The sequence below is a fragment of the Pinus tabuliformis genome, chromosome 6, assembly GCF_031772625.1.
Source record: "Pinus tabuliformis cultivar Carrire ecotype Pingquan chromosome 6, CPIR1, whole genome shotgun sequence".
Lineage (NCBI taxonomy): Eukaryota > Viridiplantae > Streptophyta > Pinopsida > Pinales > Pinaceae > Pinus > Pinus tabuliformis.
The window spans coordinates 1,249,789,569-1,249,933,747 of NC_142292.1; positions in this window are offsets into that span (position 1 = coordinate 1,249,789,569).

Below are 144,179 nucleotides of genomic sequence, written 5' to 3' on the forward strand. Positions count from 1 at the left end.
TTAGCATTCATTAGAGCTCCAAGAAAAGGTTGACAGTGCACTCATTGCCATCTCTGTTTAGAGATTGGGGTGTAGACCGTACCAACCACCAAAAAAACGCAGTCTTATACGTTCATGCAAGCTGCAACACAATCATTTCAGTCATAGAACCATCCATGCATTCTGATCTGGAGCAATACTTTTTCATTCCAACACCATGCACGATTTTTCTCTGAAGCTTACATTGTTGTTCGTTGGTTTAATAACATAGTTAGAATAGGTGAATGAATTCTCGGTTTTGTGCAAATTTGTTTCCTTTACACTGCGTTGCATCACTCTGTTATCTTCTTCTTCTTCTCAACTGCGCCCAAGTCACCTACCCATCCTCTGTTCAGCTCGTTTGCCTTCCAACCCTTCTACTTTTCACGTAGCTCCATCTTTTTAACCTTTCGTTGCTTCCACCCTTCTACTCACCAACCAACTGTACCCACTCTTTCTCCATCTCATATCTCTGTCCCTGAGCCATCACAAGCTCCCTTTTCATCCTACCTATCCACCCATATAGCTCCTCGACTCCTCCATCACCCAAAACTCCAACTATAGCACATCCTATAGAAGTTAGCAGACTTCCTGTAGAAATCCCAAGCTTCCTGTAGGATCCCCTGCAGACATCCTGTAGAAGCCTGCAAACTCGGTTGCCAAGCACCTGAATGTTGTGGACTTCTGTGGAATGATGTTTTGGATCCCCTGCAACCTCTCCTAGCCCTCCTAACCTTTCCCAAGCTTTCTTTCCCTTCGAACTACCCCTGCACAGTCAAAACCCATTCAGAAACAAAATCATAATAACTCCAACCACTTAAGCAAAAATATAAAAACATGTTTTCCTCAATGGAAGTAGTTTAAATTCATGCATCTCATATCACTAGAAGTAATGGCATCATTGTTAGAAGTTGCATTCTCATCGTTGCATTGTAAGGATTAAGCTAGTCAGATTAGGGTTTACTAGGGTTTCCATGTTTGGTTGGCTTGTGGTTCATTCTTGCAAAGTAGGTTAATTTCCTTTCAGATAGTCTATGTTCATCATTTAGAAAGCTTCTTCTGAGAACATATAGAAGCTGGCTTGAGCCCTAGCGGACTTGTGCCAACTGACCAAGTGACAGCTGCGACAAGAGCTAGTACTTGTGCATACAGCACCGTCGCTTCCAAGTTTGTTACGAACTACCGGGTTGATAAAATTAGAGAAGGAAGCTCCAGGTGTTGTAGCATTATTGCTAAAATACTGGAGCCCACCAGGAATGTTCGACACAAGTTGATTTGGTTGCACTGAATATACAACTCTTGGCTGCTGAGGTAGTATTGGTACCCAACCACTGGATGCAATTCTAGCTTGACCCAAATTTTGTTGTGAACTTTCATATGGTTGCTCTCCCGGAGGGAACAATGAAAAGGCATACTGCCCCCCATATGGCTATAATCCAATATTCAAAGGATAAATTGGTCTTTGGAGACTGGACTGCCCAAATTGATACTGATGTGAAGGATAAATTTGCTGAGTCTCAACATAAGAAATTCTAGATAAGATTCTGGATGAACAAACAGGAAAAGACCATGCTGTCGAAACAGTCCCTAGATGGACTCCATCTAGCTATTGAGAACTAGTTGGGATAGATGGAATACCAGCAAACATTGTCAAAGTAGCAGTGGGAGCTGTGTTTCTACTGTATCAGATGACACAATCCTAGATGTTGATGGTTGTGCAGACATATCTAGTTTATCCAAAAGATTTTCTAGTGATTCGACAGGAACTTGCAATGAAGGATGATTGAAAGAACTAACTTCAGTAGTAGAAGGATATAAGTGGATCCTAGTTCTAAAATGCAATGGGGTATTGGATGGAAGATCCTCTACAATCTCTTCTATAGAAATCAGTCCAGGTGGAAGAGGTAGACCGTCAGGTTCGTAAAAAATTTCCGGTGCCGAAGAAGGTATAGTCTCTGCAACAACAGATACTAGAGGGGTGACACCTTCTGAATCAACCCCAGATGGATTTGGTTCAAGAATAGAATTGTTTACCATTACACTAGGATTAGTTCTAATGTCCTCTTGTAACTGTGGAACTTCTTCTGTAAAGGCAGGGGTACCAGAAATAATTGGAGTAACTAGAGTCTCTGATGATGTTGAAACACAAGTTTCAAATATATCAAGAGAATTTGACCCAGTTAAACGAGATCATTTTGCCCGGAATGGTTTTGTTTCTAGAGTCAAATACGGTTGACTCGCTAGCCTCCACGAATGATGAGGTTTTGATTGACTTTCTTCCACGATTGTGGATTACTTGATCAACTCAAAATTGAAAGGGGAAAGTGTTATTCTGAATTAAATGAATTTTATGATGCTTTGACACAACTTGCTTTTTTAATTCTTAAGAGATGAGAAAAAGCTAAAGGTGACTCTAGTCGCCTTCGATTTTTAATGAGCTTGAAGTGACAAGTGCTCAGATGGACCTTTTCTTTTAAGGAGACGAAAAGGAACGAAAGTGACTACTCTGGAAATCTAGACAGAGGGATTAACAAACCAATCGTAAAACTGCAATATATACCTCGGTGGTAAATTAAAGAGAAATTACCGAAGACTTTACGTACGGTAGTAAATCTTCTTGAATGCTGTGTTTAGTGCATTGCGATTGATAGGGTGATAAACACGGCTTTCTAAGAATAAAGGATATCAGCCTATTGTGCTCTCCCAATATATACTCGACGATATGTGGGAGCACAAGTCCGTACTGGCACTTGTTGTATCAAAGAGGAGGAATCAACCAACCTTTGATGAAAATGATAGTTACCAGGCTTTACGACGTCAGAATACGTCTCTAGCCTAGACTTCTAGATGTTATGCGTTAGATTCCAAAGTTTTTTTATGTTCATTGAGGTTTATTTTATAGTTGATCTTTCTTAAGAAATTTGCCTTTCAAGGTTCATCGTGTGATGTAGATGTAAAATTCCTAAATATGCAATCTAAAATGATAAACAGTCATTTATGTTCTTTTAGCAATGAAAATCCTAGCTACAAAGGAAATAAGATTATGATTTTTCTTTCAGCAGAGAGCATAGATCACACACTAAATGCACTTTTCCTAAATCGAATTCTGCAAGCAGTCTAAATGCAAATGCACATGCATGTATTTGTTTTCCACTTCCTTAATGTGTGAATGCCAAAAAGGAAAGCTAAGTATAGATCTAAACTATTTTCTTCCAAAGTGACATTTCTAAAAATTTCTTTTCAAAACAAAAGGAATACTAAGACGACACTTTTCGATTTCGAATTGAAAACTACAAAACGACACTTCAAATACTAATAACTCAAATCAAGTACAACGACAAAAGTACAATCAACTATCTAGAAGAGGAAGACTTTACAACACTCTTCTTTTGATTCAAAATGACAAATACGACACTTTCGAATCAAAAGACGACAGTTTGATTAAGCTACTTTTTGCAAAGGAGGACTTTAAATGATAAAAAATACATAAAAAACATTTACATTTCATTATCAATGGAGACTAAATAACGTAAAGGAAGAAGGCTTCAACAATGATATACTGATCATAAGCAACAAAACTACTGAAAAGAGCTAAAAATAATGAAGAAAAAACCAAAATCCAGAGAGGGAAACAGTCTCATTCAATCATCACACCTGTCCTTAAGGGAAATAGGGATGCATCTCACCTGCAGCACGTGGGAGGTGCGATGCATCCAGACTACCAATGAGAGATAGTGTGATGGTCCAGGGACGAGACTGAGCTTGGTTTTCACTCACAACTTGCAGCTAAGTTCACTGATTTAGGCTGAGCTTATGATGGATAATAAACACAAAGTATAGGGGTATGATCTTATGAGGTTATTGAGCTACCACCAAGGCACTTAGGATGTTGGCAAGTCAGATGTTCAGTTAACAAACCAACCCAGAGATTGAATAAAGCAGCGTTGATCTACTTTGCAGTTGCATAGAAAAAGCGGTTTGAAGGCTAGCTAGCTTAACTTCAGGCTCCATCTGTAGTTTATAAAGCAAAAAACAGTAACAAACTAATCACTCCCCAGTGGAGTCACCATTTTGTTTCCGAGAAAACTAGTGTCTATTCAGATCTACTAGTCCCACTATGACGGGTAGCTATCTTAGAAACAAACAATTCAAAGTAACTTGTGCTTTCCTTTATGTATGATAGATAAGAGAGAAGCAGAGAGCACCAACTTTAGTCTTTCGCTTGGCTCCTTACTTGTTTCCTCTCTCCTTTGATAGAACCTACCACTCCTTTCTCACTTGTCCCACTTCAAAGAACACCTGTAGTGGCAAAGCAATAGAACACCATCAAAGCATATAGATCTATAATATCATAAACAATGTAGAATCAGAAGTACATTAACCATACAATTGCATACACAAATACAAGATTCACAAATACATAAGCATATGGAGGAAAACTCAAATAACTTTATTGATAGTAGAAGTAGAAGAGAGGATTACAACCCAATTGTCTGATCTAGCATCATCCTCCCAGCATGAAAGCCCTCTTCACCTCATGAAAAGCAAGATCACCCAACAATGGAATGTCTTCAAAGAGAAACCAACAATACTTCCTTACAAATTACAAAATTCCAGCCTTTGGATCTCTAGGATGAGGGATCCATATATAGATATTTGCGGGGGGGGGTGAGTCAGCTTCTGGGTTTTTGACTAGTGTCATTTTGACTGATAGTTCTTGGTTCTAGTTGGAGATTTCATGATCTCTTACTCATCCCTGGGTGAATTCAGAGAGGCAAGTGTCATATGAGCAGTTTCTAGAAGATTCTCTAAGTTTCCACCTAGAAAACTGCCTCTGCCATTTGTTTGCTCTCGCTCATTGCACCCTACAGAAGGAATTTTCAGTCTGCATCACACCCCTTGTGTGTAACAGGTGAGATGCATCGCACCCTCAGCATGGAGCAGTCTGTATGGTCCAGTTTTGACCAATTTTGAGTAGTTTTTCAGGGAGAACTTCTGGGAAATGATGTAATCAGTTGACCTTGATCCTTTAGGGTTTGAAACAACACTTTTAGAGGTTTGAAAGCCCTTGGTTTATCGACATATGTGATTGGGGTTGCAGTGCCCAAAGATGTCTATAACACACTGTCACTTGCGACTTCGCTCACACCACCACCTCCTCCACCCCAGTTCAACATGGTGAATTTAGTGAAGTTGTCTTTGTTTAAGGGCTTGGGAAATGAGGAATTGGACCAGTTCTGGTTCATCATAAAAGTTGTATGGGAAGCTCAGGGCATCACAGACGATCACATGAAGAAGGAAACATTTGTTAGTGCTTTACAGGATTGCATGCTAACTTGGTAGATCAAGTAATCCAATAATAATCCAAATGCTGGGTTGGCAGACATCCAGACCGCACTGAACAAAGAGTTCAGTAGGCCTAAATATGAGGTGTAGTTGATTGTGAGGTTCAAGGAAATTGCGATGAAACCAGGTGAGACACCTTGACAGTTGGATCAGAGATTGAAGTGTAAAATCCATGAAGCTAATATGAACTTAACAGATGGACAAAACTGCGAGTGGTTCATGGCTTCGCTCCTGCGTCACCTAAGGGTTGCACTATAACAATAGAAGATTACGACTTAGGTAGAGGCCTTGGAGATTACAATAGTACTACATGAAATATAGATGCAAGATCCAAATCTAGGGATTCACCAGATCCATGCGCAGTTGCAAAATCCTTGCCTCGAAATGAAAAGTTTGAAGCAGGACAGAACAATTCGACTGTAGGTGCGTGAAGAGATATGGTGCTTGAAATGTAAAGATTAGGGGCATGACAAAGGCCACTTCCCGGTCTTTGCAAACTATATTTTTGGAGGAGGACTAATGCCTTTGAGGCTGGAAGCCCAAGAAGGACTGAGCACGGGGCCTGCGTTGTGGTACGCTATATGTCAGGTAGTAGGGAAACATGTGACTGATAATTTTCATTTGCTGCAGAAGTTTGTATAAACACCGCAACAACTGTTCTGCAACTTCTGCAGGTCGGTAGGGCATGATGAGCGCAACTACTAAAGTTATGAATTGATGATGGAAAGAACACCCTCCTGTAGAGTTTAAGCATAAACGCGGCCTCCTGACCAGAGTGCTGGGATGGCGCGAACAGGCTTTCAAGGGCGTGAATGAGGCCAAGGCGGAGGAGGACCTGATAGAGGTCAAGGACAACTAATTTGTTTCAGTTGTGGAGGACTAAGACACTATGCCTATGAATGCACTAACCTAATGCATCTGTTGTGCAAATATTGTACTTAGTTTAATCATGAGACGGAGGACTATCCTACACTGATAGCGAGGATATGTGAAAAAGGGGTGCTACCACCACCACCGACTCCGAACCTACAGATGATGAGGGCTGAGCCTCACGAAGAGGATTCGAATGTCAATATGTGCTCCAAAGTGGAATTGCAATGGGTGACGATAAGGGGAAACAGCTTGAAGACAATGCATGGGTTCACAAAGCTCCAGTGAAGGAGGTTGAATTTGATTTGGAGCACACACGTGAAATGTTCATGGAAGCAAAGAAGAGCTTTGCTGAGGCTTTTACCTCAGGGAGCCGAGATAAGCCTGTTTAGGAAATGGACCCTTCTATGCTTACGACCTTTCTAGAGACCTGCATGAAGTTGCTGCGCGATAGCAAGGATGTGAAGGGGTTACAGGAACTTATAAATAGATGCGCCAGAAACACTCCAGGTGAACTGCACGTGGTACAGAAGATTGGTAAGAGTAAGGTAAGGATAGGGCATGAGATGAGACTCACCATGCAAATAGGAGAATATGAAATGGATTAGGTTATTTTGGATCTGGGGTCAGACACAAATGTTTTGTTGAAGTAGACTTGGGAGTGGATGGGGAGACCCACGGTGCAGTGGTCTTCGATTCAGTTAAGGATGGAAAATCAGTAGAAGATCATCCCCATGGGATAGTTATAAGGAGTAACTGTAGATATTGAATGCGAAAGTGCATTGCTTGACTCTAAAGTAATAGAAATTGTGGATGATAGCAATCCCCACCCTGCACTCCTTGGCATGTATTAGGCTACTAACATTAACAGGGTAATCAAACTAAAGAAGTGAAAGATGATATTTGAAAAGAAATCACTTCGCATAATAGTACCCCTAGATCATGCTAAATGATCGTGCTATACTGAACCAATTCACAATTACGAAAGTGATGATTATTTGGACTTCATATATAAAATAACAGCGCGAGACCAAGATTGGGTGAATCTAACAGTGGATGGCCAAATTACATGGGATCGCAAGAGTTCCTCCAACTCAGACTCGGACGAAGAATTAGAGCGCTCGCAGAATCGGCTACATGAGGTAACCACACTGAGTTGTAACATGATGACTTGGTCACTACACTGTGTGTCATCAGAGGTACGAAATCTGCCCACTTATGATGGCTTCAATGATGTGGATGTGTTTTTGGATGCATTTGAGAGGGAAGTACCAGAGAAGTAATGCTTCCAGGCTTTGGGCTAGGCACTGCGCACTACGCCCATGAGAAGGTGGGGTACACACAAGGGTAGTTTTGACAATTGGCTCGATTGCAGGAGGATGATGAGAACACACTTTGGGAAGTCAAAGGTATGAGTGATAGACAAGTATGACGGGAAGGACGATCCATGCACACACTTGGCCAAATGGGCTAAGGCCTATGGAGCAAAGCCCGAACCTGAATGGGTGCACTTGTTTTGTCATACCTTGGATGTTATCCCGATGAACTGGTACTTGAAGACAGAGCTCCACCATGGCACAGAAGAATGGGATATTCTGTACAAAGGGTTCATAATGACATTCAACTTTAAATATGGGTTTGATTGTATTGATGAAGCAATACAAGAAGTTAAAGAAGTAATATTTAGGATACAATAGGATCCTTTGGATTTGATTCAACCTGATTGGACTACTCAGCTGAGGCATGCACTAGAATGCTATAATGTGGCTCCTGAAGAAGAAGACAAGGACCCATGAAGGATTAATATCCCTGAAACTGAGGGTCACTGTGAGGTCAAGGGACTACAGATCGAGAATCCTGATATAACCGCACCACTGAAAACAAAACAAGTAAATATTGGTATGGAGGTGGAGCCCAAATTCATGAATATTGGAGATTACTGGGATGACGCGACGGTAGATAAGGTAGCCGAATTTCTCCGTGAATACCAGGATTTTTTCCCTACCAAGTTTATGGAGTTAAAGGGGATAATAGGGGACCTGGGCATTAGGAAGATCATGTTAAAACCCAACGTGAAGCCGGTTAAGAAAAGACCTTACTGTCTCAATCCGAAGTATAAGAAGAAGGTCTGCTTAGAGTTAGATAAGATGCTCACGACAGGTATCATTGAGCCCGTAGAAGAATTTGATTGGGTGAGCCAAATGGTGGTACAGGAAAAGAAGCAGAAGGTTGAAATAAGGATATGCGTAGATCTCATGAAGTATTAGAAGTTCACTGATGGGGTATTGGATAATGTAGGTGGCTAGGAAGCATACTCCTTCACTGATGTGTTTTCTAGGTACCATCAGATCAAAATCGTGCCTGAAGATAGAAGCAAGATGACCTTCGCAACTAAATGGGGATGTTTTCATTACACTATAATTCCTTATGGATTAAAAAATGTGCTTATGATTTTTTTGTGTGTAGTCATTGCTGCATTCAAAGACTTCATTCATAAGTTCTTGGAGGTGTACTTTGATGACTAGATTGTGTTTGGGTTGGTAAAACACGATGTGGCCAGTTTGCGCTTAATGTTAGATACTTGTTGAAGGTACCAGATTGCGATCAATCTAAAGAAATGTTTGTTTTGTGTTCCTTTTGGGACTCTGCTGGGTCATGTGGTTTGTACACAGGGACTGATGGTAGATCCCATGAATATCGTAGTAATACTTAACTTGGAGGTGCAGAGGAGTGTGAAACAACTGCCTGCAACCTTGGGACATACTGGGTACTGCAGGAAGTTTATCAAGGGCTATGCCCAGAACAACATGCCTATGGAGAAGTTGTTGAAAGAGGATGTCATATTCTGTTGGAACGAGGACTGTCAGAAAATCTTAGATGTTATGAAAGGGAAAATGGTCACCGCACTAATTTTAGTCTTCCCATATAGGAAGAAGGAGTTTCATGTACATGTAGACATGTCATGTATAACACTAGGAGCAGTACTGACACAGGCTGGTAGTGGATAATTGGACCATCCTATATTGTTCCAAGAGTATGATTTTGAAGTTATTGTGAATCCTAGATGACTGAACATGGGTTTAGACCATCTTTCATGGATCAAAATGGGGGAAGAGCCCACTAATTTGGACAAGGGATTGCCTGATGTGAATATCTTTGCAGTGCATGTCACGGATGGTCACTTTGAAGATATCATACACTTCCTAATGACAGGAACTGCCCCAGAAGGCTACACCGTCCAACAGAAAAAGGAGTTAGTGGTGTGCGACAGAATTTTCTATCATTGCTAGACATCTATACAAAATGGGGTCTGATGAATTATTATGACTATATGTACCAGAGTTTGAAAGGAGCAGTATCCTTGTGAATGCTCATGGGGGCATCACGAGAGGGCATTATGCAGGAAGGGCAACCGCATAGAAAATTCTACGCGTGGGATTGTGCTGGCCAAAACTCCATCAAGATTCAAAAGCTTACTACAAGACGTGCGACATGTGTCAAAGGAATGGCATGCCATTGTAGAGAGATGAACTTCCCCTGAACCCACATATGACATTACAACCTTTCGAGAAATAGGCAATAGATTTTGTGGGACCCATTCAGCCCCAAGGAAAGAAGACGGGAGTGCGATACATTATCACAACGACTAAGTATTTGAATCGATGGGCGGAGGCATAGCCTATGAAGGATTGCACAGGCACGACCACTATGAAGTTTCTCTTTGAGTATGTACTGAGGCGATTTGGGTGTCCAAAGGTTTTTATAAGTGATTGCGATATGCACTTTCTGAACGAAACAATCAGCGCACTGACAGACAATTTTCAGGTGTATCACCTGAAAAGCATGTCTTATCATCGACAAGCTAATGGGACGATGGAAGAATTCAATAAGGTATTGGAGAACGTTGTTGGCTTAGTGGGTCCTGACCCAGGTTTAGCATTAGTTAGCCAAACAAATCCCTACACTAGTGGCCCTTTCGACATTAGCCCATGGAGTGCGGACCAATGTCTCACTCGAAGTTGTATGAGGGGATGTCGGAACCAAGTTTCCACACCCTGAGATGGTCGTGATGTTGGTTTATACCCTCTGCCCATACTTTCGCACAAATTGCTAAACCTTAGGGGTCTATTAGTCTACCCTTTATTCCTCCCTTCAATACCTGCGCAAAGGTGTATGATTGACCTTTGCGTAGCCCTGACCTGTGGTCCAGGTACTTTTGCACAACTATGGCAATGTGTTGTATAGGTTCCCAAGTTATCTCAAGTGTTTTAATTATATTACTAATCAATCACAGTTAGCGCCGTGTAAACTGATATCCCTACTTGCATTCAATTAACTGATACAATCACATATATTTGCACATCAAATAAACATTGTAAATTAAACCCAAAATGCAATATAATAAGATGCATTAATAGGAACTAAATACACAGTAATTGTAGAATACTTCTCTTTATTGATATCTTCCAGTTTAATACAGATTCTATCCACCCTACGTACACAGCTGCAGGGGTCTGCACATTCAGTTGTGGATTTCCACCCTAGGCCTCTGTGCACTCAACTGCAAAGCCTCTAGTTATGCTAAGACAAAAGAAAACTTAGAGTTCTCCACTATAATTCACTAATTTCTTCCTTTTCTTCTTCCTTACTTAGAGCTTACTTACTTAGCTCCTTTCTATACAATCCCATGGTTTACAGACCATGGGTGGATATTTACAGCCGAATTGAAACTTCACAAAACAAGGGTAGACAATCCTTTATGACTCTTGACACCTTCATGCTCCGTGACCACAAAATGAGGAGACATTACAACTTTATTACAAAATTATCCCAAAACATGGGCTTTTAGCCCCAAAACTACTCTTAGGGAAACCCATTCCCAACAGGCCCCCAACAAAAACATGGTGGCTCACCCTCGAGTCACTCTACAGGCATGGAGATCTTGGCACAAAGACCTCCCAACTTGACCTGTATGACTGCCACTTCGGCTGTGAATTGTGCGACTCCCTGCTTCACTTCCTCAACCAACTGCTTTGTCACTGGTCCTGAACTGTCAGCCTCAAGCTTCTACTGACTCACTTGCAGATTAGCAAGCTTACCTTCAATGGAGGTCATGACCAAATAAGCTTTTTCCAACCAAGGCTTTACGCATGCCTTCAGCATTGCCTCTTTGTGTTGTGCTGCATCTACCTATTCCTTCAATGTTTTGGCCTCCTACAACTTCGCTAGTCTTTGTGTGAGAGCGACGGTGCGTGCTATACCTTTTACTTCGTCATAGCACTGTTGTAGTTCTCACACCTCTGTCTCCTACTACTATATGTTAGGATCCTTCTGCAGACTCGTCAAGACCTCGAACGACTGTTCAAACAGCCGTGTGTAGTCTGCTACTGAATTGTCTACTGCCACTATCACCTCTGTGACAATGGTTGCAGGCTGCTTCTTTACTTCCGGCAGAGTCGAAGGTTGGGACTTCAATTGTAAAGCTGCGATCTATAGGTTTAGCTCCAGCTGAACCTTATCCAACTCTATGCAGGTGTCGTGCACCCTTGTAGCAAGCTTGCAAATGCACACCTCAACCAATTCTCCCTTGAGAATGGCCAAATCCGGGACCATTTTGCATGCTTCCTCCACGACCTAAACTATGCGCTTGTTTTAGTCGGTTACTTGAGTCATGATGGCGATGACAGAGTCTTGCATTAGGGCCAACTATACATTTTTTATCTACTACTCACTAATCACCTGAACAATGCACTATTCATGGGCCCTCAACACTGTGATCACCCCATTCTGCAGTAGGTGGAGCGCCTCGCCAGGAAGCACTACCAAGTTTAATCCCACTCCCTTGAGGGTGCTAATAGCAGGCCTTTCAGCTTTTTTTTTCTATGGTGAGTTCTCCATTCGACAACACTATCGCTTGGGAGTCCTTCGTACGTAGCATCTCAGCAGCTTCTGAAGAACCGATAGTGAGTCTGGTGGACACCGTTCCAGCCTGTGATGCATGGATATGTAGCTCATGCAAACCCATCAGGATGGCCCCCAATAGTTGTTGTTATTATTGCTTGAAATGAAGGAGTACCTCCACGGTGACATCCTGCACCGTGTCTCCAATGTCATTCAAATGTCCCTCTCTTAGGGTGATTGGGTCTAGCGACGTCTTACTGGCCGTGGATTTCTTCCATGGCCCCACTTTTTCTTGTTCTCATGGATGTTTGATGCGGTACAATGCCATCTGTGGGTCTGCTCAATACTGCTCTATTTTCTCGTCTGTTTCTTCCTCTGTTTCAGGCGAAGGCTACCTTGCACCTTTGTCAGAGCCACACTCTGTTTCGTCTGTCTGCTTTTCCACCTGCTGGGCGACATCACGCTCTACCTAGGCCTTGTTAGCAACCTCCTTCTTCCTCTTCTCAGCCAATTGTGCCATCTTTATCTTGGCCACCTACTCTTGTGCCGCACGGCAGACTTTCTCGACCCCACCGCCGAGTGTGAAGCAGCTTGTCACTCTGCTGGCCAGCGATCAAGAATTGCATTAATCACGTCATCCATTGCCAAGTAAGGAAAATCATGCCACTTCTACTAAGGGTCATTTCATGCCCTAATCACTACACACTGAAAGTCTACCTTGAACTCCATGTACTCCTGCAGTTTGGCAAACATAGTAGGCGACAATCAGGTTTGTGATTGATAGCCATGCGTATGTTCATTTCCATCAATATCCAGAATATCTTTCTATCCTTGATTCGTTGAGCATCCTTGGTCTAGCGACGAGTTCCTCGCTACTTCTGGCAGGTTCGGTGCGACTGAGGGGAATTGAATGTCTTCCGACAGCTCCCAGGCTACCAGCACAATGGACAACAAGAGCCACGCATAGTGGAAGGTCTTGCTGGGCTCTTGTGCCTTGTGGCAGTTCGCAAGGAACTCACCACAGAGATATTGTGCCCAATTAAACTAGACTCCTTTGGTGCATTGGGCTGCTAGAGCAACGACGGGTGTCGGCACTTCATCAGCGCAACACTTTCGCATAACTTTTCCTGCCAGGATCTGCGTGGCCACCTTGACCACAGGGTTGCAGATACTCAAGATAGCATAACCACGTGGCTTCTTCATGAGCTCCTTCATGGCCTTCGAGAGGGCCTTCTCGCCACCTTTTCCGCCAAATATCATGGTTGGATTCTCCCGTGTATAGGGCAGCCACGGATCCTATGGATTAGCCTGTTGATGATGGGTATCAACTCCTCCATCCATAGACACCTATCGTGCACTAAGCATACCAACTGCTTGATGACCAATACTTTAATGGTTGTGTAGTTGTAGTGCGGCACCCATAGCAGGTTGAGCATACCTGCTTTGTCTACACCCCTGAGCCACTTCTACAGTTCCAATGCAGTCATCCCAGTGGTTGTGTGAACAACACGGTGCATTAGTTGTTCTATCGCCAAGTGCGGGAACTTCTCATTGTTAGCTAATTCCAAATATTCCAGTTTCAACAAAGGAACCCACCTCAAGCATAATCCTTCAAAGACAATCTCGTCCGACATCAGAGGTATGTGCAAGGTGACCTTGCTTTCATCGATGTCCTTTAGCACTTTGGTCTTGCCTTTGTGTGGAGGGATGTATTTGGGAAGCTTAATGATAGGGTCAGAAACCTCGACTTCAACGTCCTCCACTTCCACCCCCAAATCCTTATCATCCATCGGGATGTCCTCAATTTCTTCCTCCTCTAGATCCAAGTTAATGGTTTTTCCCTTTTCCTGTGTGGTGGGCTTGTCCTTCTGTGGGTTTCTTCTAGGTGACACGTGCACCGGTATCACAGCCTGCTTGCCCTTCTTATCCTTCGCACTTTCTTTGGTTAGGGTAGGCTTCGGTCTAGGCATCCATGGTGACTTGGGGACTTCAGATAGTACCTCTGCAACCTCTGGAGCATCTCCTTTTGCCTCCATAACAACCTCTAACATAGTCCCCCTAGCTATCACTACTTCAGTGTCCATAGCTTTGGATCCTAGGATAAAATCATGGATGAAATTGCAATTGGACTCTGGAAATAGATCAAACACTAGGAATTCAAGCAATTCTTCGAATAATGCATGGGTCATGCATGTTTGAGAGCTCACCAATTCAATGTTCAAAATGGCAAGTATTTTTCATTGGGCCTCCACTTGTAATTTGTAGACCATTTTGAATTCAAATCCGACCATTCCCCCCACATTTGGTTCATTAATTCTGAATTGGTGGCATATTTCTAAGGATCTTACCTATAAATTTTGTCTTAAATTCTGGCCACCCACTCCATTCGACCACATTCTCATTGTCAAATCATGAACAATGACTTTAACGGTCACTTTCTAGCTGATCTTTGTGGTTTTTCCTTGGGTAGTGCAACTCTCTTGGCGTTGTTGCGAACCCTATGACATTGCTTCATTCCACACAAGCCTTCAATTGTATAGTTCCCCAACCTGGGCAGTGTAGTTTATAGTCCCACACCTCCTTTCAGCTACCTGGAGCTCTAAGACCATGCTATCTTCATATAGTCATATGGCCAGATCACCAGTGTATGGCTTCAATCAGCTGCCATTCACTTTTCCTGGGAAGGGATCTCCATTCAATTTAACCAACTGAACTACTCCACCATCGGTAATCTCCCTAATGACTTAGGGCCCTAGCTAGTGCATTCTAAATTTCCCTGGAAATTTATCAAACTTCTTGTCATATAACAAAACCAAATCATTTACCTTAAAGGTGCACAGTTTACTGTGTCGATCATGCCATGCTTTTTCATGCTACTTTTGGACCTGTTGGTGAAATATAGTGATAAATATTTGTTCCTCAAGCTTACAAAGTTGCGCCAGCCTTTCTTCCAAGGCTCGGTGATCCATCATATCCATGAGTGCCACTATGTGTAGGCTAGGCACAACGTATTCCATGGGCATCATTGCTTCAACACCATATACAAGCCTAAAAGGTGTCTTCCCAGTCAACTGTTTGCATGTTGTTTGATAGGCCCATAGTACTGTGGGTATGCGCAGGTCCCAATAACTTCGCTGAGCATTGAAAACCTTGGTGAGTGCATTCTCCAACACCTTAATGAATGCTTCCACCATTCCATTAGCCTGTGGGTGATAGAGCATGCTTTTCTAGTGATACACCTAAAATTCCTCCATCAGTGTGCTGAGCATCTCATTCAGAAAGTGCATACCGCGATGACTCATTAAAACCTTTAGACACATAGATCATGTAAGTACATACTCAAAGAGAAATTTCATAGCAGTCTTTACTATGTAGTCCTTTACAGACTATCCCTTTGCCCATTGATTCAAATACTCAGCCATGGTGATAAGGTACCGCACTCCCATCTTCTTTCCTTGGGGCTGAAAGGGTCCCACAAAATCTAAGGCCCATTTCTTGAAAGGTTGTAACATCATCTGTGGGTTCAGGGGTAGCTCATCTCTCCTTGATGGCCTTACACTCCTTTGACACACGTCACACATCCTATAGTAGGCTTTGGAATCCTGATGGAGGGTTGGCCACCATAACCATGCGCGTAGAATCTTCTGCACGGCCGCTCTTCCTGCATAATGGCCTCCTGCGGTACCCCCATGAGCGTCCACAAGGATACTGCTTCTTTCAAAATCTGGTACATGTCATCACAATACATCATCAGACCCCATTTTGTACAGATGTCCAGCAATGAAAAAAACTCTACCGCATGCACCACTAACTCATTTTTTTGCTGGATGGTGTAGCATTCCAAGGCAGTTCCTGTCGTTAGGAAGTGTATGATGTCTTCAAAGTGACCATCCATGACGCCCACTGCAAAGAAATGTGCGTCAGGAAATGCCTCCTCCAAATTAGTGGGCTCTTCCCCTGTTTTGATGTGTGACATATGGTTTGGTCCCACATTCTATCATCTAGGCTTCACAATAACTTCAAAATCATACTCCTAGAACAATAATAACCACCTAGAGTCTGCTCCCCAACACAGGCTTATTGACTTGGTATTTCAATGCAAAATGATTTGTATACATTTTGAAATGTCCAACAAACAAATAGTGTCTAAAATTCTGGAGCACATATACCATGGCTAATCCTTCGCACAAAATATCCCATTCGCATGTGCCATGGTGGAGCTTTGTCCCCAAGTACCAGTTCATCAGGATGACATCCAAGGTGTGACAAAACAAGTGCACCCATTCAGGTTGGGGCTTCGCTCCATAGGCCTTAGCCCATTTGGCCAAGTGTGCACATGGATCTTCCTTCCCATCATTCTTGTCTATCACTCGTAACTTTGGCTTCCCAAAGCATGTTCTCATCATCCTCCTACGCTCGCGCCAGTCATCAAAACTACCCTTGTGCGTACCCCACCATCTCACAGGCATAGCGCGTTGTGCCTAGTCCAAAGCCTGGAAGTGCTACTTCTCTAGTACTTCCCTCTCAAATGCATCCAAAAACACATCCACATCATTCAAACCATCATAAGTGGGCAAATTTCGTACCTTTGACAACACACAGCGCAACGATCAGGTCATCAGGTTACAGTTGAGCGTAGTTACTTCATGTAGTCGATTCTGCCAGCACTCTAATTCTTCATCTGAGTCTAAGGTGTAGGAACTCTTGCAATACCATGTAATTTGGCCATCTGTTATCGGATTCACCCAATCTTGGTCTCACGCTGTTATTTTGTATATGCTGTCCAAATTTTCATCTCTTTCATAATCACAGATTGGTTTAGTATAGTACGATCCTTCAGCAGGATCTAGGGGTACTATTATGCGAAGAGATTTCTTTTCAAATATCATCTTCCATTTCTTTAGGTTGATTACCCCATCCATGTTAGTAGCCCAATGAATGCCAAGGAGCGTAGGGTAGGGGTTGATGTCATCCATAATTTCCATCACTTCAAAGTCAACTGATGCGCTCACACCTTCAATATCTACAGTTACTCCTTTTAGCCATCCCATGGGGATGATTTTCTACTGATTTTCCATCCTTAACTGAATCAGAGACCACTACTGTTACGAAACCAGCTCAAGAAAAGATAGAAAAGATAGATCAACGCCTTAGAATTCAGCCTCTTTGAGGGGGCAACCTCCTTTACATTACATAAATGAACAATTCTTGGATGTTACAAATGAAAAAACCTCCTTTCTATATATAGGAGTCTAAGGAGTCACAATATAATCCAGCTGACCTAACAATAATAATATAAAGCAAAAAAAATAACAATAGAGGGATTCTATGGGGCACTATAATAACAATATGGGGGAAATAGGGGCACAACAATATTAATAAGGGGTATAACTACAATAGTAATGGGGTAATCACTAGTATTATAAGGACCCAACATGCCCCTCTCCTTCAAAAAAGTGTTGTCCTCAACGCTTGAGTAGTTCTGGATACTTCTGCATAAAATTCTCATTCTCCCATGTGGAATCTTCAGCGGATAAGTTCTTCCACTTGATAAGATACTCTGAAATTGAACGATTTCGTAGCTGTCGAGTTCTTGTTTCTATGACTGCTTCCGGTTCCAATATAATTTTTCCTTCCTCATCAAGTTCTGGCAATATTGTTTGAACTGGGAGCTTGTCGCCTATAACCTTCTTTAAACATGAAACATGGAAAACTGGGTGCAATCGAGAAGCTGCAGGAAGCTCCAATTTGTATGCCATAGTACCAATCTTTTGCAACACCTTGTACGGACCATAATACTTTGGTGATAATTTATTATCCTTCTTAGCTTGCTTGAGGGACATTTGCTTATATGGTTGTAGCCGTAGGAATACCCAATCACCTACATCAAAACGTCTTTCACTGCGATGTTGATCTGCCTGTTGTTTCATTCTATTCTGTGCCAACACGAGGTTATCCTTTAAGAGTTGGAGGACTTGTTGTTGATGTTCGATGTGATGTTCCACTACCTGAACCTTAGAATTTTCTCTTAAATATGATTTGATGGATGGTGGTTAATACCCATAAAGTGCCATAAATGGGGTCATTTTTGTTGTTGTATGGAAGGAAGTGTTATACCACCATTCAGCCAGAGGCAACCATTTGACCCATTGTGTTTGTTTATCAGATACAAAGCAACGAAGATATCCTTCCAAACATTTGTTTACTATCTCAGTTTGCCCATCAGATTGAGGATGATAAGATGAGCTATGAGCTAACTGAGTACCAAGACAAGAAAATAATTATGTCCAAAAATTTCCAGTGAAAATGGGATCTCTGTCACTTACAATAATCTTTGGGTTTCCATGTAGCTTTTGAATTGTTTCCATAAATGCAGTAGAAACTGTACTGGCTTTAAATGGATGTGATAATGCACAAAAGTGTGCATACTTGGTAAGTCTGTCAACTACCAACATGATGACACTCTTTCCCTCAGACTTGGGTAAACCTGTGATAAAATCCAATGAAACCTCCTCCCAACGTTGGCTTGGAATGGATAAAGGTTGTAATAGAACCGGTGTCTTAATTGTTTCAACTTTATTTTGTTGGCAAACCAAACATTCCGCCACAAACTTTTGAATATCTGATTTAAGGCCATCCCAAAAAAATTCCTTCTTAACCCTGTGGTAAGTTTTTAAAAATCTTGAGTGCCCTCCTAAGGGAGAAGTGTGCAATTCCATAAGAATGTTTTGTTTTAGCTGGGAATTATTACAGAGGTATAAGCGATCTTTGTACCATAACGAATCATTTTTCCAGCTAAATGTATCAAATGTACTGGAATCTTGTTGTAACTTTCGAATAAGTGCCCACACTTCTTCATCATTTTTCCATTCCTCCCTTGCTTCGTTTATCCAATCTGGTTGGATAATAGAAATGGCGCACAACAATGCTTCCACATCCTCATCCTTTCTTGAGAGTGCATCTACCACCACATTTTGCTTCCCTTTTTTGTAGATGATTTCAAAGTCATAACCCAACATCTTTGTGACCCACTTTTGTTGCTCTTCAGAGGATAATCTTTGTTCTAAAAATTATTTAAGGCTATCATGATCCATGTTTACCTTGAAGTGTCTTCCCATTAGGTAGGGTCGCCATTTCTTAAGTGCATGGAGTATTGCCAACATTTCCTTCTCATAAATAGCTTTGCTTAAAAACTTTCCCTTGATTGGACGACTTTCAAAAGCAATGGGTCTTTCATCTTGCATTAGAACAGCACCAATTCCATTTCTTGAAGCATCACATTCCACAATAAAGGTTTTCGTGAAGTCCGGTGTAGCTAAGACCGGTGCTTGGCACATTGCCTCTTTAAGATGTTCAAAGGCCTTTGTTGCTTTCGGAGTCCATGAAAATGCATCTTTCTTCAATAATGTTGTTAGAGGTGCTGCTATTCTCCCATAATTCTTAACAAACTTGCGATAATACCCTGTCAACCCGAGAAATCCTCGCAGATGCTTTATGGATGTGGGGATTTTCCATTCCTTAATGGATTTAATTTTGCTAGGGTCTACCTTAACTCCTTCATGAGATACAATATGACCCAAATATTCCACCTCCTGGACTCCAAAGAAACATTTGGATCTTTTTGCATATAATTGTTTCTCCTTCAATAGTTGTAGCACCCTGTCAACATGTTCAACATGATCCTTCCAAGACTTGCTGTAGATTAGTATATCATCAAAAAATACTAACACAAATTTTCTAAGGAATGGTTTGAAAATTGAATTCATCAAACCTTGAAATGTTGAAGGTGCATTGGTAAGGCCAAAAGGCATGACCAAAAATTCATAATGACCCTCATGAGTTCTAAATGTTGTTTTCGAAATGTCTTCAATCTTCATTCTGATTTGATGATATCCTGAATGAAGATCCAACTTGGTGAAGTAAATTGATTCATGCAATTCATCTAGTAATTCATCAATGACAGGAATGGGGAACTTATCTTTAATAGTGAGCTTGTTGAGCTCCCTATAATCTGGACACATGCGCCATGATCCATCCTTCTTGTGCACCAATACTACTGGAGCAGAGAAATAACTTTGACTCAGTTGAATTATACCAGCCTCTAGCATTTCTGCAACCATACGTTCAATTTCACTCTTTTGGACATAGGGATATCTGTACAGCCTAATGTTTGGAGGAACACTTCCTGGAATCAGATGAATAGCATGATCATGATCATGCATAGGTGGGAGACCTTTGGGAGTCTAAAATACCTTGGAATGATTGTCCAGGACTTTTTGGAGATCTGGAGAAATAGATGATTCCGATGTGGAAACATCTAGCGATCATAATTGTGCAATTACACCTCTTTGCTCCTTTTTTAGAAGCTTTGTCATACCATTAGAGCTGATTATCTTTCCTGGTTTCCCTGCAATACCCCTTAATTCAACTTCCTTTCCTTCCGTAGAAAATTTCATGAAAAGTTCTTGAAAATTAAAAGCTATTGTACCCAGGGATTGTAGCCATTGGACTCCTAGTACAACATCAGCACCTCCCATTGGAATGGAAAGCATTGGGCTAGTCAATACATATTCTCCCATGGATAGCTTGATATTATGGCACTTTCCAGAGCAATTTATTGTTCCTCCATTTGCAATCATCACTTGACACTCTGGTGCTGGATATAGGAAGCAATTCAATTCTTTTGCTACCTTACAATGAATAAAATTGTGGGTGCTTCCTGAATCAATCAAAACTATTACCTTTTTCATCTTGATTTGTCCTTCTATCTTGATGGTTTGTGGAGTGGTAATTCCCGCCAATGCATTACAAGATATCATCAGATTTATTTGTTCTTCATCTAGGCTTTGTTCCTGGAGTATATCCTCTTCTTTTGACCTTTCTTGCTCCTTTTCTTCTTCCTCTTCGCAATCTATGTAGAATAATTTCTTCTCAGCACACTTATGACCTTTAGTGTATTTGCTATCACAACTGTAACAAAGCCCTTTTTCTCTTTTTTCTTCCAATTGTTGTGGTTTCAACCTTATAGGTTGTGGAAGACTAGGGGCAACAACTTCTGTCTTTATAGTTGTGGGTGGTATGCTTCCTGGTTGCCATAATTTTGCTTTCCATTTTTCTTGCTACCCTGAATGCCTTCTCTAATGAATCAGGTTCCGAAAGGCGAACATCATGTTGGATATTATCCTTTAAAGAACCTATGAACACATCAATCCTATGCTCCTCTGGAATATATTTTACCCTTATGTTCAATTTTTGGAACTCCTCAATGTGCTCCATTATTGAACCCTTTTGTTTGAGACTTATCAATTGGCTAAAAAAAGTGTTGCCTTTTGTATCCTCATAATGTGCTATCAATTCTTCCGTAAAAATTGCCCAAGTGATAAATTGTTTATGAGAGCAAAGCCATTGATACCATACAAACTGATTTGGTTCCAAATATAAAGTTGCCATACGCACCTTTTGTGTGTTTTGCACATTATTGAGATCGAAGAATTGCTCCATCTGTAATATCCATGTGGCAGGATCCTTGCCATCAAACTTCCTCATATCGATTTTTGGAATATGGTGAGTCTTCGATCCAACATTAGCATCTATGGAATCATGATTAACATTTCTTTTATTCTCTTCATGAGTTTCCTTTAGTACCCTTTCACCCTTAGTGCTCATTTCTTGTAGCAACTTATTCACATTTATCTTCAATTCGTCCATGTTTGTCTTCAAATCTATCTTCAAATCAACCATCTTAGCTTCCACGTCAATCATCTTAGCTTCTACGCCTTTCTTTAAACAGTCCATCTTAGCTTCCACACCTTTCTTTAAACCATCCATCTTAGCTTCTACATCTTTCTTTAAACCATCCATCTTAGATTCTGTTCCTTTTTGTGTAAGGGACAGTTGTTGCACTTGGTCTTGTAATTTTGATATATCATGTTGCATTTCTTCCTCTTCTTCATGAGTCATGCTAGAGCTTTCAGGTTCCTTACTAGGTGTTTGCATTTTCTTTCCTCGGGGCATCAGTTACCGATAATAATGTTCTACTATGACCTTTGAATTCCTTCAAAATAAATTTTCAAACCAAGCTTAAGCAAAAATTTAAGAAAATCTACACACCTTTTTTCACTTTGTAGGAGCTCGATATTGCCTCTGATGTATCTCTGTACTTTCCGATCATCTAGTTCTAAATTTGTGACCTGTAGTAGCCCTCTGTGTCCTCTTTCCAATGCCACAAGTCTGACCCAAATTGGATTCTCCAAGGAAGAGTTATGCCAAATCTCCCACAGTGACTTGATTATAGACTAGTTTAGTAGAGCGAACTTGTACGACGGGCCACGAGTCACTGTTTCAACCTTTGGATATGAAAAAAGCATACAAGAAACTACAGTCTGTCCTCTTTCTGCAACTTCTTACGAAATTTCAATCCGATCCCCAGAGAGAAAGTTATGACGATTTTTCCCAGGTCACCTGTTTGGAATGTAATTCAGGGGTCTGCAAAAAGACCAACTTCCTCAGATCATATCTCCGCAAATATACCGCGAACGCTCTGAAATTTGGATCCAAGGTTCAGCGCAATTTCTTCTCAAATGGGTTAATTTTGTGACTTCTAAAATGTCACAGAAAAAAATTTATAGCGAAAATGCCACAATGACCTGTTTGGAGCAGCGAAACCCTAGAATCCAAAGCTCTGATATCAAATGTTATGAAACTAGCTCAAGAAAAGATAGAAAAGATAGATCAACGCCTTAGAATTCAGCCTCTTCGAGGGGGCAACCTCCTTTACATTACATAAATGAACAATTCTTGGATGTTACAAATGAAAAAACCTCCTTTCTATATATAGAAGTCTAAGGAGTCACAATATAATCCAGCCGACCTAACAATAATAATATAAAGCCGCAAAAATAACAATAGAGGGATTCTATGGGGCACAGTAATAACAATATGGGGGCAATAGGGGCACAACAATATTAATAAGGGGTATAACTACAATAGTAATGGGGTAATCACTAGTATTATAGGGACCCAACAACTACAACACGAGTCTCCCCATCCGCTCCCAAGTCTTCTTCAAAAAAATGTTCACGTCTGACCCCAGTTCTAGAATAACCTGATCCATTTCATATTCTCCTATCTGTGTAGTGAGTCTCATCTCACGCCCTATCCTTGCCTTATGTTTACCAATCTTTCATACCACGCACGATTCACCCATAGCATTTCCAACTCATCTATTTATAAGTCCCTATAACCCCTTCACATCCTTATTATCGCGCAACTGCTTCATGCAGGTCGCTAGAAAGGTTGTAAGCATAGAAGGGTCCATTTCCTAAACAAGCTTATCCGAGTTCCCTCGGGTAGAGGCCTCAACAAAGCTCTTTTTGCTTCCATGAATGTTTCATGTTTGCACTCCAAATCAAATTCAACCTCCTTTGCTAGAGCTTTGTGAACCCATGCGCTATATTCGGGTTGTTTCCCCTTATCGTTCCCTGTTGCAATTCCACTTTGGGGCACTATATTCACATTGGGATCCTCTTCGTGAGGCTCAGCCCTCATCATCTGCAAGTTCTGAGTTAGCTGTCATGGTAGCACCCCTTTTTCGCATATCCTAGCTATCAGTGTAGGACAGTCCTACATCTCATGATCAAACTGAGTACAATATTTGCATGACAGACACGTTGGGTTAGTGCATTGATGGGCTTAGTGTCCTGGTCCTCCACAATTATCACAGATCAGCTGTCACCAACCCTTGCCAGGTTCTCCTCCACCTCAGCCTTGCCCGCATCCTTGAAAGCTTGTTCGCGCCATCCCAACACTCTGCTGAGGGGATGCATTTCTTCCGGAACTCTATAGGCACATGTTCTTTCCATCATCAATTCGTAACTTCGGCAGTTGCGCTCATCATGCCCTATCGACCTATAGAATTTGGATAACAGTTGTTGTGGTGTTTGTACAAACTTCTGCAACAAATGACAATTATCAGTCTTATGTTTCCCTGCTACCTAACATATAGCGCACCACAATGCAAGCCCCATGCTTGGTCTTGCTTGGGCTTTCAGCCTCAAAGGCATCGGTCCTCCTCCTGCAATATAGTTCGCAAAGACCAGGCAGTGGTCTTTTTCATGCCCCTGACCCTTACATTTCAGGCACCATATTTCTTCACACGCCTCTAGTTGAACTTTTCCATCCTGCTTCAATCTTTGCATTTCGAGGCAAATATTTTGCAATGGCGCATGGATCTACTGAACACCCAGATTCAGATCTTGCATTAATGTTTCATGCAGTCTTATTGCAATCTCCAAGGCCTCTGCCTGAGTTCTAATCTTCTGTTGTGATAGTGCAACCCTCAGGTGAGGCACGAGCAAAGCCACAAACCACTCGCAGTGCTGTCCATATGTTAAGTTCATATTAGCCTCACAGATTCTACACTTCAATCTCTAATCCAATTCCCAAGGTGTCTCACCTAGTTTCATCACGATTTCCTTGAACCCCGCAATCGACTGTGCCTCAAATTTAGGCCTAATGTACTCTTTATTCAAAGCAGTCTAGATCTCTCCCAACCCAGTGTTTGGGTTATCATTAGAGTAACTAATGTACCAAGTTGGTGCGCAATCCTGTAAAGCACTAACCAACATTGCCTTCTTCATGTGATCATCGATGATGACCTGAGCTTGCCATACAGCTTTTACGACGAACCATAACTGGTCTAGGTCCTTATTTCCCAAGCCCTTAAACAGAGACAACTTCACTGAATTCACCATGTTGAACTGGGAAGGAGGTGGTGGTGGTGTGGGCGAAGCTGTAGGTGATGGTGGTGAAGTTGGAGGTGGTGTAGGTGGAAGTAGCAGTTGTGGGAATCCTTGTTTTATCAACTGAACTGCGCTTCACGGAGAAGCCTGCGTTAGTCCCTCTTCATTATTCAAAGGAGGTGAAATTAGTGGGCTATATTCAGGGCCATTTCTTCCTTCATTCCTGTAAGTATTTCCACTTTGTCTAGCTCCAAACATCAAGGTAGCTGCATAACTCATTTTTCGCACAATAACATCTTAATCCAAGTATTTAGAGACTTCAAGTACTTACCTCGTAGACCTTTGAAAATGCGCCACTTTGCCTCACTGTAAATGGTTGAGGTATTGACCATGAATTCAGTCACAAATCCTACTATGATACGATCGAGCCAATGATCGATAACGTAGGTGATATTATCGTCAAAAGTTTCCACTCTTTGTACTAGCTCTAGGGTCCAGACAATAGAACTGTTAAGCCTCCACCTTCCTTGGCTATCCACTAGCTTCACGATCCACTCGTATAACTCAACTGGAAATGAACAAAAAAATATCTCCTGGATTTCTTTATACAGGTACCTATCTAGCCACATTTCCTTTGTCAGCCATGGGTTTCTATTCTCCTATGCCACGAATTCATGGATCTTTCTATCCAACCAATCCTCTATTTATTTCTTAGTTGGATTCTAGTGATACAACATCACACATCTCTCATGCAGATTCTAGTCTCGATAGTGGAACCATTTTTTGGCATAGTGGGCCCTGACCCAGGTTCAGTGTTAGTTAGCCAAACAAATCCATACACTACTGGCCCTTTCAGCATCAGCCCGTGGAGCGCAGACTGAAGTCTCACCTGAAGCAATATGGGGGGATGCTGGAACCAAATTTCCACACCCTAACATGGTCGTGATGTCTGTTTATACCCTTTTCCCCTACTTTCTCACAGGTGGCTAAGCCTTAGGGCTCTGTCAGTCTACCCTTTATTCCACCCTTCAATACCAGCACAAAGGTGTACAATTGACCTTCACACAGCCTTAACCTATGGTCCAGGTACTTTGGCACAGCTGTGACAATGTATTATATAGGTTCCCAAGTTATCTCAAGTGTTTTACTTATCTTACTAATCAATCATAGTTAGCACCGTGTAAACTGATATCCCTACTTGTGTTCAATTAACCAATACAATCACATATATTCGTGCACCAAATAAAAATTGTAAGTTAAACCCAAAACACAATATAATCAAATTCATTAAAAAGAACTAAATACACAGTAATTTCAAAATACTTTTCTTTATTGATATCTTCCAGTTTAATACAGGATCTATCTGCCCTACGCACACAGATGCAGGGTCCACGCACTCAGCTACGAACTTCCACCCTAGGTATCTGTGCAGTAAACTGCAGAGCCTCTACCTATGCTAAGACCTGAGAACACTTAGACTTCTCCACTCTACTTCACTGCTTTCTTCCTTTTCTTCTTCCTTAGAGCTTACTTACCTAGCTCCTTTTTATACAATCCCATGGTCCCTGGACCATGGGTGGATCTTTACAGCCGACTTGACACTACAAAATAAGGGCAGACAACCCTTTATGACTCTTAACACCTTCACACTCTACGACCAAAACATGTGGAGACTTTACAACTTTATTACAAAATTATCCCAAAACATGGGCTTTTAGGCCTGAAACTGATCTTGGGGGAGCCCCCTCCCAAAAAACACACTGACCAAGGTTTACAATGCTCAGTGAAGTGATTGGGACCTGTGCATACCCACAGTGCTATGGTCCTATCGAATGACATGTAGAAAGTTGACTAGGAAGACTCCCTTTAGGCTTGTATATTGTGTCGAAGCAGTGATGCCCATGGAATACATTGTGCCTAGTCTCCGCATAGTGACACTCACAGGTATGATGGATCGTGGAGACCTGGAGGAGAGGCTCGTGTAGGTTGCTGAGCTTGAGGAAGAAACATTTTTGGCTGGATTTCACCAACAGGTCCAAAAGCAGCGCAAAAAAGCATGGCGTGATCGGCATATTAAACTATGTACCTTTAAGGTAAATGATCTGGTTTTGTTATATGATAGCAAGTTTGATAAATTTCTAGGGAAATTCAGAATGCACTGGCTGGGGCCCTATTTCATTAAGGAGATTATCGATGGTGGATCAATTTAGTTGGTTAAATTGAATGGAGATCCCTTCCCAAGAAAGGTGAATGCAAGTTGATTGATGCCATACACCAGTGATCCAGCTAGGTGACTATATAAAGTAGCATAGTCTTAACACTCCAAGTAGCTGAAAGGAGGCGCAAGACTATAAACTACACTACCCGGGTTGGGGAACTATGCGGTTAGAGGATTGTGTGGAACGAGGCAATGTCACAGGGTTCATGATAGCGCGAAGAGACCTACACTACCCAGGGCAAAAACTGTGCAGATTAGCCGGGAAGTGACCGTTAAAGTCACTGTTAATAATTTGACGATGAGAATGTGGCCAAATGGAGCATGCAGCCAACATTTAAGACAAAATTTATGGGTAAAATATTTGGAAATATGCCGCCAATTTGGAATTATTGAACCGAATGTGGGGGGAACGGTCAGATTTGAATTCAAATGACCTATAAATTAAAGGTGGTGGCCCAATGAAAAACACTTAGCATTTTGAACATTGAGTTGGTGAGCTCTCACATATGCATGATCCATGCATTTTTTAAATAATTGCTTGACTACCCAATGTTTGATCGATTTCTAGAGTCCAACTACAATTTCATCCGTGATTTTATCCCAAGATTCAAAGCTATGGATGTCAAAACAGTGATAGCTGAGGGGGCTATGCCAGAGGTTGTTATGGAGGCAAAAGGAGCTACTCCAGAGGTTGGATAGGTACTAGGTGAAGTCCCCAAGTGACCACAGACACCTAGACCGAAGCCTAGCCCCACCAAAGAGAGTGTGAAGGATAAGAAGGTCAATCAAGCTGCGATACCATTGCACACATCGCCTAGAAGAAACCCACAGAAGGACAAGCCCACCACATAGGAAAAGGGAAAAATGATTAACTTGGAGCCAGATGAGGAAGAAATTGAGGACATCCCAATGGATGATGAGGATTTGAGGGTTGAAGTGTAGGACATTGAAGTCAAGGGTTCTAACCCTCTCACTAAGCTACCCAAATACATCCCTCCGTGCCAAGGCAAGAGCAAGGTGTTGAAGGACATCGACGAAATCAAGGTCAGCATGCACATATCTTTGTTGCCAGATGAGATTGTCTTTCAAGGACCACGGTTGGGGTGGGTTCCACTGTTGAAATTGGAAGATTGGGACTTAGCTGACACTAAGAAGTTCTCGCACTTGGCGACAAAACAACTAATGCACTGCATTGTTCACACAACCACTGGGATGACTACATTGGAACCACTGAAGTGGCTCATGGGTGTAGACAAGGTAGGTTTTCTCAACCTATTATGGGTGTCGCACTACAATTGCACACCCATTAGAGTATTGGTCATCAAGTAGCTGCTATGCTTGGTGTATGATGGGTGTTTATGGCTGGGGAGCCAATACCCATCACTGATAGGTTGATCCGTAGGATCACGCGGCTGGCCTATATAGGGGAAAATCTAGCCATGATGTTTGGCGGAAAATTTGGTGAGCAGGCCCTCATGGAGGCCATGAAGGAGAAATTCAAGCTTGTAAAGAAGCCACAAGGCTATGCCATCTCGTGTATCTATGACCCTGCAGTCAAGGTGGCCACACAGATCTTGGTAGGAAACATTATACGGAAGTGTCGCACAGATGAAGTGTCAACACCTGTCATTACTCTAGTAGCCCAATGTGCCAAAGGAGTCTAGTTTAATTGGGTGCGCTACCTCTACAGTGAGTTCCTTGTAAATTGCCGCGAGGCACAAGAGCTCAGCAAGACCTTCCACTATGCGTGGCTCTTCTTGTCTATTGTGCTAGTAGTCTTGAAGCTGCTTGAAGACAATCAATTCCCCTTGGTTGTGCTAGACTTGCTAGAAGCAGTGAAGTATGCTTCGCTGTGGGTGACCAAGCATGCACAGTGCTTCAAGGATAGCAAGATATTTTGGATCTTGATGGAAATGAATATACGCATGGCTATTAATCACAAACTGCGATTTTCACCTACTGTGTTTTCCAAAATTCAGGAGTACATGGAGTTCACGGCAGACTTACAATGCATCATGATGAGGGCACATAAGGACACTGAGCATGAGTGGCATGATTTTCCTTACTTGGCAATAAACGACGCGATTGATGCAGTTCCTGATCACTGGTCAGCAGAGTGGCACACTACCTCAGACTCGACGGTGGGGTCGAGCAAGTCCACCACATAGCACAAAAAGTAGGAGGCCAAGCTCAAGATGGCACAACTGGAAAAGAAGAGGAAGAAGGAGGCTGCTGACAAGGCTTAGGAAGAGTGCGACGATGCCCAGCAGGTGGAAAAGAAGATAGGCGGAATAGAGTGTGGATTTGATAAAGGTACAAGGTTGCCTTCACCTGAAATAGAGGAAGAAATAGACGATCGAATAGAGCAGCATGGAGCAGACCCCCAGACGGCGTCATGCCGCATCAAACATCCAAGAGAACAAGAAAAAGTGAGGCCATGAAAGAAATCCAAGGCTAGTAAAACATCACTGGACCCAATCACCCTAACAAAGGGAGATTTAAATGACATTGGAGACACAGTGCAAGATGTCACTGCGGAGGTACTGCAGCAGTTCGAGCATCAGTAATAGCAACTATTGGGGGCCATCCAGATGGGTCTACATGAACTACGGATCTGCTCATCACATGCTAGTGTGGCGTCCACCAAGCTCACCATCGTTAGTTCAGAAGCTGCCAAGATGTTGCGTGTGAAGGACTCCCAAGCAATAGTGCTACCAAATGGAGGACTTACCATAGAAAATGAAGCTAATAGACCCATTGTCAGTGCCCTCAAGGGATTGGGGTTGAACTTGGTAGGGATTCTTGACGAGGTGCTCCACCTGTTGCAGGATGGGGTGATCGCGGAGCTGAGGGTCCACGAACAATGCACTTTGCAGATAATCAGTGAGCGGAAGATTAATAATGTACAGATGGCCCTGCAACGAGACACTGCCCTCATAGCCATGGTGGAACTTGCTAACTCAAATCAGTGCATGATTAAGGCTATGAGGGAAGCCTACGAATGGTCCCTGAATTGGCCATTCTTGAGGATGCAAAGGCAGATGAATAGGTCTATAAGCTTGCTACAGGGGTGCGCGAAACTCGTACAGAGTTGGCTAAGGTTTAGCTGGAACTAAACCTATAAATTGCAGATTTGCAGTTGAAGGCCCATCCTTCAACTCCACCGAAAGTAAAGGAGAAGCATGCAACCATTGTCACAGAGGCAATTATGGCAGTAGAAAGTGCAGTAGAAGATTGTACACGACTATTTGAATAGCCGTTTGAGGTCTTGATGAGTTTGCAGAAGGATCCTAATGTATAGTGGCTGGAGACAGAGGTGCGAGAACTATATCAGCGCTATGACAAAGTAAAAGGTACAACGTGCTCCATTGCTCTCACACAAAGACTGGTGAAGCTGAAGGAGGCCAAAACATTGAAGGAATAGGTAGATGTAGTGCATCACAAAGAGGTAGTGCCGAAGGCATGCTTAATTCCCTAGTTGGACAAAGCTTATTTGGTGACATCCTCCATTGGAGGCAAGCTTGCTAGTCTGCAAGCGATTCAATAGAAGCTTCAGGATGATAGTTTAGGACCAATGACAAAGAATTTGGTTGAAGAAGTGAAGGAGGTGGCCGCGCAGTGCTATTTCGAGGTTGCCATCATACAAGTTGAGCTGGGAGGTCTTTGTGCCAAGATCTCCATGCCTGTAGAGTGACTCGATTGTGAGTCACCATGTTTGTGTTGGGGGCATGTTTGGAACAAGTTCCCCCGAGAGCAGTTTTGGGGCTAAAAGCCCATATTTTGGGACAATTTTGTAATAAAATTGTAAAGTCTCCGCATTTTGTGATCGTAGAGTGCGAAGGTGTCAAGAGTCGTAAAGGTTTTTCCACCATTATTTTGTAAAGTATCAAGTCGACTGTAAAGATCTACCCATAGTCCGCGGACCATAGGATTATATAAAAAAGAGCTAAGTAAGTAAGCTCTAGGCAGTAAGGAGTCAAGGATAAAAAATAAGCATTGGAGTTTTGGTAGTGAAGTCTAAGTGTTTCATGTCTTAGCGTAGGTAGAGGCTCTACAACTGAGTGCACGGACCCCTGCAGCTGTGTGCACAGGGAGGATAGAGTCTGTATTAAACTGGCAGATTTCAATAAAGAGAAGTATTCTACAAATACTATGTATTTAGTCTATGTTAATGCATTTGATTATATTGCATTTTGAGTTTAATTTACAATGTTTATTTGATGTTCACATATATGTGTTTATACCTGTTAATTGAACGCAAGTAAAGATATCAGTTTACATGACACTAATTGTGATTGATTAGTAAGATAAGTAAAACACTTGAGATAACTTGGGAACCTATACAATACATTTTCATAGCTACATGAAAGTACATGGACCTCGGGTTAGGGCTGCGAGAAGGTCAATCGTACACCTTCACAGAGGTACTAAAGGGCAGAATAAAGGATAGACTGACAGAGCCCTAATGCTTAGCGACCTGTGTGAAAGTAGGGGTAGAGGGTATAAATCGACATCACAACCATCTCAGGGTGTAGAAACTTGGTTCCAGCATGCCCCCATATTGCTTCGGGTGAGACTTCAGTCCACACTCAGCAAGCTGATGCTGAAAGGGCTAGTAGTGTAGGGATTTATTTGGCTGACTAACGCTGAGCCTGGGTCAGGGCCCAAAAATCCAATAGTAATTATGAGGCTTGTATGCGTATATTTCAAGAATCTTAGTGGGTGAGATATTTAAATGATACCTCTGAAATATAATTCCCTTAGACTGCAACTTCCTTAACCAAATGGAGGATTTTCCTTTACTTTTTTAACTGGAAAATGTGGGAAGGTATAACTCCTACCTCTTGGTTACTATCTGATGAAGCCAACCTTTGATATTTCCTACCAAAATGTCCATTGATAATCATATAGATGACTACTCTGTATCCTAGTGGTCTCCCTGTAGGATCTTGTAGGTTTTCCTGTAGGATCCTGTAGTTGTTCCTACATGCAAAATGCTCACTATATTTCGTGTAGACACTACTTCAAGAGGCCAAGAGCAACCTTATTTTGAAAAATCCTCGAGATTGTGAATGCCTCCTTCGCATGGAAATCAGTGTTTTATTTCCTCATATGGGTGACCACGTGGGATGGTGTGCTGGCTACCTAAGTACGAGCACTCACTTTTGGACCATTGGTCCCACTATCACTCTATCATTCCTCCTTACCTCAGAATCATCTCCCACTTTTATCATCCGTAATTTAACCATTTTTGGCCTTATCTCCTTTTTCCTTTGATATGACTGCTGCCATCCGTGGAGTGGTCTAATTGATTTCTCCTCGTCGACTAGCCGAAGTTGGCCAAGTTAACTAGCCACCTTTTCTTATAAAACCAACTCTTACACGTTCCTACAATTTTTACCATATTATGTTAATGAGAGAACTTTATCAAGATGACATACTAGTGGGTAAGATGCTTTGATGATGCTGCTTGTTGGAGAATCATGTCCTTGTACTGTGTATTTGCTGCATATTTTTTTATTATTGATGTCTTTTGAAGCTTGTTTCCTTTGATGTGCAGGTACTGGAGAGTGATGTTGATGATCATGTTGTTGCTGCTAAGCTCTAGAGGAGCTTCCTTGACATTGGGACCTCTATGCTGAAGATGACTACAAACCCGTGAAATTTAGTTTTGTGGGATCGGTTACTACAGGATTTTGTACAGGAAACCTACAGGATGTCTTGTAGATGCCTCTCCCCTAAACTTTCATTTTTTTTTCACTTCTGGAGCATGAGGATTGTTGTGATTTGTAGATAAGGGGTCTAGGGATTGGTAGGTGAGAGGTATAGACTTCACGTATTGTCCCCTTATCCTCTATTCTCACCCTCTTCTACTTGTTTTTTTCTTCTCTTTGAAAACTGTAATATTTTTGGAATTGACTTATTGGATGAATGCATGGGTATCATGGTGATGGGAGGCATGGTAATGAGATTATGGAGTGAACATTTTATTTTTTGACATGGGCTGGTCATCCCCTTGCTCTAGGGTCACTTTTCTTGGGATTCCCATGGCATTGTAATTCCTACAGGATCCTCCTGTAGGCTTTCAAGGAATCATGTAGGATTATAGGGAATCTTGTAGAAAACATAGGGCCTGTGTAAACTGAGCTGGAGGAGTTCATAAATGGAGCAATTGATGGGATAATGAAGAATATGGGATGGAGGAATGCAAATATGGAGTGTATAGGTCCTTCTGCTCCTCTATTTTCTCTGATCCTCCTCCTGCTGACGTGCAACCAACATTTTCAAAGTTTTCTTTTTCTCTTTATATATATATATATATATATATATATATATATATATATATATATATATATTATATATATATATATATCTATATCTATATCTATATATATATATATATATATATAATTAAATATATATATATATAATATATATATATATATATATATATATATATATTTAAAAGTAAATGTTCTTTTATTTCTTGAAAACAACTAGTTTGCCTCCAAGAGGTTTTCATCCTAGCTACTTGCTCTGGAGTGAACATTTTATTTTTTGACATGGGCCGGTCATCCCCTTGCTCTAGGGTCACTTTTCTTGGGATTCACATGGCATTGTAATTCCTACAGGATCCTCCTGTAGGCTTTCAGGGAATCATGTAGGATTATAGGGAATCCTATAGAAAACATAGGGCCTGTGTAAACTGAGCTGGAGGAGTTCATAAATGGAGCAATTGATGGGATAATGAAGAATATGGGATGGAGGAATGCAAATATGGAGTGTATAGGTCCTTCTACTCCTCTCTTTTCTTTGATGCTCCTCCTGCTGACCTGCAACCAACATTTTCAAAGTTTTTCTTTTTCTCTTTATATATATATATATTTAAAATTAGATTTTCTTTTATTTCTTGAAAACAACTAGTTTGCCTCCAAGAGGTTTTCATCCTAGCTACTTGCTCTGGGTTCCTCAAAAGAGGTTTTCACCCAAAGATCGTTTTTTTTTTTTTTTTGACACCATTGGGCTGCCTCAAGAGTTTTTCAACCCAACAGTGGGACTTAGGTTTTCACCTAAGTCTCTTTAATTTTTATTTTTTAATTTTTTTTTCTTTTATCTTTCTACTTTTTTCAGGGACTTGATGGGGTAGAATTTGAGACTTGCTCCACCACCATCACTATCTTGCTGATGCCATTGATGAATCCTTGTTTTTACAAGGGATTCTTGTAGACCTTCAATCTGTACCCATTGACAAGAAAAGGAATAGCCTCTGCATCAATGGTTCTTATCTGTATTGAACCATTATCATGACATTTTTCTATCACATAACGCCCTAACCATCTAGTCCTTAACTTGCCTTTAAAATCCTTGTATCTGGAATCATGCAACAAAGCTCAATCCCCTTCTTGAAACTATTTGTCCTTTATGTTCTTGCCATGCTAGATCTTCCTTTGAATTGAAGTCACCTTTGTGCGCAGGAGGGCTTGCATTCTAAACTCATCTAACCCATTTAGCTGGACATATATCTCTTGTTGTGCCTTGGAGAGATCTATATCTAGTTGTGATACCATTCTTAAGGTTTTGTATTCAAATTCAATGGACAGTAGGGCCTTCTTCCCATAGACCAACTCATAAGGAGTGAATCCAGTGGTGGTCTAGCATGTGGTATTGTAGGTCTAAGTGGCCTCAACTAATCTATCTGCCCAGTCCTTTCTATTGATGCTAATCACCTTGGTCAGAATTCCTTCCAGTGATATGTTGGTTACCTCCACTTTCCCATTAGCTTTTGGGTCGTAAGGAGTGGATGTTATATGCTTGATCTTGTGTTTTCTTAAAAAAATTTCAATCATGTGAGATGTAAAATGGCTTCCTTAATCAATGACCAGTTCTCTAGGGTACCCAAAATTATAAAATACATTTCCCCTTAATAATCTCAGCCACTTTCTCTTCTGTTGATGCTTTGATGGCCTTGGCTTCAACCCACTTGGTTAAATAGTCAGTGCACATAATGATGTACTTCTTTTGCTTGGATGGGGGTTCAATGGGTCTAATGAAATCCATGCCCCACTTGTCAAATGGCTTGAAAGCCACTTGAGGTTGTAGAGGAATTCATCCATTGGGGTAGGTTTCCCCATCCTTTGGGATCAATCACACTAACTAGTATACCTCCTCACATCCTGGTGAAGCATGGGCTAATAATAACCAGCTTGTAGCAACTTGAATGATGTCCTTTTGGCTGCAAGGTGACCTCCACAAGGCCCATTATGACAGGTCAGAAGGATGTCAAATAATTCCTCCCCCCTGACACTTCCTCTCAGGATTTGATCGGTCCTAGTTTGAAGAAGTTTCTCCCAATCCAAGTTAATGGGGTGCTCTTCCTCACAATCTTGCTTTTTTCCTTCGAGGACAAATTTGGTGGAAAATGTGTAGGTACCAAGTAATTTTCTATGTCAGCAAACCATGGAGAGAGAACTGAAATGGTGAATAAGTGTTCATTTGGTAACTGATCATCAACCATTCCTTCCTCCGCTATAGGCAAATTCAATATGGATAAAAAAACTACAACAACATTCTCCTTGCTAGGATTATCAATAATAGTTATATCAAACTATTGTAATAAAAGTAACCATCTAATAATCTAAGCATTTACATCAGTTTATTGATAAAATATTTAATTGCGGCATGGTCAGCATGCATAAATTTTTGCTATCCTGTAATGTAATTCCTAAATTTGTTCAATGAATGTACAATAGATAGGAGCTCCTTCTCAGTCATTGTGTAGTTCAGTTCGGCATTTTACAGATTCTTATAGATAAAGTAAATGGCATAATGTAACTTGTCATCTATTTGGCCTAGAGCTACTCCTATGGCTTTGTGAGAGGCATCAGCATGTATATGGAAAGGAAGGGCCCAATTTGGGCCTGAGAGAATAGGTGCAGTGGTTAACTTGTCCTTTAGGGTGTTCAAGGCCTCTTGAAAGCTTTCTGAACATAAATATTCAGAGTCTTTGGCCCCAAATAAAGGAGAAGCTAACTTGCTAAAGTATTTTATAAATCTCCTGTAGTATCCAACTAATCCCAAAAAACTTCTGACATCCCTTTGCTTTTGTGAAGGTGGGACCCTTTGGATGATGGCTATCTTATTTCGGTCCACCTACAATCCTTTCTAGGATATTGAATGACCTAGAATAGTCCTTGCAGTCATCAATAACTCACATTTTCTGAGACTAAGGGACAGGTTCATTTCAATGCATTTGTTTAGCACCTTACCCAAGTTGGATAGAGCCCACTAGAAATCACTCCCATAGGGTGTAAAATCATCCATATAAATTTCTACTGCACCATGGACTGGCTTGGAAAAGATACTGAGGATTGCCCTTTGGAAAGTGGTTGGGGAATTACATATGCTAAAAGGAAGGACCTTATAAGTGAAAGTACCCCAAGGACAGGTGAAGGTGGTTTTATTTTGGTCTTCTCAGCTAATCTAGATTTGATTGTACCGGCTAAACCCTATCTAGGAAAGAGAAAAACATTTTCTCTGCCAGGCCATTTAACAATTGGTCAATGAAAGGTAGAGAGAAATGGTCCTTCTTTGTTGCTTTGTTTAACTCTCTATAATCGACAAAAATCCTCCACTTCGCATTTTTCTTTGGAACCAACACCAAAGGAGAAACCCATTCATTATCCAAGATGGGGTAAATGAATCTTGCATCCAACAGTGTTTGCAGTTCTTCTTTGACTATATCCTTGAGAGTTGGATTCATTCTCCTTTGGGGTTGTTGGATTGGTTTGCAACCTTCTTTGATATAAATGTAGTGAGTACACACTAAGGGCTGCACTCCCTTCATTTCCTTGTAACTCCAAGCAGAGGCATCCAAATGTTCCCTTAGCATGTTGCACAACTTTTCTTCTTGGTGTACCGAAAGAGAGGGGTTGATTTTCAAAGTTCTTTCACGGCTAAATTCTATTGTTTTGGCATGGGTAGGGTTTGAATCAGCTAAGCATAGATCAATCTTATGGTTTCTATTAGTTTCCTTTACTACTTCCTCTAAGGACAAGGTGCTGGGAGTTGGACTTTGGAGTATGTGTTCAATCAAATCATTTTCATCCGCCTTTTCTCCTCCCATGGCAGTTTCAAGGGTATAGAGTTGGGTTAAGTAGATTTCTTCTTCTTCCTCCTCTTTTAGCCATAAAGGTAGGTCATGTTCTCGAGATGGCTGAGCAGGAGGGTACAAGACCAACTGCTTGGACAGATGCCCATTTTTTATAGTCATATTTCCAGCCCTGCAGCTAATGTAGGCATCGACAGTGGCTAACCAGGGCCTCCCAAGTATAAGAGGATAACTAGTAAGCTTGGCCTTAGGCTAGAGAACTAGGAAGTCTGTAGGGTACTCCAAGGAGTCAATGGAGACCATCACATCCTCAACAATTGCCTCATGGGTTACAATGGAACGGTTTGCAACTTGCAAGACTGTTGCGGTCTTTCTTAATGAATGCTGGAGATTGAGTTTGAGCATGGTGTCCTTAGTCATTACATTAATGGAAACCCCAAGATCATTCAAAGTGTGTGGAAAAATGGTGCCATTGATGTGTACATCTACTACAAGGCTTCCTGGGCCCAAATACTTTTGGAAAATTACCTGCCCCATCATTAATTCAGATAACTTTCCAATGACATTAATGGTAGGGGTGTCTCTTTCTCACCTTCCTGGATGTTTGAAACACTTATATTTAATCAATTTGTTGTAAATAGGTACATCCTTGATGGCTTGGAGAAGTGGAATTTTGACATATAGATTTTTCAATTCACCTAGAAGTCCATTCTCTTCTAGGGTAGGCTAGACTGGATGAGTTAATATTTCAGAAAATGGTGGTGGATTCACTCTAGGCATGTTTTCATCTCTTTCCTCCTCACTCTCCCTAGGTGGAGGTGGACATTCATTGTCCAAGAGTACTCTCTGAGATCTTAGGTTGATTTCCTGAATCTCCACAGCATAAGCAGGATAGCATGTCTCTCCACTGTACACTTGATGTTCCTATCTATTGTTCGGGTTTGGATTTAGCTAGGTAGACATCTAAGGTTGTTTAAGTGGACTAGGGTGTAAAAGCCATGGTTGAGAGGTGGTGAAGGCAATAAAGCTAGAGGATTGTTGTATGGGAGCCTCCACCCCTCAGGTGGTGCATTCCACTGAGGTTGTGGTAGAGTATATGCCTAAAATTACCAGCTAGCCATTTGGGAATGGTAATGAGGTGCAAAAGACCAAGGAGGGTATGTAGACTAGGAGGGATGAGTAGGGGGGGCCCAAGAGTGAATGTATGTGTTCTAGTTAGGGTTGTAATATGCATAAGATGACCCTTGCATACTCTGCTAGTATGGTCAAGGCCCATGGTGTCTCCTTTGATTTATGTAGCAGACTTGTTCAGTCACCCCTTCAGTTCCCTGATATAGAGCTTCTAGTCCAGGTAGAGAAGGGCACTTGTCTGTGGAGTGGTTTTATTTATAGGCCAAGCAAATTTCAATCAAGTTTAATGGACATTCATTACTAGGGTGCCTCCTTTTGCATCTAGGGCAGAAGATGGCTAATTCTCTCTTTGATTCCTCTTGCTTTCTGTTGATGTGCATACTGTCCATTTGTAGGGAAAGGGTTTATAGGATTTCACTCTTGAAATATTCTAGCATATTTCCAATTTCACCTTTTATGGATGCATTGGAAGAGGATGGGCTGGCCATTGGTTTACTACCCCTACCCTTTTTCCTAGCTACCCTAGAAGGACTCCTAAAGATAGTCTTGATATATTCATAGGGTAGCTGGTAGATGTCCCCTCTTGCTACCAGGTTTAGGGTATCCAAAAGATCTTCCCTTACCCCTCGAAGTAGGACTAGCTTTAGTGACTCAAGATCAAGTGTGCACCTGGTCCTTTTTAGATAAGCTGGAATATTTATTTATAATCCTCTAGGGATTCATCATGCCCCAAGGTCACCCTAAAAATTTCCTCTTTAGTGTCTTTGGAATTGTAGTAGTCTCGGTACTTGTTGTTGAAGGCTTTCTGCAACTGAGCCCAGGTTGTGATGCTATCCCTAGGTAAACCCATGAATCAGCGTAGAGCTGCATCCTTGAGAGTAGATGGGAATAATTTCAACTTATGCTCATCATTGGTGTAATCATAAGTTTTGCATATGAAAACGAACTCAAATAAGAAATTATCTGGATCTTCTGCGGTCAGGACATGGAAATGAGGAAGAGCATAGGGGCTTATGTTTTTCATCTTGGTATCCCCATTAGTTTCTCTGATGGGAAAGGCACCCTCAATTTTTTTTCTATATTCTCTGTCATTTCTATTTTCTGCCATTAGGTTAGTCAGAATGGGTTCTCCTTCTTCTTCTCCCCCTGTAGGCTCTTCAAAAATCTCTGGTTGTTCACCTAAGGGGTCCTCCAATTCACAACTACTGAAGAAGAGGGAAGATTGATTGTTTGAAGTGGTGGAGGTATTTGGTAGAAATTTTCCTAAGTTATCCCTATTCCTATGAGGCATGAAAGAAGTATTTTTTCTTTGTTTTGAGGCTTTTTCAGGCTTTGAGACTAATTGCATAATTGAAATAACCAAATGAATGGAAACTAACTGCTAAATGAAATATTACTTGCAGAATGGAAAATAAAGCAAACCAACTTACAATTATTTTTTCAGAAAAGAAGCTAATAGAAGAATGCTAGAGATAAGAAATGGAAGAAAGAATGCATAAATCATATCTTACTCAAACACCTCCCCAACAATGATGCCAAAAAGTGATGAGCACCAGTACTACAGCAAGAATGCCACAACTCCTGGGGCTACCAAATTTACTTTATCAACCCGGGGTTTGTACAAACTTGGAGGTGACAGTGTTGTATACACAAGAAGATGGGATGGGTCCACTCTTTGTCATTGCTAAGCTGGTGATAGCCCACTATGGTTTCTCAAACCATCCTTCTAGTGGTATAGAAGAAGCTTGATTACTAATGAGGAAAGGGGAAATTTGCACTAACTGAAATCTTGTCTACTATAGTAAGGAAAGATTGAAATCAAATGCTCAAACACACCATTCATCTAAGTAATTTCTAAGAGGATTTTCTTCAAAAGGATGCTAAGTTAACATGTGTGTAATCCTACTGTCCTAGGCATGCAATTTAAAGTAACCAAACACTCTACTGTTGTGCGTGTAAATGAACACATTAACTCTTTTTTCCTTTTTGTCTTTTTTGTGTACTTCCACAATTCAGCCTCAAAATAGGCCATTACAGGTCGTCCTACAGGATGTCCTAATGCTTCCTACAAGATGTCGTAATTCTCCTACAAGATCCCCTATATTCCTATAGGATCTGGCCAAGAGAAATAAGAGTGATTTAGTGTTTCCGGGAAAACTAGTGTCTATTCAGATCTACCAGTCCCACTAAGATGGGTAGCTATCTTAGAAATAAACAATTCAAAGTTACTTATGCTTTCCTTTATGAGATATAGATGAGAGAGAAGTAGAGAGCACCAACCTCAGTCTTCCACTTGGCTCCTTGCTTGTTTCCTCTCTCCCTTGATAGAGCTTCTGCCACTCCTTTCTTATTATCCCGCTTAAAAGAACACCTGTAGAGTCAAAGAAGCAAAATACCATCAAAGCATAGAGATCTATAACCATAAACAATGTAGAATCAGATGTACATTAACCATACAAATGCATACACAAATACAAGATTCAGAAATATACAAGTATATGGAGGAAAACTCAAATAGCTTTATTGATAGAAGTAGTAGAAGAGAGGATTACAACCCAGCTGTCTAATGCAGCGCCATCCTCCCAGCATGAAAGCCCTCTTCACCTCATCAAAAGCTATATCACCCAAAAATACAATGTCTCAAAGAGAAACCAATAGCACTTCCTTACAAATTACAAAATTCCATCCTTTGGATCTCTAGGATGACGGATCCATATATAGATATTTGCAGGGTGGTGAGTCAGCTTCTAGGATTTTGATTAGTGTCATTTCAGTGATAGTTCTTTGTTCCACTTGGAGATTTCACGATTTCTTACTCATCCCTGGGCGAATTCAGAGAGGCAAGTGTCATATGAGCAGTTTCTAGAAGATTCTCTGGGTATCCACCTAGAAAACTGCCTCTGCCATTTGTCTTCTCTTGCTCAACGCACCCTACAGAAGGGATATTTAGTATGGCTCACACCCTTTGTGTGTAGTAGGTGAGATGCACCACACCCTCAGCATGGAGCAGTCTATATGGTCTAGTTTTGACCAGTTCTGAGCAGCTTTTCAGGGAGGACTTCTGGGAAATGATGTAATTAGTTGACCTTGATCATTTAGGGTTTGAAACAACACTTTTAGGGGTTTATAAGCCCTTGGTTTATGGAAATATGTGATTGGGGTTGTAGTGCCCAAATATTTCTATAACAGTTTCCCCCTAAATCATGAGGTCGTAAATCTTTTGATGTTGGGTGAAATGCTTTATCATGAGGATCTGAGGTTTTTCGAACTGGAAGGTGACCTGTAATAGGATACAATACAAAACATTGTCTTCATAATATCTTCATGATCTAGCTGAGGTGGGCATTCGCATGCTCAGCTTTATAAATTCATTTTCATGTACATATGATAGACAATCGTCTATGTGGCAGACTGATGATTCTGGTAGAGTTCTCATCCCTTAGCTTGGATGATTATTTGTGCAACTATGGAGTACATTTGATGTCTTTATTTTCCTGAATATATCACAACCTAAATGGATGAAACTAGATCCGGGGTCTTCAAACTCATTCAATCTTCACCCGAAGTACAAGTTGATCCATGTGAAAATATGTTTTGAAGTCGAACATGGAAAGACATCGCCTGATTACCAACTAATGATGTAAGTTGTTAACAGGCGTGAGAGGAATCACCGATAATGATAATGACCCTCAAGGTACTACAGTAAAATTCACGTGGTTCGAATACATGAGTCGATGTCGAACACCACGCAAAATCTTTCGGTCGAAGGCCATTGATGTAAACCTATCGCCGGAAGTGAGAAACTTTCCATTGAGGCATGCAAGTTTCAAAGTACTGAAAGGGTTGTTCCTAAGTCAACTTCTTGGATAATGAGCTGATGTTAACAAGAAGTGATCCGTCATAGGAGGGCCTTGATGAATCCCACATCTATGACACGGAACGGAGTAAATGATTTTGTGGAGGTGAAAACGATATGATGATACAAGGTTTATGGTGGCAGTCATGAAAGAATGGAACGTGAAGGGATTGCAGCGAATGAGGCGTTAATTAGGTTGGTGAATTCTCTGAGTGACTTCTCTTGAACATATCAGCGACACTGAAATGGATTGGTAGCATTAACCCCAAATATGGATGGTACGGAGGACCAATGGTGATATGACCGGTGAATGGAATAACCCAACCCAACTCAATCATGGTGACAGAGTGTAAGTGTCATGTTCAAGAGCGACCTGCTACCAATGAAGTTCTTCAAGTTTTCTTCCCTTTTTCCCTAGTCATTGCTGACCAGTATCTCTTTATTTTTGTCAAGCTTGAGGAGGATAACATATGTTTGTTCTATAATTTTCCCTTCGGGTAAACCTGTCACTATGTTTTAGCGAGCCTAGTGATAGTGAAACTCGCTCTTGTCCATATGGACAAGTTTGTCGCTATTGTTTTAACGAGTTTAATGACAAAGATAACTCGGTCCTTTTCAGTTTTAGAGAGTGTGAAAAGAGACAGAAAGGAAACTCTAGTAGTCCTTTTTTGTAGTATAATCCCTTAAGTCCGAAAAATTATAAAATAACATGAAAGGGATGAATTTTCCGATCACTTTAGCGATCCGAAAAAGAAAAGTGCTCAATCTTTTTGTGTAATAATCCCTAAAGTCCAAAAAGATGAAAATATAGAGGAGGGATGGCACTTCCAATCACTTTAATGAGCCGAAGAGGCCAATTGCTCAGCAATATTTTTATGTTTTACGAGTCTAAAAGAGCTTAAAAGAGACTCCTTTTTGAGGAACGAGTGATGTTGTCAGGTAGCAGCTGGTTCCAGGTAAGGTTGGAACTTTTCAATCATGGCGGTATAAAGAAGGTGGCTAATAGAATCACTCGTCGCAACTATTCCTCAAAAGGGTAAACAATCAGGTGGAGGCGTATGATCTGCTAAAAAGTGGAGGTGATGGTAAGAACAGGACCAAGGCTCAAAAGCTGATAACAATGCGATCACAAAAGTTATTTACCGAAGGTGGGTTCATTTTTTAATGAGCTTGAACTCTGGGGGAACATATGCTCATTGCTAGGTTTATTTTTTAACGACCTTGAACTTCACATAAACATGCTCGTAATAATAGTCATAGATGTTCAATTCACCATTAACACTATGCTCTCTTGACAGTCATACTACCTATTCAATTGCTCCATCAAACTAACTAGAAATGTAAATGCATGCTTGAAAAATGAGTTAGAAACCAACATCTTACTTGAATTACGTGAATAGTAACATAAAAGTAGCTTTTACCTCTCATTTTTACCATTTCATTCAAATTTGGGTTGTTGGAGCTCTGGAGGTGTTTTCCCCCTCGATTTTCATCAGTTGATTCTGAGAGATTCGGTGAACTATTTTTAGTGCCATCTGGACCAGGTAGGAGCTAACCCTGAGCTCTTCAATTGCATTCTTTCCTTTTCTAATTCTGAGCATCTTTTCGTATTTTTCTAAGCCCCAGAGGTTTGAACAATTCGTTCTCTCCCCATCGCACCTAGTATACATCGAAAGGTGCGATGCATACTAAGCTAGCCATTAGCTAGTCAGTATGCAACCCACCCTGTACACAGCTAGGGTGCGATGGGCGCAAGGAGGAAAGTTTATGCACTGTTTTTTTATGGAAATTTTGCCTGTTTTTTCCCAAATCAGGATCCTAATTCTTCTCTTGTTTGTTTTTCATAGATTCATCGGATCAAGATGGTCATTACATGGTGTGAACGTGAGCATGAAGAAGAGGATATGATTGCCTTACATGATCCGGGTACGATCACTGCATTGCAGAACTGTGGCTTGCTCAAATTATTTCGCATATCTAGCATGAGGCAACAAATCAATTTGTTGCAATATTTTCTCGATGCATGGGATCCTACCAATCAAGTATTCCAGAATAGAGGTAAATCCATCCCTTTGACAATTGAGAATATCTACTTCTTGACCAGTTTATCAAGGCATGGCGCCCCTCTCTCACTATCAGGATCCACTCGTGGGGTGAATCTGTGAGGGATTATATTTTCCGATTATGTAGAGATGGATCTTAGCCAAGAAGGGATGACAAGATCAATATTTGAGATGTTGTTGACCGGTCCTTGAAGACTATCTTATTCACCTTTGTTAGATTGGCTGGTAGCACGGCTCTTAACTTGGCCAACACGTCCTATATGCAGTATGCCTTGGAATGCCTTGAACCAAAGGTATTCAACTGGTGTGATGTAGTACTTCCCGTTATAAAAGAATAGCTTACCAAGGTGAAGAATGGAAGATCCAAGAACTTTGGTTATGGTTTTATTCTACTCACTTTCGCCTTGGAGAGGATCCTACTGATGTAGCCACAGTACATGTCACTCTGACTGCTAGCACAGACGGAACCACAGATGCAGAGATGGGTTGATCTTATGGCCAGACACACTGGTCAGTCGCAGATTTCATTCTCTGATGCCTTCTTTGAGTGGTTCAACCGTTAACAGATGGTCTTCACTGAGTATCTGTATGTTGGGATAGATTTCCGGGGTGGCCCAGATTTGGTGTTGCCAGATGGTGAGCAATGGGGTGCTATAGGTAAAAAAATATGACCATATCTCTGTTTATTGCTTTTATAATGTTCTTGTGTTTTTTAAATGTTATCAAGACTAATCAAACCCTTATATTTATGCAGATATTGGACCAATGCGACTAGTAGTGTGCCCAAGGGTAGCAGTTTCCATTCCAATAGGAGAGGCTGTAGGGAGGGTTGTTCTCTGCAATCTCAACGTAGCCGAGACCCTTGCAGTACTGTTGGATCAGATCGAGGGTCTCACCCTTGGTATTCAGGATGTGAGGACAAATGAGTTACCTCTGAGATTACAGCGACATACTACTGGCGTGCCGAGTTGATGGACTAAGCTCTTACGTATGATCACACAGGTGGTGACTTGTTATCACCAGCACCATTAGTCTAGGGTGCTTTTTTGGATTTTTGAGTTTTTGGGTCGTATGACCATTTTTTGTCTTGGAAACAGAATATTTTGTAAAAAACTATAAACAGTTATATATATTTTTTATTTTCGGAGTTTTATTTTGGTTAAGTTATATGATCCTGATGCAAATGTTGATTGAAATTCTTTTCTTTTATAAATGCTACAAATGTCTATCTAACACATAATTTGCTAATGAATCAGTTAATGTGTTTAAGTTTCGGGAAATGTGTTGATATTGAATAGAATTAAACTGCCTTTCCAAAATCCCAACCCTTAGGAACATACGATAGATAGCTGGATTCCGAATGGAATAAATGCCAGTAAGTTGTAGGATGATGAGTTGTGAGTCTAGCCTGACAAAAAATCGGTGTATGCCATGTGTGATGGCATCAGAGAGAAGCTCTATCAATTTGTTGTACTTAGCGATGTTGTTCGTTGATTGACCAATACATACCCCTCTGAAACTCACTAACTGGCCGCTTGGATAAAAAATGGCCTAGGCTGCAGAAGACAGGTTCCGCGTACTACGAATAGCTCTGCTGGTGTATCCAACAAATGATTCCAATAGGTTCAACATCTGCAACAAATGAAAAAGTGGATTACCTAACCAAAAATGATCACTCTTGACGAAAACGAAAACATAACAAAAGCATATGAAGAGATTACTACACTTAGTCAAGCATAGTAACGCTTAAAGTACAACCCGTTTCGAGGTTGCGACAGTGGAATCCCATCGTAATCTACTAGCTTGTAGGCTCCTTTTGCTAATACTCACTTAAAAATGTAGGGACCCATCCACAATGATTGGAACTTACCTGCTCCTAATTTGTCAGATTCATGATCGTAAAGTAAGACTAGGTCACCTTCTGAGAAGACACGGGGTTTGACATTCTTATCAAATTATGCCTTGAATCGTTTCTTATGAGCTTCGTTAGCCAAGGTAGTGTCACAACAAGTTTCATCTAGTTCGATTAGTTCCAAGAAACAAGCCTCTTCCTCTGAAGTTTCGGGGAGAAGGTTGACTGTGAGCTTGAGAGATGAAATTTCACATTGAACTAGTTAGACCGCTTCCAGGCCATACACCAGCTGAAAGGGTATAAATTCGGTTGCATTTCTCGCCGATGTCCTATATTCCCACAAGGTCGAGTACAGGATTAGATGCCAACTCGATTTGTGGACTCCAATCATCCTTTGCAGCATGTGCTTTAGGACTTTGTTGATGGCCTCAACTTGTTCATTAGCTTGCGGATAATACTAAGTAGAACTGTGGTGGGATAGTCCTAATTTGGTAGCTAATTCAACCATCATGTGATTGTGGAAATGCGATCCATGATCTGTGACTATAGCCTGTGGAACACCAAATCTAGAGACTTCATTATTGAAAAAGAAAAGAGCAGCCGTTTCACAGCTGTTGTTTAATGTAAGAATCATCTCGGCCCATTTTGTAAAATAGTCAACGGCGACTATGATATACCCATGCCCCTCAGCCAAGGTGGGGTTACATGTCATGAAATCTATGACCAATTTGGAGAATGGACCAACAGTGACTACTGGATGCAGAGGTGTGGGTGGTATTCTGGTTTTGCGATCGAAGATTTGACAAGCATGGCAACTTCTGATTGCGATTATGCAATCTTTGAACATTGTTGGCCAGAAGTACCCTGCTTGTAAGATCTTTTGCACCATAGTGTAACCAGATTGATGTCCCCCACACGCGCCTGAATGATAATCATTCAGGACTTTTCCTGCCTCCTCATGGGTGAGGCACCTTTGCAGAACTATATCAATAACGCGATGGTAAAGTGTATCACCAATGACATTGTAGTCTTTTGCTTGGTATCGAGTACGTCGTTGTTCTGAGCAAGAGGTATTAGGCTTGTATTTTTGGATTTGGAGATAGATCAGTATATCTCCATACCACGGATCGCTTGACAATATCAGAAACAAAGATCCATCCATGATTGGTGCTTTGGATGTTGAATCGTTGGACGTCAATGGTAAGTCACATAGTAACGCCGCGAAAACTAGAGATTTCCTTGATTTGGATTTTACGAATTATAGATCAAACTCTTGCAAAATCGTTATCCATCTCAAATATTTTCCCCCAAGTAACTAACGCAACAGAATGTAAGTCATAGGGTTGTAATCTAACAAAATGGTAGTTTTACGAAAGAGGATATAATGTCGAAATATCTGTACTGCTTGAACAGCTGCAGTACTTGGCCAGCTTTTCAACATAGGAGTACTTGCTCTCTATATGATTTAAGTTTCGACTTAAATAATAGACAGGATGTTCGATTCCATTGTCTTCTTGAACTAAAAACCATTGCTATGTTCATATCTGTTGTAGCTAGATACAGGTTAAAGTCTTTTTGATAGTCAGGAGCGTACATTAATGATGCTTTTATTCGGGATTCGTTTAGAGAATCAAAGGAAGCTTGCACAACCTGATCCCAGTTAAAGGGCACTTCTTTTTTCAAAACATGCATATAACCTTTAGCAAGTTCGACGTAATTTGGAATGAACCTCCTCAGAAAGTTTGCTTTCCCTTGGAGTTTCTAAATCTGAAGCAAATTTGAAGGTGGAGGCATATCGATGATTGCCTAAACCTTACATGGGTCGAGTCCAATCCCGTCCTTAGAAACTATGAAACCAAGTAAACGACTAGAACCGACACAAAGCACACACTTGTGTGGGTTGAGTCGTATCTTGTAGTGTCGGCAACGTAGAAATATAGCTCTCAAATGTTGCGGATGGTTAGTCCACTTTCATGAATGAGCCTGATTGTATTGGTACAAAAGAAGGATGGGACCTCAAGGCTCTATATTGACTATCAGGTGCTGAACAAGATCACTATCCAAAATGGGTACCCAATCACGCAGATTGATTACTTTCTGGACCAGATCAAGGGGGCCAAATATTTCAGCAAGATTTACTTGAAGTTAGGTTATCACCAGGCTCCTCGACGTGTGGAAGTCTGCCTTCAAATACAAGGAGGGCCTTTTTGAATGGTTGGTCATGCCATTTGGATTGACGAATGCCCCTATAACCTTCATGAAACTGATGGAAGACATCTTGTGAACCTTCACCAATGCATTCGTGGTGGTGTATTTAGATGACATCTTGATCTTCAGCCATAGTTGGGAGGAGAACCTCCACCATATTGGACATGTCCTTCAAATCCTGCACCAACACAAGTTGTGTGCTAACTTGGAGAAATGCACCTTTGGTCTAACCCAGGTTCAATATTTGGGGTACATCATTGATGAGAAGCGTGTACTTATGGACCCATCCAAGATACAAGTAATTTAGGATTGGCCAACCCCAACCACTCTAACAAAGCTTTGCAGATTTTTGGGTCTTGCTAATTTCTACCGTAGGTTCATGTTGGGGCTCTCTCATATCAATTGGTATTTAAGTCAAGTCACCAAGGGCGGAGCGAAAGAAAAAAAAGTTGGTCGGAAACCCAACAAAAATAATTCTCCAAGTTGAATAATCACCTCTGTTCTACACCAATGCTCACATTACCAGACCTACAACAACCATTTGATATTGAGACTATGTTATTAGTGCATTTCTTACTCAACATGGGCATCCAATGGCTTACTACAGTGAGACACTTTCAGACACAGTCCGAAAGTACCCCACTTACAACAAAGAAATGTATTACATTGTGCAGGCCTGCCATCAATGGAAGCATTATATTATGGGGAAGGAAACAATCATCCACACAGACCATTGACCTCTACAGTTGATACAAACACAAGGGAAGTTGCATAATGATCCCCATCAGAAATGGTTCACATATTTGAAAAATTTCCATTTGAACATTATGTATAGGAAGGGAAACACCAATAATGTTGCTGATTTCCTCAGCCGACCACCAGTCATGGCATTGATCACTGTGCACAAATCCTATGGGCACGAGACATTGGGGTGGCTACATTTTTACAAGAGAAATCTAGAACTTGACAACGTATGCCAAACACTGCTAGAAGGGAAACAAGTTCCAAATTTCCACCTTCAGGATGCACTCTTATGCCACCTGGGATGCAACTTTGTTCCTTCAAGTGAGTGTGCCAAGATAATTTGGGAGGCGCACTACAGTCGGGTCATTAGACATTTTAGAGTAGAGGAAAGAGTGGCGGTATTGCAGAAGTAATTTTATTGGCCAAAACATCGTTAGGATGTTGGGAAGTACATTAGATCCTACATCGCCTGTGCCATTACTAAACCAACAATCAAGAAGAAAGGCCTATATACTCCTCTACCTACTCCTAGACAACCTTGTGAATCTATCACCATGGATTACATGTCATGCCTTCCTTCTAATAAGCATGGCAATTATTGCATTTTCGTGGTTGTCTTGATAGATTCTCTAAGATGGCCATCATGGTGGCATGTAAGAAGGGCATCACAGCAGAGGCCACTGCTAAGCTCTTCTTTGAGTGAGTATGGGATCCCACAATCCATTGTCTCTGATCAGGACAATAGATTCCTAAGTGCATTTTGGTCAAGTATCTAGTCGATGCTGGATACAAAACTTACTATGTGCATGACTTTCCATCCCCAAACTGATGGCCAAACAACGTTTGTCAACAAGATGATCCTACACATTTTGCACATGTACAAATCGAACCATCCACACACGTGGGATGAAAGTGATCCCTATGTCCAACATAGCTACAATAGAGCTCTCCAAAGCTCATTAGGCCACAACCCCTTTTAGATAGGGATGGGATTTTAGCCATTATTCCCCATTGATGTGGTCGTACAATTTGCATCCACTGAGGTAGATTCAGCTCACGTTCAGTCCGAAGCTGAAAGGGATAACAACTTCATTAAGAACATTCAACATATCTGCCATCAGGTCCATGATATATTGGACAGAGCCAGTGCTAAGTACAAGCAACGCAATGATTAGCGTTGAGTTCTGCAAAAGTTCTAGGTGGGTGACAAAGTTTGGCTACATTTGTATAAGGAGCGGCTTGCAAGACCCCACCATATGATTTTCCTACTTCGATATGGGCCATACAACATCACCAAACTTGTCAGTGACAATTCCTTAGAGCTCAACATCCCACCGTTCCTTGGTTTGCACCTAGCGTTCAATGTAGATCGCCTTCGACCATACTTTCCACCATTGTTGGACACATCTGACATTGCAGAATAGCTCACACCAATAGAGCTCAACCTAGACTACATGGAACATGCTGCGACTGATCATAGCATGGAAAAATAGATCAAGAACACTCCCCAATAGAGGATACAACTATACTGAGTTGTCAAAGCATGCCAACTCCTCCACCAGTGATCTGAATGGAAAATAGCATCAAACCATGGTATTCATCTACCCATGGAATTTACCCATGGTATTGTAAGGGGAATCCACCCATGGTATTGTAAGTGACATCCACCCATGGTATTCATTTACCCATGGTATTATCCCATGGTATTGTGACATCCACCCATGGTATTCCTTCACCCATGGAATTGACATGTGGTATTGTGACATCCACCCATGGTATTCATTCACCCATGGAATTGACCCATGGTATTGTCAGTGAAAAATACTATAAGTAACAAGTCACATTTTGTAAAAGGATGGATTGTCCACCACAATGTAGTCCTTACAGTTATTATCTGTTTTAATAAAAAAATTCTTTGTGGTTTTCTTTAATGGGAATTCTACTCTTTTTCTTCTGACAATTTCGACTTTTCAGACCTTGGGGGTCTCCCCCCCAAGATCCATCTCAATCTCTTAGATCTTGAGGGCCTCCCCCCAAGATCTGGATCAATGGTATTAAAGCAGGTTATGATTCCATGGGAATTAGGGTTTCATGCATATTTTAGTTTCAAATTTTTGCAGCAATATTTAACAAACTTCAGGCATGCACTGCGACCTCCATAAAGCACTTTCTTAGGCCAAGCAAGAAGAATTTTTCTTTTTTCATTTTTTTTTCAAGATTATTTTTTTGGGCGATGAGTTTGCAAATAAGATATGAAACATTTGGTGAAATATTTACAAAATAAAATAACAAATCTGGATTCCTCGCGAAAATATACCAAAATTAAAAAAAAAAACCGGTCGAATCAGAGCCTTAATGAGGGAGATATCGCTGATTTAAAATCAGCTATGTTGTAGGATTTGTTTCTGACGACAACTGGTGGACGATGACTCTCCTATCATTTTTTGAAGTTTTTGTGCAAAATTTTAGAAAAGGGATTGTAGTTCTGAGATCCTATTGAAAAATCACCCAATTTCAAAAAACAATGGGTCGAATCGGACTTTGGATGTGGGAGATATCGCTAATTTAAAATAAACTATTGTTTCAGCACTTTTGTGGTGCCGAAAAATTGCAACGTGAATTTGAGATTCTAGAGTGTCTAGACAAGGATTTTCCAACACACGGGGAGATGAAAAATGGTCCTTATTCTTCCAAAAATAGGTTATAATAAATATTATGAGTTATATTGACCGAGTTATGTCCATTTTAATTCTAGAGCAGCATTCGGAGCGGGTTCCCATTGGAGAAGTACCCTCCCACCCCACTTTAGTAGGCACTTCCTTCACATTCATCATTTTCAGCATAGCAACATTTGGCTTGGGTTATTTGGAGACATGCCCTCCCAGCCCAGGTTATGTAGGTACCTGCTACTTCATCAATAACCAACATCATAGTTATGGTTCAATCGCACAAAATCCTTGTCATCGAAGTCCATTTGCTACACTGCACATTGTTAGTATCATAGTTGGTCACAAGCATTATAGGGTATCTCTATCCTCAGATCTTCGTTTGTCATGCTTATGGGTCATCGACAAACCTACGCTTCATCGAAGTCCATTTGCTAGGCCACTCACTGTCAGTATCATAATTGGTCACAAGCATTATAGGGTATCTCTGTCCTCGGATCTTCGTTCGTCATGGTTACGGGTCATTCAAAAACCCAGACTTCATCAAAGACCATTTGCTACACCACACACTGTCAGTATCATAGTTTTTCACAAGCATTACAGGGTATTGCTATCCTTAGATCTTCGTTCATCATGGTTATAGGTTAACCACATAAAACCCTTCTCTTCAGTGTCTCTTCAAAATCAACAAGGGCTTTGCAGGAGGGAACTTCACGCAATGGGGACCATTGCTTCTTAAGGAGAGAGGAACGATCCGAATGGAAAATTGCATCAACCCATGGTATTCATCCACCCATGGAATTTACCCATGGTATTGTAAGTGGCATCCACCCATGGTATTGTAAGTGACATCCAACCATGGTATTCATTCACCCATGGAATTGACCCATGGTACTGTGACATCCACCCATGGTATTCATTCGTCGATGGAATTGACTTATAGTATTGTAACTGAAAAATACTATAAGTAACAACTCACATTTTGGAAAAGGACAAATTTTCCACCACAATGTAGTCCTTACAGTTATTATCTATTTTTATAAAAAAAAAATTTGTGGTTTTTTTTATTTGGAATTCTACTCTTTTTCTTCTGGCAATTTCAATTTTTTAAATCTTTGGGGTCTCCCCCGCAAGATCCATTTCAATCTTTTAGGTCTTGAGGGCCTCCCCCCAAGATCCAGATCAACCAGGGAAAGTGGTTCACCACGGACCAGGTTCAATAGAAATTTCCTCACCTCACGGAGGCTCTACACGTAATGGGGACCATTGCTTTCTAAGGGGGGAGGAATGATCCAAGGTGGATATTGGTGGCCACCCACCTATTCCACCTACACCCCCAGCCAGTTTCATATGTTTCCTTGTTCATTTCAGCATTTACTATTTTTTGCAATTTTTTAGGTTTTGAACTTCTGGAGTAGTTTTGATGCCCTAAACAACATTTTTTTTTGGGTCCGTGGCAGGTTTGTAGCCATAGGTAGGGGCTTGGAATGAAAAATTTAGTACTGAGAGAGACCTTTCCAAGAAGGTATCATACACACCAATCAATGATAATATGACCAAGTTACAACCTCGAGAAGTTGGCTGCCCAACTAACCCCAATGTGGCCCACAAACTCTTGGTGTTACATTTCCTGGGGTTAGGGTTTTGGTTGTTGTTGGGAACGGGTCCCTTGGGGTCAATTTTGGGGTTAAAAGCCCATGTTTTGGGGTAGAAAGCCCAAATTTTGTGTAAAGTAATGTAAAGTCTATGCATTTTGTGGTTGCGGAGTGTGAAGACATCAAGAGTCAAAAAGGGTTTCTACCCTTAGTTTAGATAGGTTGGGTCGACTTGATGAGATCCGTCCTTTGTCCGTGGACCATGGGATTGTATAAAATGGAGGTCTTAGAGGAGTCTGAGATAGTTCAGTTCAGAGAAGTTAGTTCATACATAGAGTCATTGATGAGTTTGTGAAGAGATAAGAGTGAGTGTCTTAGCGTAGGAAAGAGGCTCTACAGTTGAGTGCACAGAGGCCTAGGGTACAAGTCTGTAGCTGACCATGCGGACCCCTACAGTTGTGTGTTCAAGGTAGTTAGATTCTATATTGGAAAATTTAAAACATCAATAAAGAGAAGTATTCTGAAATTACTATGCATTTTACTTCTGTCAATTGCATGCGATTATGTTATGTTAATCACTGGGTTTATGTTTTATTGCTAATTTGATGCGCGAATATATATGTTTTCCTATGTTATATGAATGCAAGTAGAGATATATGTTTATGCGAAGACAATCTTAATTGCATGATAAAATTTTAGAACGGTTAAGATAATTTGGGAAACTATACAAAAAATTAGTTACAGAGGCATGTAAGTGTCGAGATTGCTTGTTAGGGTTACGCGAAGGATGATCACAGATCTTCACAGAGATTTTGAAAGACTAATAAATAAGTACATCGATAAGCCCTAAACGCTTATTGATCTACGCGAAGGAAGATTTAAAGTGAAACAAACATCACAACCATCTCATGGTGCGGAAAATTCATTCCTACATCCCCCCCATAATGCTTTGGGTGAGACTTTAGTCCACGCTCCACAAGCTGATATTGAAAGGGCCAGTAGTGTAGTGATTTTCTTGGCTAAATTTCCATTGCTACGACTGGGATCTACATAAAGAGATGTGTGATGTCGCATCATTAGAATCCAACTAAGAAGGAGATTGAAGACTGGTTGGATAGAAAGATCCACAAACTCATGGCACAAGAAAACAAGAATCCACGATTGATGAAAGAACAGTGGTTGGAAAGATATTTGTACACAGAGATACATGAAATCTTCTTTTGTTCCTTCCTGGTTGAATTATACAAGTGAATCGCAAAGTTGGAAGATGACTAAGGGAGGTGGAGGCTTGACGGTTTGATTGTCTAGACCCTGGAGTTAGTGCAGAAATTGGAAGCCTCTGAAGATAAGATCACACATGTTGTTGATAATTGGCTCGATCGTATCATAGGAGGGCTTCTGATAGAGTTTGCGGTCGATACTTCGGTCAGTTACAGCGAAGCAGAGCACCTCTTCTTCAAGGGGCCGCAAGGCAAGTATTTGAAATCATTGAATACTTGGATTAATATGCTCTTGTGTGAAAAGTGGGTCATGTAGTTACCCTCATGTTTTGGGCTACGCGAAGTGGAAGGAATTTCACAGATGGAGGAAGAAAAGGTCCTGAAGATAGCCCACTGATTGAGCCTCCTCTGAGTGACGATGAAGGAGCAGCACAGGCTTCTTCGCTGAGTGCTATTCAGTTGATAAGACAAGGGTTCCCGCAAATACCTACACTACCTCCATCCTTATCTCATCCATCCACACCACCTCCATCCTCACTTCCGCCGCTTACCCCCTCACCCACACCGCCGCCACTTCCACCACTGTTCAACATGGTGAACTCCGTAAAGCTACCTGTGTTCAAGGGCATAGGAAATGAAGATCTGGACTAGTTTTGGTTCATCATGAAGGTTGTATGGGAAGCTTAGGGTATCATGGATGATCAAATGAAGAAAGAAATGTTGGTTAGTGCTTTGCAGGACCATGCAATAATGTGATACATTAAGTACCATAGTGATAACCCGACATCTGCATTAGCAGATATCTAGACTGCGCTAAATACAGAATTTAGTAGATCTATGTCTCAAGCACAATCCATTGTGAGATTCAAGTAGATCATGATGAAGCTTGGACAGACGCCCTAGGATTTGGATCAAAGGTTGATGTGTATGTAAGGTCCCACCTTACCAACCATCAGTATTATACTAAGGCTAACTCAAAATGCGATTTAAGTTTGAAAAGTTAATGCAAGGTTATATATCTATATTTTTATTTTTTTGTTTTTATTGGTATTTTTTACACCGCATACTAATTTCTACTAACTAACTAACCCATGGTAATATGAAACTTCTCATTAAGGCTACCGGGTCATGGTTCCTCAAGATCGAAAACTTACAACCATAAGTCTTAAAAACACATTTAAATGATAGAGTCTTTAGTGGGATAAATAATATCAATATTTACAAACCACAATTTCCAATAAGCTAATTGTTTATTCCATTGGAATTAAGAGTGTTTAAGAGTGACTAATTTGATTTTTTTCTAGATAATAGGCCTATGAATTCTTTGGTAAAACAAAGGGAAGAAAAACAATATAATTCAACTTCTAAAGGAGTGGTTTCCAATTATTATGAATTCATATGTGAGCTAACAATTACAACATTTCACTTAACCAGTTTTCCTTCCATGGATTTTTAATTCAATGGAATCATAATGCTTATTCTTTGAGATATTTCCAGAAACACCTTGGATTCAAATCCTAAATTTTCTTAGTCATTTTTATAGACAATTCATAGATGTAATTAGCTACAACCATTGAAGCATTATGTCAAACAGTTTGCAAGAATGAAATGTATAGCCATTGAAGCATTTTGTCAAACACTTACAACCATAACCCTTAAGGTGATTTCACCAAAATTAACTAACATGAATCTAAGATTACATAATTTCTTTTTCTTTGTCAGTAATGCCAAGAAGTGAACCTAACACATAAGTAGAATGTCATCCATCTACATTACTGCATATACAAAAATTAGGCACATAATGACTATAAATATTTAAGAATTTTTACAAATAGCTCGCAGCAATGTAGCTATAGCCATTGGGAAATTTGAACAATGGTTAGCAGTCACAAAACAAGCTGCTAGCTATTAAACTATCAAACAAGCAATCACAAGTTTATTAAACTATCAATGTATTAACCATTGATACTTTAAAATAATAATTCCAAGTTTATATAACAGACTGGTTTCATAAAAATAGATTACCAGGTAAATCATAGCTACAAAAAAAAAGCAACGAGACAAACCACTAGGCAGCAGCAACAATGTGTAAAATATAGAAGATTACAGAACCAGATTCTGAAACTCTATTTTTTGAAATCAAAGTTGGGGTGACATGGTTGTAAGGTACAGATATCCCTTGAAGTTGAAATAAATCAAAACAGAAACGCCCATAAATGTGATTATTTAAAACCACAACCCAAAACAAATTCATACTATCTCATTTATCCCTTTTGTCAAACATATACTATGCAAACTTATCTGTAGCTATAAAAAGAGAGGGAAAGAACAAATTTATGCTATTAACATGTTTTCATAAAACTCATGGCAGCCTGAATTCTTCAACCATTAAGGCATGATGTAAATCAACTTGTAATGAAATTGTACAAAAAAAACTTACAAAATAAACTACAGTTATTGCAAAATTCCTTCAACATTCAGTGTGCAAAATTTGATATACATCTAAGTTTCACTCAAAAAACAAATAAGCAAAACCATGTAATGAACTACAAAAAGAAACACAATATAATGTTGTCAACATACCTGGCAGTGAATTTATACAACTCAAAAAAATGGGAGTATGCTCCAGCTCCAATATCCTTACCAACTCATTGTGAGCCACCTGCTTTTCCTCCCAACCATATCTAGGAAGAACTTCTCCCCCTAGAACCCCCGAGATGAAAAAGGTCACAAACAGTACCAAAAGACAATAGTAGAGAGATTTGCAAGGCAAAATAAGGAAGAAATTTTTCACTTCCTCTCAATACCACTCATGGCCAACCTCAATAGCTAGAGATCTTAGGATTTTAACAATAATTTCAGATTTATTATGGAAGCAAATGGCTACTCTCCATATCTCTCCCTCTCACTATTTTCCTCAAGTCTCTTCCACCCTTGGCCTCCTCATCCCCCAAATGAGAATACATGAGACTCATATATAGGAGGAGCAACCAATTCTTGTCATAAATGAAGAGTAATGTGAATGCATTGGATTCTATTTAGAGTGTAACTTATGCCATTAAGGAGAGGTATGCATTAAAGAGAGCGTAAGAGGACATATTTTTAATGAGGGAAAAGGAATATTCCATTCTTCAATGAGTGCATAAAGTAGAGTATAATGAATTATTTAAAAGAGAGAGAGAGAGTTACATAGAGCCATGGGAGTCATGAAGGAGATGTGTGAATTAATTGAGGAGATAAAATTGACTTGTAATTCCTTTTTAATAATAAGATAATAATAATATTAATAATATTGAGGATTCAATCAAGATTGAACTATTAGGATTGATTAATGATAACTTAATTCATTTTTCTTCAACTCCACTTGATTACCAATTTATGTAAAGTGATTTACTATTTTTGGAAAGTCGTGCTTGAGATGCTAGACATGACTTTCTATTTTTAGAAAGTCATTCTAGAATTGTGAGAACCAAATTTTATTTAAGGAAATTCATCCATGAGTGGTATTTTCATTATGGAGAATAGGGATTCCACACCCCTATTTCATGCGTCTCCCTACCTTAGTAGATTGAGGACTTTGCGCCCTGATCTACTCCAAAGATCTAAGATTCCACAACTTGATCTTTTTAAATATTCAGGACTCCACGCCATAAATATACAAGAATCCACGCCTTTATCTTTCTTGGATTTAGGAATCCATGCCCTAATTTCCATGCCCTCTCATCTATTGTGCTTTGAAACTTTGTGTTTCTCCTTATGGTACTGATTGCGAGATTTTACCCATCTGATGGTTCCTTGGTAAGGCCTTGTTCAAAGACCTGCACACATTACAATCTCATAGATCAAAGGAATCAAATGAATTTCATAATGAAATTAAATTAATCACATTTTACCGAGAATGATGGATGACTTCCATAGTCATTCATAATTGAACATCCTTGTTGGAAAATGACCAGATACTCTACCACATCCTGCTTAGTACAATATTAGACATATGTAATCACACAAATCATGTATCATCCATAAATCATAATTAACCATCTATTCTGCATAACCATGAGAATCCATGGGTATATGTGTCTCAATATTGGATCACCATCCATGTCATACACCTGCTTCATAAATCAGATACAAACATAAAAACATATGTATAACATTTTTCTTAATAAAAACCATCTAATATAGATAATCAATGATGCCACATATAAGAGGAAATATAACTATGTAAAACATTGTTCCCCAATCCAGTGATCAATATGTCATAAATAAACATAAAATGAAATATAACTATTTATGTAAAACATTATTCCTCAATCAAGTGATCAACCTATCATATGTATATAACCCTTGATGGGAGTGACAAAACTATACTAGAAAAATAGGACACTACATACTCCCCCTCTTGGAGTAAATTTGGCCCAAAGTTTAACTAAACAAAAAAGGAAACTCAAGACGCATAGAAGATGCATCTTCCCAAGTGGTGGAACTAGGACTGTATGGGTCCCATTGGACCTTTACTTGGTCCACCATGTGACGTCTGAGCTGTCGAGTGCGATGGTCCAAAATGCAAATTGGCTCTACCTTAAGATTCCCTTCGTCCGTTACCTGTAATTGATGCCAATCTAAAATGTGAGAAGGATCATGAACATACTTACACAGTACCAAAATATGAAATACATCATGCATACAATGAAAAACTAGTGGTAAAGCAAGACGATATGCCACAGGTCCAACCCTTTCAATGATCTCAAAAGGCCCAACAAATCAAGGAGAGAACTTAAATCCTTTCCCAAACCTAATAGAGCTTTTCTGAGGTTTTACTTGAAGAAAAACAAATTCCCCTTCTTTAAAACTATGATCCACTCTATTCATATCAACATAGCTCTTCTGCCTATCCTATTCCTACTTTAATATTTTCCTTATATGACACACTTGTTCTTCCATTTCTTGAAGAATTTAAGGACTTACTGAGATTCTGTCCTCTATTCTATCCCAACTTAAAGGTGTTCTACATGGTCTTCCATACAATAACTCATAAGGTGCCATACCAAGAGAGCGATGATAAATGTTATTGTAAGCAAACTCCACTAGATGAAGATAATCTTTCCACTTAGATTGTTGATCCATTACGTACATTCTAAGCATCTCCTCTAACAGTTGATTTACTCTTTCAGTTTGGCCATCAGTCTCCAAATGATAAGCTATACTGAAATTTAATTGTGTCTGAAGGGCTCCGTGGAAACTAGTCCAAAATCTTCCTGTAAATATAGAGGCCCTATCTGATATGATTTTCTTAGGAAAACCATGAAGTCTAACCACCTCCTTGATAAATACTTGTGCTATTTCAGATGCTTTATAAGTATCTATAATGGGTATAAAATGGGCACTCTTAGTAAGTTTATCTACCACCACCAAAATGGAGTTATGCCTTTTAGTTGTTTCAACTAATTCAACAATAAAGTCCATAGATATTACTTCCCATTTGCACTCAGGAATGTTATGTGGCTGCAACAATCTTGCTGGATGACCATGTTCTGCTTTAACTAGTTGACATTCCAAACATTTTGCCACAAAATTTGCTACATCCTTCTTCATGCCTGCCCAAAAGAAAATTTTCTTTAAATCAACATACATCTTCTGGACTCCCGAGTGAGCCATATATGTTGCACGGTGAGCTTCTTTCAAAATGAACTCATGAAGCCCATCTTGATTTGGAACTACAATCTTTTGCATGAATCTCACCATACCGTCGTCATCACAAGAATACCCTTCTACCTTGTTTTTCTTAGCCCCCTCCCCAGAAAGAGAAACTTTAACTTCCTTTAACCATTCATATACATCTTGTGTCCTCAAGATGCACTCCCATAAATCAATCTTCAATGGAATCACTGAAAATGTTCATGGTCTTCAACTGAGTGCATCGGCTACTTTGTTCAATGTACCCTTGATGTAAGTTATGTCAAAATCATATTCACTTAGGAGTTTTGACCACCTTCTTTGCCTAGCATTTAGATAACTTGAGTAAATATATGTTGCAAACCTTTGTGATTTGTTTTCAATTCAAATTTCTTTCTCACTAGATAATGTCGCCAAAGTCGTAAGGCATGAACTATAGCTGCTAGTTCTAGATCATGGGTTGCATAGTTTTCCTCATGTGTCCTTAACTTCCTAGAGGCATAAGCAATCACCCTACCATCTTGTGATAATACCGCGCCCAATCCATCTTTTGATGCATCTGTACATACTATGAATGGTCTATCCATATCTAGAACCTTCAGTATTGGAGTTGTAGTCAAACATTACTTGATCTTGGAAAATGCTTGCTTACACTCATTTGTCCAATTAAATCGTACTCCCTTCCTAAGAAATGAATTGATAGGGCTGGCTCTTTTTGAGAACCCCTCCACAAATCTCTGATAGTATCCTGCCATACCCATGAAGCTACGCACTTCATGCACATTAGAGGGTGTTGGCCATTCTGAAATTGCATCAATATTTGTTGAGTCAACAGTAATGCCTTCACTAGAGATAATGTGTCCAAGATAATGGATTTTTGATTGGAAAAAAGAACATTTGGACATTTTTGCATAAAGTTTATTTTCTCTTAAGCATTGTAACACCAATCTCAGGTGTTTCTCATGCTCTTCTGGGGACTTTGAATAGATTAGGATGTCATCGAGGAACACTTGTACAAATTTGTCCAAGTAATTCCTAAATACACCATTCATTAGACTCATAAACACTCCTAGGGAATTAGATAACCCAAAAGGAACAACCACAAACTCATAATGACCAAAATGAGTTCAAAAAGTAGTTTTGGAAATATCCTCTTCTTTAACTCTGAGTTGATGATATCCAGATCAAAGATCGATCTTGGAGAATATGGTGGTTCGCTTCATTTGATCAAACAAATCATCAATGCGAGGCAAAGGATATTGATTTCTAATAGTTACTCGATTCAATTGCATGTAGTCAACACAGAGCTGAAGGGATCCATCCTTCTTCTTTACAAATATCACTGGAGCTCCCCAAGGTGAAACACTAGGTCTAATCATACCCCTATCCAATAACCCTTGAAGTTGCACTTGCAACTTACGAAGTTCAATAATAGACATTTGGTAGGGAGCTTTGGATATAGGTTCGGTACCAGGCTTTAACTCTATGGAGAAGTCAATCTCCCACTTTGGAAGTAAACCAAGCAACTCCTCTGGAAAGATATCAGAGAATTCTGAAAGGAAAGGATATTGTTCAAAGGATGAAATATCTCCCTCATTTAAAGTCATTACAACATACATTTGACATTGTTTCCTAACACTTCTCTTCATCTGCAAGAATGACATAAGACTTAAAGAAACAGGTCTCCTTTCCCCATGGATAACCATAGTTTGGCCCTCATCACTTAAAAAAGGAAGTGTTTTTTCTTTAACAACTAAGCACAGCCCAATGGGCTTCAAGCCAGTCCATCCCAATTATCACATCATAGTGACCAAGTGGCGTCACATAAAGATTCACATTTGTGACACACACTCCCAAGTCTAAAGGGCACTCTTGCACTAAGCATTCAACCTTTTGAGATCACCCTGAGGCCATCTAAACCTGATAAAAATCATTTTTCTCTATCACCACCAATTTACATTTCAATAAAGCATTAGGAGAAATAAAACTTTCAGTTGCACCAGGATCAATCAAAATAGTAACAACCATACCATTTAGCTTACCTGATGCTTCAAGCACTATAGACTGATGCTCGACCTGGCAATTTTGCACAACTGCATGAATCTTATGGGCTCTGCCCATATCTCTAACAGTGGCTTGTTCCTACTCTGATTGTGCTTCAGTCTTCTTTTCAGGGCAATCTCGCTCATAATGAGGTCCTCCACAAGTCCAACATCCATTAGTGGGAGCATTTTTCATAAATTTGACCCTTTTATTAGGTGATTCTTGAGTGTGAGCATTACTTTGTTGAAGATGTTGCCTTGGGTTATTTCTTTGGTTCTTAAAAGTATGATTCTTTTGAAATCCTTGATGATGTGAACCACCTGACTTATGTCTTACATATTGTCCTCCCCTTTGAGGAGTTTTCCCATGGAATGATAGATTTGGGGTTTTATTCCCCCCTTTGTTCCCCGATAATTCTTCCTCGACTATAATTTCTTGTTGCACTACCTCATGCAATGTAGTAGGCCTCAAAATGCGCACCTTTTCCTTCATAATAGGATTCAATCCATACAAAAACTTGTTTACCTTGAGGGCTTCAATATTTATATGGGTGGCATATCTAAGCAACTCCATGAATCGTGCTTCATATTCAAGGATTGTCTTAGTTCCTTGCTTAAAATCATGGAACTCATTCAATTTCCTCTCCAAGTATTCAGCAGAAAGGTACTTTGCTCGAAATTCCTCTTCAAATCATTCCCATGTCAAGGTAGACATGGAGTATCCCAATTGGGATTATAAGTTCCTCCACCATAATACTGCACTCTAATTAATTTGGTATATAGCCAACTTTTCCTTTTGGTTGCTAGAATAATTCTGCAACTCAAAACATAGGCGCATGTTTTCCAACCAAGCTTATGCTACCTCCCCTTTTGTTGTACCCTTAAAGATAGGAAGCTTAACTTTTTCCAAATCTCTATGTACATCTCCATCAGATGGTATTTGTTGCCTCTCTAATTGAGATGAAGAACCAGGCACTGAAGGATTTCCCCCAACCCTTCTAATAAAGACTTCAATTTTTCTTTTGGAAAGATAACATCATATTCCTTACTTCCTTGATGGATATTTGCTCAGATTCTTTATCTTGGGGAGGTGGAGATGAGACTTCCTTCCTCCTCCTTGATGTTCTCTCCATGATTACTTAACCTAGCCAAGGAAAAATTTAGGTAAGTAAACAAATATTAGTAGGCAAGCTCTAGGTCCTAGAGTTTTAACTTGGTTCTGATACCATATGTAAGGTCCCACATTACCAACCATCAGTGTTATACTAAGGCTGACTCAAAATGCGATTTAAGTTTGAAAAGTTAATGCAAGGTCATATATCTATATTTTTGTTTTTTGTTTTTATTGGTATTCTTTACACTACATACTAATTTCTACTAACTAACTAACCCATGGTAATATTAAACTTCTCATTAAGGCTACCGGGTCATGGTTCCTCAAGATCCAAAACTTACAACCATAAGTCTTAAAATCACATTTAAATGATAGAGTCTTTAGTGGGATAAATAATATCAATATTTACAAACCACAATTTCCAATAAGATAATTGTTCATTCTATTGCAATTAAGAGTATTTAAGAGTGAGTAATTTGATTTTGTTCTAGATAATATACCTATGAATTCTTTGGTAAAACAAAGGGAAGAAAAACAAGATAATTCAATTTGTAAAGGAGTGGTTTCCAATTATTATGAATTCATATGTGAGCTAACAATTACAACATTTCACCTAACCAATTTTCCTTCCATGGATTTTTAATTCAATGGAATCATCATGCTTATTCTTTGAGATATTTCTAGAAACACCTTGGATGCAAATCCTAAATTTACTTAATCATTTTTATAGACAATTTGTAGATGTAATTAGCTACAACCATTGAAGCATTATGTCAAATAGTTTGCAAGAATTAAATGTACAGCCATTGAGGCATTTTGTCAAACACTTACAACCATAACCCTTAAGGTGATTTCACCAAAATTAACTAACATGAATCTAAGATTACATAATTTCTTTTTCTTTGTCAGTAATGCCAAGAAGTGAACCTAACACATAAGTAGAATTTCATCCATCTACATTACTGCATATACAAAAATTAGGGACATAATGATTATAAATATTTAATAATTTTTACAAATAGCTCACAGCGATGTAGCTACAGCCATTGGGAAATTTGAACAATGGTTAGCAGTCACAAAACAAGCTGCTAGCTATTAAACTATCAAACAAGTAGTCATAGGTTTATTAAACTATCAATGTATTAACCATTTATACTTTAAAATAATAATTCCAAGTTTATATAATAGACTGGTTTCATAAAAAGAGATTACCAGGTAAATCACAGCTACAAAAAAAAAGAAGCAAGACAAACCATTAGGCAGCAGCAACAAATCTGTAAAATATAGAAGATTATAGAACCAGATTCGGAAACTTTATTTTTCGAAATCGAAGTTCGGGCGACATGGTCATAAGGTATGTTAGAGCCTAGATTTGTCTCAGGCTGAAAATACAAGGTTCTAGGTCCACATCAAACCACGCTCAGCCTCGTAGCTAGCCCTACGAGGACAGCAGAGGGCTCTCTCCGGGTCAGTCTCGGCAAAAGGTAATCGATGAGGCTCGAGATGACTAAATTTGCAACTAATCTTAGGCTAGGTATTAAGTGTATGGATTTGATTTGGTTTTTTGTGAGTTTTGTTGAAAAAATGGGAAAGGCAAATTTGGGCTTGGGGATGAGGCACAGTTTTTGCAGTACATAGAAGATTATAGAACCAGATTTGGAAACTCTATTTTTCAAAAACAAAGTTGGGGCGACATGGTCGTAAGGTATGTTAGAGCCTAGATTTGTCTCAGGCTGAAAAGACAAGGTTCTAGGTCCACATCAAACCACGCTCAGCCTCGTAGCTAGTCCTACGAGGATAGGAGAGGGCTCTCTCTGGGTCAATCTCAGAAAAAGGTAATCGATGAGGCTCGAGATGACTAAATTTGCAACTGATCTTAGGCTAGGTATTAAATGCAGGGATTTGATTTGGTTTTTTGTGAGTTTTGTTGAAAAAATGGGAAAGGCAAATTTGGGCTTGGGGATGAGGCACAGTTTCTGTAGAGTTCTGATTGGGGCAAGGAAGGTGGGGCACTCAACCGCCTATCATCCACAAGGCAATGGATTGGTGGAGCCTTCCAACAAATCTTTGGTTAATATCATTAAAAATATGCGGGAAATAAACAAGAAAAGTTGGCATAAGAAGCTGGTCCATGCACTTTGGGCAGATTGAGTGAGTCAGAAGAAATCCATTGGTATGTCCCCGTTTGAGTCAGCTTATGGAGTTGATACAGTGTTCCATACCTCTCTTTCAGCTCTCGTAGTCAAACTTCTTCAAGAGGCTGGTAGTGAAGAGGATCCAATGCAGAGAAGACTAAATCAAATGATCCACTTGCAGCGGACATGGGAAGATGTTTTTCAAAACACATTCAAGTTGTAGGAGAGAATTAAAAAGGTTTATTACAGAAAATAAAAGGCAGACCAATTTCAGTTAGATGATGTGGTGTTAAAGTGGGATGCAAGAAATGAAGAAAAGGGCAAGCACGGTAAGTTTGAAAATCTCTGGAAAGGTCCTTTTAAGATTGCAGCATATTGGGGTCAGAATGCCTTTCTTTTGAAGGAGATGAACGGGGAAGATTGTCCAGGAGGGCCAGTCAATGGTCGGCTGCTCAAGTGGTACCTTTTCTGAGTTTTTTATGTTGTTTTCATTGTCATTGTAACTACCATTAGATTTTAGTTTCACTACAAGTGTGTGTTGTGATCTTTTCTTCAGTCTAGGGCTTGAAGTGAAGGCTATAATTCTGAAGAAAGATTTCAGTTTTGAGTTCAGTTTGTCGAGTCAGTTTTTCAGTCATTTTAGTTTTATTATCAAGTCATTTTGAAGTCAAGTTTCAGTCAAATAAGTCGAGTCTGAAGTCTTGTGTTGTTTGTCGAAATAATGACTCCATAGCCCAATGGATGAAGGCACTGTCTAGCTCTTCTAGAGATCTGTCGTTCTTGGCACCTCTAAAGAGCTACCATCCCCATTGGAGCCAATGTTAGAGTCAGTCTGGTTATCCCTCCGTCAGAGATCAAAACTCTTTTTGCATTTCATTTTTTAGGTGTCTCGCTCGTTTCACTCAGTTGCATTCCGCTAGGAGCATGCCATAAACTCTGTCGGAAGGGCTTTTGTCATTCATTCCCCTCATGCTTTGCACTGTTGGCTCAAGTCTGTCCATCAAAATCAAGTCTTAAAAGTCATTTGCAGTCCTGTTTCAGTTTCTAGGTCATAACAATCATTTTAGTCATTAGGTCTAGGGTTAGTCAATTTGGTCTTCAAACAGGGTCTAATAAAGCTAGCAGGCTAGAGGGAGGTTCTTAATAAGTTGTTATTTCAAATATTTTTATCATCATACAGATGGATTATGACTTTTCTTCAAAACTCTATTTTGAAGACAATTCGACATTTTGTTTTTTTGTAATAATTTTCAAAAAAATTCAGTTCTTGAAATCTTCAGGCGCAGCCCTGGTCTCCTTTTCCAAATTCCATGACAACTATCCCTACAAAAAATTGCCAAGAATTTCATCATTTCAACCAAAAATCAAGAAGGAAACAAAAAGACAGATTTGCATTAATTGTGAAAAAGTGCCAATTTCAAAACATTACAAAAATGGGTTTTGAAGAACCAAAAATCAAATCAATGTCTTTATAAAGGTTTTTCTATGAAGATCAATGTCATTCTACATGCCAAGGTCAGAGAAAAACATTTCAAAGTGAATTGGGCGAGCAAGTGCGTGTTTTGGGGTGAAATTGTTTGCAACCAGCCGGTGTCGCGCACTGGGAGAAACTGCCCAGTTTTATTCTGAACGGGTGCAGTGCACTAGAAGCGCACGACGCACTGGGTTCTTGGCGTGGCGCATATAGTCCATAACCCGATATTGCTTGAAATTTGTCCAAGTTGCTCATTCCTTGCGTGAATTTACCAGGTAGGGCCTTCTTCTTGACGTTGCATCAAATTTTGTGATAAGTGTTGGTGGTTTATGGGTGATAACGGTTGAAACAAAAATCCAAACCCTACATCTAAAGTTCCTTCAAAGGAAGATTGCTGTGGGTTCTTAAATCTTTGATTTGTCACCAAGGACTCTCCTCCTTCCCCATTTCTCCCTTGTTTCGTCATTTCCTACCCCCCCACTTAACTCATCAATCCTACATTTTCTTTCCTACATTCAAATCCCAAAACCCCAAAACCCTAGCCCTTATAAAAATCTCCCAACCCTATACAACAATCCCAAACCCTAAACCCTATTCCCATACATAAAATTCCCCTCCTCTCCCTAATAAAATTTATTTCAATATTCCCTAATCCCCTACTGTTTTCCCCTTCCTAACATTCCCTGGTTGCATTTGTTTTTTTCCCCTTGGTGGCAAAATCCAACTATATTGCATTACAACATAGCAGTTTCATACATCATTGAAGAGCAGTCCAACCACAGTTCATATACAGCAGCAACTTAACAGTGTCTATCATTTTTCTCTTATTAAGATTTTGGTGGTTCATCAGCTTGGAGTACAGGGCATCACTTGGGATGTTTTCATCTCTCGTGACTTCTTCAGAGCTTCACGGGGATTATCAAAGGTTAAGCATGAAGGTGAACCTTCTCATCAGTATGAGCACCATGAGACCGCTAGTGTGCCGGTATTCATCACATATCAGAGAGGCACCAGACATTTGTTTGCAGTGGCAAAGTGAGTGTTATCTCCACCCAGGGTGGAAGTGGCCTTGATTCCTCCATCAGCATCACAGGTATAGGACAAAGGCAAGAGTCCAATGCAGGATGAGGGGCCTTCAGGTGAAAGAGAGACTGACTTCATTCTCATTCATGATGATGATACAGATATGGGTCCACAAAGCGCCAAACTTAGAGAGATCATCCAGGAGCAGAAAACAGAGATCGAAGCCATATCGCTTGACTTGGAGAGGGCTAAGTGGACCATGAAGTACTTGGAGTAGAGGAATAAACAGATTGACGATCAGCAAGCAATCATGGAGCTACAAAACATTCGTGAGCATCGCCAAGCTGCACAAAGGAGAAGAGTTGAGCTCACGTCATTGAAGCAAGAGATTAATGAGGACCGGAAGGCCAATCTTGAAAGAGTTAACATGCACTTAGAGAGGCTGTTGGACAAGGATGAAAAATACCATGTATTGCTAAGACACATGGCTTTCCACTACATGGCGCAAAACAAGGTGTGCAAGGCCCGAATCAGGAATTTGAAGGCAAAATTAAGGAAGGCAATAAAGAAGCAAAAGAGGCAAAGGGAGCTCGATCATCTTTAGATATTGGCCAAAGCCTCTTTAGCCCAGTATAACACTTAATGAAGAATCTCCAGCCCAAATTTCAAGAAATTTGGGGCATTTTTGGTATTTTTGTAAATTTTTGTACAAAAAACAGGGTTTTTCTCCCTCTGCACCGCACCATGTGGCGCACGCTTATGATAGGAGGCTCCAAATGCAAAAACGTTTATATTTTTGGATTTTTCATGAAAAATCATGACTTTCGGTGCATGGCCAAGAAGTTTGGGCAAGTTTTGAGTCCTCAGGAGGTCAAAAACACCCTAAAATGACCTCTTTGCCCCTAATTTCACACACAGGAAGCAGTCTTGGGAGATTGAGGTTTTGGAGAGGAAAATGGGCACCTAATTCAGAAATTCCACTTGGGTTGGAAAGTAGACAGGTAGGGCTTTCCAAAAGGCACACTTGGGCTCAATTTGGACTTTATAAAGTGCCTCAAAATCAGCATCAAAGTGGCGCTATGCATACAGAAATTGGCGCGGCGCACAGAGGTTTTTTGCCCAATTTTTCACCTTCCAGCTCAGAAATTCAGCTAGTTTAACTAGTTTTGCTTCTTGATGTTATTTTTGACTTATCTTGATGTAATTGGATGGAAATGATGTAATTTTGGCACTTATTTACTTGTTCTAGAGGATTCATTCACTAAAAAGTGAAAATTTAGTGAATGAATCAGTTTCCTACCTTATAGAGGCAAGTTGTTTTTGATTGCCTAGATTTTAGTGCTTTGTTTAGAATTGGTTGAAACAGCTCCTAGAATGATGAGATTGACCGCTAGAGGCAAGGGAATGGGTTGGGCTAGTCTATATCATGTAATTTCTAAGACATTTTCAAGGTTGGACTCTTGGGAAAAGTTTGGTACTCTATTGTACATTCACTTATGCATTTTTGGCAAAGGAAAGACCAGGGTTTTGCAGCACTGTTTGGAATCCATGCGGCTTTATGTTTTGATGGTGTGCTTCTTTGAGTAATTGTAAGTTCATTAATGTTATGTGTATCATTTTCCTTCTTCTTCTTCTGAATTTGAGCAAATGAGTGATTAAGGTAGGATCCATAACTTCTATGCTCTGCCTTTGAATTTGTTTAAATTTTCATGTTTTCATCTGTTTAAGGAGAATTCTTGAGACTCTCTTGCTCTCTTTAGCTCCTCACTGGTCTGATCTATCCATCTCACTCACTTTAAAGCATCAAAATGATTGCCTTCCTTGCCCCAATCAGAACTCTACAGAAACTGTGCCTCATCCCCGAGCCCAAATTTGCCTTTCCCATTTTTTCAACAAAACTCACAAAAAACCAAATCAAATCCCTGCACTTAATACCTAGCCTAGGATCAGTTGCAAATTTATTCATCTTGAGCCTCATCGATTACCTTTTGCCGATATTGACCCGGAGAGAGCCCTCTCTTGTCCTCGTAGGGCTAGCTACGAGGTTGAGCGTGGTTTGATGTGGACCTAGAACCTTGTCTTTTCAGCCTGAGACAAATCTAGGCTCTAACAAGGTTCATATACCCCCTGAAGTTTAAATAAATCGAAACTGAAATGCCCAGTAATGTGATTATTTAAAATGACAACCCAAAAGAAATTCATACTATCTCATTTATCCCTTTTGTCAAACATATACTGTGCAAACTTATCTACAACTGTAAAAAGAGAAGGAAAGACCAAATTTATGCTATTAACATGTTTTCATAAAAATCATGGGAGCCTAAATGGTTCAGCCATTAATACATGATGTAAATCAGCTTGCAACGAAACTGTATAAAAAAAAACTTTCATAAAATAAACTATAGTTATTGCAAAATTCTTTCATCGTTTAATGTGCAACATTTGATATACATCTAAGTTTCAGTCAACAATCAAATAAGCAAAACCATGTAATGAACTACAAAAAAAACACAATATAATGTTGTCAACATACCTGGCAGTGAATTTATACAACTCAAAAAAATGGGAGTATGCTCCAGCTCCAATGAGAGTATGCTCCAACTCCAATATCCTTACCAACTCATTGTGAACCACCCGGTTTTCCTCCCAACCATATCCAGGAAGAACTTCTCCCCCTAGAACCCCCGAGATGAAAAAGCTCACAAACAGTACCAAAAGACAATAGTAGAGAGATTTTCAAGGCAAACTAAGGAAGCAAATTTTCACTTCCTCTCAATACCACTCATGGCCAACCTCAATAGCTAGAGATCTTAGGATTTTAACAATAATTTCAGATTTATTATGGAAGCAAATGGCTACTCTCCATATCTCTCCCTCTCACTATTTTCCTCAAGTCTCTTCCACTCTTGGCCTCCTCATCCCCCAAGTGAGAATACATGAGACTCATATATAGGAGGAGCAACCAATTCTTGTCATAAAGGAGGAGTAATGTGAATGCATTGGATTCCATTTAGAGGAGTTTAACTTATGCCATTAAGGAGAGGTATGCATTAAATAGAGCGTAAGAGGAATATTTTATGACATATTTTTAATGATTGAAAAGGAATATGCCATTCTTCGATGAATGCATAAAATAGAGTATAATGAATTATCTAAAAGAGAAAGAGAGAGAGAGAGAGAGAGAGAGTTACATAGAGCCACGAGAGTCATGAAGGAGATGTGTGAATTAATTGAGGAGATAAAATTGACTTGTAATTCTTTTTTAATAATAAGATAATAATAATATTACTAATATTGAGGATTCAATCAAGATTGAACTATTAGGATTGATTAATGATAAGTTAATTCGCTTTTCTTCATATCCACTTGATTACCAATTTATGTAAAGTGATTTACTATTTTTGGAAAGTCGTGCTTGAGATGCTAGATGTTAGGGTCCCACCCTAACCCCCTTATTTATGTCATGGGATCACGTCATAGTCAAGAGTCAATAAAGCCCATATTAATAATTGTAAGTGGTTAACTCGCAATTAATGACGGGACCACAGTTAGTTGCAAATGGGCGGAAGTATTAGTTAGATGGTAAATGGGCGGTAGTATTAGATAGATGGTATTAATAAAATCCACAATATTGGCTCGTGGTATTGCATGTATGAGTCATATATAAAGGATAGAGACTCCCTGCGAGGAGTATGGTGTCTTGTTTTGTAATCGAGCTCTGCTCTATTGGAGGTTGCCCCCTCGAAGAGGCCTGTGAACATTTCTCTCTGGATAATAAAATCATTGCTATTTTGTGCTCTGGGTATCTTTTCTTCGCATATTTTGTGTTCTCGGTATCTTTTCTTCGCAAATTCTCTGTTTGGGTATCGCTTTGCAGGTTAAGAGCATAACAAGTGGTATCAGAGCACTTTCCAGGGCTCGGTGGGATCTCCAAATTTTAGCAAAAAATTTTTAGGCTAGAGATGTGTTCCGGCGTCTTTAAACCACTGGATCTGTCGTTAAGCGCATAAACCTGCGGATTTGGGGAGGCATGCACGCAGGAAATACAAGAGGTGGTCACGTCTGTTGGACTCCCTTGTAACCCCTGTGGGTACCCCTTCGAGTAGTAGCGCATTAGACAGAACCGCGCACGGACTGTCTTCCACGTACCCTCTGGGTATATAGGAAGCCCCCTAGCTCCCTTGAAACCTCGCCATAGATAAAAACTTCAGTCGTCTTGTGGCTACAGTACACTGAGAACAGCACTCGGAGAGATTACTCGCCCGTACGATAGGGTAGTCGGGTTGTACGGCTAAGGGTACGGTCGATCCTCCTTAGTTAGAGCCCTGAAACATTGGTCCGAGTACTACTGTCAGACCCTTATGTATATTGCGATCTGTAGCACCTGACACTCCCCAAGACCATAGTTCCCTTTCTCTCGAGGGATCACACATCATCTCCAGATCAGCGGCAGCAGTTGCTCCACCATTCAGATCTCTCAAATCCACCAGATCGGACATTCCAGATCAGCAGCAGCAGTTGTTCCACCATTCAGATCTCTCAGATCCACCAGATCGGACATTCCAGATCAGCGGCAGCAGTTGCTCCACCATTCAGATCTCTCAGATCCACCAGATCGGACATTCCAGATCAGCAGCAGCAGTTGTTCCAGGGTGCTTATTGGTGACCTAGCCCATCAGAATCAGGACGACGAGCTGAGCAAGGTGGTACCATTCAATTCTTAGTAAAAAAAATTTCAGCGGTCCCAAATTTTTGTCAGACGGGTGTATGGTAGAAACTCGCGCTCAAGCAATGGCCAATGAAAGGGTAGAAAAACTAGAAGAAGAGGTGCACTCCCTCCACTCTATGGTGGAAAGGATCGAAAATCATCTTAAAGGATTAGATTGCCTACTACAGGACAAGGGCAAGGAGCCAGCCCACGAGGAGGCGTATAAGGGTCATGAATACCATGAGGGGGAGTCTAGCCACTCTCCTCACGTCTGGCACACCCATCCACCACCCAATCAGAGACCTCCCAAGTTGGATATGCATAAATTTAACGGTTCTCACACGTCTGCATGGCTAGCACAAATGGAGCAGTATTTTCAATTGAATCATATCATAGATGAGGGGACTAAGCTTATGGTGGGCACCATGTACTTGGACAGTGAACGATGGCAATGGAAGGAATGGTATCAGCGTTGCAATGGACAATTTAAGAATTGGGGCCAATTTAACCCAAAATTTCTGCAAAAAGAGCTGATTTTAAATCAGCGATATCTCCCTCATCCGGACTTTGATTCGACTGATTTTTTTTTTGAAATTAGGTGTTTTTTCACAAATATTCCAGATCTGCAATTAGATTTTACCTGATATTGTACCAGGACGTCTAGATCTGTGCCGCAAATCGCTGCCCTGAAAATTGTCTACAACCCCACTGATTTTTAAATCAGCGATATCTTCTTCATCCGGACTCCGATTCAACCGATTTTTTTTTTGAAATCAGCTATTTTTTCACCAGGAATATAGATCTGCAATTAGATTCTATAGATCTGACACCAAAACGTACAGATCTGATCTACAATTTCGCCACCCAAAAATCCCTGCAAAAAAAAAAAAAAAAAAATTCTCCACGGTTTGCCCAAGAAAGAGCTCTGATACCAATTGTTGTAGCTCTGATACCAATTGTTGTAGCTCTGATACCACTTGTTGTAGATCTAACCCAAGAATATTATAGATATGATATGATAACATAAATAAACCCAAGAATAACAAGATCAAATATAGATAAATGCTTCTTTATTATCAAGACCCTTAAGGTAGGGCAACACCATACATTCACTCCTTAAGGAAGGAGAACACTCCACAAGCCATATGCCTGTTCATACAATAATCCTTCTCTTCATATCCTCCATGTGGAGTCTCTAGCCTTTATATAGCCCTCATACATACAATACCATGTATCATTACCATGGTTTCCTCATACCATTAACTAATACCATGGGCCCCTTACATTATTATTAACTACTTGTGGGCCCCTTACATTATTATGTTACTACTGTGATGAAAAATATTCCCCGGGTCATAAATGCAAAGAGCACAAGTTTTTTCAAATAGATGCCACTGACTACAGCTCCACCGAGGAAGATCCACCACTTGAGGAACCAAAGGCGACCGAAGAAGATAACCAACAGGAGATGGTATCTGATGAACCAATGATTTCGCTACATGCATTGGCAGGAATTTCTTCACCTCAAACTCTCAAAATCAGGGGTTTTCTTAAACATCGACCAGTAATAGTTTTGATTGATAGTGGAAGTACCCATAATTTCATCCACCAAAAGATCGCTGAAGCAGCACATTGTTATGTCCGAGCAGTTTCTAACTTCCAAGTCCAGATTGCAGATGGAGGCACAATGAAATGTGAAGGTCGCTGTGAAAATGTCAAAATTCAAATGGGGGATTATCAATTGAAAACCCACATGTTTGCAATACACATGGGGGGTTGCGACATTGTCCTACGTGCGGAATGGCTCCGCACTCTTGGGCCAATCATAATGGATTTCCAGGAGTTATATATGAGTTTTAAGCAGAACAACTACACACATACCCTCCGTGGGCTACAAGCGGGAGCCCCTTCTATCATAAGCTCGCATCGTATGGAAAAATTGTTAAAAAAGGGCCATCATGGAGTAGTAGATCAATTTAATGCCATCCAGGTAGTAGATACCATGTCTTCGCCAATTCATCCTGAGATGCAACAGATTTTGAATAAAAATCGAACGGTCTTTGACAAACCTCATGAACTTCCACCCTCGCGAGGGGAACATGATCATAGCATCACATTGGTCCCAGGGGCCCAACCCCCAAATGTGCGGCGATACAGACATCCGTTCACCCAAAAGAATGAAATAGAAAAAATCATCAAGGAATTGTTGGAAGCAGGTGTCATTCGTCCTAGTATTAGTCCTTACTCATCTCCAGTCGTCATGGTCCTCAAGAAAGATGGGGAGTGGCGGATGTGTCCAAACTTCAGGGCCCTCAATAAGTTAACAGTCAAAGATAAATTTCCCATCCCAGTGGTTGACGATTTGCTGGACGAACTCAATGGGGCTCAATTCTTCACTAAATTGGATCTTCGCTCAGGCTACCACCAAATTCGCATGAAGGAAGTTGACATTCCCAAGACAGCTTTCAGAACTCATGAAGGCCATTATGAGTTCTTGGTCATGCCATTTGGTCTCTGTAATGCCCCCTCTACTTTTCAGAGCCTTATGAATCACCTCCTCAGACCATATCTCAGAAAATTTGTCCTGGTCTTCTTCGATGACATCCTCATCTATAGTGGCACTTGGGTGGCACATCTTAAGCATGTAGATATCCTCTTGCAACTGCTCAGCAAGCATAAACTATTTGTCAAAATGTCTAAGTGTGCGTTTGGCATGGAAGAAGTTGAGTATTTAGGCCACATTGTGGGCCGTGAAGGTGTCAAGGTTGATCCCAAAAAGATCCAGGCAATGCAAGAATGGCCTCAACCTAAGACCTTGAAAAGCTTGAGAGGATTATCGTAAATTTGTCCGCAACTATGGCCGCATAGCGAAGCCCCTGACGCAACTTCTCAAGAAAAATTCCTTCTTCTGGAATGAAGAAGCACAACAGGCATTTACCGCTCTCAAAACCGCCATGTGTTCCACTCCGGTCTTAACACTACCGGACTTCACCAAAACATTTGTCATTGAATCTGATGCTTCGGGAACAGGTATTGGAGCAATCTTAATGCAGGAAGGGCGACCATTGGCCTTCACCAGCCAACAACTAAGTGGGAAGAACTTGGGCCAATCTACCTATGAGAAGGAAATGATGGCCATCTTACATGCAGTTGAGACCTGGCGACCTTACTTGTTGGGGCGACGTTTCCAAATCCGCACAGATCATCACAGTCATAAATATTTTTTGGAGCAACGCCTATCTTCCCCCCAACAAAATAAATGGTTAGCCAAAATGCTGGGTTATGATTCTGAGATCATTTACAAGAAAGGGAAAGACAACAGGGTAGCAGATGCATTGTCACGCCAATTTGAGGAGGAAAGTAATATGCTCGCAATATCCCTCCCCATTCCAGACTGGATTGAAGAGGCTCGCGGGGAATGGTTTTCACATCCTGAGCTCTCCCAACTCATTTCTCAATTACAGGCAGATCCTAATTCCAGCAAGGGCTACTCGTGGCAGAATGATATTCTTCGCTACAAGGACAGAGTCGTCATATCACCAACATCCACCCTCAAAAGTCGCATTTTGGCAGAATTGCACTCCTCTCCCATTGCAGGACATTCGGGCTTTCAGAAGACATACGCTCGCACCAGAAGATCATTTTTTTGGACCGGCATGAAACAGGACATCCTTACTTTTGTAGCAGAATGTGATGTCTGTCAACGCCACAAGGGGGAAACCGTCAACACACCAGGCACATTACAACCATTGCCCATTCCGGCGTCAATTTGGATGGAGATCTCCATGGATTTCATTACAGGTCTTCCAAAGTCTGGGAACAAATCAGTCATCATGGTGGTTGTGGACCGACTATCGAAGTATGCTCATTTCTGCGCTCTACCCCAACCATTCACACCTACTTTGGTTGCTCAAACTTTCATGGATCAAATCTTCAAATTGCATGGCATGCCCACTTCGATTGTGTCCGACCGCGACCCAATCTTCACCAGTAATTTTTGGCAGGAGCTCTTCAGACTACAAGGCACTCAACTCAAACTCAGTACTTCATATCATCCGCAAACAGATGGTCAAACCGAAGCCGTCAACAAATGCCTAGAAACCTACCTGAGGTGTTTCACTTCAGAAAAACAACACCTTTGGGCATAGTGGTTACCTCTAGCGGAATGGTGGTATAACACCAACTATCATGCCACCACCAAAATGACTCCCTATGAAGCAGTCTATGGACAACTTCCGCCGTCCCCTACTTCTTATCTCATGGGGTGCTCCGAAGTACAAGCAGTGGATCAACTCTTACAACACTGTGCAACCATGCTGGCCCACTTGCGCGAGAATCTTCATCAAGCTCAGAACCGTATGAAGCAACAGGCTGACCAACATCGCTCAGAGCGCCAATTTCAAGAAGGGGATCAGGTCTTTTTGAAGCTACAACCATATAAGAAAACATCACTCAAAGACAAGGGCTGTCAAAAGCTCTCTCCAAAATTCTACGGACCATATCAAGTACTTCAGCGCATTGGAGAAGTGGCTTACAAGCTGGCTTTGCCACCTACAGCAAAAATCCACCCAGTTTTCCATGTATCGTGCCTCAAGAAAGTGATTGGGAACAATTGCCGAGTTCAAACCAGTCTACCTGAATTGGATGAAGAAGGATCAATCTGGCTTCAACCTGAACAGGTTCTAGACACACGAGACAAGCACCTGCGTGGCCGCGTGATTAAGGAGGTCCTAGTCAAATGGAAAGACACCTCGCCGAAAGATGCAACTTGGGAACCAGCCGCTATTCTTCAGCAGTTTCCGCAGCTTCAGCCTTGAGGACAAGGCTAGTCTTAAGGGGGAGGGCATGTTAGGGTCCCACCCTAACACCCTTATTTATGTCATGGGATCACGTCATAGTCAAGAGTCAATAAAGCCCATATTAATAATTGTAAGTGGTTAACCCGCAATTAATGACGGGACCATAGTTAGTTGCAAATGGGCGGAAGTATTAGTTAGATGGTAAATGGGCGGTAGTATTAGATAGATGGTATTAATAAAATCCATGATATTGGCTCGTGGTATTGCATGTATGAGTCATATATAAAGGATAGAGACTCCCTGCGAGGAGTATGGTGTCTTGTTTTGTAATCGAGCTCTGCTCTATTGGAGGTTGCCCCCTCGAAGAGGCCTGTGAACATTTCTCTCTGGATAATAAAATCATTGCTATTCTGTGCTCTGGGTATCTTTTCTTCGCATATTTTGTGTTCTCGGTATCTTTTCTTCGCAAATTCTCTGTTTGGGTATCGCTTTGCAGGTTAAGAGCATAACACTAGACATGACTTTCTAATTTTAGAAAGTAATTCTAGAAATGTGAGAATGAAATTTTATTTAAGGAAATTCATCCATGAGTGGTATTTTCATTCTATAGAATAGGGATTCTACACCCCTATTTCATGCGTCTCCCTGCCTTAGTAGATTGAGGACTCCACACCCTGATCTACTCCAAAGATCTAAGATTCCACAACTTGATCTTTTTAAATATTCAAGACTTTGCCCCCTAAATATAAAAGACTCCATGTCTTTATCTTTCTTGGATTTAGGACTCCACACCCTAATTTCCATGCCCTCTCATCTACTGTGCTTTGAAACTTTGCATTTCTCCTTATGGTACTGATTCTGAGCTTTTACCCATCTGATGGTTCCTTGGTAAGGCCTTGTTCAAAGACCTACACACATTACAATCTCATAGATTAAAGGAATCAAATGAATTTCATAATGAAATTAATTTAATCACATTTTACCGAGAATGGAGCATGACTTCCACAATCATTTTGAAGAAATGACTTCCATAGTTATTCATAATTGAACATCATTGTTGGAAAATGACCAGATACTCTACCACATCCTGCTTAGTACAATATTACACATATATCATCACACAAATCATGTATCATCCGTAAATCATAATTAAGCATCTATTCTGCATAACCATGAAAATCCATGGGTATATGTGTCTCAATCTTGGATCACCATCCATGCCATACACCTGCTTCATAAATCAGATACAAACAGAAAAACATATGTATAACATTTTACTTAATCAAAACCATCTAATACAGATAATCAATGATGCCACATATAAGAGGAAATATAACTATATAAAACATTGTTCCGCAATCTAGTGATCAATCTGTCATACATAAACATAAAAGGAAAGGTAACTATGTATGCAAAACATTATTCCTCAATCAAGTGATCAACCTATCATATATATATAACCCTTGATAGGAGTGACAAAACTATACAAGAAAAATAGGACACTACAGTGTATGACCCGTGAAGTCAACATGAATTTGACTGATGGGCAGCACCGCGAATGGTTTGTAGCCTCAGTCTTGCCTCACCTAAGGGTTGTGCTATCACAACAGAAGATCATGACCCAGGCAGAAGCTCTGGAAATCTCGATGAGATTGCACAAGACACTAATGCAAGATGCTAATCTGGGGGTTCAACAGATTCACACGCAGTTGAAAACCTTTGCCTTGAAATACAAATCCTAAAGAAAGACAAAATAACTCGACTAGAGGTGCATGAAGAAGTCTTGTGCTTGAAATGCAAAGGTTCGGGGCATGACAAGTATCATTTTCCAGTATTTGCGAATTATGTTGCAGCCGAGGGACTGATGCCTCTAAGGTCGAAGGCTAGAGCAGGGCCAAGTACGGGGCCCACGCTATGGTGTGTTGTCTACGAGGTAGCTAGGAAACATGTGACCAACACTTGCCATTTGCTACAGAAATTCGTACAGACACCACAAAAGCTCTTCTACAATTTTTGTCAATCAGTGAGGCATGACGAGCATAATTATGGTAGTTACAAATTAATGATGGATAGGACACCTGCATACAGGGTGTAGGTAGAAACGTAGCCTTCGGACCAAGGCACTGGAGGAGTGCGAGGTGAGTATCAAGGGCATGGCCAAAGCCAAGGTGGAGGAGGACCTAGTAGAGGTCAAGGGCAACTTATTTGTTACAATTGTGGGGGACCAGGACATTACATGGGGGACTACCTGAATCTGACGTGGCTGTCATGCCACTTTTGTACTCAGTTTGACCATGCGACTGAGGATTGACCTATATTGTTGGCTAATATTCATGAAAAAGGGGCACAAACTTCGCAGCCGACTCATAACCTATAGATGATGAGGGCTGAGCCTTGTGAGGAAGACCCTAACATAATCATTATGATGCAAAGTGGAACGACGACTGGTGAGGATAAAGGGAAGTAGCTTGTAGAAGGTGGGTGGGTCTACAAAGCACCAGAAAAGGAGACTGGGTTTGATCTAGGGCATGCAAAAGAAACATTTAGGGAAGTAAAGAAAAGATTCACTGAGGCCTCTACCTCATGAAGTTAGGAGAAACCGGTTGAAGAAATGAACTTGTCCATGATTACCATGTTCTTAGAGACCTGCATGAAACTGCTACGTGATAGCAAGGCAATGAAGGGATAGTAGGAATTGATAAATTGGTGCACTGGCAAGGAAAAAGCTACTAACGAATCGCATGTAGTTAGAAAGATTGGTATGCATAAGGCAAGGACTGGACGTGAGATGAGACTCACCGCGCAGATAGGAGAATACGAAATGGACCAAGTTATATTTGATCTAGGGTCTGACGCGAATGTTTTGTTGAAACAAACATGGGAAATAATGGGGAGACCTGTGCTATAGTGGTTTCTGATTCAATGAAGGATGGAAAATCAGCATAAAATCATCCCAATGGGGAGGTTTTAGGGGGTAAAAGATTACATCAAAGGTGCAAGTGCACTAGTGGAGAAGTAATAGAGATTGTGGATGATAGCAATCCCTACCCCACGCTCCTTGGGATGGATTGGGCCACTGACATGAATGGGGTAATCAACCTAAAGAAGCGAAAGATGATATTTGAGAAGAAATTGCTCTGCATAGTGGTGCCACTAGATCCTACAGAAGGACTGTGCTATATAGTACCAGTCTTTGATTATGAAAGTGATGACCATTTGGACCAGATTTACAAGATAACGATGTGAGATCAGGATTGGGTGAATCCAATAGTAGACAGACGAATTGCATGGGGCCACGAGAGCTCCTGCACATCAGATTTAGATGAAGAACTGGAGCACTAACATAATCGACTACATAAAGTATCTACGTTGCATTGTAATATGATGACCAAGTCATTGCACTATGTATCATTAGAGGTAAGAAATCTACGCCACTATGATGGGTTAATTGATGTTGATCACTTTTTGGATGCATTTGAAAGGGAAGTACCAAAGAAGCATCACTTCTAGGCATTATATTAGGCGTTGCACACTACACCCACAAGATGGTGGGGCACACACAAGGACAGTTTTGAGGATTGGTGCAGATATAGAAGGATGATGAGGAAATGCTTTGGCCACCCGAAGGTACAACTAATAGAAAAGTATGATGGGAGGAATGATCTAAGTGATCAGTTGGCCAAATGGACTAAAGTATATGGAGTGAAGCCTCGGCTAGAGTGGGTCCATCTATTTTGTCATACCTTGGATGTTACATCAATGAATTGGTACTTGGAGATAGAACTATGTCATGGCATCGAAGAATGGGATGTTTTATGCCAAGGATTTCTGATGACATTCAGTTTCGAGGATGGATTTGAATCTACCGATGAAGCATTGTAGGAGGTTAAGACAACCATCTTTAGGATACCATAGTATCCTCTAGACCTAATTCAACCTGATTGGACTACCCAGCTGAGAAAGACACTGGAGTGTTACAATGTAATAGTGGAAGAAGAAGGCGAAGACCCGAGAAAGATTAATATCGTAGAAACTAAGGGTCACCGCGGAGTTGAAGGACCACAACTAGAGAACACCGACATAACAGAGCCACTTAGAACTAGACAAGTGAACATTGGCATGGAGGGAGAGTTGAAGTATGCAAATATTGGGGACTATTGGGATGACGCGATAGTAGATAAGGTCGCTGAACTGCTTTGTGAATATCAGGACTTGTTCCCCACAAAGTTTTCTGATTTGAAAGGAATAATAGGAGACCTATGTGTGATGAAGATCACCCTAAAACCAGACGCAAAACCTGTGAAACAAAGACCTTACCACCTCAATCTGAAGTATAAGGAAAGGGTTCATGTTGAGTTAGATAAGGTGCTCACGGTGGGTATTATTAAACCGGTGGAAGAGTCTGATTGGGTAAGCCCAATAGTTGTTTAGGAAAAGAAACAGAAGGAAGAAATAAGGATATGCATAGATCTCAGGAAATTAAATGATGCTTGCCTACATGATCGCTTCCCAACCCCATTCATTGATAAGGTCCTGGATAATGTTGGCGACCATGAAGCATATTCGTTCATTGATGGGTTCTCTAGGTACCATGAAATCAATATCGTGCTAGAGGATAGAAGTAAAATGACCTTCGCGGCTGAATGGGGATGCTTCCAGTATATGGTGATGCCTTTTGAGTTGAAGAATGCGCCAATGATCTTTTCTCGCATAGTCATCGCAGTTTTCAAGGATTTATTCATAAATTTATCGAAGTATACTTTGATGATTGGACAATGTTCGGACCGGTGAAGCGCCATGTGGCAAGTCTACGCTTGATGTTAGATACATGTTGGAGGTACCAGATGACCCTCAATTTGAAGAAATGCTTGTTTTGTGTCCCTTTTGGGATCTTTCTGGGCCATGTCGTATGAAGACAAGGCTTGATGGTAGACCCAGTTAAGACCGCAGTCATAATCAATTTGGAGGTGCTAAGGAGTGTGAAACAGTTGCGTGCAACACTGGGGCATACAAGATACTATAGGAAATTCATCAAGAGCTATGCCCATATTACCGCACCAATGGAATTTTTTTTAAAAAAGGATGTTACATTCTGTTGGAATGAAGAATGCAAGAAGAGCTTGGATGTGCTGAAGGAGAAGATGGTCACCACACAGATCCTAGTCTTTTAGGATTGGAAGAAGGAATTTCATGTGCATGTCGACATGTCATGTATTTCATTGGGAGTAGTACTGACACAATCTGGTGAAGGGGACTTGGATCATCCTATAGAATTCACAAGTAGGAATCTATCCAAAGTGGAGAAAAATTATTCCACAACAGAGCGCAAAGGATTAGCTATGGTGTACGCGCTCCAGAAGTTCAAGCACTATTTGCTGGGCAGACACTATAAGATGTATAGGGACCATTCTGCGTTGAAGTACCTGGTCAACAAGCCTATGTTGTGGGGAAAGATATGCAGGTGTTTGTTGTTGTTCCATGAGTATGATTTTGAAGTTATTGTGAAACCTAGATGCTTGAATGCTGGACTAGATCATCTATCACACATTGAAATGGGAGAGGAACCTACAAATTTTGAGGAGAGGCTATCTGAAGCCTGGCTTTTTGCAGTATGCATTGCAAACAATCACTTTGAAGATATTATCCACTTCGTGATGACATGAACAACTCCGGACGGTTATACAAGTCAACAGAAGAAGGATCTGGTAGTGCGTGTGGTAGACTTTTCTGTCATTGCAGGGCACTTGTACAAAATGGGATCAGATGAAATATTGCACCATTATGTGTTATAATTTGAACAAAATAAAATCCTCACTGAAGCTCATGATGGAGCTGTGGGTGGTCATTATGCAGGAAACGAAACAACACAGAAGATTCTACGCACTGGGTTATGGTGGCCGACCTTGCATAAGGATTCAAAAGCGCATTGTAGGGCATGCGACACGTGCCAAAGGATGGGCAAACCCTCACGCAGGGATGAACTTCCGCTGAATCTGCAGATATCACTACAACCCTTTGTGATTTGGGCGATTGACTTTGTAGGACCAATTCAGCCTCTAGGGAAGAAGACGGGTGCGCGATATATCATCACCGCAATGGAGTATTTAAATAGATGGGTGGAGGCACATCTTGTGAAGGACTCTACAAGTGTGACACCAACCAAATTTATCTTTGAGTACGTATTGATATGGTTTGGTTGTCCAAAAATTCTAATGAGAGATTGCGGTACACACTTTCTCAATGAGACGATCAATGTTATGACAGAGGAATTTTAGGTTTACCATCAGAAGAGCATGCCATATCACCCACAGGCTAATGGAATGGTAGAAGAGTTTAATAAAATACTAGAGAACGTGCAAACAAAGATTTGCAATGCTGAAATAAATGACTGGGATGTTCATGTGCCCATGGTTCTATGGGCATACAAGACGACTTGCAAGAAGCTGACTAGAAAAACGTCATTCAGATTAGTTTATGTCGTGGAAGTTGTAATGCTGATGGAGTAAATTGTAACTAGTCTACGCATGGTGGCACTCACAGGAATGGCGGATCATAGAGCCCTAGAAGAGAGGCTCGCATAGCTAATGGAACTTGAGGAGGATAGATTTCTAGCTAGATTTCATCAACAAGTTCAAAAGAAGCAAAGGCATGGCATGATCGGCACATCAAACTACGCACCTTCAAGGTAAATGATCTGGTTTTTTTATATGACAGCAAGTTTGATAAATTTCCAGGGAAATTTAGGATGCATTGGCTAGGGCCCTATGTCATCAAGGAGATTACTGATGGTGGAGTAGTTCAGTTGGTAAAAATGAATGGAGAATCATTCCTAGGATGGGTGAATGGCAGCCGATTGAAGCCATACAACGACGATCCATCTAGATGACTACATGATGGAAGCACAGTCTTAGCGCTCTAGGCAGTTGAAAGGAGGCGTAGGACTATAAAGTACATTGCCTGGGTTGGGGAGCTGCGTGATTGGGGAACTGCATGGAATGAAGTAATGTCACAGTGTCATCGAAAATATGTAGGGAGCTGCGCTATCCAAGAAGGGACCATGCAGGGCAGCCAAAAAGTGACCGCTATGGTCACTGTTCATGACTTGGCAGTGGGAAAATGGCCAAATGAAGTGGGGGGGTGGCATTTAAGTTGGAATTTAAGGGAAAGATATGTGAAAATATACCACCAATCCAACATTTATGAATGAGTTATGGGGGGAATGGTTGGATTTGAATTCAAAAATATGTATAAATTACATGTGGCTACCCAACAAAAAACACTTGGCATTTTGAGAATTGAGGTATTAAGCTCTCAAGCACATATGAACCGTGAGATATTTGAAGCCCTGATATCGAGTTCAATGTTTGAGAAGTTGCCAACGGAGACGTAGGTGTTGTTGTCTAGCATTATGTCAGCATCCGCAGAAACTGTGAGTGTAGGAGAAGAAATGGCAGTTGAAGGAACTACGCCGGAGGTAGTAATGACAGTTGAGGGAGCTGCCCCGGAGGTTGAAAGCGTAAAAGTACCTGCAGAAGTGCCTAAATCACCAAGGAAACCTAGGCTGAGGCCTACACTGACCAAGGAGGGTCCAAAATTAAAGAAGGATAAGTAGAAAGCGCAACAATTGGTGTGTGCATCAGCTAAAAAACACCCACACATGGGAAAGCCCACCGTGCAGGAGAAGGGCAAGGTGATTGACCTAGAGCCTGAAGTTGATGTTGAAGAACTCCATGTGGGTGCGAACAACATTGATATGGAGGGGGCGGAGGACATTGATGTGGAGGGGTCTGATCCCATTTCTAAAATGCCCGAGTACATTCCTTCACGTAGAGGCAAGACAAAGATTTCGAAGGATATTAATGAAAGTAAGGTCACACTGCACACACCCTTACAACCAGACCAAATCATCTTTGAAGGACCGCACCTGGGGTGCATCCCATTTTAAAATTGGAGGACTGGGATTTTGCTGATGGAGAATGCTTTCCCCATTTAGTGACAAACCAACTCATGCACCGTGTCTTCTACAAGACTCTGGTGTAACCACGCTAGAGCCAAGGAAGTGGGTAAAATGGGTGGATAACGTGGGTCCATTAAACATGATGTGGGTACTGCATTACAACTATAGACACATAACCATGCTAGTGATCAAGCAGCTCCTATGCTTGGTGCATGATGGGTGTATGTGTCTAGAATAGACGATACCCATCACGGACATGTCGATCCATAGGATCACTCGGGTGCCACACTCGAGAGAAAATATGGCCATGGCGTTTGGCAAAAAGACAAGTGAGCGTGACCTTGCTGAAGCAATGAAGGACAAATTCAGACTCGTTAAGAAGTCACGTGGCTATGTCATCACAATTATAATTGACCCCACGGTCAAAGTAGCAATGCAAATCTTGGTAGGAAAGATTATGCGGATGTCTCATGCATATGAAGTGTCAGCACCAATAGTAACCTTAGAGGGCTAGCGCGCGAAAGGTGTATAGTTTAACTGGCACACTACCTCTACGGGGAGTTCCTCGCGAACTGCAAAGATGTGCAGGATCACAGCAAAACATTCCACTATGCATGGCTACTGCTATCCATAGTGTTGGTCACATGGGAGTTACTGGAAGATAGCCAGTTTCTTCCGGTAGTGCCCAACCTACCGGAAGTGGTGAAGTTCGCTTCACTATGGGCTACAAAGGACCTTCAAAGGTTAAAGGACAACAAGATATTTTGGATCTTGATGGAGATGAGTATCCATATGGCCATCAACTACAAACTGCGGTTGTCACCAACCGTTTTTGAGAAGCTGTAAGAGCATGTGGATTTCAAGGGTGACTTCCACCATGTCTCGATACACACATAAAAGGATCCTAATAAAAAATGGTATGACCTGTCATACCTTGCCACAGACGACACTATTACAGTGGTCCTCAACCATTGGCCGACAGATTGGCGCACTGCCTTGGACTTGAGAGCTGGGTCTAGCAAGACCACAACACAATGGAAAAGGGAAGAGGTCAAGCTCAAGATGTAACAGTTTGCCACAAATAGAAAAAAGGAGGCTGAGGACAAGGCCAAGGAAGAGCATACTACCACAAAGTAGATGGGAGGATAGGCAAATGAAGAGGAGCGCATCTTTGGCACGAGTCCAAAGTCACCTTCCCCAGAGATAGAGGAGGAGGACTAGCAGTCGAAAGAGGGAGGAGTGGACCCTGAGACTACTTCGTTCTACGTTAAGCACAATAGAGATCCAGAGAAGGTAGGGCCACAAAAGAAGTCTAAGTCCAGCAATACTTCTCTCGATCTGATCACCTTAACAGAAGGTGATTTGAATGATATCGATGATACAGTAAGGGATGCCACCGTGGAACTGTTGTAGCAGTTCAAGCTATAGTAGAATCAAGCCTTAGGTTCCATTCAAACGGATCTATGCGAGTGACAAATCTAGGTGTCACAGGTACAAACCAACGTGTTAAGAAGTAGTGTAGTGTCAAATAGTTTAACACCTGGTACATGCACAACGGATCCCTAGGAAATAGTGCTACCAAAGGGAGTGCTAACCACAGAGACTGAAGTTGATAAGACCACTGTCAGCACCCTCAAAAGAGTTGGGCTCAATTTTCCTGTGCTTCCTAGTGAGGTGCTTCACATTTTGCACAATGCCATGATCGCAGAACTTAGGACCCATGAGCAGCACGCATTACAGGTAATCAGTGATCAGAAAGTAAAAAATTATTAGATGATTGTCCAAAGAGATTTCACTATTGACCTCGTTAAAGCCATCACAAACAAAAATGAGTGCACGGCCAAGGTAGTGGCTAAGGCATGTAGGTTTGTCCCAGAGCTGGACATTCCTGATGATGAGCCAATAAATGTGTGGATTGAGAAGCTCACTACTGGAGTGTGTGATGCAATAACAGAGTTGGAAAAGGTTCAATTTAACCTGAACCTCAAGATTAAAGAACTGCAGTTGAAGGCCAGACTTCAACTCTGCCAAAAGTAATAGAGCAGTGCGAGGGAGCTATGAAAGACGTCGTGATAGCAGTGAATAATGCAGTAAAGGATTACACTGGGCTCTTTGAGCAGTTTCTCAAAGTAGTCACCACCCTGCAAGAGGACCCCAATGTACAGAGGCTGGAAACAGAGGTGCGGGAGCTGCAGCAGCGATATGATGAAGTTAAAGTGACAGTGCGCACCATCGCCATCACATAAAGGTTAGCAAAGTTGTTGGAGGCAAAGGCACTGAAAGAGTAGGTGGATGTAGCTCAGCACAAAGAAGTATTCCTGAAGGCTATCTTGAAGCCTTGGCTAGATGAGGCATATTTGATCACGGCTATTGATGAAGGAAAGATGGCTAGTTTGCAAGCGACTCAATAGAAGATACAAGCAGATAGTGGAGGGCCAAGGATGGAGCAGCTAGTCAAGGAGATGAAGCAGGCAGAAATGCAATGCACTAGTGAAGTTGCAGTAGTCCAAGTGGAGCTAGAAGGTCTCCGTGACCAGATCTCCATGCCAGTCGAGTGACTCAAGGGCAAGACAACATGTTTGTGTTGGGTGCCTATTGGGAATGGGTCCCAATAGTTCATAGATAGATAGTTCATAGATAGATTAGTTCAGAGAAGATAGTTCATAGATAGAGTCATTAATGAATCTCTGAAGAGATAACACTACAAGAAAAAAGGACATTGGAGAGGGACAAAAAATGTCACCATAAGATATTGGTGATAGTCGAAAGAGCCTTCGTCACCAAAAACTTAACGTCACCAAAAGTGGCGTCGCAAAATTATAGGTGTTGTAGTGACATTCAAAGTCCATCACCAATAATGATTTATAATGATATATAGTGACCGTCACCCTTTCATATGAGCAATGGTAACGGACTATAGCCTCCATCACCAAAAACTAAAAGTCACCAAAGGTGGCATCACCAAAAGTATAGGTGTTGTAGTGACATTTAAAGTCCGTCACCAATAATGATTTATAATGACATATAGTGACCATCACCATTTCATATGAGCAATGGTGATGGACCATAGCCTCCGTCACAAATAACTGAATGCCACCAAAGGTGGCATCACCAAAAGTATAGGTGTTATGGTGACATTAAAGGTCCGTCATGAATATTGATTATAATGACAGATAGTAACCGTCACCATTTCATATGAACACCAACAATTTATTTTGATGGATCTTTCATGGCCGTCACTATTGGTGCACATATATGGTGACATTCGTTGACCCTCACCAAAAGCCACTTTGCCATAAGTGTAGGTGTTGTGCTGACCTTGAAGGTCTGTCATGAATAATGACTATAATGACGGACATCGACCATCACCATTTCATATCAACAAAAACAATTTATGGCTACAGACCTTTGAGGTTCGTCACTATTGATGCATATATATGGTGGCATTTGTTGCATGTCACCATTTCATATTTTGGTGACGGTTGAAAAATGTCACCAAAGCTCATTGGTGATTGTCAAAAGCTCATTCCATATGGAACATGTCAGGGGATGATGGAATCGAACCACTAAACTCCTGCTTGTAAAGCAGGTGCTCTTACATTGAGCTAGCACCTTTTAAAGAATTAGACTTTTAAAATTAGACCTTGAAACTTCATAAATTGTAAATTCTACATCTTTCAATAAATTAAAGTCTCGACAATATTTTACTAAACAAGCAAAGAAACATTGAAGCTACAAGTCCCTACCTAATGGTTATGGAAGTTATGAAAAGTGGGTGGAGGGAAAAATAATTATGTATAAGAGAATCAATATGTTCAGTTGAATACTCAATTAGAAGTGAAAGTCTGAAGGCATTTATAATCTATAAATGACCTACAACTACAAAATGCACCAAATATTGCAAAGGAAATGTCATAAGTTGATAACATATGGAATAAGAACATTGATGAAGACAGATGCAATATGTTATAGGTTGAGTGAAAAAAAATTCTCAATGTTGTTGTTGTTTGGTGTTTAGATATCTAAATGATATCTAAACTTCTGTACAAATGTAACACGGATCTCCTGAAACCATGAATGAAATATGATATATATATATATATATATATATATATATATATATATATATATATATATATATATATATATATATATATATATATATATCCCCTTTACATAAACCAACATGCAATTTGGAATTTCACAACTCCACACTCAAAACATGATAGCAACCAACAAATAAAAGAAATTGACTTGGAAAGAAAGTGATAGCTTCACCTTCATTCTTGAGCTGCTTCTGTTTATTTGAATTTAACTCATGACATTCTTTATCTGACAAGGAATCAAAATCATCACCAGTATTAAATTCATCCAACATGGACTTTGGATATCCCACTAACATCTGCGTTTTTGTTTCCATGCCTGAAAACCATGGAGTTTCCCGTTGATAGTAGAATAAGATGTGTGCTTGCTACTCAAGAAAACTTTCCTTATTAACCATTGTTACCTGACAAAAATCAAAGGTACAACACAATATCATCATACAAAAAATCCCCTACCGAAATATAATCATAGCTTAGCAAAGAAGTCTAAATTAAGTTCTTAATTAATAAACTTTGTATTTGGAAACACTGTTTCTTTAGGTTTAAAAAAGACTATGTTGTACAACACTTCTATCTATTTATCCAGGCAATTATATCCTAGCATATGTCACACAGTAGCAATCTACACTACTTAAAGTAAAAAAGAAAAATTTTCTCAGGAAAATAGATTTAGAAAAGAGTTTTGAAAACTATAAATTTGTCATCAAAGCTTTACTTAATTTAACAACAAACTAGTTGGAGTTTGAAAATCAAAATCATTCATAGGAAATGAATAATACAATGTCCAAAGTATTTGTTCATACAAATAAAGCTAGAGTCACTATTTCCATTTCAGATAACAGAAATTTGGGTAGTGGTCTAACAATTAGAGCTTATTTTCTAGGAAGACTCATCAATACCATCATTTTTTTCCACGGTCTATTGTGTCTCTAGATCCAAATCAGATAGCTTTCCATTCTCAAGTTCTACCTTTCAAGTATTGATTTCTGGCTCACCCTGTAAAACACAATTCTACCACTCCATTTTATTTTGTTTCGTTAAGAGAATTGGCAGGACCTTCCCATCCTCTATTTTACATAATCAATAACCATCCATCAATGATATAAACAATAACAGATACACAACAAAGGCCAAAGATGTTCTTGTTGTATACCTATGTTTTAGGACTCATCTGACCTTACTGGTGCAAAGATCTCACCCTGAAAAAATAACATCCACGTGGAATTTAGAATTTTTTTTAAAATCAAGCTCCAAGTAAACCAATCAAAATATGAACATCCTTTTAATCAATAAAATCTCTGACTTAAAATAAAAGTGGCCTAGAATTAAATGTTATATCAACCATGTCAAGTAACTAACATCGGGTGAGAAATACAATCCATGCATATTGGATTAGTGAAATAATTGGTCTAGTAAAGCTCAAAAACAGATGACTTAGATCTAAGAAACACAAATAAATGACTTAGAACTAAGACATGAGGTTGTCCTTTCAACCCTGTCATTAAATAACTCTTCTTTATGTCACTTACCATTAAACTTTTTTTGATACCAGGTGGAAGTGGTATTGTAACATTAACCTTTGATAGTCTATTTCCATGACTACTTCTCAAGATCCGCTCCATTACCAACATTTGGGTTTAGATAAGATACATGCAAAAACCATCAATTTGAAAATCAAATCTACATCCTTGTAAAAAAATGGGAGGAAAAAAAAAATCCACAAATTGAAACAGACTGTAGGATACCTCATTCCTGCAACATTATTATCTTGTCATGAACAATAAAAAAATAAATCAAGAGAAATGTAATTTTTGCCACATTTTGACAATGAAATATTTTGTCATGAAACTAGCTCACAAAAAGATAAAAAAGATAGATGAATGCCTTAGAATTCAGCCTCTTCGAGGGGGAAACCTCCTTTACATCACATAAATGAATAATTCTTTGATGCTACAAATGACAAGACCTCCTTTCTATATATAGGAGTCTAAGGAGTCATAATATAATCAGAGCCGACATAACAATAATAATGTAAGGGCACAATAATAACAATAGTTGGCTTCTATGGGGCACAATAGTAACAATATGGGGACTACATGGGTACAACAATATAATAAGGGTGTTGTACTGATAATAAAAACGGGTTACAATAGTAGTACAGGGGCCTAACATGCCCCTCTCCTTCAAAAAGTGTTGTCCTCAACGTTGAGTAGTTATTGATGCTTCTGTAGAATATTCTTGTCCTCCCATGTGGAATCTTCAATGGGTAAGTTATTCCACTTGATGAGATACTCTGAAATTGATCGATTTCATAGCTGTCAGGTTCTTGTTTCTATGACTACTCCAGGTTCCAATATGATTTTTCCTTCCTCTTCAAGTTTTGGCAATATTGTTTGAATTGGGATCTTCTGCAACTTTTGAATGAGTGGCCACACTTCTTCGTCCTTGTTCCATTCATCCCTTGTTTCGTTTATCCAATCTGGTTGGATAATAGAAATAGCACAAAACAATGCTTCCACATCCTCATCCTTTCTTGAGAGTGCATCTGCAACAAAATTTTGCTTCCCTTTTCTATAGATGATGTCAAACTCATAACCCAGTATATTTTTGACCCATTTTTTCTGTTCTTCTATAGATAATATTTGTTCTAAAAAGTATTTAAGACTATCGTGATCCATTTTTACCTTGAAGTGTCTTCCCATTCGATAAGGTCGCCATTTCTTAAGTGCATGTAGTATTTCCAACATTTCCTTCTCATAAATAGCTTGCTTGAGATGTAGCAGTAGAAATACCCAATCACCTACATCAAAACATTTTTCACTACAATGTTGATCTACCTGTTGTTTCATTCGATTTTGCACGAAAGTGGCGTTATCCTTTAAAAGTTGGAGAACTTGTTATTGATGCTCGATGTGATCTTTCACTGCCTGAACCTTTTTGTTCTTGATATATCCTTCTATCTTGAGAGTTTGAGGAGTGGTAATTTCTTCCAATGCTTTACAAGATATGGGCGGATTCATTTCTTGATGCTCGATGTGATCTTTCACTTCTTGAACATTTTTCTTCTTGATATGTCCTTCTATCTTGATAATTTGAGGAGTAGTAATTCCGGCCAATGCATTACAAGATATGGTTGGATTCATTTCTTCTTTCTCAATGTGATCTTTCACTTCTTGAACCTTTTTCTTCTTGATATGTCCTTCTATCTTGAGAGTTTGAGGAGTGGTAATTCTTGCCAATGCTTTACAAGATATGGTCCGATTCATTTCTTCTTTCTCTAGGGTTGTTTCCTGGTGTATATACTCTTATTTTGATGTTTCTTGATCCTTTTCTTCCTCCTCTTCATAATCTATGTAAAATAATTTCTTCTCAGCACACTTATGACTTTTAGTGCATTTGCTATCACAATTGTAACAAAGCCCTTTTTCTCTTCTCTCTTCCAATTGTTGTGGTGTAACCCTTGTAGGTTGTGGAAGGCTAGGAGAAGCAACACTTCCATCATTATAGTTGTTGGGGGTAGACTTCCTTGTTGCCATAATTTTACTTTCCATTATGTAACAAAGCTCTTTTACTCTTTCCAATTGTTGTGGTGTTTCTCTAAAGAAGGTGTTGCTCTTTGTATCCTCATAATGTGTTATCATTTCCTCCATGAAAATTGATCACGTAACAAGTTGTTTACGAGAACAAAGCCCTTTATACCATAAAAATTGATCTGGTTCTAAATATGAAGATGAAATACATACCTTTTGTAACAGTGGTACACCATGTAGATCAAAATATTGCTCCATCGGAAGTATCCAATTTAACAGATCCTTGCCATCAAACATCCTCACATCACCTTTTCTTGAGTTTAGGAGCTCGATCTTGAAACGACTATAACTCTGTAATTACAGTTCTTCTAGTTCTGAAATTGCGACCTGCAGTAGCCCTCTCTGTCTTCTTTTCATTGCCACTAGTCTAATCCAAATTGGATTCTCCAAGGAAGAGTTATGCCAAATCTCCCAAGATGACCTGATTATATACCTTTTAAGAAGAGCGAACTTGTATGAGGTGCCACGTGTCACTGTTTTGACCTTTGAGTCTAAAAAATATATACAAGAAACTACAGTCCATTCTCTTTCTGTAACTTCTTACGAAATTTCACTCTGATGCTCAAAACAAAAGCTATGACGATTTTCCCAAGGTGACCTGTTTGGAATGTAATTCAGGAGTCTACAAAAAGACCAACTTCCTCAGATCATATCTCTACAAATATAGTGCGAAATGCTCTGAAATTTAGACCCAAGTTTCAACGTGATTTCATCTAAAATGGGTTTTTTTTTCGCTTCTGAAACATTGCAGAAAGAGAGTTATAGAGAAAATTCCACGATGACCTATTTGGTGCAGCGAAACCCTAGAATCAAAAGCTCTGATACCAATTGTTATGAAACAAGCTCACAAAAAGATAGAAAAGATAGATGAACACCTTATAATTCAGCCTCTTCGGGGGGGTTACCTCCTTTACATTACATAAATGAGCAATTCTTTGATGCTACAAATGACAAGACCTCCTTTTGAGTCAATGACCAGAGAATCATACTGTGGATTCTCCGGTCACTGACTCAAAAGATACAAACCACAGATCTCTTAAATCCAAGACCTCCTTTCTATATATAGGAGTCTAAGGAGTCATAATACAATCAGAGCCAACATAACAATAATAATGTAAGGGCACAATAATAACAATAGTGGGCTTCTATGGGGCACAATAGTAACAATATGGGGACTACATGGGTACAACAATATAATAAGGGGTTACACTAGTAGTATAGGGGCCTAACATCTTTTGCATATTCTATGAACAATTGATGAAAAAAGTCAGCTAAAGCTTGTCAGCATCAGGATTATAGTAAAACATAAAGGAACCACTCCAACACATATATAATCCTAAACATAAGTATCTATACATATAAGTATTTATTGAGGACATTGTATTTTGTGAAAATATGGAAGTCAAATCTTTGAAATAACACAATTTATGGTACCACTGCCTTATGAAGTCCATTCATTTGAGTATTTATGAAGTCCATTCAGGAATTTATTCAAAGTTCAAAGTTCAAACAATTAACATGCAGCCTAAAAAAACTCAAATTTGAAAAGGAGATAACCCAAAGATGTAGAGTATATCTCTCACATTTATATATCCTAATTTCCAGACATTGAAATGACACTTTTTAGCATATTATTGTGAATTTAGCCCAAATTGCTAGAAAAAAATATTGATGGTTATTTTGCTAATATAGAAGTTTTATACATGCATTTATTTAAATAGTTAGCTTGCAATGTCAAACATATCTACGGATTCACACAATACATTGCATCTTTAGCGCTGGTGTGTGAACTTGAGACAATGAAGTCCAACATTAACAATTTTCCTATAATATGCACTAGCAGAATAGGTCAACAATAGTATTGTAGGTATGTGTTGTGAATATATGTATTGCAGGCCAATAAGAGTATGGTTGGAACATTCATGTCCAACCATTCCAATTTTGCCTATAATTTTCAGTGGTCTAATAGGTGAACAAAAGAATTGTAGGTGTGCATTCTGTATCACTTACCTAAATCCAACACCTTCAGCATAGAAAGTTCAAATAATATATCCAGAACTGGTAGGTAATCTGCAAAATGAAAGAGTTGGCTTGATTGTTTTTGGAGAAGACTGATTCTTACATTGTTCAATGTAAGTTCATGACACTTTTCCAAGCTTAGATGGAACAAAAAGGAACCAAGCTAGAAGGTTATTTAAAGAATCCTTACTTAGCTAGGGTAAAATGTTAGCCCTTTTTTGTCAAAAAGCATAAATGTAAAAAATTTAAGAAATTCAGTGAAGAGACTGTAGAAATTTTCTTATCAAACCACTAACATAAAAAAAGCTAAGAAATATTACTTTGTAGAAGAGATATTCATAGTCAAATTAATAAGAAAGTGACCTTTTAGCATAGTTAATGCATTAGTGCTCATGTCGTAGCGTCCCAGGGCATGTTAGGGACTACAGGGAGTGCTCATGTACATCTAGAGAAGAGGTGGGGAGACATCGAGCTGTAGCCAGGAGGAATACAAGTGATGAGGGGCAGGTACTTGAGGTTTCCTATCTCTTGGATTATACCTTGCTACGGGAGCCCCAAAGAGAGAGTAGCAGGATTAGCAGATGTGGGTAGAGACGGATGCGGATGAAGCAGCAGAGAGTGCTATAGTACATAAGTCCCTGGGCAGTGCGAGGCTAGTAGGCTGCAATAGTGTGAGTCCTAATTGCGATCACAAAGGAGCCTAATTGCAGTCATGAAGGGAGACCTAGACCCAGTCTTCAAGGAGATCTAGCCACAGTCGAAAAGGAAGCCCTAGCTGCAGTAAAAGGTAGCCCTAACCATAGTCAAAAGGAGGCTTAGCCACAACAAGGGACAGGCCTAAGATGCATTCAAGAGAGGCATAAAGACATAGTCAAGAGAGGCTAGACACACATCAAAAGGAAGACTCTTATCCACAACAAAGGAGGCCTTAATCCGTAGCAAGAGGGAGGCCCTTATCAACCATCAAGAAGAAGCATATAGTTACAGTCAAGGAAGGTCTGAAGCAGCACTCAGAGAGGCCCTAGACGCAATCAAAGGGAGGCCCTAGACACTGCAAGAAGGATCCATAAGATAGCAAGAAAGAAGCCCTAGAAGCAATGTGGAAGTCTTATGTTTTGCTGTAGGTACAACGTGTGAAAGAGAGATTGTTTTGAATGTTGTTCTTGGGTGCTCTTGTAGGGAGAAGGGTCGAAGTTTGAAGTTTAAGATCATAGCAAGAAGAGGCATTCAACGTGGGTTAAATAGGGTTGTTTTGTAGCTATTCCAGGAAGATTGAAGGGTTGAAAAGTGGGTGAGTATCTTGCTTGAAGCTTCAACTAAAGGATGACTTAGCTTAATAAAGTTCATGATGGCATTTTATAATAATATACTTATGAGTGAACCCAACTCTTATTATTGGGGCTTATCCTATTGTCCTGATAGGTGGGATATAGAGGACAAATACGATCTCCCTTTCTCCATTACATTCCTCCCACTTTGAAAATCAAAAGGGGACATAATAAATTTCATATACACATACTTAATAGATATATATTCCCAATCTCTTGCCATCTACTAGTTGCGCCTTCTTGAGCTAGGCTCAAGCAATTAATGAATCCAGAACATGCATATCCCTACTTATTCTCCACACCCCTCTGGGTGGATCTGTCTATCCCTATAGTGCCAGTAAAAGGGTTTGGGTATGGTAAGGGCTGCTAGATAGTTTTTTGAACCTTTGTATTTACATCTATTTTCACCTAGCCTTACCCTACTCTCATCTCTATGTATTCTCAAATTAAACCAACTACACAATCAGAAACTTTGTTCTTGTGTGGTATCTCAAAATACTTTTCAAACATAAAATTACAACAAACTGTCACAAGGAGACTAATCACAGTTTAACAAATCAAACTTGACATCTTACATTAACAATTTCCTTTTGCGTGATGCCAGTGTTCTACCTAGGCCTTGGAACCATGCCTAAAGGGGTGTACTACATCACCGGGGGTTTGCATTGCCAGTAAACTTAATTATAACTAATTATGAGAATAAGATAACATTGTTTATATACCAGATTTCTTAAATTAAAGATTAGCTTCCTGTACGAATTACAGTGAACTAATAGAAATAGAGGTAGTTTCCAACAAAAAGCACCGAAAAAAGAAGCAAAAGTCATAGGAGACCACTCATCATCGCTACCTCTTTCATCCTCCTGCACCTAAAGAGTTGTGGGTACCACTCTACCCCTATTTCTTGAAATCTCTCTGATAGGAGTCTCTGCAGCCTTCTCAGAACAAGGAACCATAAGTGGATTGGTTTTGTGAGGCATCAACTCCTCACCACTTTCAACAGCTTCCATCATCAACTCCCAGTATTTAAAATCAAACCGAAAAACAAATTGGCTATAAGAAGCTTCTCTAGATGCCATTTCTGTAGCTCTAGGAGCATTTTTTGGGACAACAAAATGTTTTCCATTTTCATCACCATTTATTTCAACTCTACCATCCTTTACTAGAAATGATAACACAAAGATGTTTTCTACTATCTGGGAAAATGATATTCTATTTAGAACCAAATTATCTAATCTACCTTGCTTCTATTTTCGCAAAATGTTAAATATGCTTGCCATATTCTTGTCTGTTTCTGATTTTTCATCTTTCAGGGACTCTTTCACTACTTCAGGTCGAGTTCCTTCTGTCGGCTTAGTCTGTTTTCTTTGTACTATAGCTTTCCTTTGCTTGGGTTCATTATCCATTGGTCCAACCATAGTGCAAATTCCTACCACATGCTGGAAAACAAAAGCAGCTAAGAGCCCAATATTTCTCCATGATATTTGGGTTTGATCGTCATTTCCTTCTAAAGACCTGCTTCCATATGCCTGGTCACTATACTTTCTTAGAATATCAGTACTAATAAAATCAACTAGAGTATCACCATCATTGTTTTGTGATCTGTTTACAGTAGCGAGGATTGTGGATGTGAGATCAAAGAGTGTATCAACATCTGTAACTTTGGATCCGGAAGAAAATCTACATAAACAAGAGACTCGCAGAAACCTCAAAGAAAAAAATCTGTAACTTTCTCATGAGGTCTCTAAACAAAACTGTGCAAGCTTTCCACTTTGCTAATTATAGCCTCAAATTTGCCAGATTCTGCTTTTAAAATATTTTCTCTCTCCTCAGCAATCAAAGTCTTGAGGGGATGATAATGGTACCTTAATATACAGTGTTGCACCATACTTTGATTGTTACCACTGCATCCAATAGCATCTTCTTTCTCTCTCAGGGGCTTATTGTGGCCTTGTTGTGATCCTTTGATCCCACGAGAGGAATCTTCTAGTGTCTGACTCAATGTTTCTTCCTGTTTAAATCTAGCTTGGGTACCGAGCTTTCTACCCATCATTTCTATCACCTGCTTTTGGAGTTGATAGAAATGAAAATATTCAACCAAATCTGGAAGGAAGTGCTTGAAATTGTGATTTCTGATTGAAGAACTATCGTAAAATGGAAAGAGAGCAAGAAAATATTTTTGTGTTGCATTGAAATAGGGAGGGCAAGGAGTTGTGATTTCCCCTACCCTGAGAAGTTTGCTTTGTAATAGAAGAGGTATGAATGCCCACTGCAGTGGATATAAAGTCCCAAGACATACGCATTGTCAAATGAAATGCGTAGGTGTAGTGTGCCAATTAAGCGTGAGTATTGGGAGAAGTGAAACATGTGGGAGAGTGGCCATATTATTGAAGCATTGTTTACATTGAGGAAGGACACCATTTGAATATGGTAAGAATGTCAATTCTAACATGGAGAGTTTCCAACACCACTTTCTCATCTAGACTAGGGAGTTTACAATTTTTATATCTTTGTCTCAGTCCCATGGTGAATATATTAGTGTGAGGATCCACTATTTCATGATCCATATGTTGGATGCTTTGCTGAACTTGAGCTTTATAAGGAAATCTCTTTAGATATCCAGAATGTCTCAGAAATTTATTTGAACAATTATTGTCTTGCAACAGTGTCTATTGATGATAAATTTCTTGGTAATGTACACATGCATAGAAGAGTGTGACTGATGGCATGGATACTTGACCTTTCGAGTCAAAATGGCCACCTCTAAAGATAATATTTGGAATATCCTTTGAGCCTTTGTTTGAGATGGCATCCAAGAAGTTGGAGTGAAGACATCAAGGAACCCTATATTTTGACATATTCCAGCTGAATCACCAAACATGCAAGAGAAACTAAAACCAAGGGTTATATAAGTAATAGCCCCAGTGTATGGCAAATCCAAGATTTTAGAGGAATATTTCCGCATTTAATAATTGGATAAGGATGAATATTTCTATTACACTATGTGTTGTTATTGATATGTTTGGATGTTTTGGGTGAACACTTGGCCCATCTTCAAGAACATCCAATAACGTTCGAGTCCAAGATAGATTTAAAGAGATCATTTATCAAATTAGTTGTCTAGCTATGAAAGAAAATCAATTTTTGGAAGAGATACATCATAGTACTATCAAAGTAGATTATGGACCATGTTAGAAAACGGATCAAAAACATTTTCAGAATGTCTGCTAAAATTTGACATTTAGCATTGTCTTAGCATTTTCTTATCAACATTCATGGAGGCAAAAAGTGACAGGAGAAACTTGCACAATAATGGCGGTCACAAGAATGAGAAACATAATGAATTAGAAAAATGGAATATGTTGCTATGATGACACATGGGAAGATACTTATTACTCTCAACGTGGTTGTACAGGAAAAACAATTTTTTCCTTTGAGTATAGTTGATGTATCGTAATGTAGCGGTTGTTTCCCTATTGCAATAAAACAAATATATATCCATCTCAAGGTGAAAGAATAACACCAGTATATCTTCGAATGATATAGGCTATGTGTTGTGCTCAATAGCTAGGAAAGTCTCTATCGGTCATAGTGCGATGAAGCGATGGGTTTGAGTTTCCCTGCCCGTGCTATCAAAGTATATCGATACAAGTGATGAAAAAACATATGTTCAATTCCCTGGAATATATCTTATTTTCATTACTTGTCCAGGATAAATCCACGATGATAGTTGAAAAAAATAATCAAAAGAAAATAAATATGTAGTTTATTTAAACAAATGTGGCATGAGCAGAAAACATATGCACCAAATTACAAAATGCGAAAGTCAAAGTTCTATACAAAAGTTTTAAATTAAAAAAAATTCAAACAGTTTCCAGGAAGTTTAACGAATGCAACTGCCCATCACTCATCCAATGGCAATTTGAGGAGGGTCGAATGCATCCATCAATATGAAGAGATCTATAAAAGAAAATAGGTACTTTGAAGAAGGGATCCCTAATTTTTCATACCCAAATATTACCCAATTATTGGGCAAGGGCCTGACAAGTTAGTGAGGGTTTCCCTTTTGTTTTTGTTTCAATCTATTTTCATGCTTATATTTTTTCTAATATGATTTTATTGGTGGACCTTAATATACGACACTACACCATACTTTGATTGTTACCACTACATGTGGTAGCATCTTCGTTCTCTTTCTGGGGCTTACTGTGGCCTTGTTGTGATCCTTTTACCCCACGAGAGGAATCTTGCAGTGTCTGACTCAATGTTTCTTCCTCTTTAACTCTATCTCAAGTACCAAGATTTCTACCCATCCATTCTATCACTTGCTTTTGGAGTTGAGAGCAATGCAGAAATTCAACCAAAGCTAGAAGGAAGGGCTTGAAATCTATGTTACTAGAAACCAGAAAGGGGAAATGAAATGAGAAACGAAAACGAGATGAGAAACGGAGTTTGAAGATTTCACATTCAAGAAACGAGGAGAGATAAAAACAAGAAAAATATGAAACATACAACCAAGAATTTGTTTCACATTGAAGAAATGAGGAGAGAGAAAAAACAAGAAAAATATGAAACATAAAACCAAGCATTCATCACTAACATTCTCGAATACTATGGTTCATAGTTAGTTGCTCATACGCTTTAGCTGCTTACATTGACCATTCCTTAATACTTATAGTGATCAACAAAGCTTCCATTTCTCACATAAGCCATTCTTGAATACCCATGTTCGATCCTCTAGGCTAGCAAATACAATAGTGAAGAAACACTTGGCACCGAATTCAAGTTTGATTTAGCCTCTGCATTTTCCAGATGAGTACATGATCCCACATACATTGTATATATTCCTAGATGTGACATGAGTGGACCTCAATTTTGGGATCTATTGTATCATTTTCCACACATTTATTGGGTCATTGTTTTCATGGTTGCATAACAAGATGCTGGTGATTGAGTTGATCTCCATTGGATATAGAGCCAAAAATAGAGGGTTGTCTTGAACTATTGCCACTTGCAGAACCATAAATACTACAACACTTGTTTGAAGACAAAATATAAAGAGAAAACTTTCAAAATTTGATCTTTAATCCTTTATAATAGAAAACTAATCTTTATAATAATAAAAATAATATATTTTAAAAGTATAGTTGTACTAGATATTAAATTGCTAGTTTGTGAGAAAAAATATTAACTAAATTATTTAACTACTAATTTATAAAAGAGATTTGATCTCTTTAGGGTGTTGGTATATCCAAAATTAAGATGGATCAAGGCTAGTATATATATTTTTACCATAATTATTGTTAAAGTGTATAATGGCTATCTCATATTTGTATTTGCATTGATTAGATGATTATATATGTAGTCATGTTTTATATTAATTATTTTAATGCACCATATATATGGTTTTGTATAGTAAATTTATTTTTATGTTAAATTTTAATAGTTAAGTTTAGATATTCTTTCTGGATATTGGTTATTTTTTATTAATTTTCATTTTCTAAAATTTGTTATCTGAGTTAATGTTTCCAATTAACAAGTGTGGTTGATCAATATAAATAAGTGAAATAAATTTTTAAATTGTGATTTTTTTTAATTTCTACTCAGTTAAATACTATATATAAATATCACTTGTGGTTATAACATACCAAACTATTCATTTTTAGTTGTTAAATATGATTATGTTAAACTAACTTTAAAAAAAATGTTATCACCCATGGTTAGAACTTACCAAACCATTCTTTTTTAGTCCCTAGATTTGTTTATGGTAAAATAACTTTTGAAAAAATGTTATGGCCAATAGTTTTGTTATATTCCATGGTTTTGTACTTTATATGCATTTAATTTGTTAGTTTTTGCACATGGTTTTGTTATATTCCATGGTTCTGTATTTAATATTTATTAAATTTATTAGTTTTTTCTCATCAATTTTCTTTCATAAATTAAAACAAGTGAGAGAGACCTTGAAGTCTTGAAAATAAATGTCATAATCTAGGTATTTTATTCTAGGCCCCTCTTAATATATTTTTGGTTGTTAGATTTTTGTTCCAAGAGGCCCTTTCCACCTGGGGAATATGTTATAATATTTGGCATTTTAACTCAGTCAAAATAAAACAAAATCAAATCAAATAAAAAAAATTAAAAAACAAAAAATTCTCCAGTGCATAGTTTTTTCTTGCCCATGGTTTTTTCCCATGGTTTTTTCCCATGGTTTTTGTCCATGATATTTTTCTGCAATGTAGCCTATTCAAAGGATAATAACTAAAGCAACCTAGATCCATTTTAACTATGGATCAAGCGTTGAGAGGATCAAATCTCTTCACTTAAAGAGGTTTGGAGAGAGAGAGAGAGAGAGATTTTCTCTTATGCTGGAGAGAGATAGATCTATGCTGGTTATTTATAAATGAAGAGGAGTATTTTCTTGTAGTAGTACTCCTATTTGTTTTGTATTTAAAATTTATTAAATGATGGATTTCTATTTTTTTATTTTGATTTTTGAGACTTGTTTATTTTTATAAATTTACAATTATTTCTATCACTATTTTTATGTAATTATGAAACTTTCCATATTTATCATAGTTGACATTATGTTTGAATTATAGACATATTAATCAATAGCTTGTTACTCTTAAGCTTTATTATTTCAAAAAACCTAACATAATCTCTCTTATCACCAATGAAAAAAGTATTTATGGGATAAAACTATTAATGGGATGGATAATAGATAATTATTATTTTTTATATATTAAATTAATGTCTTTGGTTGATGATATTTAATATTATAGATAGTCTAATAGCTGATAAAAGTTTCTATGGGATGGTTTTATCAAAATCTTTTTCCAATCATTTTATAGGTTATAAATCAGACCAATGGCAAAAAAAAATATTGTGTCCCAACATTTGTATAAAATAATTAATTAACTAGAAAAAATTAACTAAACTATTATACTATATATATATATATATATATATATATATATATATATATATATATATATATATATATATATATATATACATTACTAATATTATATATAATATATATATATATATATATATGTATAAGCCTTATACATTTAAATTTATAATTTTATTTAAAAATACACATTTTAAATATTAGATACAATCACTAAATCCACTTTTAAATAAAAGCAACACAAAAATAACAAAAAGAAATTGTAAAAACTTAACCATACACTGCTACACATCAATGGCTACAATAAAAAAATAACATAAATTTAACTAATAAAATCCCTAAATACTCAATGTTGTTAAAGATATATTAAGCACTATTGCAAGGTGTTGTCAGTAGGGAGAACACCCAACCTATTTGCAACAAACCTGTTCTGTTAGCACCTAAGTTATATATGGTTGACTTCTAACCATAAACTATGAAAATTTCTTCAAAAACTATCCAAAAAACAAATGCTTTTTACGATTCATGTGGATGTCCAATCAAGAAGAGATCCATATTGCAAATGAACTAGATTAACATTTTCCATAAAACAGTTTCAAGAAACAAACCGTTTTTGGAAAACCCAGTTTCTTTCATTAAAAAATGAAAACTACCGTATCAAACACACGGTTTAACGAAGACTTCCATTCCATTTCTGGTAACAGAGCTTGAAATTGAGATTTCTGATTAAGAACTCCATTCCATTTCTGGTAACAGAGCTTGAAATTGAGATTTCTGATTAAGAACTGCAGTGAAATGGAAAGAGAGAAAGAATTTTTTTTTGTGTTGCATTGAAATGAGGGAGGGCGGGGAGTTACCCTGAGAAGTCTACGTTGTTGTTTCTTCCACTGTTTTCTAGTGTGGTATACTACCAAACTACTATTTTTGTAATTTATGGTGTGGTATACTACCAAACTACTATAAGAGTTCACCATATATTTAATATAAATTTCATTGCCAATATAGTAATTGTGGGGCTAGTTCATTTGAAGCTAAATTCTTAAAAAAAAAGCCCCAAATAACCTAACTTCAGGGGAAAAAGTTGGTAGATTATTTGAAGAAATTGAAATCGAGGAAGGAATTAAAGGAGAGAAAGGGTACCTATGCAAGTATTTTCTTGGGTTCTTGAAAGAAGACCAAGGCTTATGATCCTTCCATCATGGTCTAAATTTCCCTAGCAAAAATAGATCCATGTTTGTGGGCAAGCCATTTAAGAGATCCTCCTCAATCTTATTTCTCAACGCATCCAAATTCAACCATGATACAATAACTGCAAGTGAATTACTACTACATTTCATGTGAAAATATAAAACAAATTTTCAAATCAATTCTAAGAATGGCCATCGATCTAGAAACCCTAAAAATTGGTCCAATGACCTATACCTAGTTTCATATAGCCACAGATCAAATTGTACTGTGCCCATGGTCTTTCCTTTTTTTTCAACTACTCAACATACATTTCATGTGAAAATATAAAACAAAATTGCAAATCAATTCTAAGAATGGCCATCGATCTAGAAACCCTAAAGATTGATCCAGCGACCTGTACTTGTTTCCATATAGCCACAGATCAGATTGTACTGTGCCCATCATCTTTCCTTTTTTTTTCAACTACTCAACATTCATTCGAATACACTAAGGCGGGGAAGAAAACTTGTTGTGGTCTTTTCGTTTTTTTTCAACTATTCAATATTCATTCAAATACACTAAGGCGGAAAAGAAAATGTGACATAATGGTCTTTTCTCTTTTTTCAACTACTCAACATTCATTCGAATACACTAAGGCAGGGAAGAAAAGGCGGCAAAATGGTCTTTCCTTTTTTTTTCAACTACTCAACATTCATTCGAATACACTAAGGCGGAAAAGAAAATGCGGCAGAAATTAATTTTTTTATTTGGATGATTGTTAAATTTTTTAATTATACTTATTTATTTTTTTATAAATTTTAAAAACATTATATTTTATGAATATATCAAAATATATGGAATGTATATTTTCTTATCTTATTGTATACTCATTTCAAAAAAATATATTTTTTATTTTTCAAAATTACAAAATAATTAACCATGTTGTAAGTTGTAATTTTAAACAAATTCAGATTTGGATTTTATATAATTAAACAAAAAAACTATAAATACTTTTTATTAATGTTTAATTATCTAATACTAATATTATGGGTTTCCATGTTATTTAAACAAATGAGATTTGGTTTTATAATTATTATGTCAAACTTTAAAGCTAAAAATTAACTTTTAACAATGCAATCTTTTATAACCAATTTGGATGTAGTTCATTGTTATGGCAGTAAAAAATGAATCTCATGAGTCAATTTGGTTGTAGTTCATTGTGATGATAGTAAAAAATAAGTCTCATGAGCCTGGTCCCACCCACATATTGGTATAGTTCCACCCAAGGAACCATTGATCTTTCTCCATGAATCAGTAATATTGTACCAAGAAGCACCATAATGTATGGCATTTCTATTTCCCACAATTGAAAAAGCACCATAAATCCTTCTACATGAGCATTTTGCTTCCGTATTTTTGAACTGAACATGGCAAGACTTTCCTGTGGCAACAAGAATTTCCAAAACCCTCATCCCCCCTATCACAATATATCTTAGAATCCGTCATGGTGGAATGTAGTATCCCTAGTAAGGATATAGGAGTGTAGGGGAACACAACCTCAAAGTCAATGAGAAGCCAAGGGGAAATGTTTGTGCATCTAAGAGGGATTCCTGGATTGCATAGATGTGGTTTTCTAAGCTTTTGCATTAATCAAATGTACATTTGAGTGGGAATTCAGCCATAAAAAATGCTTGATTGAATTTTCATACACAAGGTTTGATTCTACTTCGAATTTTGATACTTTGTATTTACTCACTTTAATGTCATTACATATAACTAATAATTTGCAAGTCCTTGTCTCATTTGATCTCATTTTATTTCAATTGTGAAGTGACTAAGCCTTGAACCTCAAATCTTCATAGCTAAGATTTACAAAGTACGCATTGCCTCATTTCCTGTCATTTTACTTCAATTAAATGGAGAAACTATGCCTTAGCCCCAAACCCACACAACTAAGCTTTTCACAATACAAAATCCTCTCTGTCCCGGGTATTGCACTTGGTTTAGATATACTTTTCTTAGAAGAGAAGAAATATCTCACTAAATACCTTACATGTAAACTTATCATCTGATCCCATTACATTTTCCAAGCATTGAGGACATTAATAAAATTTCAAAATTCAATTTCACACTCATTTGATGTAATCACCATGTTCCATCAATTTTAGGTAAACTATACAAATAAATGTAAGTAATTATTTTGATCTTTTTCATTGATTCTAAATTAGCAAGTGAGAAAACTGGAGATGCATCTTTATTTTTAAAGTACAATCATCCAAAAAAACTCATCAAAGACTAAAGATAGGTCAAAACCTTTATGGAGTGAAAAATATTGTTGGTATCCTCCAGAATAACACTACTTTCAGAAGCTAGGTTCAGATTTTACCACAAATGCAAGAACCAAAGTGAGAAGCTTATTTTAAAGTTTTTATAACATGATATATTATAAAAAAAAAATTGAAGAAGCACACAATACAAAAAAGTTTTGTATCTAGTATCATTCTAGATAGAGAAAAGTACTCGGTAGGCTATCTATGACATGAGTAAAAATTGCTAACCACCTACTTTCAAAATCATCATGGACATTTAAACATTAAAAAAGGAATTGATTAGGCTACCTATGACTAAAAAAGAGTTATTCCCCACCTTTCCAAACTATCATGTACATTTAAGCTATCATATTTTATCAACATCCTTTCTATGATGCAATATGTTACAACTTTCCATTATATTTATGCATTATATGAATTGATGTACTTGTGAGGTGCATAAATTCCAAAATAATTGTCCAAATACCCATGTTTCCACTAAATTAATTGTTTAAGTAAGAGACACATTCTATTGTAGGTAGTATGCATCAATCAAACACTGCTCTACTCATAGTTTATAAACCCAACCAATTTTTCATACACAAACACGTTCAAGACTAATCCACAATAATAAACAATGCTCAAAACAATATTCTTCATCAAACATCTACCAACGCATAAACAATGAGGAGTCAAGAGACACATAGGATATGCAATCAACCAGGGCCAAAACCTCTCCAACATGAGAGGAAAACCCAAACGATATCTTCTTCTTATATAGACTTCAATTGACGAATACCAAGACCATGGCCTAGACCCTTGACTCAATGACCTCTCCAAGTCCAAGTCACAAGCCTCCTTGATTCAACTTCCTTATTTTTCCTTGAGTCAACGATGATCGGGCTTCTCCTTCAATAACTCGACTATCCTTCAAACTCCAGTTCCATGGATTAAATCTGTAGTTCCTGACCCTCTTGTATAAACCCTAGAACGTGTGGTTGACCAACCTTTTGAACCTTGATCTTCTTCCCTTGGATGGTATGAACCCTTATTATAATTTGGCATGTCACCTTGTTATAGACATATTTGGGCACTGCAACCCCAATCACATATGTTGATAAACCAAGGGCTCTTAAAACCCTAAAAGTGTTGTTCCATACCCTAAAGGATCATGGTCAGCTGATTACATCATTTCCCAGAAGTTCTCCTTGAAAAACTACTCAGAACTAGCCAAAACTGGACCATACAGACTGCTCCATGCTAAGGGTGCAATGCATCTCACCTATTACACATGGCAGGTGCGATGCATACTGAAAAGCCCTTCTGTAAGGTGCAATGAGTGAGAGTAGACAAATAGCAGAGGCAGTTTGCTAGGTGGAAACTCAAAGAATCTTCTAGAAATTGCTCATATGACACTTGCCTCTCTGAATTCTCCCAGGGATGAGTAAGAGATCATGAAATCTCTAAGTGGAACCAAGAACTATCAGTCAAATGACACTAATCAAAAATCCAGAAGCTCACTCAACCCCCTATAAATATCTATATATGGATCCCTCATCCTAGAGATCCAAAGGCTGGAATTTCGTAATTTGTAGGGAAGTGTTGTTGGTTTCTCTTTGAGACATTGCATTGTTGGGTTATCTTGCTTTTCATGAGGTGAAGAGGGTTTTCATGCTGGGAGGATGATGCTGGATCAGATAGCTAGGTTGTAATCCTCTCTTCTACTTCTACTATCAATAAAGTTATTTGAGTCTTCCTCCATATACTTGTGTACTTGTGAATCTTGTATTTGTGTATGCAATTGTATGGTTAATGTACTTCTGATTCTACATTGTTTATGGTATTGTAGATCTCTATGCTTTGATGGGATTCTATTGCTTTGCCTCTACAGGTGTTCTTTAAAGTGGGACAAGTAAGAAAGGAGTGGCAGGTTCTATCAAAGGAGAGAGGAAACAAGCAAGGAGCCAAGCGAAAGATTAAGGTTGGTGCTCTCTGCTTCTATCTTATCTATCATACATAAAAGAAAACACAAGTTACTTTGAATTATTTATTTCTAAGATAGCTACCTGTCTTAGTGGGACTAGCAGATCTGAATAGACACTAGTTTTCCCGGAAACAAAATGGTGACTCCGCTGGGGAACGAATAGTTTGTTTGTTTGTTACTGTTGTTTGCTTTATAAACTACAGACGGAGCCTGAAGTTAAGCCAGCTAGCCTTCGAACTGCTTTTTCTATGCAACTACAAAGTAGATCAACATTGCTTCAGTCAATCTCCAGGTTGGTTTATGAACTGAAAATCTGACTTGCAAACATCCTAAGTGCCCTGGTGGTAGCTCAATAACCTCATAAGATCATACCCCTATACTTTGTGTTTATTGTCCATCATAAGCTCGGCCTAAATCACTGAACTTCACTGCAAATTGTGAGTGAAAACCAAGCTCAGACTTGTCCTTGGACCATCGCACTGTCTCTCATTGGTAGTCAGGATGCATCACACCTCCTGTGTGTTGCAGGTGAGATGCATCCCTGTTTCCCTGTGTTACAGGTGTGATGATTGAATGAGACTGTTTCCCTCTCTGGTATTTGGTTTTTCTTCATTGTTTTCATCTCTAGTAAGTAGTTTTGTTGCTTATGATCAGTATATCATTGTTGAAGCCTTCTTCATTTACATGATTCAGCCTCCATTAGTTAGGAATTGTAAATGTTTTTTAATGTATTTTTCATCATTTACAGTCTTCCTTTGTCAAAACTAGCTTGATTGAACTGTCGTCTTTTGATTTGAAAGTGTCGCAACTATCGTTTTGAGTCAAGAAAAAGAGTGTCGTAAAGTCTTCCTCTTTTAGATACTCGATTTTACTTTTTCCATTGTATTTGATTTGAATTGTCAATATTTGAAGTGTCGAAAACAGTTTTCCATTCGAAATTGAAAATGTCATCTTAGTCTTCCTTTCATTTTGAAAATAAATTGTTAGAAATGTCGCTTTGAAAGAAAATAGTTCAGATCTGTACTTAGCTTTCTTTTTGGGCATTCACACATTAAGGAAGCGAAAAACAAACACATGCATGTGCATTTTCATTTTGACTGCATGCGAAATTTGATTTAAGAAAGTGCATTTAGTGTGTGCTCTATGCTCTCTGCTAAAAGAAAAATCGTACTCTTCTTTCCTTTGTAGCTAGGATTTTCATTGCTAAAAGAACATAAACGATTGTTTATCATTTTAGATTGTATATTTAGGAATTTTACATCTACATCATGCGGTGAACCTTGAAAGACAAACTTCTAAGAAAGATCAACCTTAAAATAAACCTCAATGAACATAAAAACACTTTGGAACCTAACGCACAACATCTAGAAGTCTAGGCTAGAGACGTATTCTGGTGTCGTAAAGCCTGGTAACTATCATTTTCATCGAAGGTTGGGTGATTTCTCCTCTTTGATATGACAAGTGCCAGTACGGACTTGTGCTCCCATGTACCGTCGAGTATATATTAGGAGACCACAATAGGCTGATATCTTTTATCCTTAGGAAGTTGTGTCTACCACCCTATCGATCACAATGCACTGAACACAACATTTGGGAAGATTGACTACCATATGTAAATCCCTTGGTAATTTCTCTTTAATTTATCACCAATGTGTATATTGTAGTTTTGCGATTGGTTTGGTAATCCCTCTGTTTATATTTCCAGAGTAGTCACTTTCGTTCCTTTTCGACTCCTTAAAAGAAAAGATCTGTCTGAGCACTTGTCACTTCAGGCTCATTAAAAATTGAAGGCAACTAGAGTCACCTTTAGCTTTTTCTTGACTCTTAAAAATTGAAAAAGCAAGTTGTGTCAAAGCATCATAAAATTTATTTAATTTGGAATAACATTTGCCCCTTTTAAATTTTGAGATGATCAAGTAATCCACAATTGTGGAAGAAAGTCAATAAAAAACCCCGTCGTTTGTGGATACTAGTGAGTCAACCATCTCTGACTGTGGAAATGAAACCATTCCGGGCAAAACAATCTCATTTAACTAGGTCAAATTCTCCTGATCTATTTTAAACTTGTGTTTCAACATCATCAGAGACTCCAGTTACTCCAATTATTTCTGGTACCCCTGCCTTTACAGAAGAAGTTCTGCAATTACAAGAGGACATTAGAACTGATCCTAGTGTAACGGTAAACACTTCTATCCCTAAACCAGCTCCATCTAGGGCTGATTCAGAAGGTGTCACCCCTCCTGTGTCTGTTACTGCAGAAGCCATACCTTCTTCGGCTCCAGAAATATTTTACGGACCTGATGGTCTACCTCTTCCACCTAGACTGATTGATATAGAAGAGATTGTAGAGGATCTTCCATCCAGTACCCCATTGCATTTTGGAACCGGGATCCACCTATATCCTTCTACTATAGAAGTTAATTCTTTTAATCATCCTTCATTGCAAGTTCCTGTCGAATCATTAGGAAATCTTTTGGATAGACTAAATATTTCTGAACAACCATCAACATCTAGGACTGTGTCATCTGATACAACCACAATAGAACTTCTTGCTACCACTCTGACGATGTTTGCTAGTATACCATCTGTCCCAACTAGTTATCAACCTCTAGATGGAGTCCACCTAGGGACTGTTTTGGCGACATGGTTTGTTCCTATTTGTTCATCTGGAATCGTATCTGGCATTTCTTATGTTCAAACTCAACAAATTGATCCTGCATACCAGTTTTAATTTGGGCAATCTAGTCTTCCAAGGCCAATATATCCTTTGAGCACTGGAATACTGGCATATGGAGGGCAGTATGCTTTTTCATTATTCCCTCCTAGAGAATAACCATATGAGAGTTCACAACAAAATTCAAGTCAAAATAGGATTACATCCAGTGGTTGGATACCAATACTGCCTCAACAACCAAGAGTTGTATATTCAATACAAAAAACTCAACATGTGTCAAATATTCCCACTACACCCGCTATTGTGACTGTGTTGCAAGTATAAGCACTGCCTATTGTATGCCAACCACAAGTTTCTCGGGTTGCAATACAATAGCCTCTTGTCTCTACGGCTCAATCACAATCTCAGGTTAGTGTTTCCTTACCTGGAACGATTCAGGCTCAAATGAGTACTATCACCCCACATCTTGGTCAATCATCCAATATTTGACAATATCAAATGGTCCAACAACCATGGCTGGTACAATATCAACAACCGCAATTCTAGCAAGCTTACCAAGGACCTGAGCAACAAGGCTTTGTAGGTAGTGGACAACTGCATTTTCGAATTTCTTATCAACAACCATACTATAATGTTTATGCCCATCAACCTTATCAAAGTTACCAACATCAGATTTATTATGCTGGTATGCAAAGACCTACTGCTCAGGCAATCCCATATTACCCTGGGTATGCTTCACCAAACCTGAATCAACAATTGCCTTTTGTGGCAACTCTAGAATTACCAGATCTGAACCACCTAAAAAATGATCTAATTTCTTACACCCCTTGGTGGCCAGCGATTCCTCATAAACTTCCCTCTGATATTCCTAAATTCAATGGAAATCCAGGTGAAGATCTGTCAAATCACGTAATGATGTTTCATTTATGGTGCTCATCTAACACCTTAAATGATGATTCGATTAGGCTTCACCTCTTTCAGCGAATGCTAACTGGTCTGGCAGTAAAATGGTATATTGAATTTCCTAGAGCTTTGTTTGATAACTTCAGCACCCTTGCCACCACCTTTCTAACCCACTTTCAGTTACCCATAAGGTACGAAATGGGAATAGAACTCCTTACCAACTTTAAACAGGCAATAGCCACTCACATATCTGATCATATTCATGAGCGGCGACATCGTCATCGAATGGTAAAGAAATATGTTCCTGATCAGCTTCTAGCTGAGTGGTTTATTAAGTCATTATTGCCTTCTATTACTGAAGATGTGGCGAAGGGAGGATTTGTCACTAAAGAGCAAGTCATTTCTCGTGCACAATAATTGGACTTGATCTATACTCAGTCTGGCATGCTCTACGACAAAATTCCTAATGCTTCTAGACTGGAATTTTCCATTCCCCCCCCTCCTAAATCGAACAGGGACTCTCATGCTGGTGATGGCATGATCGGTACCTCAAGCACGCAAACCGCAAAGTCTCCATCTAGTAAAGTCCTTGTAGTTTCAAGTCAAAAAGAAAATGATAAACTTCTTGCCTCGGAGGTTAATGCCATGTCATCCGATAAGGGCAAAGAACCAAAGCAACTAGGGGACAAGAAGAAAGGGAAAAACAAAAAGAAGAAATAGGAAGATTCGAATCCTGAGAAATCTTTTGGAAACCCTACTGGGAAACAAAAACCTTGTTATCCATTTTTAATATGTAACGATTAATATTTCATGAGAGATTGTCCACATCGAGCTGAGGTTGCGAATTTTTTAAAAACTTCAACTACCCCAGTGGTGTTGACTGATCCGTTTCCAAACCCAGAAACTAACCTGGTTGCTATAGATCATGCTTCCAAATCCCAAGTGCTTATGCTATCCATCTTGAAATAGCAAAATGATGCTTTGATATCGACAAGGAATAAATATTATCGGAATACATAGTTTTCGAATAACAAGGCTACAGATCAACCCAGTAGTTCGACAATAGCTTCGCCAAAAGTCGTTCCACCCATCATTCCTGAATTAACTATAAAGCCACCCAAGGGAGTAGTACATAAATCGACATTTAATTCTCGTGCTCGAGTAGCACAAAATTATAATATAGTAGAGGATCTGGCTCAATCACCATCCACTATGTCATTACTTGAAGTACTGCAGAATTGCCCCTCCCAAAAGCAGGCTTTGTTATCAACAATAGGTGGGATTGATCTAGAAAATTCCAATCTTGTGGCCTTTAACCATAAAGGATACGAACCTCAGTTACCAACACAACTTGCTTTCCTTATACATGTAAAATCCCTCAACAAAATTGTTCATACAACAATCATTGATGAGGGGACATATACCTGTATAATGTCAATGAGTTGCTGGAAAAATTTAGGCTCACTACCCTTTTCACGATCATCAACGACATTAAAAGCGTTTGATTGAAGAACATACACGCTGTATGAGATATTAGGTAACTTGCAAGTTGAACTGGGCAGCAAGACAGTAGAAATTGAAGTCGAAGTTATCAGTGGAAACCTCGATTACATTATCCTACTAGGAAGGCCCCAGATTTATGCTATGGCTACTGTTGTGTCAACATATTTTAGAAAGATTGCATTTCCCTTCCAAGGAGGAATTACAATCATTGACCAACTAACCTTTCTCCCCAATAGTTCACAAGCTACGGGAAGCATTCCAATGATCCATGGAAGCTCTCAATCGCTTCAAAATGTCGGAGTAGGCCTCCTAAAAGACCCTGCCTTAATGGGTACTTTTGCCCTACCGCCTCCGAGTAATCTGATCGAAGTGGCCATGGTGGAAACCTATAATATGGTATCTTCTACATCAGCAAAGATTAAGAAGATTTTTGAACATTTTGTTAGCATGGATCATCGCCAGGTATTGCCCCCAAGCCCCATAGAAATTTTGTAGCAATCAATTTTCTTGGCCTGGGCAGCAAACCCAAATCAACACTCATCAAGTGTTTGGATAGATAGGTCTCAAGAATATGGCACCTCTTTAGATCCTTGGTCATGAATACATTCTACAGACGAAGGAATCATTCAGTCAATGATGATAGGAGATGCACCATGGGAAGATCACCACCATCGTTCCCATCTTCAAGATAACAATGAAGATTATTCCAGCAACCTTAATCATCCTTCAGTTTTTGATTTTCTATCAAATACTGTAAATACGGTGGATTCCGAGCGAAATCTGTCCAATATTGAAGAAACTATCGCCATAAATATCTCAACCAAACCTAATGTTGTAGAGAATATTCATGTTGGAAAATTTTGTTCTTCTTCAAAACTAGAAATATACTCTGCTCTCTTTCGCAAATTCAGAGATGTCTTTGCATGGTCATATGAAGAAATGCCAGAAATTGACTCGAGCATCGTTGAACACGAAATCATGATGTATCCAGATGTCAAACTAATATGACAATGGCTTCAACAGGTTCACCCGAAGAAAGCCACTACCATCAAGGCGGAAGTTGAAAAACTTTTACATGCTGGTTTCATTTACCCTGTTCCTCTAACTGATTGGGTATCGAATATTGTTCTTGTGATGAAAAAGCAAGGAACAATTAGAGTGTGTGTCAATTATAGGGATGTAAATCAAGCTTGTCCAAAGGACAACTACCCTTCCCTTCATCGACCAGATAATTGATGAATGTGCTTGATGTGAAATCGTTTCATTCATGGATGGACTTTCCAGATATAATCAAATTAACATCTGCCCACAGGACCAGTTGAAGACTACATTTATATGTTCGTGGGGCACATTCGCATACCATAAACTACCTTTCGGTTTAAAGAACGCAGGGGCAACTTTTCATAGGGCAATGAAATATTCCTTCCATGACATCAAACACATCGTTCAACCATATCTCGATGATATATAGGCTCATTCGCGAAAGCGGACTAACCATCCGCAGCATTTGAGAGCTATATTTCTACGTTGCCGACACTACAAGATACGAATCAATCCACACAAGTGTATGTTTTTTGTCGATTCTGGTCATTTACTTGGTTTCATAGTTTCATAGGACAGGATTCAACTTGACCCATGTAAGGTTCAAGAAATCATCGAAATGCCTCCACCTTGAAATTTGCTTCAGATTCAGAAACTCCAAGGGAAAGCAAACTTTCTAAGGAGGTTAATTCCAAATTATGCCGAACTTGCTTAAGGTTATATGCGTCTTTTGAAAAAAGAAGTGCCCTTCAACTGGGATCAGGTTGCGCAAGATTCCTTTAATGCTTTAAAGGATTCCCTAATAAAAGCATCATTAATGTATGCTCCTGACTATCAAAAAGACTTTAACCTGTATCTAGCTACAACAGATACAACCATTGCAATGGTTTTAGTACAAGAAGACAATGGAATTGAACATCTTGTCTATTAGTTAAGTTGAAACTCAAATGATATAGAAAGCTAGTACTCGTATGTTGAAAAGCTAGCTCTAGTAGCTATTCAAGTAGTACAGAGATTTTGACACTATATCCTCTTTCGCAAAACCACCATTTTGTCAAATTGCAACCCCATGACTTACATTCTATCACGTCAATTACTAGGGGGGAAATATTCAAAATGGATAGCCATTTTGCAAGAGTTTGATCTAGAATTCACAAAATCCAAATCAAAGAAATCTCTAGTTTTCGCAGAGTTACTATGCAACCTCCCATCATCGTCCAATGATTCAACATCTAAAGCAAAAATCATGGACGAATCTCGGTTTCTGATATCGTCAAGTGACCCGTGGTATGGAGATAGACCGATCTATCTCCAAACCCAAACATATAGGCCTAATACCTCTCACTCCGAACAATAGCATACTCGATACCAAGCTAAATACTACATGATCGTCGGTGATACCCTTTACCATCGTGGTGTCGATACAGTTCTGCGAAGGTGCCTCACGCATGAGGAGGCCAAAAAAGTCCTGAATGATTGCCATTCAGGTGCATGTGGGGGGCATCAATCTGGTTACTCTACAGCACAAAATATCTTACAAGTAGGTTACTTCTGGCCTACTATATTCAAAGATTGCATAATCGCAGTCAGAAGTTGCCATGCTTGTCAAATCTTCGACCAAAAAACCAAACTACCACCCACACCGCTGCATCAAGTAGTTGTTTTTGGGCCATTCGCCAAATGGGGCATAGATTTCATGACATGTAACCCCACCTCGGCCGGGGGGCATGGGTATGTCATAGTCGCAGTTGACTATTTTACAAAATGTGCTGAGGCGATGCCTACATTAAACGACAGTGGCAAAATGGCTACTCTTTTCTTTTTCAATCATGTAGTCTCCAGATTCGGTGTTCCACAAGCTATAGTCATAGATCATGGATCACATTTTCGCAATCACATGATGGTTGAATTAGCTGACAAATTAGAACTGTCCCAGAATAGTTCTACTCCATATTATCCACAAGCTAACGAACAAGTTGAGGTCATCAACAAAGTCATGAAGTGCATGCTGCAAAGGATGATCAGAGTCCACAAATGGAATTGGAACTTAATCTTGTACTCACTCTTGTGGGCATATCAGACATCAGTGAGAAATGTGACTAGATTTACACCCTTTCAGCTGGTGTATGGCCTGGAAACGGTCTTACCAATTCAGTGCGAAATTTCATCTCTCAAGCTCGTAGTCGATCTACTTATTGAAACTTCGGAGGAAGAGGCTCGTTTCTTGGAACTAATCCAATTGGATGAAACCCGTCGTGATGCCACTTTGGCTAACAAAGCTCATAAGAAACGGGTCAAGGTGCAAGTTGACAAAAATGTCAAACCCTGTATCTTATTAAAAGGTGACCTGGTCTTGTTGTACGATCAAGAATCCAATAAATTGGGAGTAGGTAAGTTCCAACCTTTGTGGATGGGCCCCTACATTGTTTAAATGAGTATTATCAAAAGGATCCTATGAGCTAGTAGATTACGATGGGATTCCACTGTCGCAACCCTGAAACGGGTTGTATCTTAAGCGTTACTATGCTTGATTAAGTGTAGTATTCTCTTTATATGCTTTTGTTACGTTTTTGTTTTTGTCAAGAGTGATCATTTTGGTTAGGTAATCCACTTTACATTTTTTGCAGATGTCAGGCCTATTGGAATCACTCGTTGGGTACGCCAACGGAGCTAGTCGTAGTACACGGAATCTATCTTCTGCAGCCTGGTCCATTTTTGATCCAAGCGGCGAGTTAGTGAGTTTCAGAGGGATATGTATTGGTCGATCAATGAACAAAATCACTCAATATAGCGTGTTGATGGAGCTTCTATCTGATGCCATCTCACATGGCATACGCTGACTTGTTGTCAGGCTAGATTCACAACTCGCCATCCTATAGCTTACTGGCATATATTCTGTTCGGAATCCAGCTATCTATCATATGTTCCTAAGGGTCAGGATTTTGGAAAGGCAGTTTGATTCTATTCAATATCAACACATTTCTAGAAACTTAAACACATTAACTGATTCACTAGCAAATTATGTGTTAGATAGAAATTTGCAACATTTATAAAGAAAAAAACATTTCAATTAACATTTGCATCAGGATCACATAACTTAACCGAAATGAAACTCTGAAAATAAAAAATATATATAGCTATTTATAGTTTTTTATAAAATGTTCTGTGTCCAGGACAAAATGGGTCATATGATCTAAAAACTCAAAAATGTAGAAAATCACCCTAGACTAATGGTGATGGTAATAACAAGTCACTGCCTATGCAATCATACATAAGAGTCTAGTCCATCGACTCGGCATGCCAGTGGTATGGTGCTGTAATCTTAGAGGTAACTCGTCTATCCTCACATCCCAAATACCAAGGGTGAGACCCTCGATCTGATCCTGCAATACCGCAAGGGTCTCTGCTATGTCTAGATCGTGAAGGATAACCCTCCCTAGAGCCTCTCCTGCTAGAATGGTAGCTAACCCCCTCAGGCGTGCTGCTAGTCACACCGGTCCAATATCTGCACGCATATACGAGTTTGATTAGTCTTGATAACCTTTAAAAAATCACAAGAACAATATAAAAGAAATGAACAGAGATATGGTTAGATCTTCTTACCTATAACACTCCACTGCTCACCAGCCACTAACACCAAATCTGGGTCGGCTCAAAAATCCATCCCAACATATGGATACTCTATGAAGACCATCTCCTGACGGTCAAACCACTCGAAGAAGGCACAAGAGAATGAAATCTGTGATTGACCAGCATGTCTGGCCATGAGATCAACCCATCTCTGCATCTGTGGTTCCCTCAGTGCTGGCAATCCGAGTGAAATTTATTGTGGCTGCATCAGTGGAATCCTCTCCAAGGCAATGGAACCATAACCAAAGTTCTTGGATCTTCCATTCTTCACCTTGGAAAGTTGTTCTTTTATAATCAGAATTACTGCATCACACTAGTTGAATACCTTTGGTTCAAGGCATTCCAGGGCATACTGCATATAAGACTTATTGGCCAAATGAAGAGCCACGCTACTAGCTGTTGACACTCAGGTTGTCCCTTGGCTCCTTAAGGGATACGATCGAGGTAACCACAAACCAATCTTTGGACTACAGGTCCTAGCCTACCTACAATCAGAGAGGGCTCTCTCTTTGTAATTTAGCTTTGTTTAAGGGTGATTTTAGGCTAGTTATGGTGTTCTTTGGGTTTTGTTTAAGTTTTGGTGGGAAGGATGAATGTATTCAAGCAGAGTTGGGGTGCATAGTGTGATAAATTCAAACCATTGGGCATGGAGTCATGGTTTAGAGCTGCTGGTGCATTTTCTTGGTCACAAGAGGAATACAGAGCAGGATAGCTACACATAGAACAACATTCAAGCTGAAATAAGGGTGAAATGGAAGTCAGAGATGAAAGGCAACTAAGAATCTTTCATCTAGCTAACAGAGGGAAGGTGAATGAAATTTATCTAGGAGCAGTCAAGAATTCCTAAATAACAGTCATACATGGATGAAATAGAGCAAATATGAGCCATGAGGTATTCATATTTATGCCTAAATCAGAAGAAAACATATAGAAATCATAGAAACTGAGCATAAAGTGTTGCTAGGCAAATTCTAAGCTAGTCTTTCTTTTTGCAACTTGGATCATGACATATAGATGATATAACATATATAAATTGAAAACAGAGACAAGGAAGACTTATTGAGCTATGTGGGAGCACGAGAATCCTATAGTCACTCTTCAACCATTAAAACATACAACAGACAGTCCATCAACAAGCTCTTCAGCAATCTTTGATTATAGAAGTTCACAAATATACAACACAAGTCTAGAGTAATGCAACTCAACCAACCAACCCTTTAAACAATGCACAGGGTGGTTTATATAGAAAAATATGCACAGACTAGATCTCTTAGAAGATCTGAGGGAAAAATATCTCAAAAAATATCTACAATACAGATCTCAAACAGATCTGAGGGAAATAAATGCGAATAAGTTAACTTCATGTGCAAGAAACAAGAAACAAATCTAATAAGCGGTGTGCTGGAGGCAACCGCCTCAAAACTGAGTTAATAGGGGTCCTTTGTTGTAATGTGCTGGCCAATTTATCATTGTTGTGCCTTTAATATTTGAAGTGCAGCTCTTAGGTGGCCTCATATGCAATAACCGCGCTTTAAAACTTGGTCTGCCTCTTTCTATTCAGCTCTGTTGTGCCTAGGTGGCATTGGAGCGCATTAATTCTGATTTGGTGAGCCATAATGGCTCAGAACTACTCCTTTGACTTTGATGAATGCCTTTATTGCCTCCCTGCTATGGGCTTTATGATTTCCGCCGATATCTTCAACTGATACACTTTGCCGGTTCACTGATACTCTTTCGCTGTTGAATCGGGCTTCCTCCTCCCTCTGAAGCACTTCAAACTCTCAAATCACTCCCTTTATGGCCACTGTTCAGCCAAAAGAAACACTACAGGACTTTCTGCTGCCTCTGGAAAGCTATCAGCGCTTGGCCGATCAAAAGTGGCTTTAAAAATGATGAACAATTGCAAACTGGCAGAAGAGTGGGTTCTGGAGGCACGCCGAGGCCAAATCCTGCGATTTTAGAGCAAATCTGGGCATAAGGGATCATATATGGCTGAAGAATGCCTTGACTTCCTTTGCTGATGGACTGCGCAGGGGCACCGAACAGATGCATGCAAAAAGGCCCCTTTTCCCTTTATAAAGCGAAAACCCACTTTACAAGGGAAAATTCCATGAAAACAAGGGCGAGAGTGGCACTGTAGCACTGAGAATATTAGGGCCGTTGGATCAGGCGCGGGCCAATCCAATGGCCAAGATTGAATCGTAATATCGCATATCGGGAGTGGAGGGCTTTATGAATATATATGATTAGCGACATAGCGGAGGCTGCGACATAATATTGACTGTCAGATGAGAAACTAGATTGGACGGTCACGATCTATTCGCTATATCGCATCGGGGAGGAGCATCAGGGTGGGCATTAATATATATGTATGACTTTGCAATGGGTCGATCGCCGATATCGCATCAGCGATCGGCCATCGGGGCGAATGGGCGATACGTAATACATATGGGCGGAGCGATAATGGAGCGGCGATTTAACATGGGTCGTTAGATCTAGCGCCTGATATGGGTGACTGCGATTAAATCGCTGTTTCACTGTTGGCGGGGACATGGGGGGTGCCTTTAGATTATTGCAATTGCCGACAGCCGATGGGGAACGATGCGATAAGATCTGGGCCTTCGATCTGAGGGCCCGATTGGACGGCCGCGATCTAATCGCTATATCGCTTATCGGCGGGGTAGAGGGTGTGGGCCTTTGTATATTAGCGATGCGATATTATATTGCGATAGCGATATCGCTGTCCGGTGCGATGGCGATATCGCATCGCCGGAGGGGTCAGGGGCATATAAACATGGCACAAAATATTGCGATACGCCAATCGCCGAAATCGCATCAGCGGCATTGTATTCGGGGCATGCATAAAGAAAAGGGCCAACACTTGCTGAGACCTCCGACAATGATATCGCGTCGGACGGGGGGCATATGCATTTGGAGAAGGGCTTAAGGGATGCGATAAAGGCTTTTATGATCGGAGGAAGGATTTATGTGATCGGAGGAGGGTTTCTCTTTTGTGCATATGAGGTGGGTTTTTAGAAATCGGAAGGGGATTTTATGGTTTTGAAGGGGTTCTTAAGACCTCGGAAGGGGTCCGAAGTATAAAAAGAGGGTTTTTAATGCTTGGAAGGAGTCCGAAAGCATTTAGAAGGGTTTTTATGCCTTAGAAAGGTATAATCAAGGTAAAAAAGAGGGGTTTTACACTTTGGAGGGGATTTTATGCATACGAATGAGTCCTAATGCATTTGAAAGGGGACTCATGAGCTAAATGAGGGTTCTCACTAAGTTTCAGGCAAACTTTAGTGATTCCCAAGCATACTTATGGTTATTTTTCAACCAGGGGGAGAGGATATGTATATAGAGGAGCTATTTAATGCTTTTTTAGTAGGGGGAAGGGGAAATAAACAGGGATTTACATAGTAGAGTTAGGAATTAGCATGAAATTGTGAAGAAAGCGCTAAGTATGGAAATCTTAGGCTATAAAGGGGAAATAGAACTTTGTAGAGGAAATATGAACACTCCTTAAGTAAAGAAGATCTTTACCAAGGCAAATGATATGAAATATGATGAATTTAAGAGATATCAAGCAGATCTTGACCTCTTTAGGGGAAGTTGGTGAATGCTTGGGGGAAAATGAGGAAGGGGAAGTTAGACATGCCTCTTTTGAGCTGATCCAAATGGAAAACTGCCTCATACTTGTGATCTGAATAGATATAACACTTGAAAACATGAAATGGATCACAAATCATCATTCTGCCACCTCAAAACTACCTACCTGGCCTACTTACCTAGCATTTTCTCTTCTTTTTGGTTTGAGTGCACTTGAACTAGCAAACCCAGCTTTTCAACTTTTCTTTTTGCTGTCCTCCTATCTAAATCTACCCTTATTGCTTCCAGAGGCTCAGATTAGGCTGATGAGCACCCTTGCTTCTCTACCTATCTACAAATCTGCCAAGATTAAACAGTTTGGACAGATATTCATCTCTATCTTCTAAAACAAGCAATTGAAACCTAGGGAGGCCAAGATTAAGCTGTTTGGCTTTCCCTTAACTAAAAAACTCTTCAAAAATGATATGGTTCTTCAAAAATGGAACTTGATGGAAATATGGAACCTTGCAGCATGAAAGGATGACATATTTGGCATTTTCAACAGTCAATCATGAAATATGAACATCTATTGCAATAGGGGGCTAATAGTGGCTCCACTCAGGGATGGCTTTTCCTTGTGAAAAGCCAAGAACAGCAGGTCAGAATGCCTTGATCTTCTATTGTTGCTGTAGACTGAAATTTTCCTCTGTTTTTTGATACTATTGACTGAAGCTTTTGAATCCTTTATGCAGCATTATTTAACTGATTTTGCTGTAAAACAACAATGCTTTCTTTGCCTTGATGCAGCCCCTTTCTGAGCTAAATTGCTGTAAATTAAAGTGTTGTCTCTTGCTTTACTGAGCTCTTTAAATATATTGAAATCTGCCTTGCGCACTTGCCTTTGAAAATAATTTCAAAACAGGGATAAAAAATGGTGCATTTCTCTATGATTCTTTGCCTCAAAACTGTCTGCGCTTTCTTCTGAGAACAATGCCAAGACAAAGATCTGAAATGATGGATTTACTTTGGCTCTGCCTTTAAAAACCTTTGCTGCGCTATTCCTTCTTATCAGCCTGCTGCAAAAATTAAAATAAAGTGTTGATAATAGAAGTATTAATGTACAAACATAATACACAGGTGCGTTGATTTAAATGGGATCATGATAATGCTTCAACATGCGGACATTAACAGGGCCTTCTTCAGCTGCGCTGCCATCTAGACTTTTTAAGAAATATGTGTTGTTGCCTTGAACATCAGAAATAATAAAGGGGCCTCTCCAAAGGAAATCGAACTTGCCATGTTTCCCTTTGTCCTCTCTTCTGGAATCCCATCTTAAAACTTTGTCACCAATGCAAAAATCTTCAGCTTTGGTCCTCCTGTCAAACATTTTCTTGAGTTTCTCTTGCAAAATCTGGGCTCTGTTGTAAACTTGCTCCCTTATTTTCTGAAGATGAATGGTCTAGTTGATTCTTCGTTGAATATCATTTGGTTCAGCTTGAATTTCCTGTAGCAGCTTGATAATAGGAATGCCCAAAGATGAAGGAAATCTGGCCTCTGTGCCATAGACCAGCTCATAAGGGCTCATTCTAATGGATCTCTTGGTTGACAATCTGTCTGCCCACAGGGCATTAACAAGCTTTTTGTGCCAGTTCTTCTTGTTTTCTTCCAACACTTTCTTGATGATGTTAATGAGGGTCTTATTGGATGATTCGGCCAAGCCATTACCTTGAGGGTAATAGGCTGTTGAGTGGCCTAAGGTGATGTGAAATTTATGGCAAAAACTGATCATTTTCTTGGATTTGAAAGTAGTAGTGTTGTCTATAATGATCTTTTCAGGGCAGCCAAATATGGATAGAATGTTGGTCTCAAGGAATTGGATAATGGTGGAGTCATTGGCCTGCCTACATGGGATGGCTTCAATCCACTTGGTAAAATAGTCTGTGGCTGTTAGAATCCACTTATGCTGGCCTGAAGATGATGGGTGGATTTCTCCAATGAAGTCTAGACCCCATTGTTGAAAAGGCTTCTCAGTTGAAATGGGCTTGAGGGGCAAGGGCAGCAGCTTTCTTTTGCCCTCAAGGATTTGGCATTTGTGACATGAAACAACAAACCTTTTTACATCTGCAAAGAAAGAGGGCCAATAGAAACCAGCCCTTAAAATCTTATCAGCAGTGGACTTCCAATATAAGTGTCCTCCACAGTCCCCTACATGGAATTATTTTATAACATTGTCAGTTTCATTTATAGTTAAACAGTTAAGCAATATGCCTTCATGATTTTTCCAAAACAGGGCACCATATAAGACACAAAACTTTGATGCTTTCATTTTTAAAAATCTCTTTTTGGTTCTGGACAACCCTGGGGGAGCAAACAAGTTTGATAATATAAAACAAATATCAGCATACCATGGGGATTGCAAAAAGGTTTCAATGATCTGTGGAGTCGCCAGCTCCTGTTCATTGTCCAGTTAATTAATGTCTAAGGCTTGAAAATTTGTTTCGGACAACAGTTTGGCTAAACCTTGTCCCTTTATCAGCTTGGTGGGCTTTATCTCAATGTCATACTCAAGGATATTGGCAATCCATTTGCCTCTTTTGCCTTCTAATCCCTCTTGAGTTAATATGTCTTTTACCACAGAATTTGGGACATAAGCAATCACATGTGAATATAAAATGTAAACTCAGAAATCTTTAATTGCTTTAACAAGGGCATAGGCCCGCTTCTCCATGATTTGGTATTTCAAAGGGGCATCTCTAAGGGCTCTGCTGAAAAAAGCAATTGGCTTTTCATTTCCTTGGTCATCCTTTTGCAGGAGGACAGCAGCTATGGTATGATCAGATGCAAAAGAAAAGATGATAAAATCTTTGTCAAATTGAGGACTTGTGAGGACTGGGGCCTGGGTTAATGCAGATTTTATGCCCTCAAATGATTGCTTGGCTTCTAGAGTCCATTTTACCTTGGAATCCTTCTTTAACATGTTATTTAGCATTCTTATCACCTCAGCCAGATTTGGAATAAATCTCCTTAGGAAATTGATTTTTCCTAGGAATGCTTGCAACTCTTTGATGTTTCTTGGATATGGGATTTGAAGAATGGCTTGGATCCTTTCCGGATCGACTCTAATCCCATCTTTTGAGATGATATGGCCCAGCAATTTTCATTCTTCTAGGCCGAAGAGGGACTTCTTGGGGTTTAAGGAAATGCCATATTTCCTACATGTTAGGAACACTTGCCCTAGGTGCTTAAGGTGTTGTTGATCAGATTTTGAAAAATGAGTAAGGTCATCAAGGTAGACAACCAAGAAATCATGGATTTCCTTGGCAAAAGCAATGTCCATGGCCCTTTGAAATGTAGCACCTGTATTATTTAGTCCGAAGGGAATTTTCACATACTTAAATGTTCCCCACGGTGTTGTAAAGGCTGTCTTGTCTTGGTCATCCGGGTGAACAAGTATTTGATTGAAACCTGAAAAGCCATCAAGCAAAGAAATTCTTGATGACCCCACTACTCTTTGTAGAATGTGGTCCATTTTTGGCAATGGGTAGTGATCTTTAAGGGAGACTTGGTTTAGATTTCTCAAATCCACACAAAGCCTAATCTCACCTGGTTTCTTCCTTGTGGGAACAAGATTGGATACCCATTCAGAAAATCTAATGGGTGCTATAATGCCAGCCTCAAACATTCTTTTCACTTCTTTTTCAATCAAAGGGAGAAGCACGGGATTGATTCTCCTTAGTTTTTGTTTGAAGGGCTTTTGATTTGGTTTTAAAGGGATGGTATGTTGAATAACTGAGGTGTCATAGGACTTCAAGTCCTCATAACTCCATGCAAATACATCTTGGAACTCTTTGAATAGATCAACATACTTTGGTTTTTGATCGGAAGGCAAAGACTTGGACAATTTAATCATTTTGGGCTTGTCTGTTGTCCCAATATTACAGTCTTCCATAGCAGTGTTTAAGGGCTGCATCTTTGGCTTTTTTGTTGGAAATAATACTGAGAGGGGGGGTGAATCAGTATTATCAGATTAATCAAACTTTTCAAATGCCCAAAAACATATACGCTACTTCAGTTAAGTGAACCAGCGTGTACACGCTACTGTGACGAAGTAAAACAGCGTATAAGCAGAAAACTCACAATTTAGTTGGCTTATTCTTCAATTAAGTGCATCAGGACATTATTCATCATATTAACAGTAAACATGTGCAGTATAACAGAACAGATAAAAAGCCACGCACATGAACACCAAGATATAAGGTGGAAACCCAATGTGGGTGAAAACCACCTGCTGCAAGTTGTCTCTATCTTTCTTAATATGAAACTTTAGTTTACAATCTTTTGTACTGGTGCAGCCTTATACCAGTACGCAGGCTACAACCTGCAGAAGGCTTCAACCTTCTCTCGTTCTCCAAACTTCCTTGGAAGGGAGCTCCAACCCCCTTTTTCTTTTGTACTAGCCAAGATACTAGTACGTAGGTGCTGACCTACAATCTTCCTTCTTCCAGGTATCACTTTTCATACATTTTCAGACTTGGATATTCCTGAAGCACAACATTACAATCTGAAGACCACAATTCATTCAATTTTCACAACAGATCATTGAAGCATAAAACAACCCAACTTTGAATCACTGAACCACTGAACCCTGTCAATCACCAGTTACCAGAACACAGAGCAGACTACAGAACTCTGTAATAACAGTCAGACCCCACTGTAAACTCAAATCAAGCTTCAAAAGATATACGCTACTTTAATGAGCAGAAACCGCGTATACACGCGCTTTTACCGAAGCCAACCTGCGTACAGATCTAAAAATAAACTTTCTCAACTTGCAGCTGTACCAGATATTAGTTAGACTCAGAACGTAACATTGCGACAATATGCAGATCTAGAAATACGCATAATCAACCATATCATGATAGTGCATTTCAAACCATTTGATCCCGATCTCTCCTTAGATCTAGTTCTCCATCAACCGATGAGATCTCTCCTTAGCTCAGATCAACCAACTCAGAACCTGCATATCAGATCTCTTTCTCTCTTAGATATTCATGCCTTGTCGAAAGATGATCTTTGCCTAATGATCTTCTTCTCCTTATATAGCCTTAGGCCTTTCTCAATACCAAGAGCCAAAACCATAGTAACACAATACCATCAACTTTAAAACTAGGGATCGACACGCCCGTCGAGACATAATGGTCCGAAATCATAGGCACAACTTCCAAGGTCTAACCACCATGAACCAAAGGAACCTTTCCACATACACGCGCTTTTTCTGAATCTAACTTGCGTGTATACGCGACTTGGGCTTAACGAAAGAGCGTGTATGAGCTTTCTTGCCATGCTGTACTGAGATCTGTCTTCTGATTGAGTTGCCATCACCTGTACTAACCTTTGAGCACCTGTACCATCCACTGAGTGAGTTGCCATCAAGGACAACACTTGAACCATAATGCCAACAATCTCCCCCTTTGGACTTGATGGCAACCACCACACCAAGTCACTCTCCCCCTTTGACATCAAGGGCAAAGGGAGGACCAAGAGATTCTCTTCCTTGGTAATCCTTCTGCTGTCCATACTGCTGTCCATACTCCCCCTGAGTACATGCTGAAATCTCCAAGTGTGCTCCCCCTTTGTGAATGCCAAAGAGTACCAATCTATCCATCCTGCTCACCAAGTGCTGTTCATGCTCCCCTTGACTGTAGGCAAGATCTGCAAAAGATGTTCTTCAAGAAGAACATGACTCTATACATCATAAAAGACCTTCCTATCACCAAAGACTCATACATACATCCATTTCTCAACTAAGTGAGGATATACAAAAAAAATGACTCATCCACCCAACCAAGATAATACATGAACATTTCATCATTCATCCCAGGCATAGTGGGGAAACCAACAAAGGCCGTTACATGACCTTGACACCATAAGAGAGATACATGACATAGAGACAACAGATCTAGACCAAGACTTAGGAAAGACATCAGCAGCATCTGATAAACATCTTGTTAGATCAGCAACTAGAATTTCTTTCTGAGCTCCTTCTCCTGAAACCAACAACCAAAAACATCTTAATGCCAACAATGCTTTATGAGACTTTTGAGCTGCTCCCCCTGAACCTGTGCCTGTTGCACTCCCTGAAACTGTGCCTGAATAATTCTGACATTCCTATTGCTGTTCAGAACTTCAGAGTTTTCCCTTGCTGTTCAGAACTTCATATACGCGTTTTCTCCTGTATAAAACAGCGTATGTACGCGGATATTCTTTCTGCAACAAGCGTCCAGCATACACGCGAGTTTCCCACCATGAATCCGCATGTATACGCTCATATTACTTCCGTAACCTGCGTATATCAACTTTTCTGTAGAACAAACAAATTTCAACAACAGGATGAAGCATTAACTACTCCCAGCTTTTGTCTGAGATATTCAAAAGTTTCCCTGGGCAGTGGTTTTGTGAGAATATCAGCAACTTGCTCCTTAGAAGGAACATACTCCAACTTGACCTTCTGTTCAAGCACTTGTTCCCGAAAAAAATGGTACTTGATTGGTATGTGCTTGGTCTTTGAGTGCATGACTGGATTCTTTGAAATGCTGATTGCACTTGTATTATCACATAAGATAGAGACAGGTGGAGTGCAAGTGATTTGAAAGTCCTGCAAGGTCTGCATCATCCAAAGAAGTTGTGTACAACAAGATGCTGCAGCTACATATTCTGCTTCAGCTGTAGATAAGGCAATCGAACTTTGTTTCTTGCTGAACCAAGATACTAATCTGGAACCCATGAAGAAAGCACCTCCACTTGTGCTTTTCCTATCATCCACACTTCCAGCCCAATCTGCATCTGTGTAAGCATGAAGAGTGAGATCAGTATTTCTAGGATACCATAAGCCATAGTTTTGGGTCCCTTGAAGATATTTGAAGATTCTTTTGACTGCCTGAAGATGAGTTTCCTTTGGGTTGGCTTGAAATCTTCCAACCATTCCTACTGCATGTGTAATATCTGGTCGAGTACCTGTCAAATAAAGCAAACTCCCAATCATGGATCTATAAGTGGGTTGGTGGACTGCTGCTGATTCATCATTTGCACTGAGGCTACATCCTGTAACCATGGGTGTACATACTGGTTTTGACTCTTCCATGCCATACTTCTTCAAGATCTGCTTGAGGTATTTGGTTTGAGACAAGAAGATACCTCCTTCATTTTGTTGGATTTGCAATCCAAGAAAATATGTCAATTCTCCAAGAAGTGACATTTCGAATTCTTTCTGCATAACCAAGGCAAAGTTTTGACTCATAGTCTCTTCATTGCTGCCAAAAATAATATCATCTACATAAACAACAAGAATTAGCAATTTGTTATTTTCAACTTTTATATAGAGATTGCTATCTTCTGATCCTTTTGAAAAGCCTTGTTGGTGAAGATATTTGTCCAACCGATAGTACCAAGCCCTTGGAGCTTGTTTGAGCCCATAGAGAGCCTTTTTCAATCTGCATACAAGGTTTGGATCATTCCCAAGAATGAACCCATCTGGCTGCTCAATATATACTTCTTCTTCTAAGTCTCCATTCAGGAAGGCTGATTTCACGTCCATTTGAAATACCTTGAAGTTTTGAAAGCTTGAGAGAGCAAGGAACATTCGGATGGCCTCTAGTCTTGCCACAGGAGCAAAGGTCTCTTCAAAGTCTATTCCTTCTTGCTGTGCATACCCTTTACAAACAAGTCTGGCCTTGTTTCTAATTACTTCTCCATTTTCATTTAACTTATTCTTGAAGACCCATTTTGTTCCTATTACATTCTTATCTTTTGGTCTAGGAACTAATTCCCAAGTGTTATTCCTTTCGATTTGCTCAAGTTCTTCATCCATTGCTTTGACCCAACATTCATCTTTGCATGCTTCTTTCACATTTTGTGGTTCAATGGAGGAGAGTAGAGCCAAGTAGCTTGAAGCTTCTGCAAGTGTCCTTCTTGTTTGTACTCCTGCTTCTTTCTGCCCCACAATCTGAGTTTCTGGATGATTCTTTTGGACATATCTGGATGGAGTCTTCTCTTCTATTCTTGTCTGCTCCTCTGGTTCTTCTTGAGATTCTTCTTCTTCTTGAGGTTCTTCTTCTTCATCATTTCGCCTTTGAGAGTAACCTTCATCTTCTTCATGATGAACTTGCCTAGGAATATATCCCTTCTCATCAACCACTATATCAATACTGTCAACAATTCTGCCAAGTCTTTTATTGTAGCACTTGTATGCTTTGCTATGTGGAGAATAACCAAGAAGAATGCCCTCATCTGCTCTAGGTTCAAGTTTGCCAAGTTGCTCATCAGTATTCTTAATATAACATTTGCTCCCAAAGATTTTGAAATGCTTCACGGAAGGAGTTTTACCACTCCAAAGCTCATGAGGTGTTTGAGTGCTGTTTACTCGAACATTTGTTTTGTTAAGAATGATAACAGCAGCATGTGCGGCTTCTCCCCAGAAGGTTGCAGGAGTACCTGATTCATCGAGCATAGCACGAGCCATTTGTTGGATAGTTCTGTTCATTCTTTCCACAACCCCATTTTGCTGAGGAGTTCTAGCTGTAGAGAATTCTCTTCTTATCCCATGTTCATCGCAGAAATCAAAAAATTCATTTGATGTGAAATCCCCACCTCTGTCAGATCTGAGGCACTTGATTTTGTGTCCTGATTCATTTTCAGCCAATGCTTTGAAGGATTTGAATTTTTCGAATGCTTCATCTTTGTGCTTCATAAGCCCTAACCAAACAAACCTTGAGAAATCATCAATGAATAATATCAGATATTCTTCCCCTCGAGGTGTCCTTTTCCTAAATGGACCACATACATCTGTATGGACTAGCTCAAGAGGCAAGCTAGCTGATCCTTCCTTCTCTGGAAAGTTAGTTCTGGTCTGCTTTCCAAACTGACAAGATTTGCATATGGTGTTGTCTGGAATTTTGATATCTGGAAGATCGCGAACTGCCTGATATTTGCATGCTTTCCTTATTTGTGAGAAGCTTAGATGTCCCAACCTTCGATGCCATAACCAGTGCTCTTCATCCTTGCTAAGATAGCATTGTTGTTGTCCTTCTTCAAATATGTACAGATTATTTGGAGTTCTTTTTCCTTTGAGAACTGTTTTACCTGTATCAAGATCACGAACAAGACATCCATTCGATCTGAAAATAACCTCTGTTTTTTGATCACACATCTGGCTGACACTTAGAAGATTATGCTTCAATCCATCAACATACAAAACATTTCCAGCCTTGACCTTTTCTTTCAAAGGAGCAATACCTTTTCCTTTTATAGTTGCAGGAGTATCATTTCCAAAAGAAACTTTCTTTCCCTTTTCTAAAGTAGAATAAGATTCAAGTTTTTCTTTATCACCTGTCATATGTTTCGAACATCCACTGTCAATGTACCATAGATTTTCCTGTCCTTCTGCATAAAATGCTATCCCACATCTTTCTGTTTGAGGTTCCTTTATTCTCCATGTTTTGGTGCTTGTGGCTTGTTCCTTTTTCTCCTGAAACCTGCTCCTGCATTCAGAGTCTTTATGACCAAAATTATTGCAAATAGAACATTCAACTTCATTTTCAAGCACCGAAAAGTTGTTATAGGTCCTTTTTGTAATCCCTGTCATACTTCTTTGTTTTTGAGCTTCCCTAGTCATGATTGTTTTATATGCAACACATTGAGCTGCTCTGTGACCAAAGTTGTGGCAAGAAAAGCATTGTCCATTGAAGAAGCTTCTGCGGTTATTGAATCTACCAGCCAACTGATTGTAATTTCTATTTTCATCTATTCTTGAGCCAAACTGAGAAGATTTTACCTGTGGTTGGTTGTAGCTTTTGTTCATCCTTAAGGAGGATTGTCCCTGATAGTTTCTGTTTGTAACTCGTCCCTGCTTTACCTGATTATCTTCATTGTTCTTCCGCTCATTTCCTCTTGCTGCATCAAGATAACTTTTTGAGGTGGATGCTTGAGAGGTTTCTCCATTATAGCCCAAACCTGTCTTGTTTAGAGGAGACCGCTGCACACTGATAATCTCATCCAAAGTTTCAGATCCTTTGACAAATTTAAGATTAATAGCTTTTGTTTTCTCAATTTCTTTTCTGAGACCAACAATTTCACCTTCTAGTTTTTCAAGATGTTTTTCCTTTTCATCAATTTGAAATTGCAAAGTATCAATGATCACATTCTTTTCTTCTATGCCTCTCTTGAGTCTAGTGATTTCATTATAGAGATTATCCACATCTATAGCATCCTCATAATCATCATCTTCAAATGCCATTAACAGCTTATATTTATTACCTTGTTCATCTTCATCACTGTTTGATAAGCCATCACTATCTTCATGGGTGTAGTAGCTTTTCCTATTTGCACTTTGTTTCTTGTTCCATCTAGCAGGTTCTTTTCCTTTATCCTTATAAGGACATTTTGCAGCATAATGACCTACTTTCCCACAAGCAAAGCATTTGAAAGGTAGCTTACCTCTGAACCTTCCAGAACCCCTTTGAAGATTTCTGACAAAATTTGATTCCTCTTCCTCTTCTTCTGGAACATGGCTTGCTTCATAGTAATCTTCTTTTCCTGATGCCTTAAAAGCAGCTTCCCTTCTGTCAGATGGACCTCCCTTTCTCATTTCATAAGCGGTTAGAATTCCATGTAGCTGAGACATAGTGAGAACACGGAGATTTTCTTTTTCTTCTATTGCAGATACTTTAGATTCAAACTTGGGAGATAAAGATCTTAGAATCTTTTGAACTACTATAGTTTCTCTTATTTCTTCACCCAAATTTTTCATACAATTAACAATCTCATCTACCCGAAGAAAATAATTAGCCACACTTTCATCATTATACATCTTGAGAGTCTCATATTGAATCCTGAGTGTTTGAAGTTTAGCTTGCTTTACCTGTTCATCTCCTTCATAGCTAGTGATCATTTTGTCCCATATTTCTTTTGCTGATTTGAAGTGCATGACCTTCATGAATTCTGTTTGAGATATACTTCCTAATAGAGTACTGACTGCTTTTGCATTTGTTTCATATGCCTTTTTCTCAGCTGGATCTGTAGGAGTAGCTGAAGGAAAAACATAGCCTGTTTCTACAATGTCCCAAACTTCTGTACCAAGAGATTGAAGATATGCAGTAACTCTTACCTTCCAATAATTGAAATTTGTTCCATCAAAAACCGGTGGCCTGATTGATGCTTCTTTCTCGTAGTTGCTCATGATGAATGATCTTCCTTCAAGCGATCAAGCTTCTCTGAAGGACCTGCTCTGATACCAATTGTTGGAAATAATACTGAGAGGGGGGGTGAATCAGTATTATCAGATTAATCAAACTTTTCAAATGCCCAAAAACATATACGCTACTTCAGTTAAGTGAACCAGCGTGTACACGCTACTGTGACGAAGTAAAACAGCGTATAAGCAGAAAACTCACAATTTAGTTGGCTTATTCTTCAATTAAGTGCATCAGGACATTATTCATCATATTAACAGTAAACATGTGCAGTATAACAGAACAGATAAAAAGCCACGCACATGAACACCAAGATATAAGGTGGAAACCCAATGTGGGTGAAAACCACCTGCTGCAAGTTGTCTCTATCTTTCTTAATATGAAACTTTAGTTTACAATCTTTTGTACTGGTGCAGCCTTATACCAGTACGCAGGCTACAACCTGCAGAAGGCTTCAACCTTCTCTCGTTCTCCAAACTTCCTTGGAAGGGAGCTCCAACCCCCTTTTTCTTTTGTACTAGCCAAGATACTAGTACGTAGGTGCTGACCTACAATCTTCCTTCTTCCAGGTATCACTTTTCATACATTTTCAGACTTGGATATTCCTGAAGCACAACATTACAATCTGAAGACCACAATTCATTCAATTTTCACAACAGATCATTGAAGCATAAAACAACCCAACTTTGAATCACTGAACCACTGAACCCTGTCAATCACCAGTTACCAGAACACAGAGCAGACTACAGAACTCTGTAATAACAGTCAGACCCCACTGTAAACTCAAATCAATCTTCAAAAGATATACGCTACTTTAATGAGCAGAAACCGCGTATACACGCGCTTTTACCGAAGCCAACCTGCGTACAGATCTAAAAATAAACTTTCTCAACTTGCAGCTGTACCAGATATTAGTTAGACTCAGAACGTAACATTGCGACAATATGCAGATCTAGAAATACGCATAATCAACCATATCATGATAGTGCATTTCAAACCATTTGATCCCGATCTCTCCTTAGATCTAGTTCTCCATCAACCGATGAGATCTCTCCTTAGCTCAGATCAACCAACTCAGAACCTGCATATCAGATCTCTTTCTCTCTTAGATATTCATGCCTTGTCGAAAGATGATCTTTGCCTAATGATCTTCTTCTCCTTATATAGCCTTAGGCCTTTCTCAATACCAAGAGCCAAAACCATAGTAACACAATACCATCAACTTTAAAACTAGGGATCGACACGCCCGTCGAGACATAATGGTCCGAAATCATAGGCACAACTTCCAAGGTCTAACCACCATGAACCAAAGGAACCTTTCCACATACACGCGCTTTTTCTGAATCTAACTTGCGTGTATACGCGACTTGGGCTTAACGAAAGAGCGTGTATGAGCTTTCTTGCCATGCTGTACTGAGATCTGTCTTCTGATTGAGTTGCCATCACCTGTACTAACCTTTGAGCACCTGTACCATCCACTGAGTGAGTTGCCATCAAGGACAACACTTGAACCATAATGCCAACATTTTTGGGAACATCATTTGCATCAAAGATGTCCTCTAATGGAGTGAGACCAGCAGGCAGAAAATTGTCTTTTAGATCAATGATTTCGGCCTTTGTTTCAGTTATTTCCTCAAAATGCATTTTCCTCAGCTCTTGCATGTTTTTGGCATAAAAAATGGTTGGGTGCAGCATTTGTTTTGCTGCTTCAGCTGTTATAGTTTGCTCATTTTGGTTTATTTGTTGTTGGGAATCATTCATGGCATCCATATCAATGTTTAAACTTGAAAACTCTTGCTGCAAAGTCAAGAAGTCATTGATTTGTGCATCATCTTCAAAAGCTTGCTAGTCTTTAATATTGTTTGGGACAGCAAGCATGTGCTTTATCTCAGCAGTAAAGTGGTGATTTGGCTCAAAAGGCAGCTTGCATGTGCTAGCAAATGTAGCTAGACTATGCGCATGTATGTTATGGCCTCTAGAAATCTTGGCAAGCTTGGATTCGGTGAAGGAATTGAGTATTTTTGTGGCAGCAGTCCTATAAGCCCTTAGCCTATTGTCATTTGTGACAAAGTTGCCTTTCATTTGTTGGATTATTAGGTTAGAGTCACCTAGAATGAAAATTTTGGCAGCTCCTAGAGCTTTGATCAGTTTAAGGCCTAAAAGGAGAGCCTCATACTCTGCCAAGTTGTTGGTGCATTTGAAGTTTAGTCTAAAGGCATGACCCTCCGCATGGTTGTTATGTGTGTTGTGAATCCATATTCCTGCCCCTACTCCTAACTTATTAACTGAACCATCAAACTCTAAATACCATGTGATTTCTTACTTGTGGTCAGTATTAAGAGTTTCAGTCATTTTAGGATTGGGGGGACCTAAGTTTTGTGTTTCGAGAGGTTCTTTTTGTGTGCTAGTTGCACTAATTGTTTTGACAGTTTCATGGGTATGGGCAACGGATTCCTCACTTATACATGTTTCTTGTTCTAAAGCCAAAGGCTTGACATCAGTTGGAGGACTTGATTCATCATTAAATAAGATAAAAGAATCCATATCTGAATGGATTGAATAAATTGGAAAGTTTTGGGGCTTTTCCTCACTACTTACCACATACTTCATCAGTGTTTCCCTATACAGTCTCTTTGGTTGCCCAAAGACTGATATAGTGGCATAAGAGAGGTCTAATTGGAGAGATCCTTGGAGTTTTGCTCCCCAAGATCTTGACAACAGCATGCCATACTTTGGTGGAATGTCAGCTACCACCACATCCATTAGAATTGTCTTGTTGGGATAATGGACTAAAGACACACATAAGTCTTTGATTAAGCCTAAACACTTGACCTGACTTGAGTCAAAGGAGAATAAGTCTTTGTAGGGTCTTGTAACATCAAGGTTTAGCTTCTCCATTACAGCTCTGGGCATTAGGTTGTGTGAGGCACCTGAGTCAAACATTGGATTATGCAAGACTTTGTCATGTATATGCAAACTCACATAAAAGGGTAGAACAGCACCATTAGCAGATTTGCCATCAACTTCAGGGCCAAAAAGGAGCTCAGGTTGATCATCTAATACATTCACATCATCCCTATTCTCTGGAATTTGCAGCGATCTTTTGATTTGCTGCCTGTATACATCATGCTTGGCAAGTTCAGCTAGAGGGATAGATATCTTAAGTTTACCTATTTATGCCTCTAAATCAAATGTTTTCTCAGATTGGGTTTTAGTATTGTGATAGGCAGATTTTCCTTTTTCAATTGGAGTTTCAGCAATTACATTTTGATTATCAGTGATTTCTTGAGAAATTTCTGATTTGGGAAGGCTTTTAGGAGTGCTGTTTGTATTTTCTTTTGAAGGAAAAGACACAAAAGGCTGATTTTTAGAAGGATGTTCATCAGTTACATCCTCTATGGTTACTTCCTTTGGATTTGGAACTGTTTTATCAACAGATTCTGTGAGAGCAGCCTTGCGTTTAATCTTCTTAGGCTGCTTGGTATCATTTGGTTTGACATTTTCGGGCACATCAATGGTTCTTGTTCTCAGTTTGTATTGCTTGTGGACCTCATATAAAGCTGAATCATATCCTTGTTTAAAGTCAAAAGACTCACCAGACTTGGTCTGAAATTGATTAACATCATGGTAGTCTTGGTCTTCTTGGTCTTCCTTTGATAGGAAAACTTGTTGGTCATTTTTCAAACCCATTAGGTTTATGTGAGTGTCCTCTGTTTACTCACTAGATGTGGATGCCTCAGCATAGTTATCTTGAAAAGGGGGCCTTATATCATGGTCGGGGCTAGCCCTTCCAACGTTTGGGTTCTGATTTTTTCTAAAATTTGGGTTTCTAACAGCAGTGTTTTGTTGCCCATCCCATGAAGTTTTCCTTTCAACAGATCCGACCCTATCTCCTAGACTATGCATGCTATTGATGATTGCATCAAGCTTCTGCTCAATAGTTGAAGGTTCTTCTTTAAAGGTGGTTCTTCTCTCGGCCCTAGCTCTGTTTCTCTTGGCAATTAGGTTTGCCTCCACACTAACCGCAACATTTTGCATTTCTGCTAGGCTTTGAGGGGCTCTTTCCCTTAACTGATATGCCATGTCAGTATCAAAACCATCAGGGAATTTATACAAAGCAAGATCAGGTGGAGGCCTTAAGTTCTGTGGGATTGCATTGTAAACATTGTTAAATCTTGCACAATAGTCTAAGACAGCCTCTTGAGGGCCTCTTTTAGTGGTGTCATACTTAGATAGTATGTGAAGTGGATCTTTCTTCTTCTCCCATCTATTGATAAATGTATGATATAGGGCATCTGGGTTGGCTATGGAATTCACAGCGAGAGCTCTAAACCATGGCCTTACATCACCTGTGAGACTTTGGACAAAAATCTTCATTCTTACAGCATCATCATCTATTTCATATTTTTCAAAGTAATCTTGCATCTTCTTGGTGTGTTGTAGGGCTATTTGAGAACTAGTTCCATCAAAATAAGAGATTTTAGTTTGATAATCCTGAGGCATAGCCCCTAGATTTGCTGGTAATTATAGAGGTGCATATCTATTAGCCATATTCACAGGTATAAGTGGAACAGCTGGAACAACAGTGATAACAGTGGTAATGGGAGTGGTATTTGCAGTAAATGGGGGAGTGGAAGAGGTGCTTGGAGAGGTGGATGATGAACTAGGGGAAGTACAGGCTGAACGAAATAAAACTTTAACAGGGGTTGGAAAACAGCTTGGCTGAACTATTTCAGGACTAGAATCAGCAAAATCTTCTTTTCGCTCTAGCTTCCTGAGGTTCCTTGGGATCAAATTCAGATTTTCAAAAGCAGCTGGGGGAGTTGGGTCTGGATTTGACCTTGTATAATGTGAATTCTTCTTGGGAGCCAGCTTCTGGCTTGATTTTAGGATTTTTCTGAAAATTCCCCAGTGGAGTCACCAGTATGTTAACACTCAGGTTGTCCCTTGGCTGCTTAAGGGATATGGCCGAGGTAACCACAAACCAATCTTTGGACTACAGGTCCTAGCCTACCTACAATTAGAGAGGGCTCTCTCTTTGTAATTTAGCTTTGTTTAAGGGTGATTTTAGGCTAGTTATGGTGTTCTTTGGGTTTTGTTTAAGTTTTGGTGGGAATGATGAATGTATTCAAGCAGAGTTGGGGTGCATAGTGTGAGAAATTCAAACCATTGGGCATGGAGTCATGGTTTAGAGTTGTTGGTGCGTTTTCTTGGTCACAAGAGGAATACAGAGCAGGATAGCTACACATAGAACAACATTCAAGCTGAAATAAGGGTGAAATGGAAGTCAGAGATGAAAGGCAACTAAGAATCTTTCATCTAGCTAACAGAGGGAAGGTGAATGAAATTTATCTAGGAGCAATCAAGAATTCCTAAATAACAGTCATACATGGATGAAATAGAGCAAATATGAGCCATGAGGTATTCATATTTATGCCTAAATCAGAAAAAAACATATAGAAATCACAGAAACTGAGCATAGAGTGCTGCTAGGAAAATTCTAAGCTAGTCTTTCTTTCTGCAACTTGGATCATGACATATAGATGATATAACATATATAAATTGAAAACAGAGACAAGGAAGACTTATTGAGCCATGTGGGAGCACGAGAATCCTGTAGTCACTCTTCAGCCATTAAAACATACAACAGACAGTCCATCAACAAGCTCTTCAACAATCTTTGATTATAGAAGTTCACAAATATACAGCACAAGTCTAGAGTAATGCAACTCAACCAACCAACCCTTTAAACAATGCACAGGGTGGTTTATATAGAAAAATATGTACAGACCAGATCTCTTAGAAGATCTGAGGGAAAAATATCTCAAAAAATATCTACAATATAGATCTCAAACAGATCTGAGGGAAATAAATGCGAATAAGTTAACTTCATGTGCAAGAAACATGAAACAAATCTAATAAACGGTGCGCTGGAGGCAACCGCCTCAAAACTGAGTTAATAGGGGTCCTTTGTTGTAATGCGCTGGCGAATTTATCATTTCTGTGCCTTTAATTTTTGAAGTGCAGCTCTTAGGTGGCCTCATATGCAATAACCGCGCTTTAAAACTTGGTCTGCCTCTTTCTATTCGGCTCTGCTGCACCTAGGTGGCATTGGAGCGCATTAATTCTGATTTGGTGAGCCATAATGGCTCAGAACTGCTCCTTTGACTTTGATGAAGGCCTTTATTGCCTCCCTGCTGTGGGCTTTATGATTTCCGCTGATATCTTCAACTGATACACTTTGCTGGTTCATTGATACTCTTTTGCTGTTGAATCAGGCTTCCTCCTCCCTCTGAAGCACTTCAAATTGTCAAATCGCTCCCTTTATGGCCACTGTTCGGCCAAAAGAAACACTGCGGGACTTTCCGCTGCCTCTGGAAAGCTATGGGCGCTTGGCCAATCAAAAGTGGCTTTAAAAATGATGAACAATTGCAAACTGGCGGAAGAGTGGGTTCTGGAGGCACGCCGAGGCCAAATCCTACGATTTTAGAGCAAATCTGGGCATAAGCGATCATATATGGCTGAAGAATGCCTTGACTTCCTTTGCTGATGAACTGCGCGGGGGCGCCGAACAGATGCATGCAAAAAGGCCCCTTTTCCCTTTATAAAGAGAAAACCCACTTTACAAGGGAAAATTCCATGAAAACAAGGGCGGGAGTGGCACTGTAGCACTGAGAATATTAGGGCCGTTAAATCAGGCGCGGACCGATCCAATGGCCAAGATTGAATCGCAATATCGCATATCGGGAGCAGAGGGCTTTGTGAATATATATGATCAGTGACATAGCGGAGGCTGCAACATAATATTGACCGTCAGATGAGCAACTAGATCGGACGGTCGCGATCTATTTGCCATATCGCATCAGGGAGGAGCATCGGGGCGGGCATTAATATATATGTATGACTTTGCAATGGGCCGATCACCGATATCGCATCAGCGATCGGCCATCGGGGTGAATGGGCGATACGTAATACATATGGGCGGAGCAATAATGGAGCGGCGATTGAACATGGGCCGTTAGATCTAGGGCCTGATATGGGCGGCTGCGATTAAATCGTTGCTTCGCTGTCAACGGGGACATGGGGGGTGGCTTTAGATTATTGTGATTGCCGACTGCCAACGGGGAATGATGCGATAAGATCTAGGCCGTCGATCTGAGGGCCCGATCGGACGGCCACGATCTAATCACTATATCACTTATCGATGGGGAGGAGGGTGCAGGCCTTTGTATATTAGCGATGCGATATTATATTGCGATAGCGATATCGCTGTCAGGTGCGACGGTGATATCGCATCGGCGGAGGGGTCGGGGGCATATAAACATGGCACAAAATATTGCAATACGCCGATCACCAAAATCGCATCGGCGACATTGTAATCGGGGCATGCATAAAAAAAAGGGCCAACACTTGCTGCGACCTCCGACAGCGATATCGCATCGGAGGGGGGGCATATGCATTCGGAGAAGGGCTTAAGGGATGCGATAAAGGCTTTTGTGATCGGAGGAAGGATTTATGTGATCGGAGGAGGGTTTCTCCGATCGAAGGAAGACTTTTGTGCATATGAGGTGGGTTTTTAGAAATCAGAAGGGGATTTTATGGTTTTGAAGGGGTTCTTAAGACCTCGGAAGGGGTCTGAAGTATAAAAAGAGGGTTTTTAATGCTTGGAAGGAGTTCGAAAGCATTTAGAAGGGGTTTTTATGCCTTAGAAAGGTAGAATCAAGGTAAAAAAGAGGGATTTTACACTTTGGAGGGGATTTTATGCATAGGAATGAGTCCTAATGCATTTGAAAGGGGATTCATGAGCTAAATGAGGGTTCTCACTAAGTTTCAGGCAAACTTTTGTGATTCCCAAGCATACTTATGGTTACTTTTCAACCAGGGGGAGGGGATATGTATATAGAGGAGCTATTTAGTGCTTTTTTAGTAGGGGGAAGGGGAAATAAATAGGGATTTACATAGTAGAGTTAGGAATTAGCATGAAATTGTGAAGAAAGCGCGAAGTATGGAAATCTTAGGCTATAAAGGGGAAATAGAACTTTGTAGAGGAAATATGAACACTCCTTAAGTAAAGCAGATCTTTACGAAGGCGAATGATATGAAATATGATGAATTTAAGAGATATCAAGCAGATCTTGACCTCTTTAGGGGAAGTTAGTGAATGTTTGGGGGAAAATGAGGAAGGGGAAGTTAGACATGCCTCTCTTGAGTTGATCCAAATGGAAAACTTCCTCATACTTGTGATTTGAATAGATATAACACTTGAAAACATGAAATGGCTCACAAATCATCATTCTTCCACCTCAGAACTACCTACCCGGCCTACTTACCTAGCATTTTCTCTTCTTTTTGGTTTGGGTGGACTTGAACTAGCAAACCCAGCTTTTCAACTTTTCTTTTTGCTGTCCTCCTATCTAAATCTACCCTTATTGCTTCCAGGGGCTCAGATTAGGCTGATGAGCACCCTTGCTTCTCTACCTATCTACAAATCTGCCAAGATTAAACAGTTTGGACAGATATTCATCTCTATCTTCTAAAACAAGCAATTGAAACCTAGGGAGGCCAAGATTAAGCTGTTTGGCTTTCCCTTAACTGAAAAACTCTTCAAAAATGGTATGATTCTTCAAAAATGGAACTTGATGGAAATACGGAACCTTGCAGCATGAAAGGATGACATATTTGGCATTTTCAACTATCAATCATGAAATATGAATGCCTATTGCAATAGGAGGCTAACACTAGCCAATCTAGCAAAGGTGAATAAAATAGTCCTCAAGGACTAGTCTGTAACATCACGAATACTAATCTTGTTGTCCCTGCTCAACTAAGATCCATCTCTACAAAACTGATGAATAAAATCCCTCATGGATTCACCCCCATGGGCGGATCTTGATAGTGAGAGAGGGGCACCACGCCTCGATAAACCAATCAAAAATTAGATGTCCTCAACTGTCAAAGGGATGGATTTGCCTCTAATCTAGAACACCTAGTTGATAGGATCCCATGCATCGAGAAGATATTGCAACAAATTGATTTATTGCCTCATGCTAGATATGTGGAAGAATTTGAGCAAGCCTCAGTTTTGCAATGCAATAACCATACCCGGATCATGTAAGACAATCTTGTCCTCTTCTTCATGCTTGCTTTCACACCATGTAACAACCATCTTGCTCCGATGAATCTCTGAAACACAAACAAGAGATGAATTAGGATCCTGATTTGGGAAAAAACAGTAAAAAATTTCATGAGAAAACACTGCATAAACTTTCCCTCCTCCACCCATCGCACCCTGGCTATATACAGGGTGAGATGCATACTGACTGGCCAATGGCTAGCTCAGTATGCATTGCACCTTTCAATACATACTAGGTGTGATGGGGAGAGAATGAATTGTCCAAACCCCTAGGGCCTAGAAGAACATGAAAAGTTGCTCAGAATCAGAAAAAGAAGGAATACAATTGAAGAGCTCAGGGTTAGCTCCTACCTGGTCCAGATGGTGCCAAAAATAGTCCACCAAATCTCCCGAAATCAGCTGATGAAAATCGAGGGGGAAAATGCCTCCAAAGCTCCAAAAATCCCAAATTTGAATGAAATGGTAAAAATGAGAGGTGAAACTACTTTTATGTTACTATTCACGTAATTCAAGTAAGATATTAGTTTTTTTTTTTCTTTGAGGTTTCTGCAAGTTTCTTGATTCAAGCATGTATTTACATTTCTAATCAATTTGATGGAGTATTTGAACAAGTAGTACAGCCGTCAAAAGAATACAGTGTTAATGGTAAATTGAATGTCTCTGACTATTATCTCGAGCAGTGTTACCGTAGGGTTCAAGCTCGCTAAAAAATAAATGCGCAAATCACCAATGTTGGCACAAGGTTCAAGCTCATTAAAAAATAAACCAGCCTTCAGCAAACAACCTTTTTGTTTGCATTACTATCAGCCTTTTGAGCCTTGGATGTGTTCTTACCGACACCTCCACTCTTTTTTCTGATCATACACTTCCACTTGGTTGTTTACCCTTTTGAGGAATAGCTGCAATGAGTGATTTTGTTAGCCACCCTTGTTACACTGTCGTGTTTGAGAAGTTCCAAACTTACCTGGAACCGGTTGCTACCCGGATACATCACTCGTTCCTTAAAAACGAGTCTCTTTTAAGCTCTTTTTAGACTCATAAAATATGAAAAGATATCTGAGCCACTGGCCTTTCCAGCTCATTAAAGTAAGGGGAAGCACCATCCCTCCTCTACATTTTAATCTTTTTGGACCTAAGGGATCATTCTACAAAAATATCGAGTGCTTGTCTTTTTTGACTCACTAAAATTATCGAAAAGTCATCCCTTTTGTATTATTTTATACTTTTTCAGACTTAAGGGATTATACCACAAAAAAGGACTACTGGAGTTTCCTTTCCGTCTCTTTTTAGACTCTTTAAATATGAAAAGCACTGAGTTATCTTTGTCATTAAAATTGTTAGAACAATAGTGACAAACTTGTCCATTCGGAAAAGAGCGAGTTTCACTTTCGCTAGGCTCACTAAAACATAGTGACAGGTTTTCCTGAAGGGAAAATTATAGAACAAGCATATGTTAATCTCCTCAAGCTTGACAAAAATAAAGAGGTATTGGTTAGCAATGACTAGGGAAAAGGGGAAGAAAACTTGAAGAACTTCATCGGTAGTAGGTCGCTCTTGAACATGACACTTTCACTCTGTCACCAT